General features: G+C 42.8%; 3 protein-coding genes and 1 long non-coding RNA gene across 7 annotated transcripts; 1 reads left to right on the forward strand and 3 right to left on the reverse strand.

The window, feature by feature from the left end:
• Positions 1-11199: 11199 nt before the first annotated feature.
• LOC129860459 (serine/threonine-protein kinase 38) lies at positions 11200-29239 on the reverse strand. Of its 2 annotated transcripts, none has more exons than XM_055930856.1 (13): positions 29137-29239; positions 22194-22330; positions 19365-19416; positions 19159-19281; positions 18975-19058; positions 17214-17337; positions 16702-16856; positions 16419-16521; positions 15734-15795; positions 15346-15463; positions 14979-15198; positions 14683-14777; positions 11200-14424 (listed from the first exon to the last, which is right to left on the reverse strand). In XM_055930856.1, the coding sequence occupies exons 2-13, from the start codon at positions 22322-22324 to the stop codon at positions 14285-14287; spliced, it is 1407 nt and encodes a 468-aa protein (XP_055786831.1). In that variant the 5' UTR covers positions 22325-22330; positions 29137-29239; the 3' UTR covers positions 11200-14284. The 2 variants fall into 2 exon arrangements, with proteins under 2 accessions (XP_055786831.1, XP_055786830.1); XM_055930855.1 differs by having other exon boundaries at positions 16410-16521.
• Positions 29240-36356: 7117 nt separating this feature from the next.
• LOC129860461 (uncharacterized) lies at positions 36357-43483 on the reverse strand. The gene is made up of 3 exons (XR_008760381.1): positions 43099-43483; positions 37959-38014; positions 36357-37428 (listed from the first exon to the last, which is right to left on the reverse strand). It is a non-coding gene; the product is annotated as an uncharacterized LOC129860461 (long non-coding RNA).
• A 4078-nt stretch (positions 43484-47561) lies between these two features.
• On the forward strand, positions 47562-68568 carry LOC129860460 (choline/ethanolaminephosphotransferase 1-like). The gene is made up of 9 exons (XM_055930857.1): positions 47562-47881; positions 48416-48949; positions 53840-53987; positions 62130-62271; positions 63552-63636; positions 64009-64140; positions 65214-65372; positions 65785-65910; positions 66259-68568. Exons 2-9 carry the CDS (start codon positions 48530-48532, stop codon positions 66400-66402), a joined length of 1356 nt encoding a protein of 451 aa, XP_055786832.1. The 5' UTR covers positions 47562-47881; positions 48416-48529; the 3' UTR covers positions 66403-68568.
• An 8778-nt stretch (positions 68569-77346) lies between these two features.
• LOC129860462 (DENN domain-containing protein 2D-like) lies at positions 77347-114691 on the reverse strand. Of its 3 annotated transcripts, none has more exons than XM_055930860.1 (15): positions 114602-114691; positions 92596-92655; positions 91842-91940; positions 88902-89071; positions 88174-88286; positions 88000-88069; positions 87806-87883; positions 86664-86804; positions 83578-83726; positions 83297-83468; positions 82660-82710; positions 80165-80246; positions 79018-79263; positions 78748-78818; positions 77347-77848 (listed from the first exon to the last, which is right to left on the reverse strand). In XM_055930860.1, exons 1-14 carry the CDS (start codon positions 114618-114620, stop codon positions 78748-78750), a joined length of 1521 nt encoding a protein of 506 aa, XP_055786835.1. In that variant the 5' UTR covers positions 114621-114691; the 3' UTR covers positions 77347-77848. The 3 variants fall into 3 exon arrangements, with proteins under 3 accessions (XP_055786835.1, XP_055786834.1, XP_055786833.1); XM_055930859.1 differs by lacking the exon at positions 114602-114691 and adding an exon at positions 99171-99773 and having other exon boundaries at positions 91845-91940; XM_055930858.1 differs by lacking the exon at positions 114602-114691 and adding an exon at positions 99171-99767.
• Between the last annotated feature and the right edge of the window lie 18551 nt (positions 114692-133242).

Genomic DNA, 133242 nt, shown 5'->3' on the forward strand with positions numbered 1-133242 from the left:
AGTACGCCTGCACGGTCCGGTATTTCCGGCGCTACCTCCCCGCCCCAGCCCAGTACCACCAGTGTCTACACTACGCACCAGGCTTCCAGTGCGTTTTCAGAGCCCTGTTCCTCCTCCACGCACTCTCCCTATGGTGCGTGTCTCCAGCCCAGTGCCTCCAGTTCCGGCACCACGCACTAAGCCTCCTGTGCGTCTCCAGAGCCCTGTACGCACTGTTGCTTCTCCCCGTACTCGTCCTGATGTGCGTGCACTCAGCCCGGTGCCACCAGTGCCGGTACCACGCACCAGGCCTATAGTGCGCTTAGAGGTCAGTGTGCCCTGTCCCTGCTCCCCGCACTAGGCTTGAAGTGCGTGTCTCCAGTCCGGTGCCTCCAGTTCCGGCATCACGCACCAGGCCTATAGTGCGTCTCAGCCGGCCAGAGTCTGTCGTCTGCCAAGCGCCGCATGAACTGCCCGTCTGCCATGAGCCTACAGAGCCTTCCGCCAGACAGGAGCAGCCAAAGCCTTCCGCCAGACAGGATCAGTCTGAGCCATCCGTCTCCGCAGCGCCATCTGAGCCATCCGTCTCCGCAGCGCCATCTGAGCCATCCGTCTCCTCAGCGCCATCTGAGCCATCCGTCTCCCCAGCGCCGTCTGAGCCATCCGTCTGTCCCGAGCCATTAGAGCCGCCCGTCTGTCCCGAGCCGTCAGAGCCGTTAGTCAGTCAGGAGCCGCTAGAGCCATTCGTCAGTCAGGATCTGCCAGAGCCGCCAACCAGACAGGATCTGCCAGAGCCGCCAACCAGACAGGATCTGCCAGAGCCGCCAACCAGACAGGATCTGCCAGAGCCGTCAGTGAGCCATGAGCGTCCAGGGCCGTCAGCCAGCCATGAGCGTCCAGAGCCGTCAGCCAGCCATGAGCGTCCAGAGCCGTCAGTCAGCCATGAGCGTCCAGAGCCGTCAGCCAGCCATGAGCGTCCAGAGCCGTCAGCCAGCCATAAGCGTCCAGAGCCGTCAACCAGTCATGAGCTGTCCCTCAGCCCAGAGCGGCTATTTATTCAGAACTGCCCCTCAGTCCAGAGCTGTCTCTCTGTCCGGAGCTGCCTTTCAGTCCGGAGTTGCCCCTCTATCCTGAGTTACCTCTCTATCCTGAGTTACCTCGCTATCCTGAGTTATCCCTCTGTCCTGAGCTATCCCTCTATCCCGGTGCTGCCCCTGGTGTCGATGTTACCTAAAAGATTTAGTGGATGTAAGATGAGGGTGGTCATTTGTAGGGGGAAATGTAAGCTGGGATTGACTATGGTGGGGTGGGGACCTCGCCCTGAGCCTGAGCCACCACCGTGGTCAGATGCCCACCCAGACCCTCCCCTAGACCTTGTGCTGGTGCGCCCGGAGTTCGCACCTTATGGGGGGGGGTTATGTCACGTTCCTGACCTATTTCTGTTAGTTTGTTGTATGTGTTAGTTGGTCAGGACGTGAGTTTGGGTGGGCATTCTATGTTGTCTGTTTCTATGTTGGTTTAGGGTTGCCTGGTATGGCTCTTAATTAGAGGCAGGTGTTTGGCGTGTTCGTTGTGGGTGGTTGTCTCCTGTGTCAGTGTTTGTCGCACCATACGGGACTGTTCGGTTTGTTTGTTCATCGTTATTTATGTGTAGGCTATTTTCCCTGTTCGTGCGTTCTTCGTGTTTATGTAAGTTCGTCGTCCAGGTCTGTCTACTCCGTTTGTTATTTTTTTTATTAGTCAAGTGTATTTCGTTTTCATTTTTTTCCGTCTTTACTTTAATAAATATCATGTCTTCACAATCCGCTGCATTTTGGTTGAATCCCTGCTCCTCCTCTTCGGATGAAGAGGAGGAGGACAACCGTTACAGGAGCTCTACGGACAATTCCTTCAAACTCATGGCTTGGTTTTTGCTCTTACATGCACTGTCAACTGTAGGACCAGGTGTGTGACTTTCCAAATCATGTCCAATCAACTGAATTAACCAAAGGTAGACTTCAATCAAGTTGTAGAAACACCTCAAGGATGACCAATGGAAACAGGATGAATCTGAGCTCAACTTCAAGTCTATAGCAAAGGGTCTGAATACTTATTAGGTATTTTTGTTACTATTTATTTTCGGAACGTATATATACAGTGCCTTCAGAAAGTATTCACACTCCTTGACTTTTTCCACATTTTGTTTTGTTACAACCTGAATTTAAAATTGATTAAATTGAGAGTTTGTGTCACTGGCCTACACACAATACCCAATAATGTCAAAGTGGAATTAGGTTTTTCCACATTTTTACAAATGAATAAAAATGAAAGTATTCAACCCCTTTGTTATGGCAAGACTAAAACAGTTCAGGAGTAAAAATGTGATTAACAATTCACATAATAAGTTGCAAGGTCTCACTACGTTTGCAATAATAGTGTTTAACATGATCTCTATACCCCACACACCAATTATCTGTAAGGTCCCTCTGGCGAGAAGTGAATTTCCAATGCTTTGCAAAGAAGGGCACCTATTGGCCCACTTGGTAAAATAAAATAAAAAGCAGACATTGAATATTCCTTTGAGTATAGGCCTCATGCCGCTCAGGTAGGAGGGTACCAGGAATAAATTAATAAAAACAAAACTAATGAAAGAGCCCTTCTCATAAAACTAATGTCCTTCAGGAGCACACAGACACCAAAAATATCTCTGGCATCAATATTTTAAACTGGCTTGGCTCGCTATTACAGCAAAACCAATTTCCATTTAGTAAACCCAGATACAATTCCTATTGAGAGGGGTGGCTGGAAACAGCCAATGACTCTGCCGAAGTCGGCCAAAAGCTCCAGCACTGTGTTTGTTCACGTGAAAATCAGGATATACCCCATATGTTTGAGCTCCTCTGCAAAAACTTGTTACAGAGTCTAGCCTTGCGGTGAAGTAGAGCATGGTAGTGGCCGCACTGATGAGCTGCAGCTTGGAGAAGTAGTGGTGCATGTCATAGACAAACAGGTAGGAGTATTGGAGAAGTAGTGGTGCATGTCATAGACAAACAGGTAGACTGCCATGAAGAGACTGGTCAGGTAGGAGTATTGGAGAAGTAGTGGTGCATGTCATAGACAAACAGGTAGACTGCCATGAAGAGACTGCTCAGGTAGGAGTACCACCACCAGTGAGTCCTATACGAAACACACCACACTCTTTAGGTTCGGCTCAATCTGTAGCGGCGCGTAGGTAAAATCACAGAGGAAGCCAGGCCAGAACAAAAAGCCCAACTACAACCAATTTGTTGTGATAATTGCGTTATTTGCTTTATAACCTGTTAGTTCATATGCCTTGCCAGTTTTATATAGGCCTAAGACGAAGACAATAAGAAGACACAGTGGCAGAATAAATTCAACCGCACCTTTGTTTCATCATAAAATCTGAGATCAACATCTGTCCAGTGAAGTCTACAAAGCATATTGCATGTAACAAACAGTTACAGTACATGACCTACAGCATGGTCAAGCAAATGAAGTAGTCTGACATTTTCGGACTACTAAACAACTATGGATTTAGATCCACGGAGAGTTACCGCAAGTTGCAAAGAAAACAGGAGCTGCCTCCACTATTCCAGCACCATTTCAACATCATCTAATCACCTCTGCTTAGTCTAATACAGTGACAACTAAGATACCAAAAACTATTTAGTCCAATCAACTAAAGATAAATATTATAAGCATTTAAGCATTTAACCCCTCTTAGACATTAATGAGCGAGCTAGGACGGATGTAGTCAATATAACTATTTGTTTAGGACTTCTGAAATGTACAGCGACAGAATTCAGAACATGGACCGTTGTTACAGTATTCACCCTGTAAACCAAGTCAGAACCGTAGGATAAATAAAGCAGATAACAATAATAAGCAGACAATGAAAGCTCTTACAATATTTAATGATGACATTTCTTTAAAACAGGTTATAGGCTACATGTGCACCACCAAGTCAGAACAGTAGGCTAAATTATGAGGGGAAAATATACCAAATTATTAGGGAGAGGCACATGGGCTACTAACAGCTTAATTCACAACATACACATACTATCTCCCTGGCATATTACATCCTTTATGCAGCAGCATACAATACATTTTTGGAATCACCTTGTTGTGCTGTGCTCAATTGAACAGGATGGTGGGAAGTCTTTTGTGGGCAAATTTTGTCAACAAATTCTGTCATTCTCTGGTTTTATGGTGCTTTCAAGACAACTGGGAACTCAGGAAAAAAACAAGGTTGAATCATGACATTAGCGATCTTCAGGTCAGAGCATTAGAAAGAGGCCCTAGTTCCCGACTTGGAATTCCGAGTTGGATGACAGTTCAAAACGTATTTTCCCAGTCAGAGCTAGTTTTTGTCCCGAGTTCCCAGTTGTCTTGAACTCACTGAAGTCTGAGATTTCCAAGTTCCAGTTGTTTTGAAAGCGGCAGAAGTCATGCTGGATTGACAGCATGGCCAATGTTGAATGTTTATCTTTTAAGCTTGGAAAAAAAGAGACCCTTAAAACACAGACTTGGACCACACATCCACTCCACTGAATAGCAGGCTAGTGATTGCTTTACAATCCTTGCAGTTAGCCACTGATTCCTTCCAAAACACTCATTGTTGAATTTGAGATCCCTAACTTGTGTAATGTTTGTCCAATGGCCAATGAACACCAATATGTTTTATCTATCATATATCTCCTCATTATTTCTCTTAATTTGACAAGAATTGAAAAGTATTTGCCAGTAGATTGTCGACTTGATTCACGATGACGGCTAGCTTGCTAGCTAAGATTGTGAAGGTATGATCTTGACATGATCAACCCAATCAAAGCTACTGTAGATATAACATGAGGGCTCCCGAGTGGCGCAGCGGTCTAAGACACTACAGTCGCTGGTTCAATTCCAGGCTGTATCACATCCGGCCGTGATTGGGAGTCCCATAAGGTGGTGCACAATTAGTTAAATAAAGGTTACATTTAAAATAACAAAATTGACATTTTATCCTCAGCCAATGACTTTGAGCGTTCTTATATGGGCGCTTCTAATGTAAATCTATGGCAGCACCCAAGGGGCTTGAATTTTAGAACTCTACCCATAGATTTTGCGGTGATGTAGTGTCCCCATGAGATTTTATTTTTTTATTTTTAGTTCAACTTTATTTAACCAGGTAGGCCAGTTGAAAACAAGTTCTCATTTACAACTGCGGCCTGGCCAAGATAAAGCAAAGCAGTGCGACAAAAACAACAACACAGAGTTACGCATGGGATAAACAAACGTACAGTCAATAACACAATAGAAAAATCTGTATACAGTGTGTGCAAATTAAGTAAGAAGGTAAGGCAATAAATAGGCCATAGTGGCGAAGTAATTACAATTTAGCAATTAACACTGGAGTGATAGAATGTGCAGAAGAGGATATGCAAGTAGAAATACTGGTGTGCAAAAGAGCAGAAAAACAAAAACAAATATGGGGATGAGGTAAGTAGTTGGATGGGCTATTTACAGATGGGCTGTGTACAGCTGCAGCGATCGGTAAGCTGCTCTGACAGCTGAAGCTTAAAGTTAGTGAGGGAGATATAGATCTCCAACTTCAGTGATTTTTGCAATTCATTCCAGTCATTGGCAGCAGTGAACTGGAAGGAAAGGCGGCCAACTGAGGTGTTGGTTTTGGGGATGACCAGTGAAATATACCTGTTGGAGCGCGTGACCAGTGAGCTGAGATAAGGTAGAGTTTTACCTACCAAAGACTTATAGATGATCTGGAGCCAGTGGATTTGGTGACGAATATGTAGCGAGGACCAACCAACGAGAGCATACTGTACAGGTCGCAGTGGTGGGGAGTATATGGAGCTTTGGTGACAAAACGGATGGCACTGTGATAGACTGCATCCAATTTGCTGAGTAGAGTGTTGGATGTCAAGGATCAGTAATTGTTACGAGATTTATGTTCTCAATGTTCATAACCCAATTCAATTATACTACTCAGTCTGCAACCCAGAATTTGTAAGATACTGGTTGAATGAAGCAGACGGAGGCCCAGCTATGATAGTCAAAATGTTTATTCACGAGCGCGCTATTCCGTTGTACAAAACCATTCTTTTTATACTGGCTCCTTACGCACTTACATTCACACACAAACAGTAGATATCATACGCACATACATACACACGAACAGTAGGTATCCTACGCACATACTGTCCCAATACCCAGCCGACAAAGATTAGGGACCGTGAGAAGCACTCCCTGTCCTCTCTCAAGATTAGGGACCGTGAGAAGCACTCCCTGTCCTCTCTCAAGATTAGGGACCGTGAGAAGTACTCCCTGTCCTCTCTCAAGATTAGGGACCGTGAGAAGCACTCCCTGTCCTCTCTCAAGATTAGGGACTGTGAGAAGTACTCCCTGACCTCTCTCAAGATTAGGGACCGTGAGAAGCACTCCCTGTCCTCTCTCAAGATTAGGGACCGTGAGAAGCACTCCCTGTCCTCTCTCAAGATTAGGGACCGTGAGAAGTACTCACTGCCCTCTCCCAAATCTCTCAGAGGCCCCTAGCAAGGTCGGCACCGAATTATGCTCAGACAGGCTGTGTTTAAGATACTATAAAGATTCATTGTACAGATGTTGTTTTACCCTAATTCTGACTAAAACTACACACATCATTAATAATAATTTTATGATTCTAATCAATTTCATACAATTATATGGTTTCAGGGTGAAAATATTCTAATCATTCATTTAAACATATAAATTCCATTCACAATCCACCCTTAATGACTAAATAATACACTCTCATACCTCAAACACTATATGGAAACATGAATGGTATACAAGAATAATCCAAACCAATACATGTATGTACATTCAATATTCATCAATGACTGTTATAGGCCTATATCCAATCATAAGGCTAGGATTTTTATTACAATCTCCATTAAAAAACAGTCTAAACAATCCTATATAGTCTCATCCAACATTGGCTCCCCTTAGTTAAAAGAAACAGAGCCATCTCCTAGGCCTGGAGGCCTGTATTCGTCATCCCACTGGCCAGAGCTCGGAATCGGTCCGTACCTCACCATCTGTTGCGTCATTGACCTCTCCAGAGTCCTGGTGATCAAACCTCTCATACACGGAATCAAACAACATCCACACAGAACCAAAACACCCATACAGGTGAAAGTTGCCCACAACACAGTGATGATGACATTTTTCCATTTCCCAAACATACCGTCAAACCAATTTGTAAGATAATTATCCACCCCAGAGTTCTCTGCTAATTCGTGAGCTAATGTGGTTAAACCAGCCAGGGCCTTGGTCACTGATCTGTCTGGAGCTGTGTTATTCAAAAATAAACGTACAGCAAAGAACCCCGATCATTCTACATACCCCGCCCTTTTCTGTCAATTAACATATCGAGAGTCAGTCTATTTTACCAGGTCATGAGGGAGGTGGCGGATAATTGGTCAGAGAACCCCTTTACTGCATCCCCAGTATCATTCACGAATCTCTGTTGATTATAATAGATGTCATTAATCCAATCCACATTTTTATTTATTGTCAACCACCAAAAGAACATAGTGGTAAAGTCTTCACCTATTTGATTCATAGCTTTCTATTAATCTGTAACTTCCCTGAGGATGCCAATAGCATCCATCTGGACAAAGCTACTCCCATCCTGGTCAAAACTCCTCCTGTGCCTACTTTAGCCTCCTATAACTGGCCTCTGACGACTAACTCGAACTGGTTGGACCAATAATGGGGAGCAAGTGCCTAACCACCCTTTTTGGTAGTTTCTGTCATATGCGTGCTTTGCTGGTACAAGCCCACCATACATCAGTTATAGGTGCTGTTAGGTTTGGAAGGACAGGAGAAAATTCTTAACCTAAGTTAGTCACGTTACCGATTATCTTTCACCCAGTACCTCAACAGCCAGTGAAACTGCTGGGCGCCAAATTCAAATACAGAAATAATCATTATAAAAATTCAGAAAACAAAACATATTTAACATAGGTTTAAAGATGAACTTCTTGTGAATCCAACCACGGTGTCAGATTTTTTAAAATGCTTTACGGCGAAAGCATGCCTTACGATTATTTGAGAACATAGCCCACTAGACAAATCATTACAAACAGTAACCAGCCAAGTAGAACAGTTACACAAGTCAGAAATAGAGATAAAATGAATCCCTTACCTTTGATGATCTTAATATGGTTGCACTCAGCAGACATTAATTTACTCAATAAATGTTCCTTTTGTTCGATAAAGTGTCTTTATATCCAAAAACCTCTGTTTTGTTTGCGTGTTTTCTTCAGCAATCCACAGGCTCAAACGTAGTCAAAACAGGAAGACAAAGAAATCCTAATTGTGTCCGTATAGTTCATAGAAACATGTCAAACGATGTTTATATTCAATCCTAAGGTTGTTTTTAGCCTAAATAATCGATAATATTTCAACCGGACAATAACGTCGTCAATTTAAAAGGTAAACAAGAAACGCACTCTCTCGGTCTCGCGCATGAAAAAGCTGTGACACTTTAGGGTCCACTCATTCAGACTGCTTTTACTTCCTCATTTTTCAGAATACAATCCTGAAACATTTTATAAAGACTGTTGACATCTAGTGGAAGGTATAGAAACTGCAATTTGAGTCCTCAGTCAATGGATACTGTAATGGCATTGAATAGAAAACTACAAAACCAAAAAATAAAACTACTTCCTGAATGGATTTTTCTCAGGTTTTCGCCTGCCAAATCAGTTCTGTTATACTTACAGACACTATTTTAACACTTTTGGAAACTTTAGAGTGTTTTATATCCAAATCTACCAGTTATATGCATATCATATCTTCTGGGCCCGAAAAGCAGGCAGTTGAATTTGGGCATGCATTTCATCCAAAATTCCAAATGCTGCCCCCTGCCCTAGAGAAGTTAAGTAACCCTATTTTGAGATGTGAGATACCACAATCTCTTTCAATAATGACAGGAATGGATGTCTTTATTCCAGTGAGATTGCTAAGGCGAACAACATCATGTTTTGGTTTGCTCAACCTAGATCAAGGTAGACACGGTCTCAATGGGGATTGCTGAGCTGACTACACTGACTGTGCTAGTGGCAGACTCCACTAAGCTGGCCTGTACCCTCTCTCATTGTGGAGCTAGAGGAGTTAGAGCCCTGTCTATGTTCGTAGCTAAGATGAGGGCACCCTTCCAGCTAGGATGTAGTCCATCACTCCTCAGCAGGCCAGGCTTGATCCTGTTTTGTGGGTGAGTCCCAGAAAGCAGCCCAATTAGGAGGGGCAGAAAACAGTTTTCAACCAACGATTGAGTTGCGAGACTGCTGTAGAGCTCATCACTCCACCCAACTGGGAGGGGGCCAGAGACAATTACTCGATGCCAACACATCTTATACAATGTAGAAATAGAAAAAAGAAAAGAAAAACCTAGAATGAGTAGGCATTTTTCCTATTTTGTTGCCATGCAACCTGGAATTTAAATGGATTTTTTGGGGGGTTGTATCATTTGATTTACACAACATGCCTACCACTTTGAAGATGCAAAATATTTTTTATTGTGAAACAAACAAGAAATAAGACAAAGAAACAGAAAACTTGAGCGTGCATAACTATTCACCCCCCCCCACTTTGTAGAGCAACCTTTTGCAGCAATTACAGCTGCAAGTCTCTTGGGGTATGTCTCTATAAGCTTGGCACATCTAGCCACTGGGATTTTTTCCCATTCTTCAAGGCAAAACTGCTCCAGCTCCTACAAGTTGGATGGGTTCTGCTGGTGTACAGCAATCTTTAAGTCAAACCACAGATTTTCAATTGGATTGAGGTATTTGCTTTGACTAGGCCATTCCAAGACATTTAAATGTTTTCCCTTAAACCACTCAAGTGTTGCTTTAGCACCATGCTTAGGGTCATTGTCCTGCTGGAAAATGAACCTCTGTCCCAGTCTCAAATCTCTGAAAGACAAACAGGTTTCCCTCAAGAATTTCCCTGTATTTAGCACCATCCATCATTCCTTCAATTCTGACCAGTTTGCCAGTCCCTTCCGATGAAAAACATCCCCACAGCACCACCATGCTTCACTGTCGGGATGCTGTTCTTGGGGTGATGAGAGGTGTTGGGTTTGCACCAGAAATAGCATTTTTCCTAGATGGCCAACAAGCTCAATTTTATTTTCATCTGACCAGAGTACCTTCTTCCATATGTTTGGGGAGTCTCCCACATGCCCTTTGGCAAACACTAAACATGTTTGCTTATTTTTTTCTTTAAGCAATGGCTTTTTTGTGGCCACTCTTCCGTAAAGCCCAGCTCTGTGGAGTATACGGCTTAAAGTGGTTCTATGGACAGATACTCCAATCTCTGCTGTGGAGCTTTGCAACTCCTTCAGGTTTATCTTTGGTCTCTTGGCAGGTTTGTTGTGCTGCCATATTCTTTCCATTTTTTAATAATGGATTTAATGGGGCTCTGTGGGATTTTCTACATTTCAGATATTTTTGTATAACCCAACCCTGATCTGTACTTCTCCACAAATTTGTAGCGGACCTGTTTGGAGAGCTCCTTGGTCCTCATGGTGCCCCTTGCTTAGTTGTGTTGCAGTCTCTGTGGCCTTTCAGAACAGGTGTATGTATACTGAGATCATATGACAGAATGTGGACTTTATTTAACTAATTATGTGACTTCTGAAGGTAATTGGTTGCATCAGATCTTATTTAGGGGCTTCCTAGCAAAGGGGGTGAATTCATACGCACACACCACTTTTCCATTAAAAAAAATTTTTTATTTTTATTTCACTTCACCAATTTGCACTATTCTGTGCATGTCCAGTACATGAAATCCAAATTAAAAATCTATTTAAATCACAGGTTGTAATGCAACAAAATAGGAAAAACACCAAGGGGGATGAATACTTTTGCAAAGCACTGTATGTAGTTTTTTTTATTTTTTATTATTAATGTAGCTAGTTGTGCTAAACATTTTATAGATAAAAGGATAAGTAGCATTACATTTTTAAAGAGAAGACCTGTTTGAGGGTGAGGCTGATATCAAAACATCTTCCGCAGTAGGATATGTTTTGAGCATCCCAACCCGTTACCCTAGCCAACTGTGATAACTTTTGCATCACATTTCTTGCATTATAATAACTTGTTTCTTCCCTGGAGGCAGAGCTGCCCTAGCTGACCTATTCTACACAGACAAGGAAGGAAAAAGACAAGACACTGGTTCAACATAGTCCTAGGTGTTTTATTTAATGCTGTTAATAGTCTACCACCATAATAGTGCAGGTGAGTATTTCTACCAGAAGTGAAACAAGCGGTCTGCCATTGACTGGCAAAATAAATGTGCCTTTTGAACTAACTAGAGAACCAATACCCACGCGACTTAGCAACTTTCTGCCTTAACAGTGAATTAACATACTCAAAGAATACATGGTTAAATGCACATCTCGACCATGCAGTTTCTAAGCCTCTATGGTAGTAGGCTACTAGCTTCCAAGTCTAACCAGAGATACTGCCTAGCAGCACCTTTGAGGAACACTGAACAATTCTCTGAAAACCACGTTCGTTTTCACAGGTGCTATGTGCCATCTATTACACAAAGACTAGTTTACGCTGTTTAAACGGTTGCACGCATGACAACAACCCTGTAAGAACTTCTTTGCACTATTGAGAGATGACGGAGCAATGACTGGGTGACATTACATGATGGGGCTTGAGAAACTGGTCGGTCCTGCTAACGTTACCCCTAGCCCGGTTTGTTGTGTAGGGTTCGCAAAGACAGATTTCAGAGCGGCCCATTATTTTGCCGTACAAAACGGAAACACCACAGATATTAAGTGCAGCTATTCAATGTGAAATGGCAGAAAATATACAATAGAAACCTGACACCACAGTGGATTAAATACAACTCCCACTACTTTTGATTGAATGTTCCCTATAAAAAGGTTTGTACAGCCTGTTTCCCACACCTTGTGTGCCTGGGGGGAAATAACAGCACACACACACAGTTGGATGACATCTACAAAAGAGCACCCACCTTATCAGTGTTAACACAACATATTCCCACATACTATTTTACTGAGTATATCACCCATTCCTCTAAAGACATGCAAATCTCACACACCAAGCAGCATACATTTAAAATACAATCATTCCAAAATGCCCATTCGCACTTTGCCAACTCGTCCTCCCAATACTTTTTAAACCCAGCATTACAACTGGATCATTAGGGCATCAAGCATCAGTAAAAGGTGAGACCAGTCTCAAAATCAGTTCTGTCGCTCAGTCGTAAAAACAAAATGTCTGGATATTAAATCTCAGCAAGTAGTCTAAACTACCCAGAACACCGTACAGATATTTAACAAAATACCAGACATCTTCACCGTGTGACAAACCTACCACTCCTGTGGTTTAGGCTACATTCCATTCAAATTACAGCATTTTGGAATTAACATGGCATTAAATTCATCTTCAACTACACCTTGGGATTACATTCGATTCAAATGACAGCATTTGGGATTGTGTTAAGAACAGCGAGTCACATATAGCCCTGTTTACAGAGTTAAGGTCGAGTTTCTCACTCACACCTCTTAGCCTCTTGAAAAGTAAGGACATACCAGGTGGCATATCCTTGACACGAAACGTCAGGCAAATGTAATGTTTAAAGTATTCTTGCTACGAAATAGCCGAGCAACAGGAAGAGACGGAACTATAGACACGACAGGAAGTGGAAAGGGTGCGTTAATGACCCTAACCTAGGGTCACAGAGCACACGGCGCCGGAGTGTCTCAAAACCCTAAAAGCTGCTCCTTTTCTATTGTTACATATCCGCTGAACAAACTTGCTCTGCCACCTCACCTACCAAGCCCTTACAGACCAGTGGTCAGGACAAAAAAAGAGAAGGAAAGAGTAGAGTATCAATATCTTGGCCTTACTTATAGCTCCCCTACCCCAAAGGTCCATGGAAAAGTACCAAAAATAATGGTTGGTACATGAACCAAATTTTAGTATTCAATCAGTACATGCAACATATTTTTGTATTTGATTTTGCTCTCTAGCTAAAGGACATGCATATCCACAAATGTTATAAGTCCGACAGAGCATTGGTAAATCAAATGAGTTAAAGGACAGCATGAAGGTGCTAATATTAACAGTGGATGATTGTCAAACTAAGAACCTAAAAAGGTAGGCTTGTGGAAGGTGTAGTTCCATTTCAAATGGAATCATATTCAAGAGAGGCGATTCTATTGCTATAAAACACTTGCCAAAGTCCATGTAACAGCTCCACCATTGGTAGTAGTGAAGTGACAATTAAATGGAGAAGTAATTCCATCCTCAAAAGTTAGACTGAATAGTGACAACAATTACACTCAGCTCTCAATGTTTTTGGTTATTGCAACCGGTCCGAAGCATCATCATCCAAGACGCTTCAGTAGAGAGCTCTCTAAAAACACATGAAAAACATTGACATATATTCCCTGAAAAGCATCATTAGTTCGTCAAATTACACGATTTCTAATGTTTTTGACGGCGGAACTCATTTCTAAAAAGATGGGAGAAATCTATTGTGTGTGGAAAAAAGAAAAACCGAAGAGAGAAAAGCTAGCCCTTTGACAGAAGGCATATTGGATCCTAGTCCCATGCTGGTGGTCGCCCAGCTAAACTTTAAGACTTCAATGCCGGTTTGTGGAGGAGGAAGTGAAGAAGGCTGGTATAGCCAATCACGTGTGTTCTTCTGATGTGAAAATGGGCTCTGGCCCCTGAGGTGACCGGTTATGCTGGTATCTTGGTTCAGTCCCTTGGGATACTGAAGGATAGAGAAACAGTCTTGGCCGAGTTGGACCGACGCTAGTGGAGATCTACGACAGATGGTCCTCAAACTAAGGTCATATCAACACCTCCAAGACTGCTCATTGATGGATCCTACACTTTAGTTATGGGGACTTTAATCCTGGGGTGGAATGGTATATGAGTTTTCACATAGAAAACAATCACTGCCCATACCTTCCAGCACAACGCTAAGGCTTTTTTTAGATAGACAAACTCGAGTTGGAGAAGGTCACACTTCTCTACACAGTACACAGAGCCCTACAAGTCCCCTGCAAAGGAAGGAGAAAGGTCCCTTCAGCAGGATCAGACACATGGGATAGTCTCAATTATGATGGACCCCTTCAACCAGCTTGAATAGGGTAATTTCGTTTCTACCTCCAAAATTGAGTTTGGGAGAGGAGTGGACGTTGGGATCCATGGGGAATTCCTTTTGAGTGCCAGTCTGAGGGGCAGGTAGAGTGAGGAAACAAAGGAAGGATTCATCTCTTCCCCGTCTTCATGTAGGAGGGGATAGCCCCTCGGGCTGTGAGGCCTTCGAAGCGCTTGTAGGTGTAGTTGATGAAGACCCAGTCCTTGTTCTTCAGGTCTGCCTCAGAATGGTTGGACACCACAGGGGCAGCTGAGGCGGAAAAAGACAGGGATTATTTCACACAGGGCAATAGAGGAAAACAAAGTGAGAATCCTGTTTCAAGGTGGCATTAGTTGACCAGGGCCATGTTTAATAGGCACCACATTGAAGAAAACAGACTTAACCTGGGAATGACTAACTGGTGTAAATCGAAACGTCTTTGTTTTTCGTTGTGTGCCCTAATGAACACTACCCTGCTGAATTATGACTAGTGGCAGCCACTAATGTTGGCGGCAATGAGAAACGTACCCGTCGGTTGGAGGATATCAGAGTCTGGGAACTCGTCAAAGTTGGACGTGTCGTCGATGCTTTTTATCTCAATGGGAATGGCAGCGGGTCTCTCTCTGTAATAAAAACGGAACCCTGTTGTTACAATGTCACTGTTCCCATTTCTGAATGCACCATTAACTGATACAATCAGCTACAGCCTCAAAAAAATGCTAGCCAGGAGATTTGGGATATTGACAAATAACCAGCAATAAAGTGGAAAATATATTCTTTTTTTAAACGTCAGAAAAGTGAACTCTTCTTTTAAGCCCTCGTACCTGATGTGGTCGTAGTCCACCCCCTCGAAGAAGGCGTTGCCCTTAATGTCCTCCACCCCAGTGGCTCCGATCCTGTGCTCCTCCTCACAGCAGAACCTGAGGATGAGGTCCTTCGCTTTCTCCGAAATGGGCACTTCAGGGGGAAAAGTCAGTGTTTCTTGCCAGTTCATCACCTTCCTGTAGGTCTCCTGAGGGGTCTCTGAGCAGAACGGGGGATAGCCTGGAAAACAACACACATGAGATCAACCAGCCAGGCATGGGCAAATACGTAGTAATGGCACCATTCCGTGACATTCATGCAAGATGATTGAAAGCCAATCAATGCTTTTTCAGAGGCCCCAAGCAGAAGCTGTTGACAGGATCTCACCTATCAGCATCTCATACATGATGACTCCAAGGCTCCACCAATCACAGAGCTTGTTGTATCCGTTCTGCATGAAGACTTCAGGGGCGATGTAGTCAGGGGTGCCCACAGTAGAGAAGGCCTGGGGGGGGGGGGGGGGGGGGGGGGGGCGAGAGAAAGATCATGCAATGTGACTACAAGACTACACCAATACAAATGTGGTCGTGTTTGAGATCGACTGCATTCCAGTCGGTGACTGCAGACTGACAGATCTACAAAATCACCCTGCATCCTAAATAACTAGATTTTATAGGTGGATTAGTCCGTTCAAAATGGATGCTCTCGAACACGGCCCATGTCTACTTGTAGAATACACTGAATGTTGCCCTCCCATCTAGCTTCATTTTCTCACCAGCTGTCTCCGGTTCCTCTTCCATGTCTCTGCTTTCCTCTTTGAGTTCATGTTATTGAATGCTGTAAAGAAAAATAAACAGTTGTATAAAATGACACAAGTACGTAATACTTGTTGAACCCCATAACCTTGCAGGTTAAGCACCTGAAACCCTTTCAGACTCTTCGTTATGAAACAAATAGCCCATTTTAGGATCTGCTGATTTACATTTTAGTCACTTAGCAGAAGCACTAACGCAGATAGATTCTACATTTAAATAATAATCCCCATTAAGGAATTGGAAGATTGGTACATGCAACAACTCAAAAACATGAAGCAAACCATTTTAAGTCACTCATTTTCATTTTCGTACAAGCACATTTCAAATCATTACCTGGTTAGTAGAGAAACATTAAAAAGGCACAATATCTGGGACATTTCCAACTGTTCAATGGTATTTCTAATTAATAGTGTATAAATGCCCTATGAGCTTTGTATTTCAGTTTTACCTCCACCATAACCCACACATGACTCCATTGTTGATGTTTTGGTTGTCATTTGGCTCTTTGTAAACAATATGTAGCTCCAAAATACGCTTCCAAATCTCAAGGACTACAAGGTCGGAGAAAAAGTTGTGGCTTTAACATCAATACAGGGTGTTAGTATGTAAAGTAATGGATTGATTGGGATGCCTGACTTTGCTTACTGAAGTCACTGGGGAGGCTGTGGTTCAGGTTCTTGTAGAACTCGGTACGATGCGCCCTCTTCAGACCTGTGCAAAGACCAAAGTCAGACAGCTTCACATGGCCCTGAAACAATCAAGCAAAAACACATTCAGTACAGGCCTATATTCATTAATGCACACCGTATTGGAAAAATTCAGCCCGTTTTCTTCATTTTGGTGCCTTGTAAATTCAAAACCGAATAACATATCCAAACCACCAGTCTGAGCTCATGTTTGTGTCTCTTGAGTACGTGCTCAAACTCACCCTGGAGTCTAGTAGCAGGTTGTCAGGTTTGATGTCTCTGTGAATGAAGCCCAACTGGTGGATGGAGTCGATGGCTAGCACTGTCTCAGCGATGTAGAACTGAGTGGCCTCCTCTGTCAGAGTATCCTTCTTCATCAGCAGGGTCATCATGTCACCTGTAGGGGGCAGTGTCGGGTTACAACATGTACAGTCCCACTGGACTTTGAGGCATATTCAGCGAGACAGAACGACAGATAGAACATTAAGAATAAACAATCAATATGCAGCACATTTCTATGTTTTTCGGCAACGTTCCGACGGCTGTATCAAGCGTCTCAGAGCAGAAGTACTGATCTAGGATCAATTTAGCCTTTTAGACCTATAATGAACATGATATTATTGACTAGATCAGCACTTCTACTCTGTCTACATACACCTGCAAGAGTAGCTGATCTAGCTTCCAACTGGACAATGACTGTGCCTGTAGTGTAGGAGACTGTTTGGGGTTCAGTTTAGAGTGAGGGGGGTTATACCGCCAGGCAGGAACTCCATGATGAGGTAGAGGTTCATCTTGTCCTGGAAGCTGTAGAACATCTTAACCACCCACAGACTGTCAGCCTCTACCAGGATGTCCCTCTCAGCACGGATGTGGCCCACCTAGAAATACACACAAATGGCATGATACATAAACTCAGCAAAAAAAAAGAAACGTCCCTTTTTCAGGACCCTGTCTTTCAAAGATAATTCGTAAAAATCTAAATAACTTCACAGATCTTCTTTGTAAAGGGTTTAAACACTGTTTCCCATGCTTTTTCAAAGAACCATAAACAATTAACGGATATGCACCTGTGGAACGGTTAAGACACTAACAGCTTACAGACAGTAGGCAATTCGGGTCAGTTTTGAAAACATAGGACACTAAAGAGGCATTTCTACTGACTCTGAAAAACACCAAAAGAAAGATGCCCAGGGTCCTTGCTCATCTGCGTGAACGTGCCTTAGGCATGCTGCAAGGAGGCATGAGGACTGCAGATGTGGCCTTGGCAATAAATTGCAATGTCCGTACTGTGAGACGCCTAAGACAGCGCTACAGTGAGACAGAACAGACAGCTGATCATCCTCACAGTGGCAGACCACGTGTAACAACACCTGCAACAACACCTGCACAGGAACGGTACATCTGAACATCACACCTATGGGACAGGTACAGGATGGCAACAACTGCCCGAGTTACATCAGGAAAGCACAATCCCTCCAACAGTGCTCAGACTGTCCGCAATAGGCTGAGAGAGGCTGAACTGAGGGCTTGCAGGCCTGTTGTAAGGCAGGTCCTCACCAGACATCACCGGCAACAATGTTGCCTATGGGCACAAACCCACCATCACTGGACCAGACAGGACTGGCAAAAAAAGGTGCTCTTAACTGAGGAGTCGCAATTAGGGGTGATGGTCAGATTTGCGTTTATCGTCGAAGGAATGAGCGTTACACTGAGGCCTGTACTCTGGAGCGGGATCGATTTGGAGGTGGAGGGTCCGTCATGGTCTGGGGCAGTGTATCACAGCATCATTGGACTGAGCTTGTCCTTGCAGGCAATCTCAACGCTGTGCATTACAGGGAAGACATCCTCCTCCCTCATGTGGTACCCTTCCTGCAGGCTCATCCTGACATGACCCTCCAGCATGACAATGCCACCAGCCATACTGCTTGTTCTGTGCGTGATTTCCTGCAAGACAGGAATGTCAGTGTTCTGCAATGGCCAGCGAAGAGCCCGGATCTCAATCCCATTGAGCACGTCTGGGACCTGTTGGATCGGAGGGCGAGGGCTAGGGCCATTCCCCCCAGAAATGTCCGGGAACTTGCAGGTGCCTTGGTGGAAGAGTGGGGTAACATCTCACAGCAAGAACGGGCAAATCTGGTGCAGTCCATGAGGAGATGCACTGCAGTACTTAATGCAGCTGGTGGCCACACCAGATACTGATTGTTACTTTTGATTTCGACCCCCCCTTTCTTCAGGGACACATTATTCCATTTCTGTGGAACTTGTTCAGTTCATGTCTCAGTTGTTGAATCTTGTTATGTTCATAGAAATATTAACACGTTACGTCTGCTGAAAATAAACGCAATTGACAGTGAGAGGACATTTCTTTTTTTCCCCCTGAGTTAACATTTATAGATTGCATGGCAGGTACTACTTTTGTATCCAAGACCTGCTTTGGATTTGTGAGAATGAACATGACTGGCCATTATGTATTGGCCATCAACATACCCTCCTACCCTTTCCTCCTCCTCCTCACCTGCTCCTTCTCCAGCATGTCGGCCTTGCGGAGGATCTTCATAGCGTACACGTGGCCTGTGTCCTTCTTCTGCACCAGACGCACCTTGGGACCAAAACGTGTCAATAAATTTATTGAATAATAAGCTGAAAGTTTGCAAGGCTACTACGTAAGAGAGGTGTTTAAGAAAAGGGGTGATTCCTACCTCTCCGAAAGCTCCTCGGCCAATCACCTTGAGGGACTCGAAGTCCTCAAGCCCCAGGCGGGTTCGTTTGAGACGCAGGAACTCGGTCTCTTTCCTGGCGTGCTGGGAGCGCCGGATACGCTTCTGCACAGGTAGAGGAGGCAATGGTTAGTGCGCACAACTGCACGTGTTAAAAAGGTTGTGTCTGTGTCAGTCTTCAACGTCACCTCCTCATCAGCCAAGCCCTCTTGATCCATCACCTTTTCCAACTTCTGCTGCCTGGAACAGAAATGGAAAAATGTTTTGAATTATGGCTGTCCCCGATAAAAAAAAAAGATTTGTCGACCAAAATTAATCTCTTCTTTCGACCAATTGATTGTTCCAACGTTTTTAAAATGTGATTTTCCTAATATAGACACACCTGTTTTAATAAAATTAACTATATGCATTGAGCTTGTCTGATGCTTTAAGCGCACCGTTGGATGAAATAAGATGCAAATGACACGAGAGAGCCAGAGATGAATACAACCAGAAGAAATACAAAAAAAAAAAAAAAAATGATCACGTTCCACCTGCTGGCTTTCACAGATTCTGCCATTTCTCTCCTGAAGTTGCTGGGAATAGGCTACACGAGGAGTCAAACTTTCTCATGTGAAATGACAATTTAATTTACAATTTCTACCGATCTGTGTGCCAGTTAGGGTTTTCATCTTCACATTTTTGTGGAACAGATCCATTTTGTTTATCATAACACCTTTGAATCTCAAAATCATTCTCATGTGGTTAATCCAAATCGAAAAAAAAAAAAGAAGAGGTAACTTCTATTGCCAAATCTGTAAAAATTGCCTACATAAAGCCATTAAATAACATTGCAGCCTGCAGGTAGAAAATATTGCTCCGTTCATCTTTCCCTCGACCCTGACTAGTCTCCCAGTCCCTGTCATTGAAAAACATCCCCACAGCATGATGCCACCACCATGCTTCACGGTAAAGTTTGATAAAGTTTGATTTGAAACAGTGAGGGACTATCTTTACTCCAATAGGAATGCTTGTTTTTGTTTTCAGTATCGCTAAGCTTTATTACATTGTGGAATAATGAATGCGACACAGGGACTTCCATATTAGACCACCGTGTTGCCTTTGTTCTCCAGTGTTTTTAACAGGGAAGTGGTAGTACGGGTTGGACAGGTGGTATTTTGTGTGTCATATTCACCATTTACCAGTTTCCTCTTCAAACCAGCACGGTTGGGTATTGAATTCTAAAATAGATTAAATTTTTTATTGAAAAGGTTATTTCTTTACCGTCATAATGTGACCCGTGGTTGAACAGACAGACATCTTGTTGTTCTACTGATGGATGACATATTTATATGGAAAAAAATAAATTGCACCTGGGCAGGAATAATACATTACGGACTTTCTCTTATTAGATTAAAAAAACATTTTTTTTATCTTTGTATTATCTTTTACCAGATCTATTGTGTTATATTCTCCTATGTTAATATAACATTTCCACAAACTTCAAAGTTTTTCCTTTCAAATGGTATCAAGAATATGCATATCCTTGCTTCAGGTCCTGAGCTACAGGCAGTTAGATTTGGGTATGTCACTTTTGACAAAAATAGGGGGAAAAGGTTTGGATCCTTATTAAAAGCATACGGGCCTGTTAAGCAAGACAGACAGGTTGATGCTATTGGCCCAATATAGAAAACCTGGGGAGGCAAAAGCTAGTTAGAATGTGTTAAAGTCCTCTGCAGTATATATGCAGTGTCCACCATTTCTTAGCCGTATTCACCCTCCTTGGCATTTCTCCTATTTTGTTGCCTTACAACCTGGAATTTAAATTGATTTTTTGGGGGGAATGTATCATTTGATTTACACAACATGCCTACCACTTTGAAGATGCAAAATATTTTTTCTTGTGAAACAAACAAGAAATAAGACAAAAAACTGAAAACTTGAGCGTGCATAACTATTCACCCCCCAAAGTCAATACTTTGTAGAGCCACATTTTGCAGCAATTACAGCTGCAAGTCTCTTGGGGTATGTCTCTATAAGCTTAGCACATCTAGACACTGGGATTTTTGCCCATTCTTCAAGGCAAAACTGCTCCAGCTCCTACAAGTTGGATGGGTTCTGCTGGTGTACAGCAATCTAAGTCATACCACAGATTTTCAATTGGATTGAGGTCTTTGCTTTGACTAGGGCATTCCAAGACATTTAAATGTTTCCCCTTAAACCACTCAAGTGTTGCTTTAGCACTATGCTTAGGGTCATTGTCCTGCTGGAAGGTGAACCTCAGTCCCAGTCTCAAATCTCTTGAAGACTGAAACAGGTTTCCCTCAAGAACTTCCCTGTATTTAGCGCCATCCATCATTCCTTCAATTCTGACCAGTTTCCCATTCCCCGATTTTAAATTTCTGATATCTTTTTAGAACCCAACCCTGATATGTACTTCTCCACAAATGTGTTCCTGACCGGTTTGGAGAGCTCCTTTGTCTTCATGGAGCCGCTTGCTTGGTGGTGCCCCTTGCTTAGTGGTGTTGCAGACTCTGGGGCCTTTCAGAACAGGTGTATATATACTGAAATCATGTGACAGATCATGTGACACTTATATTGCACACAGGTGGACTTAATTTAACTTCAGAAGGCAATTGGTTGCACCAGATGTTATTTAGGGGCTTCATAGCAAAGGGGGTGAATACATATGCACGCACCACTTTTCCATTTTTAATTTTTTTGAAACAAGTAATTTTTTTCCCATTTCACTTCATCAATTTGGACTATTGTGTGCATGTGCATTACATGAAATCCAAATAAAAATCTATTTAAATTACAGGTTGTAATGCAACAAAATAGGAAAAAATGCCAAGGGGGATGAATACTTGTAAGGCACAAATACCAAAGTTTGCAACACCCACCTTGAATGACATAACGCATAAGAAGAATGTAGCAATAGAGAACAGAGGATTTGTAAACAATGTGTCAGTGGAAGGCTCTGCCCGTTGGCTGAGCCCAGACGGATGTACCCAGTGCGGGTGTAGTAGGAGGCCTACCTCATCTCTCTCTCCTCATGTTGAGCGATGAGGTTGCTGTAGAAGTTCTCCAGGGTCACCTTGGCCATGGTCACACGTTCCTTGGTGTGATTACTCATCGAGGAGCAGGAACTCTGGCCCGTCATTGCCATGGTTACCTGAGATGCATTGAAAGGGGGGGGGGGGTGCAATTAAGCAACCTGTATATCCTCTTGAAAGAACTATAGGCCTACGCTATCATAATTAAATTCAAGTCCAAACCAAATGCAGATGTATTCTACTTTTCACCCGCCTTGTAATTGTGCTGTTTTCACATTGGCCTATACCCTTGCAAACACTTTCACAGACTCTTCTTTTATCTTTCACTACAACTTTTTCTGAAATAAGGGGCCAAGAGAAGAGGGATTAAAGACAATTGTCCTCTTTCAGTCGCCATACAGTAACTCAATGTCCAGTCAGCCTCAGCACATTTTGCATGGCTGAGCAACAGGGACCCTTGAGGTGGCAGGAGGAGGGAGGCAAGTGGAAAGAGTCCGCCGTTTGGCTAACAGCTCCAAGCACCGACAAAGCCCTTGATTTTTGTATTGCCGATGCTAGGTCAGGGTAATTCAATTATCCGCCGGACATTCAGTTGGGCAATGAATAAGGAGTTTGTTAAAAGGAAAGACTGGTGCCCAATGAGTCACGGAAGCCGCCGTGTTTGCAGTGCTATGTAGAGGCTGGTCAATAATACTAAGTGCATGCTCTTCAACCGATCGCTGCCTGCACCTGCCCGCCCGTCCAGCATCACCACTCTGGACGGTTCTGACTTAGGTATTTGTAGTTGTCCACATATTCTAGGTGTCTGGTTAGACTGTAAACTCTCCTTCCAGACTCACATAAAGCATCTCCAATCCAAAGTTAAATCTAGAATTGGCTTCCTATTTAGCAACAAAGCATCCTTCACCCATGCTGCCAAACATACCCTCGTAAAACTGACCATCTTACTGATCCTCGACTTCGGCGATGTCATTTACAAAATAGCCTCCAACACCCTACTGAACAAATTGGATGCAGTCTATCACAGTGGCATCCGTTTTGTCACCAAAGCCCCATATACTACCCACCACTGCGACCTGTACGCTCTCGTTGGCTGGCCCTCGCTTCATACTTGTCGCCAAACCCACTGGCTCCTGGTCATCTACAAGACCCTGCTTCCCCTACTGTATTTATTTATTTTGCTCCTTTGCACCCCAGTATTTCTAATTTGCACACTCATCTACTGTCAAATCTACCATTCCAGTGTTTTAATTTCTATATTGTATTTACTTCACCACCATGGCCTATTTATTGCCTTTACCTCCCGTATCTCACCTCATTTGCTCACACTGTATAGACTTATTTTTTTACTGTAATATTAACTGTATGGTTGTTTTACTCCATGTGTAACTGTGTTGTTATATGTGTCGAACTGCTTTGCTTTATCTTGGCCAGGCTGCAGTTATAAATGAGAACTTGTTCTCAACTTGCCTACCTGGTTAAATAAAGGTGAAATAAATAAATTTTAAAAATGGTGTGGAAATCAACTTTGTGCACCCAATGCTGATGGGACCATTACTCTGAACCAGAGAGGAGTAGTGTGTGCATCATCATGGAGTGTAAACTGTGCAGAAACATACATCACCTCTAATGTCCAAGACATGCTTACACTTCAAGCACGCCTACTCACAATTTATTTTTATACCTTTTATTTAACTAGGCAAGTCAGTTAAGAACAAATTCTAATTTACAATGACGGCCTACCCCAAGCAAACCCTCACGGCGCTGGGATAATTGGACGCTGCCCTATTGGATTCCCATTCATGGCCGGTTGTGACACAGCCTGGAGTCGATCCAGGGTCTGTAGTGAGCACTGAGAAGCAGTGCCTTAGACGGCTGCACCACTTGGGAGCCCAAAAAAACGACTTCACATTATATTTTTTTGCATAAGTAAAAAGTGGTTTTCTGAAGTTGCTAGCTAACACTACATGACCAAAAGTACATGGATACCTGCTTGTCGAACATCTCATTCCAAAATGATGGGCATTAATATGGAGCTCGTCGCCCCTTTGCTGCTATAACAGCCTCCACTCTTCTGGGAAGGCCTTCCACTACATGTTGGAACATTGCTGCGGGGATTTGCTTCCAGGCACTGATGTTGGGCGATTAGGCCTGGCTCGTAGTCGGCGTTCCAATTCATGCCAAAGGTGTTCCATGAGGTTGAGGCTCTGTGCAGGCCAGTCAAGTTCTTCCACACCAATCTAAACAAACCATTTTAGTATGGACCTTGCTTTGTGTACGGGGGAATTGTCATTCTGAAACAGGAAAGGGCCTTCCCCAAACTGTTGCCACAAAGCTGGAAGCACAGAATCGTCTAGAACGTCATTGTATGCTGTAGCGTTACGATTTCCCTTCACTGGAACGAAGGGGCCTAGCCCGAACCATGAAAAACAGCCAAAGACCATTATTCCTATGCCACCAAACTTTACATTTGGCACTATGCATTCGGGCAGGTAACATTCTCCTGGCATCCGCCAAATCCAGATGTTCGTCAGACTGCCAGATGGTGAAGCGTGATTCATCACTCCAGAGAACGTGTTTCCACTGCTCCAGAGTCCAATGGCAGTGAGCTTTACACCACTCCAGCCGACGCTTGGCTTTGCGCATGGTGATCTTAGGCTTGTGTGCGGCAGCTTGGCCATGGAAACCCATTTCATGAAGCCCTCGACAGTTATTGTGCTGACGTTGCTTCTAGAGGCAGTTTGGAACTCAGTAGGGGGTTTGCAAACGAGGACCTCAAAGAAAATTTTAAACATTAAAACCCATGTTTCTTTTGTAGTCCTTTGTAGCTCAGTTGGTGGGGCATGGTACTTGTAACACCCGGGTAGTGGGTTCCATTCCTGGGAACAACCATAAGTAAAATAACTAAGTCACTTTGGTTAAAAGAGTCTGCTAAATGGCATATAATATGTTTTGACATGCATGACAAGTCATCCACTTCAGCAAAACCTAGAACTTGAGAAGCTGCAGGAATGATTGACAGTTGCCTTGTTTGCTACCTAACTGGTCGATGGGGTCAAAGTAGGTAGGTCCAAATAGCTGTCATGTAGCTAGCTAGGCTAGCTCTCGAGCACCCAAGGCCAGGCATACAGTCATAGCAGATAGCAAAGAAGGCAACTGTCAATCATTCCTGTGGATTCTCGAGTTATAGGTTGGCTCAAGTGGTTGTCATTCACGTGAAAATATGATGGTTTAATTTTGGATTTAGCTTTAGTGTGGTGGTACAAAGCTTCAATGATTCACAAAGATTGCAGTAGTGTTAGCTAGTTGGGTACTTTAGAAGGGCTAGTAGCTAGCTAACTAACTGGTTTACCCGAGAGTTAGCATATTACAGTAGCCCAAAGGTCGGAAGATACCGTCCAAACGGAATGAATGCAGCCGGCTATACATTCGTATCCCCGGTGGACCGGTTCGTACATAAAACATTCTCCATTCAGACTGCAAAAGCGGGTCGATTAAATTTAACGTGATTTAAAAACTGGGAAAATGTGCATACTTTATGAAAATACAATTTTCCACCACCATGCTCTGGTGGCTAATGTTACTTCCTGACATTGCATACAGCGTTGAGACCAAGGGTAAACAGACTGCTGCAATCCCCTTGGACAGTAAGAGGAAACGACTCAATATCGCCAGCATTTGGGCAAACATTTAAGTTTCTGGTTTAGGTTGACTGTCCTGGATAGAAGGCATTCTCTTGCTGCATGTAAATAGCTAGTAACAACTGTTTGATCAAGCTAGCTCTAATGACAGGTGTGAAGTAATGTGAGCAGGGGTTGGAACGGTTCAAAGAACATAACCGAAAACCAATGTCGTTATTTTCCGGTTTTGTACCCTGAACCGGTTCCAACCCCTGCTAACGTTACTTCACAGCTGTCATTGATTTAGCTAGCCTAAACAGTTGTGATTCATACTGTTCCGGAGCAGAACCGTTATTGTAAAAGCATGGGAACCTGTTAATAACTTTATATTACATTCCAGGCATTTTTTTCTAGTCCTACATAAAAACACCTATTCAAAGCCCTCACTGTCACTCAGAAACAATATATCTTCACCGGCTTCGAGGGCATTATCACTTTTATACACCTCGGGTTACCAACATAACCAAATAATGATTTACATAAACATTATTTGGATTAATTTATTCATACTATTTCATCCTTCCACGAGATGTAGTCCCGACACATCTAGGGCTGCTACCCAGCCCGGCTGATCGTTCTATCAATTGTTGCCAGAGACGCGACCGTCGTTCAGTCTTTTTGTTCTGTATCTATTCCCAGTCGTTCGTTCTAAATGTTCCATTGCCATACTGGCTGGCAACGTTCTTATCCCTTGCTTGCTAGCTACCCAACTACGGCTAACTTAGTCATGTCAAGAATTGCAGCCAGAAAAACAGCAAATTATTTGTTTAGAGCTTCAAGTTCCTTGGTGTGCACATCCCCAACAAACGATCATGGTCCATACACACTAAGACAGTCATGAAGAGGGCACGACAAAGCCTATTCCTCCTCAGGAAACTGAAAAGATTTGGCATGGGTCCTCAGATCCTCAAAAGGTTCTACAGCTGCACCAGAGAGCATCCTGACTGGTTGCATTACTGCCTGGTATGGCAACTGCTCGGCCTCCGACCGCAAGGCACTACAGAGGGTAGGGCGTACGGTCCAGTACATCACTGGGGCCAAGCAACCTGCCATCCAGAGGAAGCTTGCCAGAGGAAGGCCAAAAAATTGTCAAACTCCAGCCACCCTAGTCATGGACTGTTCTCGCTGCATCCGCACAGCAAGGATACTGTAGGCCTAGTTATCACGTTTCACATTGTATTTATTAACGACAAAACTGTATTTTTAACCCTCCTGCTGTGTTCCGGTCAAATTGGACCGATTTACAAGTTCTCTCTGAAAAATGTAGTTAATTTAATCTGATTGTTGTAAGGTTCCATGACTTTGTCCACACAGGGCATCTGAACACACAAAATAAATGTTGATGATTTTCATTACATTTTGGGTTTTTATTTAACTTTGTACACCTGGGGTGTTCCCGGTCAAAAATGACCGGTCATTAGAAAAGAATGGGTGAGACTACAGTTAGTGTATAAAATTGAGTTCAGGCACATGCCCATTCATCAGATGGACACACTTCCTCTCCCAGACCCCCACATGCATGTGTCTTTGAGCACACACACACACCTCACTCTCCTGCTTGACTTCCATGGCAACCCCCACGGGAACCTTTCCCCCACGGGAACCACACCTGTTGTCATTCTCACAAACAATCGCAACATTGTTTCAATAATATATAGAACTTTTCTCCTGGTATATAAAGCTTTTTTGAGGCCTTACTCACAATTCATTCTGTGGCAGCACAATGACCAAATGATATACTGTATGTGAGGCTCTTGATCATATCTTTGATCATGACACTGGTGAGGAGAGTCCTTGTTAAACTTTGACACAAAGTAGTCTATGATAAATAGCACAATACGTTTCATCTGAGTATTTGTTATAGTCCAAATAATCAATACATTATGCATTTTTGTACTCAAAAACTAGTTGTGTGAGTTCAGGTCAATGAGGCCTATAAATAGCAAATAGAAGTTAAAAACGTGTAATGTTCACAAGAACTTAAGTTGATAAAAAGATCTAACACAACATTAGGTGATAATATATGTATTATTATGGATTTATAGTCAGCTATAATGGGGCGGTCATTTTAGACTGGGAACACAGAATTAATTCACATGAAACGAACACAACAGGAGGGTCATTTCTGGTGCCAGCTCAAAAGACATTCCATGTTCCTTCATAGAAGTCGCTCCTCCTATGTATAATTATGTGGACATTATTCAGATAATCATGTCATAACAAGATGCTTCCTTAACCCTCTCTAGACATCTCCCGACCCACAAAAATTAAGTCGCATCTTGCGCCATAGGGTACACTTGTTTGCCCATCAGGCATGTAAACAACTAGCTTGCCTGCTATATTCGCACTGATTGCTTTAGTACTTTAATGAGCTAAAAACGGTTAATTTCACAGGTTAAACAATTAACAATATACACGGGTACTTTCGGGGGATCGAACCGGTTAAGAACTTTATTTTACTGGTCGGAACAGTGGAACGGAACGAAACGTAGTTCTGGTCAGAACAAAACGATTGGAAAATTATTTCTGTTCCAACCCCTTCACTTTAACGTTAGATAGCTAAATCAATGATGACTATAAAGTAAAATGCCAAGTAGCTAACGTTAGCCAACCTAATTTAAAACGTGTTTACACAAGCGTGTCAAACTAGTTAGCTAACTTATCAAGAGTTCATCCAGTCCACCATCACATAAAATAGCCAATATCTTTGCACACGTTTGTATCGAACTAGCTAACGTTAGCTGTGTAGCCTGTGTTACTTGTGGTAAAGTCAAGAGAGCTTGTTAGCTAGCTTATCTAAACCTTAGCTAGCCTAGTTGTTTACTGTCAGGTAAGATAATGGGACTAACGTTACGTTATTTCGGAAAACACAATCATCTCTCTTCAGTACCTTAGCTAGATATGTTAACTTTCAAATATACTAAATTATGAACCAAATAAACGTTTAAAAAAAAAATCTAACCACATGTAGCCACATAGCTTCAACAAAGTAGTTAGCTAGCCAACTTGGTTTAGTCGAGTTAGCTTAGCTAGCTCATGCTGTGCTAAACGTGAAAAGTTAGCTAGCTAACCAACCAACGATGCTTGGCTGGCACGATCCCATGAGACAACTACAAAATAAGAGGGAACATGTTAACCATAACATTTTATTTCACTAAACTAGGTAGGTACATGTAATAGTCTTTAAAAAATAAAATAAATAAGCATTTCGATTTCTCGGCAACTTGGTATTTTGTTATAACTACCTCCGCTGGAACGACCTCTCTCTCCTCCGCTGTGTGTGGCTCTTCTTCGATGGCGTTTAATGGCGGTTGGCATCCAACGTTAATGGTGCATTACCGCCACCAGCTGGACGGGGTATTGAATAAGAAACTAAAAAAACATTGCGGGAAATGGGGAAAACGTCATCATACAAAATAAATCACGTCAACTAAGAAAACCCATCGCGCTTCTGCAATCAATGTCCACTTAAGCAATATGGCGCGAGGGGGTGTGGAATATGGCTAATATACCACGGCTAAGGGCTGTTCTTTATGCACGATGCATTGCGGAGTGCCTGGACACAGCCCTTAGCCGTGTTTTATTGGCCATATACCATAAACCCCAGAGGTTCCTTATTGCTATTATAAACTGGTTATCAACGTAATTAGAGCTTTAAAAATATATGTTTTTTCATACCCGTGGTATACGGTCTGTTATATCACGGCTGTCAGCCAATCAGCATTTAGGGCTCTGAGCCTGTGTAGGGATGTATTTTGTATTATAAACTGGGCGGTTAGAGCCCTAAATGCCTCTAACCGCCCAGTTTATAATACAAAATACATCCCTACACAGGCTCAGGGGCCTGTGATGGCGGTACATTCACAGACAAGAATTCTTGCATGGCCTCGGCTGTGAAATCACGAAGACCCAAAAAACGTTTAGCGGCATTCATAATGATTCCAATTTTCTTAGACTTCTTCTCTGCTTGTGCTGTACAGTTTATGGCATTGCAAAAATAATACAAAGTCCACCTTTTTAACATGTAGTATTTCACTATCCCGTGGTGGCTCTACTACCATTGTTTCTTCCCCGCCACTTGTTCCATCCCATCTTCTCACCGACTCCAGATAAGAGATAAGCTGGACACTCCTTACCCTTGCCAACTCATTCTCCTTCACCTGAATTCAGGCGCATGTTTACCTCCACAGTTGCAAGATTTCACTTCATCTGGCATACGACACTCTTCCCTTCTGCACACACTTGACACATGACAAAATCTTCTACATTTACTGTATGACACTGAAGGGGCTTGTGCACTAAAGCTCTTACAGGGTATCTCATGAATCCTATCTTTATATGAGAAGGGAGAGACTCTTCATCAAAGAACAGTAACATGGATGAAGTGAATTTCTTTCCTCCATCCACCATAACAAGTCAGTCAACGTGCACCAACCACTCCATTCTATGTCTTCAGTAATATCCTCTGTCTTTATTTCTTGCGCCACCCCAGAAATAACCCACTTGATTGGTGCCCGGCTACGGAAATCCATACAGGAAACGTTCTACTTCGATATCTTTTTGAGTCTTAAAACACGCTTCTTTCCACCAACACATTCCAGATTTTCTTTAAAATGTTAAACAGATTTTTGAAGTAGCATTGATCCAAAACCCCTCACTCTGACTAAAACGAGTCTAGGGATTTGAGTGGCTTGCTTGTGGGCGTGCTATGCAGCAGTTTGTTTGTTCGGTTGTGAATAGCAAGTTTATATGAAGGTCTGCTTATTAAAATCGGTAAATAGTTTAATTAATTCTCCATTTCATTAATTTATTCACAGCTAAATAGTCATTTACGCTTTTTAAAATTATGTTTAAAATCAGTACAACCGACTATGCTAGCTGAGGTTCATAGCCTCTACTAGTGCTTCAAAACCCTTCTGATGTTGCTTTCAAGACAACTGGGAACTCGTAAAAAGTCCAATCATGACGTCACTGATCTTCAGGTCGGAAATTCTGAGTTGGATGACTATTCAAAACGATTTTTCCCAGTCTGAGCTAGTTTTCCCGAGTTCCCAAGCACTAAAGTCAGATATCTGAGAGTTCCTAGTTCCCAGTTGTTTTGAAAGCACATTATCCTAGGACCTAGGACATGGGTACTCAACTCTTACACTACAAGGTCTGGAGCCTTCTGGTTTTCTGTTCTACCTGATAATTAATTGCACACACCTGGTGTCCCAGGTCTAAATCAATTCCTGATTTGAAGGGAACAATGAAAACATGCAGTGGAACTGGCTTTGATGTCCAGAGTTGAGTTTGAGGCTCCTAGGGTTTTCAGCAGTTAGCAGATGGTTGGCTGCGTGTGAACTGCAATTCTGAAGCTGGGTTTGAACATTTAGAAACTGTTTTAGAAAGATATGCTGATATGCCCCATCTTTCATATCAGCAAGAAATAATCATTCAAATAAAAAATATCACTTTCTGTAGGTTTGCACAGATCCATAAACTCAAATCAAAATCAAATCAAATGTATTTATAAAGCTCTTTTTTACATCAGTAGATGTAGACAGAATCCCAGCCTAAAACCCTTAACAGCAAGCAATACAGATGTAGAAGCACGGTGGCTAGGAAAAACTCCCTAGAAAGGTAGGAACCTAGGAAAAAAGTGAGAGTTACAAGGCTCTGAGGGGTGGCCAGTCCTCTTCTGGCTGTGCCAGGTGGAGATTATAAGAGTACATGACCATTGATTCCAGATTGTTCTTCAAGATGTTCAAATGTTCATAGATGACCAGCATGGTCAAATAATAATCACAGTGGTTGCAGAGTGCGTAACAGGTCAGTACATCAGGAGTAAATGTCCGTTGGCTTTTCATAGCCGAGCATTGAGAGGTCGAGACACCTTGTCCCGCACCTGCTATTGCATCCGGTAAACAGGTCAGGGTTCCATAGCCGCAAGCAGAACCGTTGAAACTGGAGCAGCAGCATGACCAAGTGAACTGGGGACAGCCAGGAGTCATCATGCCAGGTAGTCCTGAGGCATGGTCCTAGCACTCAGGTCCTCTGGGAGGGGAGGAAGAGAGAGAGAATTAGAGGGATTATACTTAAATTCACACAGGACATCAGATAAGACAGGAGAAATACACCAGATATAACAGACTGACCTCAGCCCCCTGGGCACACAGACTACTGCAGCATAGGAAGCTGAGACAGGGATGGTCGGGGGACACTGTGGCCCCGCCCGACGATACCCCCGGACAGGGCCATCCAGGCAGGATATAACCCCACCCACCTGCCAAAGCACAGCCCCCACACCACTAGAGGGATATCAACAGACCACCAACTTACTACTCTGAGACAAGGCTGAGTATAGCCCACAAAGATCTCCATCGCATAAGCCTGAGGGGGCACAAAACCGGACAGGAAGATCACGTCAATGACTCAAGCGATGCACCCCTCCTAGGGATGGCATGGAAGAGCACTAGTAAGGCAGTGACTCAGACCCCGTAATATGGTCAGAGGCAGAGAATCCCAGTGGAGAGAGGGGAGCCGGCCAGAGACAGCAAGGGTGGTTCGTCGCGCCATTGTCTTATCGTTCACCTTTGCACCTCTGGGCCAGACTACACTCAGTCATAGGACCTAGTAAAGAGATGAGTCTTCAGTAAAGACTTAAAGGTCGAGACCGAGTCTGCATCTCTCACATGGATTGGCAGACCAATCCATAAAAATGTATCTCTATAGAAGAAAGCCTTGCCTCCAACTGTTTGCTTAGAAATTCTAGGAACAATAAGGAGGCCTACCTCGTGACCATAGCGTACGTGTAGGTATGTACGGCAGGACCAAATCTGAGAGACAGGTAGCAAGTCCATGTAATGCTTTGTAGGTTAGAAGTAAAATCTTGAAATCAGCCCTAGCCTTAACATGAAGCCAGTGTAGAGAGGCTAGCACTGGAGTAATATGATAACATTTTGGGGGTCTAGTCAAGAGTCTAGCAGGTTTATTTAGTGCTTTATCCGGAAAGCCAGGGAGCAAAGCATTGAAATAGTCTAATCTCAAAGTGATAAAAGATTGAATTAGCTTTTCTGCATCATTTCTAAACCAAAAGTTTCAGATTTTTGTAATGTTATGCTTACACACAGGTGTTCAGAGCATATTAGATGTTGAAAATGTTGTAAAGGTCACTGAAGACACCTGCCAGCTGGTCAGCACATGCCAGGAGCACACGTCCTGGTAATCCGTCTGGCCCAGCAGCCTTGTGAAGGTTGACCTGTTTAAAGGTCTTACTCACGTCGGCTATGGAGAGCATGATCACACAGTCGTCTGGAACAGCTGATGCTCTCATGCATGCTTCAGTGTTGCTTGCCTCGAAGCGAGCATAGAAGTGATTTAGCTCATCTGGTAGGCTCGTGTCACTGGGCAGCTCGCGGCTGTGCTTCCCTTTGTAGTCTGTAATAGCAAGCCCTGCCATGTGGCAAGCCCTGCCGCATAAGACTTGCGTCGGAGCCGGTGTAGTATGATTCAATTTTAGCCCTGTATTGGTGCTTTGCCTGTTTATGGTTCGTCGGAGGGCATAGCAGGATTTATTATAAGCTTCCGGGTTAGAGTCCCGCACCTTGAAAGCGGCAGCTCTACCCTTTAGCTCAGTGCGAGACGACGTCCTCGAAGCACTTATTGATAAAGCCAGTGACTGATGTGGTGTACTCCTCAATGCAATCGGAAGAATCCCGGAACCTGTTCCAGTCTGTGATAGCAAAATAGTAAGCTGGAATCAGTTGGATAGAATTGTAGTCAGATTTACCAAATGGAGGGAGATGGAGGGCTTTGTATGCATATCTGTATTTGGAGTACAGGTGATCTAGAATTGTTTCCCTCTGGTTGCAAATTTAACATAGAGATCAGGTAAAACTGATTTAAGTTTCCCTGCATTAAAGTCTACGGCCACTAAGAGCGCCGCCTCTGGGTGAACGGTTTCCTGTTTGCTTATTTCCTTATACAGTTGACTGAGTGCGGTCTTAGTGCCAGCCTCTGTCTGTGGTGGTAAATAAACAGCCATGAAAAGTATAGGTGTGAACTCTCTTGGCAAATAGTGTGGTCTGCAGTTCAGCATAAGATACTCTACTTCAGGCGAGCAAAATCTAGAGACTTCCTTAGATTTCGTGCACCAGCTGTTGTTTACAAATATGTACAGACCGTCCCCCTTCTTCTTACCGGAGTGTGCTGTTCTATCTAGCCGGTGCAGCGTATATCCTGTTAGCTGAATATCCATGTCATCATTCAGCCACGATTCAGTGAAACAATAGATGTTACAGTTTTTGATGTTCCGTTGGTAGGATATTTGTGATCGTACCTCGTCTAATTTGTTGTCCAGTGATTGCACGTTGACGAGTAATATTGACGGTAACGGCAGCTTCCCACTCGCCTTCTGTGGATCCTTACGAGGCACCCCGCTCTGTTTCCTCTGTACCTGCGTCTCTTTCTCTTGCCAATACCGAGGATGTTGGCCTTGTCGGTGTTAGCAGTATATCCTGTGCATCCTGCTTGATGAAGAAAAAATCTTTGTCTAATCCGAGGTGAGTGATCGCTGTCCTGATATCCAGAAGCTCTTTTTTGCCATAAGATACGGTGGCAGAAACATTATGTACAAAATAAGTTACAAATAACGCAAAAAAACCAAACACATAATAGCACAATTGGTTGGGCGCCCGTAAAACTGCTGCCATTTCTTCCGGCGCCATTTTGGACCTAGACTTGGCGCTCCGGTACCGCTTGCCGTACAGTAGAAGAGAGAACAGTCTATGACTAGGAAGTTATTATGCTAGTTTTCTTTTTACTGGTTAAGGAAGTTAATGTGCGTTGTACACGTAACTATAGTCGGTGGTTATCTAGATAATTTTCATAAGCACCTATCTAACCATAGATCTTTGACCTAATCAAAATAGCTTGTAAGCAGCTACCAAACAGGGCTTACCTTATTACACAGCTCCATTGAAATAGCTCTCACTTACAGAGGTCAGAAAATGGTAAAAATGCACGTTAGCTTATCAGAATAGTGGTCTGATCGATGGAGAGTCCTAAGCTAAGCTAGTTAGCTAAAAAGAGTAAAAAACTTGAGTAATTTGAAAAATGCTAAACAACAATACACACGAGTAATAAACAATATCAATTATTTACACAAGAAACTAAAACTACTATAATATCTACTTGCTAGGTTACTTGCTAGGTTACTTGCTACTTGTCGATGAGAGTTTGCATGGAGAAAGGTTGAGGTTTGATAGACACATAAGCGGCTAATTAACATTTCATTTTTGCAGGGGCGCCACTTCGGTTGGGGGGGACATAACTTGGTGGGGGATCTGAAAGTTTTGGGGGCATCTAAAGCTAATTTCCTGCATTTTTACACAATTCAATATGCCGTCTCTAATTAGAACTAAAAGTAAGAAAAAATGCCCACAGTCATTAAGCTAGGTAAAATATCATTATTAAATATGTTTAAGTAATCAATAAGACTGAACTAGATCAAAGGTAATTAAATAATAAATATTGTGTTGTACCTTTAACCAATAGCCTAACAAAGGAACAACTCTTGAAAAGAATACAAAGACTTTTGATTGTCTTTACTAAGACATTGTCACGACCGTCGTATGAATAATTGGACCAAGGCGCAGCGTGAGTAGAGTTCGACATTTTAATAATAGTGAAACTTTCAAAAACAACAAAGATATAATGATCGTGAAACACGGAGCGCACATAGGCACTCACACAAAACAATATCCTACATCGCAGGTGGGAAAAAGGACACACTAAGTATGATCCCCAATTAGAGGTAATGATTATCAGCTGCCTCTAATTGGGAACCATACACACACACCAACATAGAAATATAATACCTAGAAACCCCCCTAGTCACGCCCTGACCTAAAACACCATAGAGAACCCCGAGGGCTCTCTATGGTCAGGGCGTGACAGTACCCCCCCCCCCCCCCCCCCCCCCCCCCCAAGGTGCAGACTCTGACCGCAAAACCTGAAACTAGATGGGGAGGGTTCGGGTGGGCAACTAGCATTGGTGGCGGCTCCGGTGCGGGACGTAGCACCCGCTCAGACCGCGGATCTGGCCATGGAGCCGGGCTGAACGCCGTGCCCGAACTGGGCACCGGCGCAGTGGAAGGCTCTGGTCATGGAGCGGGACTGGACGCCGTGCCTGGACTGGGCACCGGTGCAGAGGAAGGCTCCGGCCATGGCACCGGCGCAGGAAGCTCCGGGCCGTGTACCGTCACTGGAGGCTCTGGACTGTGAACCGTCACTGAAGACTCAGGGCTGGTGACACACTCTTCAGGGCGAGTGCGGGGATCCGGCACAGGACGTACCGGGCTGGGAAGGCGCACTGGAGGCCTGGTGCGTGGAGCCGGCACAGGTTTCACTGAACTGATGACACACTCTTCAGGGCGAGTTCGGGGAGCCGGCACAGGACGTACCGGGCTGGGAAGGCGCACTGGAGGCCTGGTGCGTGGAGCCGGCACAGGTTTCACCGGGCTGATGACACGCTCTTATTGCTCTTTTTACTTTCCCACAATATAGCTGGGTTGCCCAATCCTGCCCCTAGGGGTCCACTGCCCTGCAGCACCCCACCCCAACACACCCCACTTAGCTGTAGGATCTTAGTGAAACATTCATGTATTGGTTTAGGGTGTGTTAGGCCAAGGCCAGAGATACAACCCACAGGACAGCAGACCTCCCAGGGCCAGCCCAGCAGCTAGGGATTGCCTAAATAGGTGTCTTCCGTGACGTGTGCATGTTTTCAATACAGACTCCTTTATTCCTACTGTATTCCATATAAGGAATCCAGACCTTATGAAAGTAGCCCAGTATACTCTTAATCTTGTAATAAATCAAATCTAATGATACATAACTTGACATTGTGGGAGTATAATTAACCTTCCAAATAAGGGCAAAGCATTTCTTAGCCACTATAAATGCTTGGTTACAAAGTTTCTTAAGATAACAGTCTCCAGTATCAATATTTCCAAGCAAAGGAAAACAGGGAGAAGGGAGAATCTGTAGACATGCCAAGATAAAAGAGCATACTCTTTTCCAGAATTCAGGCAGACTTCACAAGACCATAACATATGTCCCCTTTTGTGTTTTTTACGACTCCAGCAGAGGACTTACATTTCTGAGCGCATGTATTTCAATTTCCATGGCAAATAGTATGTTCTATGGATGGACTTAAACTGCAGTCATTTATGTCTGAGATGATATGAACATGACTGGGCAAACATATCTGTATCCATTCATCGTCATCATCAATAGCTTCTCCCAGGTCTTCCTCACATTTTTTTTTTTACATGTTTTGTGTTATCGGGAAAAGACTCTATCAACCCTTGATACAGTTTGGAAATAAACTTTCGACGTTTGTCAGACTGCCTTAAAATAGCATCTGGCTTGTCCAGTGTTTGCTGCACAGAGAGAATGAAGTGTTGTATCTGCAACAATTCACCTCCGCTCTGTCAGACTGGTCTTTCCTGGATGCTTGACCCTGCTGAGACCACTGTCACCATCTGATCCTCCTAAGACGAGGGATGACAAAGAATGACCTTGGTGTACATTTATACATTATATTAACCTAGAATGGAATCAATTGTTCAATAATTGAAATGACCGTTATTCCCAGATCCCAGACTCACTTTAAGCTGCTGTCCTGTAGCTACTTAAATATGAAATTAACTTACTGTACATATGAATAGACTAGTTTACTACAGTGTCTGCAAATAAACAGCCTGTCACGCCCTGACCGTAGAGAGCTTTTTATGTCTCTATTTTGGTTTGGTCAGGGTGTGATTTGGGTGGGCATTCTATGTTCCTTTTTCTATGATTTGCATTTCTTTGTTTTGGCCGGGTATGGTTTTCAATCAGGGACAGCTGTCTATCGTGGTCTCTGATTGGGAACCATACTTAGGTAGCTTTTCCCCACCGATGCTTTGTGGGTAGTTGTTTTCTGTTTTGTGTTTCTGCACCTGACAGGACTGTTTCGGTTTTGTTCATTCTCTTTGATATTTTGTTATTGTGTTCAGTTGTAATAAAAGGCATGAACACTTACCACGCTGCGCTTTGGTCCGATTATTCCTTATCCGATGACGACACCCGTTACACAGCCTAATGGGAAAAAGTAGAGCACGCTCAACCAACGCTAGTCGAAGTGCAATCAAAAATATAATCATCATTGAAAAGGAAAAGGCACAACGCGCACATAGGTTACATGCTGACTAGACTAGGCACACGTGTGCGTCTGCGTGCGCCATCGCTCGCATGTTGATTTTGTCCATCAACACCAGATGCTATCAGGACACGCAGGTTCAAATATCAAAACTAACTCTGAAACAACTATATTCATTTGGGGACAGGTCGAAACACAAACATTCATGGACATTTAGCTAGCTAGCTTGCTGTTGCTAGCAAATTTGTCCTGGGAGATAAACATTGGGTTGTTATTTTACCTGAAATGCACAAGGTCCTTTTTTTCCTGGATCTTTGTAGAAGTTTAACCCATTTTGAGTTACACAAAATTGTGCGTTCTCTACTCCGACAATTAATGCACAGATTAAAAAGGAAACCTAGTTAGTTTCTAGTGATCTCTCCTCCTTCAGTCTCCATCTTCTTCTTCTTCTGTGGACTTTATATGGTGGATGGCAACCAACTTAAGGTGCAATACCATCCCCAACAGGACTGGTGTGGACCTCAGTTGAGCTTTTAAATCACCCACTGGTGTATATTCTGCTAAAAACCAATGAGGAGATGGGAAAGGCGGGACTTGCAGCGCGTCAATCGTAAAAATTAGAGCCAAGTTCTACTTTAGCAACTGGCTACACAGACGCTCGCGAGCAGTTTTGATGAAATGATTGAATAAAATGTATGTGTCATTTTTTGCAATTTTGCAATGTTCGCGGTGTGGTCAGTACGAGAGATCATTACTCATTTCTTTTTCTCCCTCCTGCAAATCGTCCACCTAAAAGGTAGGCTATATCTTATAGATCTATGCAAAGCATTGCAAGTGTAGCTGTCATCATTCTTTGCTGCTTCAAGTTCAGTAGCCATACCTGTGGGATCAGGTATGAATCAGGTGCGCGTGTGGTCTCAATTAAATAGAGTAGGCTACAGCCTTTACATGAGTGGAGAAGCATGGGGCAGTTATCTTTCCAAGGAAATGTACTTCCTAAATAGTTTACTACATTGCCTAGAAATAGGCCTAAATATTGATCACCCATATTTCTCAGTCTGAAAATATTTCCTCTCCTAAAAGGTAGGCTATAAAAATAGCTAAAGAGAAAGTGCAAGTCTCTCCTACTCTGCTCTCTTCAAACTACATCTAGCATATTGGCTGATATAGCCCAGTAATACAGATAGTCGAACACAAGGGCCATATGAGAATCTCTGGGTATTTAAACAATTTCTTAAGTTATTTTTGCACGTTTGATTAAGCCTATAGTGCACAAAATTGCTGGGACCATGAATGGCAAGTGAGCTGGGTCACATATGCCTAAAATAACATCGTGGGACTGTGGTTGGGTTTGGGACCAGCTCTTGTGGTAGAGGGTGCGAGTCAGACAGAAAGCCAGTGGGTGTGGGCCCAGAGTGGTATAAAAAGCTGTGGATGGGGGTGGGAGCGGAATGAAGAAAATGCAGACCTCTACTGTGCACCATAAGAGTGAAGCCTGTAAAGTTAGAGCTGTTTATTACTGTGTCAGTGTGAAAATGTGGGAATTAGCTAGGGAAACTGACAGATCAATAACATTACATTGCCATACTGACTAATACAAATACACATTGCAATGAAAAAACATCAGAATATCAATCTTCAATCATTTGGCTGATGGTTTCATCGTTTGATTCAGGTCTAGTGTGATTGAAGCAAAAACAATAGCTAATGTTAGCCAACTTTTGGCCAGCTCTCTCTCTAATGGTACATCAACTGGCGAAAGCTAGCCAAATTCATTTACTTCTGATGAAACAGGACAAAACAAAGGCTACAAGACATTTCCATACAAACAACTGCTATTAGATAGCGATATGAGGTGGATATTATTACTATCTAACAGATAGCTAGAGGCTAGAGCTGACCTGGCTATGGTAGCTACTAGCTAGCGTAGCTAATTCATTCACCTCAGTCAAGAGGAATGAAACATTAGCTAACGTTACAAATCAGTTACAATACTAGCTCAGAACTGCAAATAAACACTAGTTTCATTTTCTTGTTAAGTTAAACAGCGGTTACCTTGTCAGCTAAAGAGTAGCCAGTTTCTGCTCTACTTGCTTTTACAACTTGGTGAAAGAACACAACATACACACTGAACTATGCTCAACTCTCCTGTGCTGGTCCAGCCAGCCTTCCAGAAGCTTTCACTTCACACAGCCTGTCAGCCTGCTCGGTAGTGTCCACGTGGTCCTAAATCCAGCCCTAAATCCAGCCTTTAAAATGCAATGGAAACCCATTCACGTGTATTTTTCATTTGGTACATAGAAATTTAACCGTAAAGTTATTTTACGTGCACTACGTCATCACACACACAGACTTAATTAATGGCTGTGCTGAGTTGCTGAATATTGGCGGGAACTGGAAGACGCTGTCCTTGACGTAGATCCAGAGCATCCCAAACATGCTCAATGGGTGACATGTCTGGTGAGTATGCAGGTCATGGAAGAACTGGGACATTTTTCAGCTTCCAGGAATTGTGTACAGATCCTTGTGACATGGGGTCATGCATTACCATGCTGAAACATGAGGTGATGGCGGCAGATGAATGGCACGACAATGGGCCTCAGGATCTCATCACGATATGTCTGTGCATTTAAATTGCCATGGATTAAATTAACTTGTGTTCGTTGTCCGTAGCTTATGCCTGCCTGCCCGTACCATAACCCCACCGCCACCATGGGGCACTCCGTTCACAACGTTGACATCAGCCAATCGCTCGCCTGCACGACACCATACACGCTGTCTGCCATACAGCTGAAACCGGCCACTCCGGGATTCCTCCGTGAAGAGCACACTTCTCTAGCCTGATTGCCATTGAAGGTGAGCATTTGCCCACTGAAGTCGGTTACAACGCCGAACTGCAGTCAGGTCAAGACCCTGGTGAGGACAATGAGCACATAGATGAGCTTCCCTGAGACGGTTTCTGATAGTTTGTGCAGAAATTCTTTGGTTGTGCAAATCCACAGTTTCATCAGCTGTCCGGGTGGCTGTTTTCAGACGTTCCCGCAGGTGAAGAAGCCAGATGTGTAGGACCTGGGCTGGCGTGGTTAGACGTGGTCTGTAGTTGTGAGGCCGGTTAGACATACTACCAAATCCTCTAAAACGCCATTGGAAGTGGCTTATGGTAGAGCAATGAACATTCAACATTCAGGCAACAGCTCTGATGGATATTCCTGCAGCCAGCATGCCAATTGCACGCTCCCTCAAAACTTGAAACGTGTGGTATTGTGCTGCGTTAGAAAACGGCACATTTTATAGAGGCCTTTTATTGTCCCCAGCACAAGGTGCACCTGTGTACTGATCATGCTGTTTAATCAGCTTCTTGATATGCCACACCTGTCAGGTGGATCGATTATCTTGACTAAGGGGAAATGTTCACTAACAGCCATGTAAACCAATTTGTGCACAACATTTGAGAGAAATAAGATTTTTTTTGTGTATGGAAAATTTCTGGAATCTTTTATTTCAGATCATGAAACATGGGACCAACACTTTACATGTTTAGTTTATACTTTTGTTCAGTATAAAAACCAGAGCAACTGCGGGCCCTCATGATGCTTTCAGATTTTTTGTGGCCCCCACCCAATCAAAGTTGCCCATCCCTGGTTGAGAAGAAAGACTAGCTAGGTTTCCATCCAATTGGCAACAGATTTTCAAACCAATATTCTAAAATCCGCATAAAAACAATGTGCGCATTTTCCCACCAGAGATGTGAATCCATCAAATTTACTTGTGGCAGAGAAAAGGCTGTGTGTAATAACTTACTGCACAGAAAAATACATTTTGCATTAAATTCCCATGTACAAAATTAAAAATACAAGTTGAATGAGTTTCCAAAGCATTTTCAACTCTACTCATGGTTTTCTCACAAAAAATGTTGCCCACTCTAGAATTGGCACGTGCGCTCTAGCCAACAGTGTGCACAAAGTGCTGGCTAGAGCCCTCAAACAGCCTACATGAAGAGATTATTATGGACAAAAGAGATTATTTATATTTGTCAAACAGCAGCCAAGCATCGATGATCATGTCACCAGAATAAGATCCCAATATTTATTGGAAAGGAGCATCAAGCTCTTCACCTTGGCGCTGGAAGAAATGGCAGCAGTTTTACGGGCGCCCAACCAATTGTGCGATTATGTGGGGGGGGGGGGGGGGGGGGGGGTCGCGTTATTTGTAACTTATTTTGTACATAACGTTTCTGCCACTGTATCTTACTGCAAAAAAGGGCTTCTGGATATCAGGACAGCGATCACTCACCTCGGATTAGACAAAGATTTTTTCTTCAACAAGCAGGATGCACAGGACATACTCCAAACACCCGACAAGGCCAACATCCCAGTTATTGGCAAGAGGAAGAGACACAGGCACAGAGGACATGGAGCGGGGTGCCTCTTTAAGGAGGGGCATAAGGCGAGTGGGAAAGCTGCCGTTACCGTCAATACTACTCGCCAACGTGCAATCATTGAACAATAAATTAGACAAGGTACGATCACGAATATCCGACCAACGGAACATCAAAAACTGTAACATCTTATGTTTCACAGAATCGTGGCTGAATGATGCCATGGATATTCAGCTAGCAGGATATACGCTGCACCGGCTAGATAGAACAGCACACTCCGGTAAGAAGAAGGGGGGCGGTCTGTGCATATTTGTAAACAACAGCTGGTGCACAAAATCTAGGGAAGTTTCTAGATTTTGCTCGCCTGAAGTAGAGTATCTAATGATAAACTGCAGACCACACTATTTGCCAAGAGAGTTCACACCTATACTTTTCGTGGCTGTTTATTTACCACCGCAGACAGAGGCTTGCACTAAGACCGCACTCAGTCAGCTGTATAAAGAAATTAGCAAACAGGAAACCGCTCACCCAGAGGCGGCGCTCCTAGTGGCCGGAGACTTTAATGCAGGGAAACTTAAATCAGTTCTACCTAATTTCTATCAACATGTTAAATGAGCAATCAGAGAGAAACAAATTCTAGATCACCTGTACTCCACACACAGAGACGCTTACAAAGCTCTCCCTCGCCCTCCATTTGGTAAATCTAACGGCGGCCAGCCTAGCTCCATGGCCGAAGCCTTCCTCTGCGCCGGTGCCCAGTCCAGGTACGGCGACCAGCCCAGCTCCAAGGCAGGAGCCTTCCTCAGCACCGGTGCCCAGTCCAGGCACGGCGGCCAGCCCAGCTCCATGGCCGGAGTCTTCTTCTGCGCCGGTGCCCAATCCAGGCATGGCGTTCAGCCCGACGCCATGGTTGGATCCGGGGTCTGGGGCTACGACCCGCACCGGAGCCACCACCAGTCACCCTCCCTAACCCCCCCATTTGGTTTCAGGTTTTGCGGCCGGAGTCCGCACCTTTGTGGGGGGGGGGGGGGGGGGGGGGGTACTGTCACGCCCTGACCATAGAGAGCCCTTGTTTCTCTATGGTGTAGTAGGTTAGGGCGTGACTAGGGGGTATTTTAGTTTATAACTTCTATGTTGGTGTTTTGTATGACTCCCAATTAGAGGCAGCTGGTAATCGTTGTCTCTAATTGGGGATCATATTTAAGTAGCTATTTTTCCCACCTGTGTTTTGTGGCATATTGTTTTGTGCATGTGCACCACGTAGTCACATTTAGTTGTTCATTTATCGATATATTTTGTTTAAGTTTCTCTTTGAATTAAATATGTGGAACTCAACATCCGCTGCGCCTTGGTCCCGTTCTTGTGACAGCATGCTTATTTAAGATGGTGAGGAAAGCACTTTTAAAGAATAACCAGGCATCCTCTACTGACGGAATGAGGTCAATATCCTTCCAGGATACCCGTGCCAGGTCGATTAAAAAGGCCTGCTCGCTGAAGTGTTTTAGGGAGTGTTTGACAGTGACGAGGGGTGGTCGTTTGACCGCAGACCCATTACGGACGCAGGCAATGAGGCAGTGATCGCTGAGATCCTGGTTGAAGACAGTAGAGGTGTATTTAGAGGGCAGGTTGGTTAGGATGATATCTATGAGGATGCCCGTGTTTTCGGATTTGGGGTTGTACATGGTAGGTTCATTGATAATTTGTGTGAGATTGAGGGCATCTAGTTTAGATTGTAGGACGGCCAAGTCTTGTGTCATCTGTAGCCTAATAAACTGCATGCTTTCCGGATGAGTCGTAGTGTGAGGACCATACAACATGTCATCGTGTGACTCCAACTTTACTTCGATATGATGGTTATTCTAACTTGAATTAAAAAATGAAGACAAATTGTTATCTTTGCAGAAAGATTAAAGATGTGTCTTGAAACAATTATTGATGATTATCAATTGGGATTCATGAGAGGGAGGCACATTTGTAATAATATTTGTTTAGTTTTAGATTTAATAGATTATAGTGACATTATAAATGAAGACAGATTTATTTTATTTGTCTATTTTTATAAAACAATAGACCTTAATTTTATTTTTGAAACAGGGGATTTCTTTGGCTTTCGTCATTACTCTAAACAAGTTATTCAGACATTGTATAATGGAATGAAAAGGCTCAATTAAATTACCTAATGGAACTACCCCCAGATTTCAAATAGGTAGAGGGATAAAACAAGGTATATAATTGTATATAAACATAGCTTCTCCCCTCATAGATGTTTGATTTAGAATTATTTTTCCATAGATGGTTTGAGAAAGTTTATTTTGTTAGTGGCACAATTATTTAACAAAAATGGACAAATGTATAGTTCAGTTTTTTGATGCAATACCTACAGCCTTATAAGACTTTTACAGGGAAATTATGCTATTGAGAGGAATGTGGAATTCAATTTCAGTGTTCTATTAGATGGTGTATGCATCAAGGATAAAACGCGCACTATTAATTACATTAAGGACGGTGAGTACCAAGCCTTCTTTTCCGCCTACAAAAGTATACTGGAATTCTGAATTTTAACATATTAATTGGAAAGCGGTACGGAACTTAAGTAGAAGGTATTGTAAAAGTTTGAAGTGTTTTAAAATACATTTACATTACATTTAAGTCATTTAGCAGACGCTCTTATCCAGAGCGACTTACAAATTGGTGCATTCACCTAATGACATCCAGTGGAACAGCCACTTTACAATAGTGCATCTAAATCTTTTAAGGGGGGGGGGGGGCAGAAGGATTGCTTTATCCTATCCTAGGTATTCCTTGAAGAGGTGGGGTTTCAGGTGTCTCCGGAAGGTGGTGATTGACTCCGCTGTCCTGGCGTCGTGAGGGAGTTTGTTCCACCATTGGGGTGCCAGAGCAGCGAACAGTTTTGACTGGGCTGAGCGGGAACTGTACTTCCTCAGTGGTAGGGAGGCGAGCAGGCCAGAGGTGGATGAACGCAGTGCCCTTGTTTGGGTGTAGGGCCTGATCAGAGCCTGAAGGTACTGAGGTGCCGTTCCCCTCACAGCTCCGTAGGCAAGCACCATGGTCTTGTAAAATGATCCAGTACTGTTCAGTACATCCAGTAATGATCCAGATCCAGGTACTGACAAGATTTAAAATTGATATTGATGAAAAGTTTGTTTTGTCAAATTGAAAATGAAACTATAAGACTTTTTAAAATGTATTTGTACTCACATCTTTTGGATGGATGATCTAAAAAAAATGTAATGTTGTACAACTGGTGCTAGGGTTAGTCTTGATGGTAAAGATGTTTTACTTTTGTTTCATGATAAGGACTTTAATCAGAACATAATGTATATCATGAATCTCATCATATATGGTAACTATTATATACATAAACGCAAGTGGGCCAAAGTAAAGCCGAAATTCCTACTTTTTAAAGTTGAACTTTAATTTTATTTGAAAATGCTGCTTAAAGTGAAGCCTTGTGCATTTTTGTTTAATGTGTATACCCCAGTGTATAAAGTTTCTGTGTTATTTAGATTTTATTTGTAAGTTATGTTTTTATATTGTATTATAATTGTTCTTAATACATTTTTTAAAAGATGGTTATTATATCAATATTAGCGCATAAAAGCGTTTCAAACGACATTTGTCGGATTAATTTGATCAACACATAAAAATCCTATCCTATGGAACGCCGTTTGGGTGTTTGCATGTCAAAAAATATACACGTCAAATAACACTATTCGACGCATTAAATAAGCTTTTAATTTGACACGTCAAATAACAGTTATATTATAGAATGTTGTGTGTTCTGAAATTGCATGTGCAAGCCAAGCGCCACCACTACTATGTGTTTACAATACCGCGTTGGTAAAGCATTATTTGTTTCAACGGAATTTATGGGGAAGCTAGCTTTAGCTTGGTATCTAGCTAGCACCAATACAACCAACCTGAAAACAATGACCAGTAGAAACTGCAGTCATTTTCATTATTCTTAGCAATGATTTAGGAATCCTTGTGAGTAAGTATTAGCTAAGTAGCCACTTGTTGTTCGCCTATTGAAATTGAACTTCAATTCATGAAAATAAATAGCTAGCCAGCTACATAACCCTGTTTCCCAATGCTAACGTTATAAGCAGCCAACTAGCTTAATCTGGTTAGTGACGCTCGATCGGACCGGGTTATGTGTTGTGAATGTAGCCACAATAAGGATTAGACACAATGGTGGGATTTGCGGTTTGCCTTCAAAATAAAAGTACCTATTTAAAAGTGATGCAGAAGGTTACAATCGGTGGAATCATGCCATATTTAGACTAGATAATGTTAAACAAGGTTGGAATCTGAAGCAATGAAATGGGGTATCAGTCTACTTGGTGGCACACAGAGAACTGTGAAGAGTTTACGGAAATATTTGCGTCGTAGCTCTTATTGTGGGACTTTGACTGTGGGATATCATCTCCCCAGTCAGCCTATTGTGCGTATTGACAGTCATATTGCATTGCACAGCCTTACATAACGATTGGGGAACAATGAAATGGGGTATCAGCCTACTCAGAACCCAAGATATTTTTTCCCAAAGCCCTCAAGAGTTAGCTGGCTCCAAAACATTCACGAGCGTTGGATTTGTAACTGGAAAGTTGCAAGATCGAATCACCGAGCTGACAAGGTTAAATCTGTCGTTCAAGCCCCTGAACAAGGCAGTTACCCTGAATAAGAATTTAATTTAACTGACTTGCCTAGTTAAATAAAAATAAGAGCTACGATACTGATGTTCTCTTTGTGTCACTGACATCCCATGCCATTGATCCACAATCCATAAGGCTGTACAGTGAAATAAGTATGCTCCAATGCATTTCTAATGCATCCAGGGCGATTTTAACAAATTATTCTCTTCTGTTGAATTTATATAAGAACATCCCACCCTCGTTTAGCATGATCTATTCCAATATGGCATGACATTTTTTATCTGACGTACTTTACTCGCATAAAACATTCGACGTGTACTTTACTCGCATAAAAATGTCGATTGTAAACCTGGTTATTGACGTTGATATATATATTATTTTATATATATACTTATTTTGACCGGATAAGGCCTTTGATTCACCCGTAGCTAAGATTCCCCCCACTCCCCTTAGTGAAACGTTTTCAAGGTAAAGGCCTATTGTGCGACGGAAGTGGGATATCCCTATTCCCTGTCAACTATCGCTCTGCTTTTCTTAAATACCTCTCCGTTATAACCACAAAAACAGCTCATAGCTCGTTGGGAACTAGACTCATTTGTGTGGGAATTAGACTCCTGCGGCTAGTCCATACACTTGTTAGTTACATATAAACTGACAAAAGAGTCTAGGTTGCCGCATAGTTAAATTAGCACACTAGCTCTCAGGCAGACCACGATAGAGGCCATCGTTTCCGCATAGAATCAAGCATAAAGGTAAGAGATTTCCGAAGGACGACTGCTTGTCAACTTGTCTCAGCTTTTCATGATCATGATTGTATGGTGTTGACAATCTATTATGTTTAGTTAGCTACATATATTGATAGCCAGCAAGCTAGCTAGCTAGCTGACCAGTTGATTTTGTTGCTAACTACAATGATTGCATAGGGCAACATGACATGAACTTCCTAGCTATTTAACATTGCTTTTGAATGGCTTTTTTTGTAGACATGATTTGGTTACTATTCACTATAGGAAGACTTAAAAATGTCTGCTCTAAGTATATACCCTTCAATGCTAATTCAATGCTTTAGCTATAATGCAAGCCTTGCATTTATTTACTCTGTCTCACTGACTGCTGTTTGTAATATCAGCACAATCTATCAGGAAACTTGTGATATGCATGTATGGTTTAGGAGTTTATTTTTTACCAGCCCTCCCTCTGCAGCTTGTGCCCAGCATGTTTCCATAGTCAAATTGTGCTCACCAAAACATACTGTTAAGTAAAAAATAACTCTCTCTCCTCATAAGGGCCAAGCCCAGGAAAACGGTTGTTACCCCACTGTGGATTCCCTGAATAGTACCAGGGTGGAGGCAGTCGTAGGCATAGTGGGCGCCACGTGAAGTGTGGTTTCGGCTTCCTCCATGAGTAACAACGCTGGTCAAAGAGCTCCACGGACCCGGGCGGCGAAGGAAGCCCAGGGGGCAGGGGGGACAACGACATGGATCCCTCAGGACCAGAGAATGGACCCATCCTACAGGCCAACCACCACTGCAGGCCCAACCACAACATGCAGTGGTGGAGGGAACTCCTGTGTCCTGAGTAAGCTGATCCAGCTGCCGGCGCCGCCGCTATCGCGCCACCAGCTGAAGAAGTTGGAGGAGCACAGATACAGCAGTGCAGGCCACTCCCTTCTGGAGCCCTTCATGCAGCACTACTGGGAGTGGCTAGTGGCGCGTGTGCCGGCATGGATAGCCCCCAACCTCATCACTATCGTGGGCTTGGCCACAAACATAATCACCACATTGGTTTTGGTGTACTACTGCCCCACTGCCACTGAACAGGTAGGTGCAGGGGCACCGCTGGGAATTCTAGGCCACGGGGAAGAATTTAACGTTGGGGCCCTTTCACACACTGTCTATCACGTGACCCTCCCTCCCACTGAGCACCCACATATGAATCATTGAACAGTTATTGCTACTAAGTAATAACCATGGAATAGTAGGTCAATGTTTGTTGTCACAGCTGTACGACTAATGTACATTACTGACAGGACATTGAGAAAAGACGAGGGCCTTCAGAATTTCTTGATCGAAAAGTATTGATTGTCAGATATAGCCTACCCATTTGGAGCCAAAGTCTAGATATGATTGTTTTTCCAATGTTTCTGCACTTTTTTCTAGATAAGTATGCTACATAGCCTAATACTATCCACATGGTCTGTATGTGAGAACCATATTCTAAACCAGTTTACAGTAACAGTCTTTGATGAACACTGTTGCGGTAAAACACCAGAATGTCACAAACCGTAACTTAAATGTCACTCCCTTGGCTGTGTCTGAAAATGTTACTAGCTGTCAAATCCTCCCTTACTCCATCCTAGTTTCCTCAATTTCTCTCAAAGCTCATTAGAGGAGGAGGTCAAAGGGAGGGACCTTAGATCCTCTACTCCAATGCGATTTCAGAAGAATTTGAGGAAACGAGGCAAGGATTGGACACTAGCTTGTAAAATTTGTCACTAGCTATACCGAACAAAACATAAATGGAACAATTTCAAAGTTCATATAAGGAAGTCAGTCAATTTTTTTATAAATTCATTAGGCCCTAATCTATGGATTTAACATGACTGGGAATACAGATACCCCCAAAAATATATAGGTAGGGGCGTGGATCTGAAAACCAGTCAGTATCTGGTGTGACCACCATTTGCCTCATGCAGCACGACATCTCCTTCGCATAGAGTTGATCAGGCTGTTGATTGTGGCCTGTGGAATTCTGTTCCACTCCTCTTCAATGGCTGTGCGAAGTTGCTGGATATTGGCGGAAACTGGAACACACTGTTGTACACGTCGATGGGTGACATGTCTGAGCATGCAGGCCATGGAAGAACTGGGACATTTTCAATTTCCAGGAACATGCGTCATGGGGCTGTGAATTATCATGCTGAAACATGAGGTGATGGCGGCGGATGAATGGCACAACAATGGGCCTCAGGATCTGGTCATGGAATCTCTATGCATTCAAATTGCCATCGTTAAAATGCAATTGTGTTTGTTGTCCGTATCTTATACCTGCCCATACCATAACCCCACCACCACAGGGCACTTTGTTCACAAAGTTGACATCAGCAAACCGCTCGCCTGCACGATGCCATACACGCCATCTGCCCGGTACAGTTGAAACCGGGAATCATCCGTGAAGAGAACACTTCTCCAGTGTGCCAGTGGCCATAGAAGGTGAATATTTGCCCACTGAAGTCGGTTACGATGCCGAACTGCAGTCAGGTCTAACATGGGTTTGAATGAAAAGAATAGGAATACAGTCGTTGCAATGCTATACTGAACAAAACTATAACCTCAACATCTAAAGTGTTGGTCCCATGTTTCATGAGCTGAAATAAAAGATCCCAGAAATGTTCCATACACAAAAAGCTTATTTCTCTCAAATTTTGAGTACAAATTTGTATACATTCCTGTTAGTGATAATTTCTCCTTTGCCAAGATAATCCATCCACCTGACAAGTGTGGCATATCATGAAGCTGATTAAACAGAATGATCATTACACAGGTGCACCTTGTGCTGAGGACAAGAAAAGGCCACTCTTGCAGTGCAGTTTTGTCACACAACACAATGCCAAAGATGTCTCAAGTTTTGAGGGAGTGTGCAATTGACATTCTGACTGCAGTAATGTCCACCAGAGCTGTTACCAGAAAATGTAATGTAAATGTCTGTACCATAAGCCGCTTCCAACGGAATTTTAGAGAATTTGGCAGTACGTCCAACCGGCTTCACAACCACAGACCATGTGTAACCACACAAGCCCAGGACCTCCACATCCGTCTTTTTCACCTGCGGGATCACCTGAGACCAGCCACCCAGACAGCTGATGAAACTGAGGAGTATTTCTGTAATAAAGCTCTTTTGTGTGGAAAAACTCATTCTGATTGGCTGGGCCTGGCTCCCCTGTGGGTGGTCTGGCTCCAAAGTGGGTGGGTCTATGCCCCCACATGCCCACCCATGGCTGCATCCCTGCCCAATCATGTTAAATCCGTAGATGAGGGCCTCATTTATTTATATAAATAGTTGGATGTCTTTGAAATTGTTGCATGTTGTGTTTTTTTTAAATATCTTTGTTCAGTATAAATGGCTCCTTGGTCAATTAAGCTACAAGATCAACTTTAAAACGTTCAGCCGAGCCTAACTTAAAATACTCTAAAACCTTTTATGAAATATATATATTTTTTAAATTGGCATACATTTTTGCATAAATCACCAACAGTAACTCTTGAACTGTTCAAGCTCGAGTTTGCCAAACCAACTTTCACATGTTCAGACTATCCCATCTTATCAATCGATATTTCACAAGCAAGCGTACCACATTTCCTTTAGGAAATGTACTTTTCTAGTTTTATTATTATATTTATTCCGCCTGCTCTACAGCTTAAATGATTTAAGTTATTTAAACGAAACTAACTTATCAAATGCCCATACTGCCCCAACTTTGGTTGAATTTGGTTGTTTTACCAATCTAAGTTGGGGCAGTCGGAACGTTTTGACGTTGGTTTAGGATTTGATAGCTTAAAAATGGTGACACAGGAGATTGGTAAAACCACACAATTCAACCAATCTCCCCTGTCACCAAGCTATCAACTCCAAATCAACGCTGAAACGTTTAGACTGCCCCAATTTAGTTTGCTTGTCAATTGATTTTTGATGCTGTGTATACTTTTTTGAACTACAACCATTTTAAATATGAATAAATTAACATGGGTTTGAATGAGAACCATAGGAATACTGAGAAGAATCCTATTATCCTAATTTCAAAGTTTTTAAAAATCTTTATAAACTAACAATTTGCATAAACAAACTCTTCAACCGTTAAAGCTAGACACACCATATTAACTTTCCCATGTTCAGGCTATCCTATCTATCAATCTGAACACAATCGCGCAACTATCACATTTAATTGGTCACATACACATGGTTAGCAGATTACATTTTATTGCGAGTGTAGCGAAATGCTTGTGCTTCTAGTTCCAACAATGCAGTAACATCTAACAAGTAATCTAACAAATTCACAACAACTTTTTTATGCACACAAATGTAAGGTATGAATAAGAATATGTACATATAAATATATGGATGAGCGATGGCCGTGCGGCATAGGCAAGATGCAATAGATGGTATAGAACAGTATATACATATGAGATGAGTAATGTAGGATATGTAAACATTATTAAAGTGGCGTTATTTAAGGTGACTAGTGATACCTTTTAATAAGTCAATTTATTAAAGTGGCCAGAGATTTGAGTATGTTGACAGCAGCCTCTCTGAGTTAGTGATGTCTGTTTAACAGTCTGTTGGCTTTGAGATAGAAGCTGTTTTTCAGTCTCTAAAAGTTTGTGTATTTTAGGTGACAAGACATTTCTTCAGCCTCTTGGAGTTGAAGAGGCGCTGTTAACAAGCTATAGTTTTGGCATGTAATTTTTAGACAGATTATTTCACTCATAATTCACTGTCTCACAATTCCAGTGGGTCAGAAGTTTACATACACTAAGTTGACTGTCTTTAAACAGCTTGGAAAATTCCAGAAAATGATGTCATGGCTTTAGAAGCTTCTGATAGAAGCTTTAGAAGCTTCATCCATATATTTATATGTACATATTCTTATTCATACCTTACATTTGTGTGCATAAGGAAGTTGTTGTGAATTGACATCAATAATTCAGAGTAGATATTTAAGATTTTGGAAAACATGGTGACATAAACGGAGGGAGATTTTAACATCATTCTGTTACCAAACTTTACATCTTTACATTCTTTGGTTTGAAATGTGTTTTTGTCAAATTGACATGGGAAATTCTTAAAAGTTGTCTTTGTGCATAGATTGTATGGTTTGTTTTAACTTAGCAATCAATGTTTTTTGTTTGGTATACTTTTAAAGTGAAAAATCAGAGTTTCAGCGTCATTATGTTACCGTGGAATTACCCACATACTGCAAGTTTTGCATTTGACACATTCTTCTAGAATATTAAGATGCTTTATTATGTAGTAAAATATGGTGTTATCTATCCCAACAATGGGCTTTGCATAGGCATTTTGAGAACTCATACACTACTCTAAGCCTCATTTGAAGGAACAAAAATGAAATTGTCAGAACTTAACTTGTGAGAACTATACAACAGAACAGATGAACAGGAATGACATTTACTCTCGTGAGTGGTTTAAAAATAACTATCTGAAAGCCACGTGGCTACTAAACTACGCCTCCAGTCTTTTGATCTGACCCGCTGGGTAATACAGTATCTCAATAACCCAGCACCAACAACCCAACCGTGCTCTTTTTTAAAGAAAACAAGCCAACTAAGTGACATCAAAGAGCACCTTGGTTGAACCCATAGCAACCCCACATACTAGTCTTTTCTTACTAGCACTGATTTTGCTGATAGCTCTTTTTTTTTTTTTATGAAAGTGTTTTACTTGCAATAAATGTGGTTGTCTTCCCTACCTTAGTTGAGTGCATTGAATGTAAGTCACTCTGGATAAGAGCTTCTGCTAAATGCCAAATGTAACCGTATTACTCAAACATGGAAATGACGTTCATGAAGGCCGAACCCGTGCTTTTCTGTGAATGTCGACGAGCACTAGACTAATAATATTATTGTGACAGTTTTTGATGCCACTGAGAGCTGCCTCATTTAGGATGTTGAATGTTTGTGCCCTTTCCCTTTCAGGCACCTCTGTGGGCATACCTGTCTTGTGCAGTGGGCCTCTTCATCTACCAATCACTGGACGCCATCGATGGGAAGCAGGCACGGCGCACCAATAACAGCACCCCGCTGGGAGAGCTCTTTGACCATGGTTGTGACTCCCTCTCGACAGGTGTGTGTGTGCTGGAGCGTGTGTATACAGTCTCAAACAAACATACACAACACACTCAGACTACAAAGGACAGTACAAAATGCACTCAGACTCCTACAAACACGCGCTCTAAGGCGGAGATGTAGACATAACACATTTGCAGACATAAACAACAAACACTTACAGTTGAAGTCGGAAGTTTACATACACTTAGGTTGGAGTCATTAAAACTCGTTTTTCAACCACTCCACAAATTTCTTGTTAACAAACTACAGTTTTGGCAAGTCGGTTAGAACATCTACTTTGTGCATCATGCCACAAGTAATTTTTCCAACAATTGTTTACAGACACAGTGAATTATAAGTGAAATCTATCACAATTCCAGTGGGTCAGAAGTTTACATACACTAAGTTGACTGTGCCTTTAAACAGCTTGGAAAATTCCAGAAAATGATGTCATGGCTTTAGAAGCTTCTGATAGGCTAATTGACATCATTTGAGTCAATTGGAGGTGTACCTGTGGATGAATTTCAGGGCCTACCTTCAAACTCAGTGCCTCTTTGCTTGACATCATGGGAAATTTAAAAGAAATCAGCCAAGACCTCAGAAAAACAAATTGTTGACCTCCACAAGTCTGGTTCATCCTTGGGAGCAATTTCCAAAGGCCCGACGGTACCACGTTCATCTGTACAAACAATACAAACTGTACAAAAAACAACGCAAGTATAAACACCATGGGACCATGCAGCCGTCATACCGCTCAGGAAGGAGATGCATTCTGTCTCCTAGCGATGAACGTACTTTGGTGCGAAAAGTGCAATCAATCCCAGAACAACAGCAAAGGACCTTGTGAAGATGCTGGAGGAAACAGGTACAAAAGTATCTATATACACAGTAAAACGAGTCCTATATCGACATAACCTGAAAAGCCGCTCAGCAAGGAACCGCCATAAAAAAGCCAGACTACGGTTTGCAACTGCACATGGGGACCAAGATCTTACTTTGTGAAGAAATTTCCTCTGGTCTAATGAAACAAAAATAGAACTGTTTGGCCATAATGACCATCGTTATGTTTGGAGGAAAAAGGAGGAGGCTTGCAAGCCGAAGAAGACGTTCCCAACCGTGAAGCACGGGGGTGGCAGCATCATGTTGTGGGGGTGCTTTTGTTGCGAGAGGGACTGGTGGACTTCACAAAATAGATGGCATCATGAGGGAGGAAAATTATGTGGATATATTGAAGCAACATCCCAAGACATCAGTCAGGAAGTTAAAGCTTGGTCGCAAATGGGTCTTCCAAGTGGACAATGACCCCAAGCATACTTCCAAAGTTGTGGCAAAATGGCTTAAGGACAACAAAGTCAAGCTATTGGAGTGGCCATCGCAAAGCCCTGACCTCAATCCATAAAAAATGTGTGGGCAGAACTGAAAAAGTGTGTGCGAGCAAGGAGGCCTACAAACCTGACTCAGTTAAACCAGCTTTGTCAGGAGGAATGAGCCAAAATTCACCCAACTTATTGTGGGAAGCTTGTGGAAGGCTACCGGAAACGTTTTACCCAAGTTAAACAATTTAAAGGCAATGCTACCAAATACTAATTGAGTGTATGTAAACTTCTGACCCACTGGGAACGTGACGAAATAAATAAAAGCTGAAAAATCATTCTCTCTACTATTATTCTGACATTTCACATTCTTAAAATAAAGTGGTGATCCTAACTGACCTAAGACAGAGCATTTTTACTAGGATTAAATGTCAGCAATTGTGAAAAACTGAGTTTAAATGTATTTGGCTAAGGTGTATGTAAACTTCCGACTTCAACTGTACGTTCTTAAACAGAATAATTTGCATTAGGGCTGTCCCCCGGAAAAAAATATTGTTCGACCGAAAGTCGCCTGGTCTTTTGACCAATCGGTTGCTCAATTTTTAAATGTCTATTTTTCCATATAGATTTAATGTGATTTTAATAAAATCAACTATGTGCAATGAGCTTGTTTGATGCTTTAGGCTTACGGTTTGATGTCTCGAGGGCACCAGAGATCTAGATAACCAGAAGACAAAAACTTGAACCTAACCCAACTATTCTCCTCCTGCTGGCTTTCACAGATTCTGCCATTACTCTCATTAAGTTGCTGGTAATAGGCTACACGAGGAGTCGGCGACCTTTCTCATGTGGAATGACCATTTATCTTACCATTTCTACCCATCTGCATGCCCTTCTATAGTTTTAGTTTGCAAATTTTCATGAAACAACAGTTTCATTTAATTTATAATAATGTCTTCATATCTCAAAGTCATTGTCGTGGTTAATACAAATTATATCCAAATCTAAAGGAAAATTATACAAACGTAAAAAGTAACTTATTGCCAACTATGTAAAAATAGTCTACATTAAGCCAACAAATAAAAACAATGCAGCTTGCAGGTAGACAATATCCAGATTTAAAAAATAAAATAAAAAATACTATAAATCACATTGGCTACACATGGCCTGTCTACATTGAACTTGAAACATTGTGTCAACTTGGATCTGGCCCAAAGCTTGTGCTAGCGAACTTGCAACATTGTATAAAATAATCTGTGCCCTCAGTTTCCTGCACCAGTGAACTCAGGACAGACACAGCTGTAGGCTATTTGCGCAAGGGATAAGAAGCAGTGCTTGACTTGGACAGCAGCTCACCGGCGCTGACTACCGGCACCTCAAATGTTCTTCTGCTTGAGCTCCCGTTCCTCTTTATAGAATAGTAGCTCAAAAGTATTGTGGAGCTCCTGCACCTAAATATAAACCGTACCAGCACTCAAAATGAGTACCAGAACCCATTTCAGTCCAAGTCAAGCACTGATAAGAAGCCTATTTTATGACGTATCCACTGTATCGGAGCATGACATTTTTCCCTATCACGCTGCGTGGTTATTGAATAGGAGAGAGCTGGAAAGAGTTTTCAAATACATTGAGAAACTATTGGAATTCTCAATGGATGTAAAAACAGACTTTGTTTTCTTGAAGAAAGCAACATTACTTTGAGATGCTCCACGGGTCATTAGTGGTGGTGCGTTAAGCCAATCAGAAATACTATCAGATCCCCAAATGGGCACATTTTATAACGTCCTTACTCAACATTGACAGGAGCGCTCAAAACAAAAGACAATGACTAAATTTGACAGAACTCGTAAATGGAATTAAATAAACCACAGCTTTTTTTCTCAAAGTGTAGCATAGGTTGTGCACTCTGCAAACAATGTGTCCACTCCGACAATGAGAACAAGAAGACTGGAATAATATTGAATGCATTAAAAGAAATGACCGTAACCAAAGTAACAAACATTGTAGATCAGAAATGATAGGAATTAACGGTACATGTACTACTGGTGAAATGTCATGTGGAATTGATATACACCAACAATCAAACGCAAACAATTCACAAAATGAAGTTATGAAACAATGAATGTGCACACATTGGTGGGAGAGAGCGCATTCTGGATAGAAGAGCATTGTGCATCTGGGTGAATGGTCAATCCGACGTCTGCGTTGCCCCATGCAACATTTACGGTGATAAGGCCTCAGCAGAAGTCAGGACATTCATATTTCTTGCGCTTCGAGGAGCAATGCAGAGCTTTTGTCAAGGAAGTGAGTTTGTGTCCAAACTTTTGACTGGTAGTGTGTGTGTGGAAAATAGTAAAAATTAAGAAAAACCCTTGAATAAGTAGGTGTTATATATTACATTACACACTACCGGTCAAAAGTTTTAGAACACCTACTTATTCAAGGGTTTTTCATTATTTTGACTATTTTCTACATTGTTGAATAATAGTGAAGACATCAAAACTATGAAATAACGCATATGGAATCATGTAGTAACCAAAAACGTGTTAAACAAATCAAAATATATTTTATATTTGAGATTCTTCAAAGTAGCCACCCTTTGCCTTGACAGCTTTGCACGCTCTTGGTATTCTCTCAACCAGCTTCACCTGGAATGCTTTTCCAACAGTCTTGAAGGAGTTCCCACATGCTGAGCACTTGTTGGTTTGGGATAAGTCAGACTGCAAAAGCAGCCATCTCAATTTGGTTGAGATCGGGGATTGTGGAGGCCAGGTCATCTGATGCAGGACTCCATCACTCTCACTCTTGGTAAAATAGCCCTTACACAGCCTGATGGTGTGTTGGGTCATTGTCCTTTTGAAAAACAAATGATAGTGTGACAAAGCCCAAACCAGATGGGATGGCCTATCACCGCAGAATGTTATGGTAGCCATGCTGGTTAAGTGTGCCTTGAATTTGAAATAAATCACAGACCGTGTAACCAGCAAAGCACCCCCACCCCATAACACCTCCTCCTCCATGCTTCACGGTGGGAAATAAACATGCGGAGATCATCCACACCGCATCTCACAAAGACACGGCGGTTGGAACCAAAAATCTCCAATTTGGACTCCAAACCAAAGGACACATTTCCACCGGTCTGTCTGTTGCTCATGTTTCTAGGCCCAAGCAAGTATCTTCTTCTTATTGGTGTCCTTTAGTACCCTTTTCTTTGCAGAAATTCGACCATGAAGGCCTGATTCACGCAGTCTCCTCTGAACAGTTGATGTTGAGATGTGTCTGTTACTTTTATTTGGGCTGCATGTGTCTGTTAGCATTTATTTGGGCTGCAATTTCTGAGGCTGATAACTAATGAACTTATCCTCTGCAGCAGATGTAGCTCTGGGTCTTCCATTCCTGTGGCAGTCTTCATGAGAGCCAGTTTCATCATAGCGCTTAATGGTTTTTGCAACTGCACTTGTAGAAACTGTCAAAGTCCTTGAAATGTTCTGTATTGACTGACCTTCATGTCTTAAAGTAATGATGGACTGTCATTTCTCATTGCTTATTTGAGATGTTCTCGCCATAATATGGATTTAGTCTTTTACCAAACAGGGCTATCTTCTGTATACTCCTCTACCTTGTCACAACACAACTGATTGGCTCAAACACATTAAGAAGGAAAGAAATTATACAAATGAACTTTCAGAAGGCAGACCTGTTAATTGAAATGCATTCCAGGTGACTATCTCATGAAGCTGGTTGAGAGAATGCCAAGAGTGTGCAAAGCTGTAATCAAGGCAAAGGGTGGCTATTTGAAGAATATAAAATATATTTTTATTTGTTTAACACCTTCTTGGTTACTACATGATTCCATGTGTTATTTCATAGTTTTGATGTCTTCACTATTATTCTGCAATGTAGAAATTAGTAAAAATAAAGAAACTCTTGTATGAGTAGGTGTTCTAAAACTTTTGACCGTGTGTGTGTGTGTAATTTGTTCCTGCTCGACTAAAACAATCTCGGTCGACCAACAGCCTAACGACCAAACAATTGACCAGTATACTAATTGGGGTACAAATCATCCTTCTCCATGACCACTATCCTTTTGTACCGTCTTCTTAAAGCTAATTAATCATTCCTGTCTGAACTACTTACTATTGCTGTCCCGCGTACACGCTAGATCTCCCGTCAGTGGCCACACCTCAGACTCAGCTGTGGTTACACAGGGTGTCCCCCAGGGCTCTGTGCTGGGGCTCTTACTCTTCATAATTTACATCCTCCCCTTTGGTCAGATCCTCCATCACTTCAACCTTGACTTCCACTGCTATGCTGATGACACACAGATCTACCTCGGCACAAAATCCCTCAACCCACCTCTGACCCATATTATTGATTCTTGCCTTTCTGCAATAAAATCATGGATACAACAAAACTCCCTCAAGCTCAGTGATAAAACGAAACTCCTTTTCATAGGCACCAAACCCACCCTTACCAAAGTTGGCACCCTCACCATTGACGACACCACTGTCTTTCCCACAAACTCTGCATCACTCTGGAATCCACCCTCTCCTTTGAGCACCACATAAAACAGACTGTCAAATCCTCATTCTTCCACCTCCGCAACATTGCCAAATTAAGGTCCTATCTCTCCCGTCCTCCGCTGAAACCCTCATACATGCATTCATCTCTTCCAGTCTTAACAATTGCAACTCACTACTCTCCGGAATCAACTCCCTCCATGAGCTACAAATAGTTCAAAACTCTGCAGCCCGACTTCTCACCCACACTGTGGGTCCTGTGCAGCACATCAGCCTTGTAATCCGTGAACTCCACAGTCTCCCTGTCTTCCAACACATTGATTACAAGATACTCCTTCTAACCTACAAAGCCCTTCACCACCTTACTCCCCCTACCTCTGTTAGGTTCTCATTTTTCAGAGTAAATAACTCATGGACACTAGGAGAAGCTTAAACAAGTTGAATTCTTCCCGAATGGTCGTTACAGCTGTAATTCAGGCAAAACGTGTTCTCACCATCACAAGTGTGTACAGTATATATACTCCACTTTATACACCCCTCCTTCTCTCCAATCCTTACATTGTATGGTTCGACAGGAAGAGGGTAACAGGATAATAAACCATTATTTCTCCCTTCAGGGGATCTGACCTGACCTCCTGATCTCAACCCCTCCTTCGCCTAATCCACAGATGTCCTCTCGTATCACCTATCGCACTCCCGTGACACTCTCCCTCTCGCCCAACACATTCCACAGCCACTCGGTCTCACTCCTTTATATACAAGGCGTCTGATCTGTCATCTCTTTAATATTTCAATTTTAAAAGTTTACCCCGAATCCACTCACCTTGTCGTCCTCAGGTCGAAGCTCCAGAGCTTCGGCGAGTCCATCGCCATTTTTCAGTCCCTCCTAAAGCCCCACCACATACAAGCAAAGCATATTGAGCACCACCTAACCCAAACCCTCACCCTATCCATTACCCTAAAACATGTTTGTATCTTACCCTATCTGGGTTTGTATATAAACCCCAACCCTACCCTCCCCATACACTGTTACATCACACTCGTTCCCTTCCTTGAGCCCACCCCTCTATTTGTTTTGACTACTGTTTTTTGTTTGTTTAATTTCTACAATTGTAAAGTGACTTTTGGGTCCTTGAAAAGGGCTATATAAGTCCCATTTATTATTATACTGAACAAAAATATAAATGCAACATGCAGCAATTTCAAAGATTTTACTGAGTTACAGTTCATATAAGGAAATCAGTCAATTGAAATTAAATTAATTAGGCCCTAATCTATGGATTTCACATGACTGGGAATACAGATATGCATCTGTTGGTCACAGATACCTTTAAAAAAATTAGCATCACAATTGGCCTCAGGATCTCGTCACGGTATCTCTGTGCATTCAAATTGCCAATGATAAAATGCAATTGTGTTCATTGTCCATATCTTATGTTTGCCATACCATAACCCCACTACCACCATGGGGCACTATGTTCACAACAATGACGTCAGCAAACTGCTGTGAGGCCAGTTGGACGTACTACGAAATTCTCTAAAACGATGTTGGAGGCAGCTTATGGTAGAGAAATTAACATTAAAGCTCTGGTGGACATTCCTGCAGTCAGCATGCCAATTGCACACTCCCTCAACTTGACTGACATCTGTGGCATTGTGTGACACAACTGCACATTTCAGTGGCCTTTTATTGTCCCCAGCATAAGGTGCACCTGTGTAATGATCATGCTGTTTAATCAGCTTCTTGATATGCCACACCTATCAGGTGTATGATTTATCTTGGCAAAGAAGAAATGCTCACAAACAGGGATGTAAAGAAATGTGTGTACAAAATTGTAGAGAATAGGCTTTTTGTGCATCTGCAAAATTTCTGGGATATTTTATTCCAGCTCATGAAACATGGGACCAACACTTTACATGTTGCGTTTATATATTTTTGTTCAGTAGTATTATATAAATTTTTTTCTTGTGTAATTGAACTTGTTTCTCTCTCTGTCACTCTCTCTCTCTTTCCCTCTCTGCATCCATTGATGTCACTGGTACTTGACCCACAGTAAAATACATTTTTCTTACCCATGTTCCTTTCCACACGCAATTAAGCACAGTAAGGATGATACCTAGCCTGGTCCCAGAGATATTTGTGCACTTGCCAACCCCATTGATTGCTGTCATTGTCAAGCCAAACTTGTGCCATTACAATGAGTGAGAAGGAGTTGGCATGATAGCACAGATAGACACTCAGGCTGGAGGATACCTGCCTCTTTTGAATCTTTCTCTCACTCACTCATTTTCTCTCTCGGACTTCCTTCTCTGCCCCTCCCTCAGTGTTTGTGGTCCTGGGTACCTGCATCGCCGTCCAGCTTGGCACTAACCCTGACTGGATGTTCTTCTGCTGCTTTGCCGGCATGTTCATGTTCTACTGTGCCCACTGGCAGACCTACGTATCAGGCACCCTGCGCTTTGGCATGTGAGTGAGTGGGGGACGCAGTGTTGATCTAGGATCAGGTCCCCCTTCTTATTCTTTCTGAACAAAAAGGCTAGACTGATCCTATATCAGTACTCTGAGACGCTTTATGAACACGGGTCCTGAAATGTTTGAATAAAATGGCTATGTAATTGCACTGTTTAGTATTTGTCTAGTATGTATGCAACCATGGGAACATTTAGTAACCACATGCTGTTTTGTCATAGGCCTACATGTAGATGGGAGATGTTTATTTCATAGCCAGGTTTTAAGCCCGGTGTCTATCTAGCTATGTCACACCTTGTCTTTTCCCTGGTGGGCAGATTTGATGTCAGAGTATCTGATCGTGTAGCTATGTTAGACGTGCACAGCCACGTTTGGGCCCGGGTTCTGGAACTTAACGGTAAAACCAGAGCATAATCCGCGTGACATCCCTGTTGAAGATAACCTTTGTGTCCATTAGGCAATCAGGCCCCACTTCCTGCACAGACTGCCCCCATCGCCAACACCAACAATCCCTATGCAATAGGACAACTTTCTTATAGACCCTGTTTCATTCGTTCTCACATCGCTTTGATACTGTAATTTGGTATTTGATTAGATGTGAGCTATCCTAGATTACGTTCATCTCTGTTGACCACTGGAATCATTTTAGGAAGCGGAGAGATGATGGAATTCACATAAATGTTTGGGCCAGTTATAATTTCCGACACATTTTGGGCCCACCACAACCATTGGTGCAAAGCTTTAAGATCAATGGCTATATTTCGGCCTCAAACTAAACATGTTTATTCTGATCGTTTTTAACAATGATAGGTCTGTCACGACAGCTTGTTCACCTAGTACATTCTGTACCAGCAGCCGTGTTGACGTTGACACCAGGACATTAGCAGCTGATTTAGATTTTGATGGAACTTCACATCAACATCGGCTAATCCGATTGGCTTTCGGGAACGACCACAAGGACAAGGGATGAATGTCCTTGGAGTATGGTTGATTTTATTTAACAATATGATTTGATATGATGTAAGCAGAGTAAGTAAGCGCTAAGTAGGTTGTCAGACAGAAAAAAAACGAACAATACTTTAACTGATCAGGTTCCTCTCAGCCTTTCAAGGGAAATGGTCTCCACACTCCACACACACACACATTCACAACCAAGAGGATTGGGTACAGTTTGTGCAGGACCTGCTAGGGGGTGCTATGTGCATGTTGTTTTTCATGAGTGCTATGTGAAATCACTAATGGTTGCTCATGATTCCTTTGTCTCTCTGCCCGTTCAGCATTGATGTGACTGAAGTGCAGTTCTTCATTATAATCATGTATTTGCTGGCTGCCATCGGAGGATCAGCTTTTTGGCAGTTCTTGGTAATGCATTTAACCCATTTGATTCAGCAAATTATGGCCTGTTTCTACTGCTTCGAATTGAAAAAATGACACTAATGCTAATATTTACACGCATTGTAGTTTGATGCATTTGATCTGGCGTGTTGGTTGAAGTGTTCAGACTCACGTCCTGGTTCATGATTGTGTGAATACTTCCAGAAATGCATCCCTTCCTTCTTTCCTGGAGGTAAGCACAAATCTAATAAGTGATTGGATAGGTGAAAGCCAGGTTACCGCCCTATTACTTTCACCAATCCAACAAATTCTGATCTGTCTTTACTTAAAGGATGGTAGGAAGGATGCATTTCGAAAGTATTGGAACAGGGCTCTAACTAATCTCCCTAACACACACAGATCCCTGGGGTGAACATCCAGATTAAGATCATTCCAGCCATCCTCACTGTGGCAGGAGCCATCTTTTCCTGCACCAACTACTTCCGGGTCATATTCACGGGAGGTGTAGGAAAGAACGGATCCACCATAGCGGTAAGTAAGACGTGATCCATCCTTGCTGACGAGGATCCAGTTGAATTGTATGGCTGATAAAAGGTGACTTAGTTACAGTCTAGGAAGGAAGGTTTACAGTCCTGCTGCTCATTGTATTGGTTACTTCAACAGGTAGTAATACGATATGGGTGACAGTCACAGGAGGTTGGTGGTACCTTAATTGGGGAGGACTGGCTCATTGTCATGGCTGGAGCAGAATAAATGTAATGTTATCAAACACATGGTTTCCATGGTTTCGGATGAAAACACAACACCCATGATTTGAGAAACTGTCTGCGTAGACCGCAAAAACAACAGTAAACAGCATAAGATGTGAACATGCCACAGTATCCCATTTCAGATCAGCATATCCCAGGCATCTTACCTGTGTTTCTTATAACCGGAATACAAGCCTTTTCGGTTGTTGTAAATGGGATATGATGTTTGTTTGTCAACTCAAACACAGAATACTTCAATATCTCAAATAATAACAGGATATTGGTGTGGATTTAACTGGTGACATCAATAAGGGATCATAGCTCTCACCTGGATTCAGCTGGTCAGTCTGTCATGGAAAGAGCAGGTGTTCCTAATGTTTTGTACAGTCTGTGTATATTATATGAGGTATTTTAATTGTTTTGTTTCCCGTTTGGAGCCCAGGAAGAGTATTTGGGAATCCTAATAAATACTCAATTCAACAACAACAACAAAAATCCTATTTCCATTTTGGATGACTGACTTTGATCAAAATGATTCTATTTACACTTTTGTAGTCATTTTTGACACTAGAATACATTTGTCTGACTCATATCGATGGGGCATTTTCAAAACAAGATGTTGCTTTCTAGTGGCATTCGCTCTTTAAATACCATTCTTCATTTCTTTGCCTCCATAAAATGGTGACAGTGGATGCCTATCATGCCTTGACTTTTTCATTTGTTTCAGCCAAGCCACTGACTGCTCTGCAGAACTTTACCTTGCAGTTTATTGATCACTTTAGAGAAGGACAAGAATGGTGGAATTTTCAGCTAGGTACAGTGATTGTGACATCCATGTCCCGTCGTCTTCCTCAGGGAACGAGTGTCCTGTCGCCGTTCTTCCACATAGGGTCAGTTATCACTCTGGCTATTATGATCTACAAGAAGTCTGCGTCCCAGCTGTTTGAGAAGCACCCCTGTCTCTACGTCCTGGCCTTTGGGTTTGTGTCGGCCAAGATCACCAACAAGCTAGTGGTGAGGAAGCAGATGGCCTGAAACATTAAACACCGAAAGAGCCAGGTTACTTTCCAAATCCACACTAGTATACCACTTGGAATACATGTCCAATCTTTTGCTTCATTCTAAATAGTATGTTGGTGTGGATGTTGGAACATTGGCCTAATGTGCCCCTGTTTTAGTTGTGTTAACTTAGGGTTAAAGCTAAAATCTGGGATTCTTTATTCAGCAAATTGGCAGCCTGGCTTGTTTTGGTGTACAGCTGTCGGCTTGAGTAAATAACTTTTTTTTTAAGTCTGTTAGTGTGCTGCGCTATAACGCGCCTTGCATTGAATCCCAACTCGAGTCCAATGTTTTTGGACTCTATTGTTTTTCCTTATTTAACTTAACACTGCCCCATTGTATTTATATATTATTATTTTTTTTACAGGTGGCTCATATGACCAAAAGTGAGATGTCTCTCCATGACTTGGCTTACCTGGGGCCAGGGCTGCTCTTCTTGGACCAGTATTTTAATAGCATCATAGACGAGTACTTGGTCCTCTGGGTGGCACTAGTAAGTCTACACCTCAATCGGTTCATCCATGTGCACGTTCCAGGCCAATTGAAACCTAAATGAAAGTTAGGATTCACCCTTTTTACTTATTTTGCAGTACAATGTAGATGCCTAGCTTAGATTTGTGCCATTTCGTTTTTTTTAAACGTTTTTCTTGTTTGGACCTCAGGAGGAGTAGCACCTGCCTTGGCAGCAGCTAATGGGAACCTAATAAAATACAAAATACCTTTTCAAGGGGAATTTATTCAAAAGATGATTGACCATATAATAAAAAACACAACCAGTTTTGTATATAGGGAGCCTTAAATTGACTATTTGACATCCATCCTCTGTCTTGTTTCTCTCTAGTTCCTGTCCATCTTTGACCTGGTGCGCTACTGCGTCAGCGTCTGCAACCAGATCGCCTCCCACCTGCACATCTTTGTGTTCAAGATCAAACCCCCCAACCTGCGGCCCGCTGCTGCATCTCAGTCAGGCAAAGATGTGTGGTGACACTTGTGTCCCTGGTCTGGTGACACTGTCCGTACGGAGATGAAGTTGGTGGGTGTACCTCTACCGCCCTTGTCACCACAGGATTCCCATTGGATGAAACAAATTGGAGGCGGTCTCTCCACGAATGTATTAGCCAATGAAATTATGAATACATTGAGGGCGGTGGGGGGGGAAAAAGAAAATTATTTATTTCAATCTATTTGTTGTGCAATAATGCTCTGTTTTTGCCGATGTTGTGTTGTTTTGGTGTTAAAGGTTCATAACCGAAGAGAAAGGGGTTTTGTTTAGTTTGTCATAAAAGAGCACCCCGCTATTTGGTAACAAACTATTTGAGAATTAGTTGTCTAACCAAACTTTATGGATAGGGGTTAATGTTGCTTACTATAACCATGCTGCCACTATCTGTGTATTAGCTATTTTTTGGACTGAAATAAATGTTTTCCATGGGAAAGAGGAGGTTATACCTAAACAAGTAATATTATATTTATCTACAGGAAAAACACCTACAGTTTATTAATGTGTCAGAGCAGTATGACGGAATTGAAACGTCTCTGTTCTTTCAGTATTGGTACTAGTTCAGCTCCTCTACGTACAATAACTACTTGTTCCACTCAAAACATTAGTCCTCTGTTCAAGGTGTAGTTCTGTGTACTGCATTCTGGGGTCTCGTCATTAACCAAGTATTACACTTTAGAACTATACCCATCCATGGTCAAACATAAGGAATGTTTTTTTTTCTGCAAAAGTTAAGGAATGCCTCTTACCGTATCGATTTAGCTTATATCAAACAGTGACGCACAGAGTATTCAAATGTCTGCAGCTAATGTCTCATAACAAGAGTAGAACTTGTCATTGTTCTCTTTTGTGTGTATCATATGCCCCACTGTAGTGGTCACAGCCAATATATCTAACTGATGGTGTTCAACCAATCGAAACACCCATTCAAACGTACCTTTTCCCCCCCCCCCCTTGGATTGTTTGTCATTTCTGAGCAATGCAGAGATTTTGAAAATTAAATGCGAAGGGTGAATCAATCGTTGGCCGTTAAAAAAAAATGCTTCTGTCATTCTTTTGTGTTTGGTCAAAATTGTTACTTTGTCAAAGAAAATACATTTTTAAATAAACAAGCTTATGTAAAATAAAGATTTGCTATATTTATAACAGATCTAGAGTCTGTTGGAAGACAGCATAATTAGAAGAAGAAAAAACTTTCAATAGAGGGGAGAGAGAATAAGGTTTCAGAGGGATAGACACAAACACACACGTTCACTCCCGCCCCATTTATACCTAGTTCTAACATGCATCCTTCGTGCGGATATTGTCCTGATGTCCGTTTGTACTTTTAAGATTGATCACAATCAGATCACAAGGAGTCTTAATTGTCTACACACCCATCTAAAAATATGGACACAATATGAATGTGGATAAGATCAAGACAAAGGACATGTTAGAACCAGGTATAAACGGGGCTTCTCTCTCACAAGCACTCGGTCGCTCACACAGATCTGGACCACCTTGCTTTATTCTGCAACATAGCAGAATTTAGTTTCTTTATTCTGTGTACCACAATCCATGCGTATATTCAACATAACTCACAAATAAAACTATGATCTGTGAATATATTACATATTTAGTTCATAAAACCATATTCTGTATATATTTCACAAATGAAACCATAGGGCTCTATTTTAACAGATCTAACTCAATGGTAAATCTAAGCACTGCTGGTAGCGCTATAGGTTCGGGGGGGCTCAAATATTTGAGCTATTTTCACAACCACTATCCACTCAGATGTTTTGTGTTACCGCGAAAGGCCTGGGTTTTGATGAATTAACAAATTGTGGATGTGTCGAGGATTGGCAGCGCACTGGCCAATCAGAACGTGCTCCATGGCTAAATATGTGGTTGCTTCAAGTTGTATATTTAAGGTCTTTTATGTATTGCCTTGGGATCAACGCCAAAGTTAGTACGTTATAGTTAAACAGCTTAAAGAAACAAAATAGCTAAATGTAGTCCCAGCCTCCCTAAATATGTTAACTTGAACCTGTTTGCAATCCACTTGTTCTAAGTAATTGCATGGCTTCAATGTGGAAATATACTGAAAAAAAATATAAATGCAACGTGTTGGTCCCATGTTTCATGAACTGAAATAAAAGATCACAGATATTTTCCGTATACAAAAAGTTTATTTCTCTAAAATTTTGTGCACAAATTTGATTATATCCCTCTTAGTGAGCATTTCTCCTTTGCCAAGATAATCCATCCACCTGACAGGTAGCATATCATGGAGCTTATTAAACAGCATGATCATTACACAGGTGCACCTTTTGCTGGGGACAATAAAAGGCCACTAAAATGTGAAGTTTTGTCACACAACACAAAGCCACAGATGTCTCAAGTTTTGAGGGAGCGTGCAATTGGAATGCTGACTGCAGGAATGTCCACCAGAGCTGTTGCCAGATAATTTAAGGTTCATTTCTCTACCATAAGCCGCCTCCAACGTTGTTTTATAGAATTTGCTAGTACGTCCAACCAGCCTCACAACAGCAGACCACGTGTAACCTCGCCAGCCCAGGACCTCCATATTCGTCTTCTTCACCTGCAGGAGCGCCTGAGACCACCCACCCGGACAGCTGATGAAACTCAGAAGTATTTCTGTCTGTAATAAAGCCCTTCTGTGGGGAAAAACTCATTCTGGTCCTGCCTCCCCAGTGGGTGGGCCTAGCTCCCAAGTGGGTAGGCCTATGCCCTCCGAGGCCCACCCATGGCTGCGCCCCTGCCCAGTGCTGTGAAATCCATAGATTAGGGCCTAATGAATATATTTCAATTGACTGATTTCCTTATATGAACCGTAACTTAGTAAAATCGTTGAAATTGTTGTATGTTGCGTTTATATTTTTGTTCAGTATATATACATATACTATATATACAAAAATATGTGGACACCCCTTCAAATTAGTGGATTCGGCTATTTCAGCCACACCCGTTGTTGACAAGTGTATAAAATCGAGCACACGGCTATGCAATCTCCATAGACAAACATTGGCCCTAGAATGGCCTTACTGAAGAGGTCAGTGACTTTTAACGTGGCACCGTCATAGGATGCCACCTTTCCAACAAGTCAGCTAGTCAAAGTTCTACCCTGCTAGAGGTGCCCAAGTCAACTGTAAGTGCTGTTATTGTGAAATGGAAACGTTTAGGAGCAACAATGGCTCAGAAACGAAGTGGTAGGACACACAAGCTCACAGAATGGGACTGCCGAGTGCTTAAATGCATAAAAATCATCTCTCCTCGGTTGCAACACTAACTACTGAGTTCCAAATTGTCTCTGGAAGCAACGTTAGCACAATAACTGTTTGTCGGGAGCTTCATAAAATGGGTTTCCAGCTAACCATGCGCAATGCCAAGCATCAGCTGGAGTGGTGTAAAGCTCGCCACAATTGGACTCTGGAGCAGTGGAAATGAATTCTCTGGAATGATGACTCACGCTTCACCATCTGGCAGTCTGGGAATCTGGGTTTAGCAGATGCCAGGAAAACGCTACATGCCCCAATGCATAGCCTTCCCAGACGAGTGGAGACTGTTATAGCAGCAAAGGGGGGTCCAACTACATGTTAATGACCATGATTTTGGAATGAGATGTTCGACGAGCAGGTGTCCACATACTTTTGGTCAGGTACTGTAGCATTCACACTGATATAGGGGCAAGGCCTGCTCTTAATTACATTATGGCTGAGCATAGACATGCCAAATATTGTCAATAAGCAAGACTACATATTTTTTTTCACCTTTATTTAACTAAGCAAGTCAGTTAAGAACAAATTCTTATTTACAATGACGGGAACATTGGGTTAACTGCCTTGTTCAGGGGAAGAACGACAGATTTTTACCTTGTCAGCACCTTTCGGATAGTGGCGCAACGCTCTAACCACTAGGCTACCTGCCGCCCCCACATTCATTACTGATAAAGCCTAAAAATAGAGCAAATAATTTGAATCAAATTCTTAAACATCTTGTTTTAAATAGGCTATACAGGCACCCTAATTGCTTCCCGTAAGATGCAGTAATCTCAATGCTTTCCACTCAAGCACATGCGTGGTCTTTCTACGGATTTAAGAAGGCTGTGGTTAAACGGTTAGTGTTCTTTGAGTACACAACAGGAAACACTGCTGAGCATATCTTCCTTTTTAGGACATACAAAACAGGCACACGCATGCAGCAGGCACACACACACACACACACACACACAAGAACACACTCCATATCAGGTATAATAGTTGAGTGGTCTTACTAAAAGTATGAAGCGGTCTATACTTCCAAGCAGACTACTAGAATTTAGGGCCTGAAAATGTTGTTAAAGTGGGTGACAGTTTGCAGGACTGATAGCTTGTTTCCTCTGTGACCTAGTTCAACACACTGCTTGAACACGGACTTGATTCCATTCCCGGTTGAAAACTTCCAGGGAATTCAGTCATGGTGGAGAGTGTGTCTTTGAATGTCAGCCAAGGAAATGACTCTGCTAAGTACAAATCTAGTGTCATGGATGTTATTTATGAAGCAAAAAGTATCCCGCTGGGCACACTGGTTGAATCAATGTTGTTTCCACGTCATTTCAATGAAAATATGTCGAACTAACGTGGAATAGATGTTGAATTGATGTGTGCCCAGTAGGATGTGTTTGGGCCTGTTAGACCTAGCAGGGATTGTAGAGCAATTAGTTTGATGATCTATGTGGCTTCATTGTTTCTCTACAGTTAAGTTACAGTGGGTCATTTGTTACATGAAACACACACACACACACACACACACACACACACACACACACACACACACACACACACAGTAGGGGTGCTGAGGGTGCTGCAGCTCCCTATTCTTTTTTCTCTGGAGTTAAATACCATTTCTTCCATCTGGAATGTGTGACAGCTTGGGTCAGGTATGGAATGCATGTGTTGCTACATCTGCTCTTTCACAGAAAACCACCATCATGACAGTACACATGCAGGGCGCTTTACATCCTGGTTGAAATTGGGGTGTCATACCACGGCCGGGACATCCTGTGGGCGCGGGCTCACAAACACATGCACACGCACACAGGGAAGCTGCAGACATTGACATTAGAAGGGGACACAACAGTGGGAACTGAATGGATCTGTTAAAACGACCATGGAAAAGCATTGTATTTTGGAAACACGTCGACCACTTGTAGGCAAGGAATGTAAACACATTTTACTTTCCTTGCCCGTGGGGACAGTTTCTCGGGCTCAAATTAAATTACTCCTGGCCAGTCAGGAAGTCCAGGATCCAGTTGCAGAGGGTGGTGTCCAGACCCAGGGTTCTGAGCTTGGCGTCGAGCTTGGAGGGAACAATAGTGCTGAACTGTAGTCAATGAACAGCATCCTCACATAGGTGTTCCTCTTGTCCAGATGTGTTAGGGCTAAGGCTGTGGCGGGCCATGAAATTTTGTTAGCTGGTTATTGTCATTTGAAAGACTGCAGGTCTCACGGTAATTGACGTTAACTAACATGAACACATTTAGCATCTCCAAGTCTCCACACATACAAGCTACTGATGTGCGCCTTTGGAACATACACATAAAATACTACTTGAGTAAAAGTCTAAAGGTATTTGGTTTTAAATCTACTTTAAATCTGCTAAACATCGAAGACAGGCATCTAAAAAAATAAAAGCATCCGGTAGTTGACTAAGTTGTGATAAAACGGCAGAGCACTCACAATAACACAGCACTCACAATAACACAGCACTCACAATAACACAGCACTCACAATAACACAGCACTCACAATAACACAGCACTCACAATAACACAGCACTCACAATAACACAGGCAGAGATCTAGTTGATCTTAGAACGCTCATTAGAGTGCATTCGGAAAGTATTCAGACCCCTTGACTATTTATACATTTTGTTACGTTACAGCCTTATTCTAAAATGGATTAAATCGTCCCCCCCCCCCCCCCCCCCTCATCAATCTACACAAAATACCCCATAATGACAAAGCAAAAGCAGGTTTTTAGAAATATTTGCAAATGTATAAAAAAACTACTGAAATATCACATTTATACCTTGGTGTAAAGTACTTAGGTAAAAACACTTTAAAGTACTCTGTACCTTCATTTACTATTTATATTTTTGATAACTTTTACTTCACTACATTCCTAAAGAATATAATGAACGTTTTACTCCCTGACACCGAAAAGTACTCGTTACATTTTGAATGCTTAGCAGGACAGGAAAAGGGTCCAATTCACTGCCTCTGATCTGGCGGACTCACTAAACACTCAAGCTTCATTTGTAAATGATGTCTGAGTGTTGGAGATAGCCCCTGACTTCCCGTAAATTAATTTAAAAAAAGATAATGGCACCATCTGGTTTGCTTAATATAAGACATTTTAAATGATTCATACTTTTATACACTGCTCAAAAAAATAAAGGGAACACTTAAACAACACAATGTAACTCCAAGTCAATCACACTTCTGTGAAATCAAACTGTCCACTTAGGAAGCAACACTGATTGACAATAAATTTCACATGCTGTTGTGCAAATGGAATAGACAAAAGGTGGAAATTATAGGCAATTAGCAAGACACCCCCAAAAAAGGAGTGATTCTGCAGGTGGTGATCACAGACCACTTCTCAGTTCCTATGCTTCCTGGCTGATGTTTTGGTCACTTTTGAAGGCTGGCGGTTCTCTCACTCTAGTGGTAGCATGAGACGGAGTCTACAACCCACACAAGTGGCTCAGGTAGTGCAGTTCATCCAGGATGGCACATCAATGCGATCTGTGGCAAAAAGGTTTGCTGTGTCTGTCAGCGTAGTGTCCAGAGCATGGAGGCGCTACCAGGAGACAGGCCAGTACATCAGGAGACGTGGAGGAGGCCGTAGGAGGGCAACAACCCAGCAGCAGGACCGCTACCTCCGTCTTTGTGCAATGAGGAGCAGGAGGAGCACTGCCAGAGCCCTGCAAAATTACCTCCAGCAGGCCACAAATGTGCATGTGTCTGCTCAAACGGTCAGAAACAGACTCCATGAGGGTGGTATGAGGGCCCGACGTCCACAGGTGGGGGTTGTGCTTACAGCCCAACACCGTGCAGGACGTTTCACATTTGCCAGAGAACACCAAGATTGGCAAATTCGCCACTGGCGCCCTGTGCTCTTCACAGATGAAAGCAGGTTCACACTGAGCACATGTGACAGACGTGACAGAGTCTGGAGACGCCGTGGAGAACGTTCTGCTGCCTGCAACATCCTCCAGCATGACCGGTTTGGTGGTGGGTCAGTCATGGTGTGGGGTGGCATTTCTTTGGGGGGCCGCACAGCCCTCCATGTGCTCGCCAGAGGTAGCCTGACTGCCATTAGGTACCGAGATGAGATCCTCAGACCCCTTGTGAGACCATATGCTGGTGCGGTTGGCCCTGGGTTCCTCCTAATGCAAGACAATGCTAGACCTCATGTGGCTGGAGTGTGTCAGCAGTTCCTGCAAGAGGAAGGCATTGATGCTATGGACTGGCCCGCCCGTTCCCCAGACCTGAATCCAATTGAGCACATCTGGGACATCATGTCTCGCTCCATCCACCAACGCCACGTTGCACCACAGACTGTCCAGGAGTTGGCGGCTGCTTTAGTCCAGGTCTGGGAGAAGATCCCTCAGGAGACCATCCGCCACCTCATCAGGAGCATGCCCAGGCGTTGTAGGGAGGTCATACAGGCACGTGGAGGCCCCACACACTACTGAGCCTCATTTTGACTTGTTTTAAGGACATTACATCAAAGTTGGATCAGCCTGTAGTGTGGTTTTCCACTTTAATTTTGAGTGTGACTCCAAATCCAGACCTCCATGGGTTGATAAATTTGATTTCCATTGATCATTTTTGTGTGATTTTGTTGTCAGCACATTCAGCTATGTAAAGAAAAAAGTTTTTAATAAGAATATTTCATTCATTCAGATCTAGGATGTGTTATTTTAGTGTTCCCTTTATTTATTTGAGCAGTGTATATACACATACACAAAGTTGAAGTCGAAAGTTTACAGACACTTAGGATGGACTCATTAAAACTCATTTTTCAAACACTCCACAAATTTCTTGTTAACAAACTATAAATCGGTTATGACATCAACTTTGTTATTGACACACGTATTTTATCCAATAATTGTTTACAGATGATTTCACTTATAAATCACTGTATCACAATTCCAGTGGGTCAGAACTTTACATACACTAAGTTGACTGTGCCTTTAAACAGCTTGGGAAATTGCAAAAAATGACATCATGGCTTTAGAAGCTTCTGATAGGCTAATTGACATCATTTTAGTCAATTGAAGGTGCACCTGTGGATGCATTTCAAGGCCTACCTTCAAACTCAGCAACTCTTTGCTTGACATGGGAAAACCAAAAGAAATCAGCCAAGATCTAAGAAATAAAAAATTGTAGATCTCCACAAGTCTGGTTCATCCTTGGGAGCAATTTCCAAACGCCTGAAGATACCACGTTCATCTGTACAAACAATAGTACGCAAGTATAAAAACCATGGGACACCGCAGCCGTCATACCGCTCAGGAAGGAGATGCATTCTGTCTCCTAGAGATGAATGTACTTGTGTGTGAAAAGTGAAAATCAATCCCAGAACAGCAAAGGACCTTGTGAAGATGCTGGAGGAAACAGGTAGAAAAGTATCTATATCCATATAACCTGAAAGGCCGCTCAGCAAGGAAGAAGCCACTGCTCCAAAACCGCCATAAAAAAGCCAGACTACGGTTTGCAACTGCACATGGGGACAAGATTGTACTTTTTTGTGAAATTTCCTCTGGTCTGATGAAATAAAAATAAAACCATTGTTTTGTTTGGAGGAAAAAGGGGGAGGCTTGCAAGCCCGAAGAACACCATCCAAACCATGAAGCACGGGGGTGGCAGCGTCATGTTGTGGGGGTGCTTTGCTGCAGGAGGGGCCGGTGCACTTCACAAAATAGATGGCATCATGAGGTAGGAAAATTATGTGGATATATTGAAGCAACATCAAGACATCAGTCAGGAAGTTAAAGCTTGGTAGCAAATGGGTCTTCCAAATGGACAATGACCCCAAGCATCCTTCCAAAGTTGTGGCAAAATGGCTTAAGGACAACAAAGTCAAGATATTGGAGTGGCTATCACAAAGGCCATCCAAAATTCACCCAACTTATTGTGGGAAGCTTGTGGAAGGCTACCTGAAATGTTTGACCCAAGTTAAACAATTTAAAGGCAATGCTACCAAATACACTCAACTAGTATGTAAACTCCTGACCCACTGGGAATGTGATGAAATAAATAAAAGCTGAAATAAATCTCTACTATTATTCTGACATTTCACATTCTTAAAATAGTGGTGATCCTAACTGACCTAAGACAGGGCATTTTTACTAGGATTAAATGTCAGGAATTGTGAAACTGAGTTTAAATGTAGTTGGCTAACACAGAACCCAAACCGATGGCGCGCGTGAGTCATCGTGCATAAATATATTTTGTCCCACTACACCAAACGCAATCACGAAACACAGGTTAAAATATCAATACAAATTCTGAACCAATTACATTAATTTGGGGACAGGTCGAAAAGCATTTCATATTTATGGCAATTTAGCTAGTTAGCTTGCACTTGAGTGCTAATTTGTCCTATTTAGCTAGCTTGCTGTTGCTAGCTAATTTGTCCTGGGATATAAACGATGAGTTGTTATTTTACCTGAAATGCACAAGGTCCTCTACTCTGACAATTAATCCACACATAAAACGGTCAACCGAATCCTTTCTAGTCATCTCTCCTCCTTCCAGGCCTGTTCATCTTAACTTATATGGTGATTGGTATCTAAACTTTCATAGTATTACCACGACGACCGGCAAAACAGTTAGCCTTTCCCATGTGGGTATGACCAATGAGGAGATGGCACGATGGTACCTGCTTCTATAAACCAATGAGATGGGAGAGGCAGGACTTGCAGCGCGATCTGCGTCAGAAATAGGAATTACTTCTATTTAGCCCTTGGCAACGCAGATGCTTGTTGGCTCGTGCAATAATTGAATAACATGGATTTCTACATTTATTTTGCGACGCGAGCGGTGTGGTCAGCCTGTAAGGTGTATGTAAACTTCCGACTTCAACTGTATATTGCTTTTTTAGCTAAACAGGTGGGGGCTCAAAATGCCTTTGGTGCGCATATGAAGTGGCTATGTTGAGCGTAAAAGTTAGCATTTGAAACAAATCCTATATGCATTTTTTTGTTGTTGTTGGCAACTTAGTTGTGAATGATACAAACCTGTGAATATGCCTTAGAAATGGAAAGACTTATGGGCTGCATGCTGCAACTATAAGCTATGAATGATTTGAGAACATGCTGTTCTCTCCAGCGATCATTATTTCACACATCAGAATATTCTCAGTTTAATCTTGCCTTTACTAATATGTTAACTTTGTTTAGATCCAGAATGGCCCATTATCAAACGGGCAGGAACAGGGGCAAGAGGATAAAGACATGTCATCCATAGGGACTCGAATAGCGAATGGAGGCCACTTTCCCACCTGTATATCCCATGTGGGGTAGGCTACTCCGGTTAGCGGTTACAAGTGCTATGCCTCCCAAACTCTGTATGCCATGGTCTCTCCAGCCCTGTTCCTGCAGTTACCCAGTGCTTAATTTGGGAAACAAAGTGAAGTCTGTTCGGGAACATGTTTTCACAACAAAACATCTTTCATTAAGCTGTTGACAGCCCCTCTCGACACGCTGTAGAAAGGAATGAAGGCAAGAGGGGAGGAGATAGATATGCAAGGTGGTGAGATATTCTGTAGCTAAAGTTAATGTGTCAGTCTATTAATTATGAAAATATAAAAAATTCCTTATTACTAGGCTGTTCAAAATACAAATTCACTATAATGTACTGTAGGCTAACTCACAATTAAATAATTTCTGCTTTTTTATTTCAGCTCATGAAACATGGGACCAACAGATTACATGCTGCGTTTATATTTTTGTTCAGTGTATCATTTTATACAGTAGTAGCACATAGAAAATACTCACTGTTACCCCAACCCCTCTCACATATTCTTGCTCACATACAGATAAATAAATAAACTAGGCCTCCCGAGGGGCTGTGCCACAACTGGCCGTGGCCGGGAGTCCCATAGGACAGCTCACAATTGGCCCAGCGTCATCAGGTTTAGGGGAGGGTTTGGCACGGGGGGCTCTACTTGGCTCATCGCGCTCTAGTGACTTCTTGTGGCGTGCCAGCAGACTGATCCCGGTCGCCAGTTGGGCGGTGTTTCCTCTGACACATTGGTGCAGCTGGCTTCCGGGTTAAGCTGGCTGGTGTTAAGGAGCGCCGTCAGACGGGTCATGTTTCGGAGGATGCATGACTCCGCCTCTCCCAAACCCATTGGAGTTGCATCGATGAGAGAAGACTGAAATTGGTGAGAAAAATAGGAAAAATAAAATACAATAGTAAAACACATTTTTTATATACAGTAAACTACACTATTCACTTCCAATATTTACATCTACATCTGTAAAAATCTAGATATCACACATGTACAGTAAATCCATTATATACACACACCATCACCTCAAGCTCAACAAGACGGAGCTGCTCTTCCTACCAGGGAAGACCTTCCCGCTCAAGACCTCTCCTTTCATGGTTGACAACTCCACGGTGTCCCCCGCCCGGAGTGCAAAGAACCTTGGTGTGACCCTGGACAACACCCTGTCGTTCTCTGCAAACATCCAAGCAGTGTCTTGTTCCTGTAGATTCATGCTCTACAACATCCGTAGAGTACGACCCTAGCTCACGCAGGAAGGGGGCCAGGTGCTAATCCAGGCACTTGTCATCTCCTGTCTGGACTACTGCAACGCACTGTTGGCTGTGTTCCCCGCTTGTGCCATCAAACACCTGCAACCTACCCCGAACACTGCATGATGTACACCCTTCCCAAGTTCACCCATGTCACCCTGCACACGCCACTGGCTTCCAGTTGAAGTTTACCTCCACTACAAGACCATGGTACTTGCAGCAAGAGGAACTGCCCCTCCCGACCATTAGGCTATGCTCAAACCCTACACTCCAACCCGAGGACTCCTTCCTACCACGTCCCTCTCAGCCCAGTCAAAGCTCCCCCACCCCCATACTACCACTGCCTTTGCTGGTGGCTACTAGAATGCCCTTACTATGACAGAGATAGCTAGGTGGGACAACCACATGTATCTTAAGATGAATGCACAAACTAAGTCGCTCTGGATAAGAGCGTCTGCTAAATGACTCAAATGTAAATGTAATAGCATGGCCTCGTTTACAGTGTATTCATACTTAGTGTCTCTTCTTCGCCTTCTCTTTTCTCTTCTGTTCCTGGTATTCAACAATCTTTTTGTGGAAAATTCCTGGGGGAAAAAAGAGTAGATTAATTTACTCCTTTATGATAAGCAAACATATACCCCAGGAACAAGCTGGCTTCATTACCATGGTAAACAACTTCAGAAATGGCTTCTAACACATAAGTAAGCATCTTTCAAATACTGTTATGTAAGTATGTAAATAAACATTTTTTTGTAACTAAATAAAAAAAACTCGTACAAGCACCTTGCTGGGGGCTTGCTGGCTGCTGCTCCACCTCCTGGATAAACAGGTCAAACATCTGGGTCTGGAGGAATTTCTTGACAAAGTGCCGCGTGGTGTTGGACTTGATGGCCTTGTAGAAGGCTCTGCTCTGGAACACCCCCGGCTGGCCACTGCTGTTCCGCGTCACGTACAAAGCAAAATGGCCGACAGTCTTCACGAAGAAGGGCAGGAAGGCTTCCGAGACCACCCTGTTCAGCTCCTCCACGGCTGAGGGGGAAATGGTACACACACACACAAACGGTCCAGGTGGCTCCTCAGCGGGGTGTCATTTGAGAGTGCTCATGAGCCATAACACTCTGGATCTCTAGTAACACAGTAAGGCATCACGTTGACCTTCCACCAGTTTGTGTTACTATGATGACACATGCTAATTTTCCTTAACCGCTCATTACTTTGAAAAGATCAAAGAAAGCATAAAGCAATCTACAGGCAACTGCCAAAATAAAGGATACACCAACGTAAAGACAAAGTGTCTTAATAGGGCGTTGGGGCACCACGAGCCACCAGAAAAGCTTCAATGCACCTTGGCATAGATTCTGCACGTGTCTGGAACTCTATTCGTCCATGAGAAATTCCATAATTTAGTGTTTTGTTGATGGTGGTGCAAAGCGCCACTCTAGAATCTCCCAGAAGTGTTCAATTGGGTCGTGATCTAGTGACTGAAACACAAACTTTAAACCCCCTATGCTCCTTTGAGACCTCTCAAAAAGTCACAGATCTCTTCTAACCATGGTAGCCAAAATAATGGGCAACTGGACATTTTTATACATGACCCCTAAGCATGATGGGATGTTTTAATTGCTTAAATAACAAAAGGGACCACACCTGTGTGGAAGCACCTACTTTAAATATACTTTGTATCCCTCATTTACTCAAGTTCTTCATTTATTTTGGCAGTTACCTGTATTTTCAAAGGTTACAGTTAATAAAAAAAGCATGTATTCATATCACATTTTAATTGTGTAATCAAAGTATGTCTATCTGAACACCTGATGTGGTACTGCAGGTGCAAAAGTGCGATAATCTCTGGACACTTCGTGAAAGAATACCCCATGCAACAACTCATTTGCATTTTGGATAAACAGCTTTTTTATATGAAAATACTCACTGGCTTTTTCTTTCCTGTTTCTTAGTGCCTGCAGTATTTCATCTTGAAGCTTAGGGGGCAGAATAGACTTCTCATCCCCGATCTATGAAACAGATGAACCATATTCAATGGTATGACAAAGCAAAAAAATAATTTCCCCCCATAGTTTTAAAGCTGCAATATGTAACTTTTTGGGCGACCGGACCAAATTCACATAGAAATGTGAGTTATAGGTCTGTCGCTCATTGAAAGAAAGTCTAGGAAGCGGTAAATCGGTTTCTTTGTGCGTTATTTCTCTGCTTCCCGTTCTTAAGTTTTGTTTGTGTCTTTTAACTTTTCGGTTTTGTACACCAGCTTCAAACAGCTGAAAATACTATATTTTTGGTTATAGAAAATATATTCGAAAGCAGATAATTTATTTTTGTTTTAGAGTTAATATCATGCAATTCTACACATTTTGCCATGGGGCATAAAGAAAATGTTAGTTTCTAAGCACGTTTGCAGCAATTCTACATATTTTGCCATGGGGTGGGGGAAGAAAATTAGCTGTTTTACAGCCAATTTCCTACCATTGAACACATTTTGCCAAGGGTGGAGAGAAATGTTTGAAGTTTTGAATATGAAATCTGAGTAAGACTGTCTAACAAAAACAATGGGGGCCCCCCGGCCGGTGATTCAACTACAATTACTAAGTCTAGATAATTGTTAAGTTAGTCTAGAGGCCAATTAAAACAATGTTAGCTGACATGGGCTAACTGAGTGACTTTCAGTGACTGACTGACATAAGAGAAAAACTACTGATGCACAACCAAGTAAAAAAATTGCACCTTGTGTATTCTAACTTGCAACAGTAAGTGAAGACCCCACCAAGTTAAAAAAATATATATACAGTACCAGTAAAAAGTTGACTCAAACCCTTGAATGAGTAGGTTCTTCTTTCACAATTTTCTACATTGTTAAATAATAGTGAAGACATCAAAACTATGAAATAACCAAAAATGTGTTAAATCAAAATATATTTTATATATGAGATTCTTCAAAGTAGCAACCCTTTGCACACTTGGCATTCTCTTAACCAGCTTCACTTGGATTGATTTTCCAACAGTTTTGGAGTTCCCACATATGCTGAGCACTTGTTGGCTGCTTTTCATTTGATTTCAGGTTGGGTGATTGTGGAGGCCAGGTCATCTGATGCAACACTCCATCACTCTCCTACTTGTTCAAATAGCCCTTACACAGCCTGGAGGCGTGTTTTGGGTCATTGTCCTGTTGAAAATTAAATGATAGTGGGACTAAGTGTAAACCAGATGGGATGGTGTATCGCTGCAGAATACTGTGGTAGCAATGCTGGTTAAGTGTGCATTGCAAATAAATCACTGAGTGTCACCAGCAAAGCACCCCATCACACCTCCCCCTTCATGCTTCACGGTGGGAACCACACATGCAGCGATCATCCGTTCACCTACTCTGCGTCTTACAAAGACACGGCGGTTGGAACCAAAAATCTCAAAATTGGACTCAGATTTCCACCAGTCTAAGGTCCATTGCTCGAGTTTCTTGGCCCAAGCAAGTATCTTCTTATTGGTGTCCTTCAGTAGTGGTTTCTTTGCTGCAATTCAACCACGAAGGCCTGATTCATGCAGTCTCCTCTGAACAGTTGATGTTGAGATGTCTGTTACTTGAACTTACCATCCATTCTGAGGATGGTAACTCGAATGAACTTATCCTCTGTGTCTTCCTTTCCCGTGGCAGTCCTCATGAGAGCCAGTTTCATCATAGCACTTGGTTTTTGCGACTGCACTTGAAACTTTCAAAGTACTTAATTTTCCAGATTGACTGACCTTCATGTAAAAGTAATGGACTATCATTTCTGATTATTTGAGCTGTTCTTGTCATAATATGAACTTGATCTTTTACCAAATGGGACTATCTTCTGTTAAACACCCCTACCTTGTCACAACACAACAATTGACTGGCTCAAACACATTAAGGAAAGAAATTACACAAATTCTAGGTGACTACCTCATGAAGCTGGTTGAGAGAATACCAGGAGTGTGCAACGCTGTCATCTAGGCAAAGGGTGGCTACTTTGAAGAATTTCAAATATATTTTGATTTGTTTAACACATTTTTGGTTACTACATGATTCCATGTGTTATTTCATAGTTTTGATGTCTTCACTATTATTCTACAGTAGAAAATAGTAAAAAAAATGAGTAAGTGCCAAACGTTTGACTGTATATCTGAGGACCTTCAAAAGAGGGGCCCCATTCCTGCTCTACACTATACTTGCTTGTCTTGTCACAAACTGAAATTAGGCAAACTATTAGAATTTTAGCACCCAGGAAATGGTGGAGCGATTTTTGCATAGTGCATGTGTAAGTGCAAAACAGTGAAAAAAATAATTTAAATTCAAAAGCATGCGTTCAAGTAAATGTGATACTTAATTGTGTCTGTAAACGTAGGCCATTCGTTCCACTCTTTAGACACCACAGGACAGATCTTTCAGACACTTACTTGAACTAGGAAAGTGTCCTTCCTATCCTCTGACAAGTCCACCACAAGCAGCTGTGTTAGGGAAAACAGAGCCTACAATGAGTATTTCAACACCAATCCATCACTATTACAACTAGACTCCCAAACGTTCCATCCAGTCATTCAGGGGCTCTCAAATCATCTATCCTTGATTCTTCGCATCTTCACCTCATCAAAACGCATTGGAGGAGAAGGCCTGAGGGGAGGGACCTTTGACCTCCTCCAATACATTGAGGCGGCAAGGAAAGATGCATTGAGATAGACCGTGGCTCTGATCCAGGAACAACCCCTTAGCCCCTACCACCTTGGAAGTTCCTGTGCTTTAACAGAGAGGCTAGCAGACTTTGCCATATTGCTTATACCTATCCAAGTGCCTAGGGATAATGGGTTGTTTCTGAAAGGTCCACATTAGCAGCTCTAATGTTTAACGTTTTTCTGGTGCTAACATTGCTGTAGTCTCAGGGGGCCATCCTTCTACTATTCAAAGTCTCTACCATACTTTACCCCTGGTTAGAGTCTTCCTGCTGACAGGTTCCCATGGCTTTCGGAATGTACATGATCTGGGTGTCCGAGGCTAATGGGGGGGGGGGGGGGGGGGGGTTGGGTGTGTGTGACTCACGTCGGTCTGGTCTGTGACCTGTTCCATTAGCCGCTTCTGCACTCCCAGCAGGTAGGGGGTGGGGGCCATAACAACGTCGATGAGGATCTCAGGGACTATGGAGATGAAGGTGTGTTGCCAGGTGAATGGATAGAGGAGGGCGGCCACAGCGTGGATCACCTGGGACAGGGTGCTGGGGAGGGGTCAGACTTATTCAGTGTGTGTGAGAAGTTAAGCTCTCAATTGACGAAGTTGACGCATGCGTGTCTGAGACGACTAAAATAATGGTGTGTGCACGGTACCTGAGCTCCACGGCTATGAAGACGATGCGTCGCTCCATAACGGCGGCAGCGAACACCAGCACCACCTCCTCATTGGTCAAGCAACGGAAGAGCGTGCGGAAGTCCACGTGCTCCAGCCACGAGTCCACCGGCCGCGTCAGACTGATGATCTGGAGGAGACAGTCAACTCTTATCTACACGTTAATACTGTGACCCACATGTTATATACAGTAAATGTCCCCATCGTCACCAACGTGTTACATACAGTAAGGTAATACAAAGTTGATTTATTGTTGAATGGATTTCTTTAGTTTTTTGTAATGCGAGCAAGCGGGGAACAACTTTACCTCGAGATAGTTCAGCCTCTTGATAAGCATGGCTTAACTCTTGGTATAATGGCAAAGATTTTGGCATGGCAGTCACAGGGGACAGGGTTTAAGTCCTAGTCGGAGTACCCTCCTAATTAACTACAATAGTACCATTGAAAGCATGTCCCAGCCACATCTGCGGCACAGTTGATTTTTCAGAGGCATAGTTCAGCTTCAATATTTCATAATGAGTGTACTTGCTGAAATATATTGCAGTTTACTAAAGTAATCATACCTAAACGTACAGATACAATACAGCAACAACTAGAGTGTGTGTGGGGGTTAATTGTGAAAAAAGGACCTGAAAGATGGAATGTTGCAGGATGGGATTGGTGTTAGTGGGATTTTATCCCTGGGGGAACATTGAGTAAGAGGGCAGGATCAGACACAGCACCCCACACACATCAGTGCTGCATGTGTGTATAGACCACACAGATGTTTTGTTTAACCAGTCATGTACCACACTTTCCCCAATGGTGCCAGAACAGTAACTTGGGGTTATCCAAAATGAATGCAAATGACTAAACATACACACTGTGGAATGTGTGTACACAAATGTCCACTATTCTTGCAGGTATTGATGTTCCTATTTTCATGTTGGCTGTGTGTGTCACCTCTGCCCTAGTGCATCTCTTTTCTTACCAGCATTATTCCAAGCTAAATGGATTTCCTTTTCTGTCAATGCATCTCCACCTGCTGGCATGGTCTCCTTTTTCACTAGCTGTGTGTGTGTGTGTCCCCGTCCAACTGTCTTTGTGCATCCTGTTAGCGTTGTGTCTCCTAGATCTCCAGCTGTGTGCTTTATTTTTTACTTCCTGTAGCTTGGAAGAGGAGTACCCCTCATCCAGAAACTCTTTTCTCCTGGCCTGGATGATCAGATTGGTGACCGGGCCTGAGTAGGTTTACACCATATTGCTTGTCACCAATCAATGTGGACATTTCTCAACTTTTGGAACTGTGTATTCTGGTTTTCATTACAATGAATTACAACCAATTATTCCCATCATTCTAATGTTTTGTTATGATGTGCCCTAATGAATACCACCCAGGTCTCAAGGAAGACCATGGAGTCATTCCATGTCATTTCAGCAAGCCATAAAACATTTTGTTGAAAGGAAAATGTGAATCTAATTTATTGCACCCAATTTGGCCCTTTTATAGGACTCACACAATATTCAACAAATATAGTACCCAACATACAATTTGGACCTAACATCATCCTACCATCGGGTAGACATGATGAATCCAATAAAATAGTCACACATGGACCTCCTAAACCCCACCCCAACAACCAGTATACAGTATCAGTTCTCTATATCTGAGAAGTAGTATGGAGCTGCGGCTTGGAGTTTTGCTAACTCACCCATTCAATGTATTCCCTGTGATTCTGTTCCCCCCCCCCTGTTAGCCATTGAAGTCGTTTATTTACCATAAATTAGTGTGAAAGTACCAGGGGTGTATCCATTACGGAAACCATTCACCGTTTGAGAACCAAACGGAAGTGAACAGAGCAAAACAAGAGTTTATATTGGACAAATTCAGGTAGGTCCCTCCCTGTTCCGTTTAAGAAACATTTTGCAACAGAATCGGCGTAATGAATACGCCCCCAGGTTTTGCCCACTAGATGCTGCGGTTCCTTTTATACATTCTCCTGAAAGCAAGTCCTTCTCTTAGAAACCTAATGCTTCAACCCAACTCTACTTGAATAGTCCAACAAATGGCAGCTCTGAGGGCTGTCCCTATGGTGCAATTCTCATATGAAGACTTTTCCTACATGCCCAAAACTTTGATGGAGAAATGGGCTATGACTAAAATGTTGTGACAACTAATAAAATACAATTATAAACCATTGCGTGGCAGTCATATGTTTTTCAATACAATTACTAGAAAACATCTTTATATGTAATATGATTAGTGATATTTACCATTAAACACAACACCAGACAGTGTGTTTGGGACTTTTACCATTGAAGACCATAACATTGAAACCATTAGAACTGCGGTAGCCTAATGGTTTGCTTGTTCACCAGGAATTGTCTAACTAATCCAGACCTTTTTTTGAAGAGAATAAACCACACAGAGTGTCCGTTTCCTGGACACAGATTAAACCTAAGAGAAGGACAAACTAATCCAAACTGAATTGCTTTCATGGAAGACTGGCTTGAATTGTGAGAATGACCACACTATTTATTTTCACCATCAGCAAAAGCTATTGGTTTTCTACCCAAGGTTGCATGAAAATGTTGTGATTAAAATTATTAAACGAGACCAGAATAATTGATAAATGGCCTTGGCAGTAGCAGGAAGAGCGACATGTAGCGGGAAAAATCTGGTACTTTCACACTCATTTTTGGTAAATAATGAAAGGGACTTCAATCAGGTGAAAAAAACCCATCCCATTCACAGGGAATACATTACATAGGATAAAGAAGCAATAGTTCGAGCCTCAGCGCCATACTAATGGTCAGACAGAGAAATTATATTGCATCCTGGTTAGGGTGGGATTGGCGTGTAGGTGCTCCGTCGGTGGCTTTTGAGTATTTCATTGGATTCCTCATGTCTTAGAAATAATTATGGTCCAAATTGGATGCTAGAGATCAAATTATATTTCAACATGGTAATGTTTCAGGAATGCTAATCATCGGTTTCTAACTAAAGAAATGATTTCGACAATCTGAGATGGTCGAAATCGTCTTGTGTTATACTAACTTAGTCACATTACTAAGTCAGGGTGCTAACCTCGGTGCCCTTGTCGGGAATGAAGCTCTTGATCTTGACAGTGTTGCCTGGGGCGGGGAACGCTGCCTCCCTAAGGCTCTGCATAAACGGGTAAATCATCGCCATGGAGATCTGGTGTCGCTTCTCCACCTCGTCAAAGATCTGCACCAGAAGACCGACAGGAATATTCCAACTCAGATATCGTCATTGGATTGTGCACCACTGGAATAATAACAATTACCCTACACACACATTTCCTTAGTGCACATTTCAGTGGGTGAACTTCAAGCCCTTCACAAAACCAACAGAAACCACAATGAATGGTGCAGCAGTAATAAGTGTATGAGGAAGTAAACTGTGGGGCTTAGTATTCCCACTAGCCTAAGTGATAGTGTAGTGGTGGTGTGTGTCAATATTCATGTCAAAAGATTAGGTGCACCACTGAAAAATGAGTTTTTTTTTAAATCAGCTACTTCAACTTTGACCACAGACAGGGGCTAATGATAAAGTCCCACAAAGAGGGAGAACATACGAACCGTACACGGTCTAGGACATTTCAAAACCCCCATACCAATCTAATAGGCTCATACATCAAGGTAATTGTCTCGTACCATAACACATCGTTACATAAACACAGTAACGCAGTCCAATTTCACACACACGACTGAATAAAGGTATGAACAGTTGTCAGAATTGCGAGAGGTGCCCATCACATCCAGTTCTACTTAAGTGGAAGGGTATCTTTTTATTTTTTCCGATAGGGGAGGTTATAGCTGTTGACATGTCCAAAGGATTTCCACAAAACTGTGATAAGGTGAGAACTACCTTGGTCTTAGTAGCTTTAAAGGGATAGTTATTAACTTATTTTACCGACTTACCTACAGTGTTGTCGTCTCGTCCAAACTGCTTTTAAGTTTGTTCGCTGGATATTTAGCAATGGCCAGAATCTCCTGGCTAGCATTTTTGGAGCATGTAGCAGTGTATGGAAATTGATTGTATCAGTTCAAAAACACACAAAAAAGTGGCCTATATCCCTTTAAATGGTGAAATCTGAGTAAGCATCGATACACCCAGGGATCTGCCCAGTTCCACTCATCCATGCTGCAGTCTCTGTGCAAAACACTCGTTGACAGCCGAAAGCCAATAACCTTTGAGCGGGTTACCTTGGAGAAGAGTCCGAAACAAGCCAGGCTGCTAATGATGCAGAAGGCTTCGGGGGGGCGCGCTCCGTTGCCGTGGGGCTAGACGAAAACAATGGAGAAACAGACAGAGGGAGAGAGGAATAAGGAGACATGTCACACTCTAATAAATCTTAAAAAGTAGAGCATCTGACGTGAAAAACCAAAGTGAAACTTACCAGTAGCCTTCTGCAGTATCCATTCCTTCTGCTGCCATCGATCTCAGTCAAGACAAAGGAGAATGTCTCACTAGAGAAGTGTGTGAAAGAGAGTATTTATATTTGATTATCAGTAACACACCCAGCTTTCCCACTAGGAAAAATGATGGACATTCATATCAGGTGCAGCGTTACCTGTGGTACTCTGTTAGGGGAGCCCAGCTGATCCCCTCTGGGAAACAGAAGAGCGTGATTGCCTTCAGGGTCTTCTCCTCCTCCTCTCTTTGGAATCTCACCATCCCATCCCTCTGAGAGAGAGAGAAAGAGAGCGAGAGTTGGAAAGTATTCAGACCCCTTCCCTTTTTCCACTTTGAGGAAAAGGCTGTAACGTAACAATCTACACACAACACGCCATAATGTGAAAGCGAAAACAACTTTTGAATTTTTCGCAAATCAAAAAAAATGTATAAAATAAAAACGACCTTATTTACATAAGTATTCAGACCATTTACTATGACTAGAAATTGAGCTCAGGTGCATCCTGTTGCCATTGATAATCATTGAGATGTTTCTAGAACTTGAGTCCACCTGTGGTAAATTCAATTCATTGGACTTTTTTTGGGGAAAGGCACACACCGGTCTATAGAAGGCCCCACAGAAAAAAATATTGAATCCATTTTAGAATAAGGCTGTGACGTAACAAAATGTAGAAATAGTCAAGGGGTCTGAATGCTTTTATTTTTTGGATGCCTGTCTTCGATGTTTAGCAACCCTCCTACTTTTCTTGCTGAATGCCTACCTGAACTATTGTCTCCTACCTCCCTTTTAATCTTCAAGGACTTCCATTGCACTTTTAATTTCTTCACATTTTTCCTTCATATCTCTTTTTGGAGACATGCAGTGTGTCCAACTAGCGGACTCACCTTGGGAAACTGGTAGGTGATCTGCGGCTCGTAGGCCCCCTCTTTGGACTTCTTGAGGCTGACCACCACCAGGTACTCAAAGAAGTACTGCCCGCTCATGTAGCGCTGCTCCCTGGCTGTGGTGTCCACCGGAGCTGAATCCAGAGACTCCTGACATGGCTCCTTCACCCCTGCAGCGACAACATTGTCATGTGTAAGCAGAAGCTTACTATATAGTAACATATTTTAAAATGGTACCCTTGTGGCTTAATGGCAGCTAAACTTATTAACATTTAGTAGTTTGTCTTTTTATCCACTTTGTTTTTGATAGTTAAATAAGAATTGATTAATAATCTGATTTGTCCAGGTTGTATAACACTGCGATGTTGAAAAGTGTATGCTAGCTTGCTGGAACTGGGAGCTGTTTTGGTTAGAATGCGGACATCGGCTTCAACGGCAGTGGAGAAGTGCAGTGAGAGGATTGCGGAGATAGTCCCGTAGAGATCAGGACTACTTTGATGATTACCAATGCCTAACACTGCGATGTTCTCCACTGCCGTAGGCTTTCTGGCGCCAGCGGCTGCCGTGACATCTCCCAAGTGGGTGCTACACAGTAGTGCAAAGGACTAGCTACAGTACCTACCACATCCATAACATGCTGACCAGACCGGACACGTCGTATGCGCGAGCGTCGCATGCGCGAGCGTCGCAAGATAAATTTAGAAATCCATGTTATTCAATTATTGCACCCACACTGCTCACGCGCGCCAATGAGCATCTGCGTTGCCAAGGGCTAAAATAGAAATCATAACTATTTCTGACGCAGATCGCACTGAAAGTCCTGCCTCTCTCATCTCCTCATTGGTTTATAGAAGCAGGTACCCACGTGCCATCTCCTCATTGGTTATAACCATGTGGGTGATTGAAAGACAAACTGTTTTGCCGGTTATCGTGGTAATACTATGAAAGTTTAGATCACCATATAAGTTCATCAATAAAAAGCCTGGAAGGAGGAGAGATGACTAGAAACTAGGCCGATTAATTAGGGCCGATTTCAAGTCTTCATAACAATCGCAAATCGGTATTTTTGGACACCGATTTGGCCGAATTTTTTTTAACACCTTTATTTATCCTTTATTTAACTAGGCAAGTCAGTTAAGAACACATTCTTATTTTCAATGATGGCCTAGGAACAGTGGGTTAACTGCCTTGTTCAGGGGCAGAATTAGATTTTTACCTTGTCAGCTCGGGGATTCAATCTTCCAACCTTACAGTTAACTAGTCCAACTCTCTAACCACCTGATTACATTGCACTCCACAAGGAGACTGCCTGTTACGCGAATGCAGTAAGAAGGTAAGTTGCTAGCTAGCATTAAACTTATCTTATAAAAAAAACAATCAATCAATCATAATCACTAGTTATAACTACACATGGTTGATGATATTACTAGTTTATCTAGCGTGTCCTGCGTTGCATAAAATCGATGCGGTGCGTATTCGCGAAAAAGGACTGTCGTTGCTCCAATGTGTACCTAACCATAAACATCAATGCCTTTCTTAAAATCAATACACAAGTATATATTTTTTAAACCTGCGATATTTAGTTAATATTGCCTGCTAACATGACTCGTTGCGAACAGTGAAGACTATTTCTTCCTAACAAAGACAGCCAACTTCAAACGGGGGATGATTTAACAAAAGCGCATTTGCGAAAAAAGCACAACCGTTGCACGACTATACCTAACCATAAACACCAATGCATTTCTTAAAATCAATGCACAGAAGTATATATTTTTAAACCTGCATATTTAGCTAAAAGAAATCTAGGTTAGCAGGCAATATTAGCCAGGTCAAATTGTGTCACTTCTCTTGCGTTCATTGCACGCAGAGTCAGAGTATATGCAACAGTTTGGGCCGCTTAAATTAGCCAGAATTTTACGTCATTATGACATAACATTGAAGGTTGTGCAATGTAACAGGAATATTTAGACTTATGGATGCCACCCGTTAGATAAAATACGGAACGGTTCCGTATTTCACTGAAAGAATAAACGTCTTGTTTTCGAGATGATAGTTTCCGGATTCGACCATATTAATGACCTAAGGCTCGTATTTCTGTGTGTTATTATGTTATAATTAAGTCTATGATTTGATAGAGCAGTCTGACTGAGCGATGGTAGGCACCAGCAGGCTCATAAGCATTCATTCAAACAGCACTTTCGTGCGTTTTGCCAGCAGCTCTTCGCTGTGCTTCAAGCATTGAGCTGTTTATGACTTCAAGCCTATCAACTCCAGAGATTAGGCTGGTGTAACCGATGTGAAATGGCTAGCTAGTTAGCGGTGTGCGCGCTAATAGCGTTTCAAACGTCAACGTCAGACTTGGAGTGGTTGTTCCCCTTGCTCTGCATGGGTAATGCTGCTTCGAGGGTGGCTGTTGTCGATGTGTTCCTGGTTCCTGGTAGGGGCGAGGAGAGGGACGGAAGCTATACTGTTACACTTGCAATACTAAAGTGCCTATAAGAACATCCAATAGTCAAAGGTATATGAAATACAAATTGTATAGAGAGAAATAGTCCTATAATTCCTATAACTACAACCTAAAACTTCTTACCTGGAAATATTGAAGACTCATGTTAAAAGGAACCACCAGCTTTCATATGTTCTCATGTTCTGAGCAAGGAACTTAAACGTTAGCTGTTTTTAAAATGGCACATATTGCACTTTTACTTTCTTCTCCAACACTTTAATTTTGCATTATTTAAACCAAATTGAACATGTTTCATTATTTATTTGAGGCTAAATTGATTTTATTGATGTATTATATTAAGTTAAAATAAGTGTTCATTCAGTATTGTTGTAATTGTCATTATTACAAATACATATTTATTTTAATTTTCTATTATTATATATTATTTAAATCGGCATCGGCTTTTTTGGAGTGTTTTAAGGCCTTATACTCACGACCTCTGTTGAGTTTGCCCCGGAATGAAGACCACATTGTGCTGAGCCTCTTGAGGGCACCTCTCTCAACCTCCTCATCCTCACTAGGCTGGACAGTTCCTAGAGGGGACCACCGGACCAACAGATGATTAGTAACTCCAACACAAGGGTCATGTTACCAAATGAAACGAAATGAACTGAAACCGGGAGGGACTAGCTGGACTTGTTTAATAAGAAACGCTTATTTTTCTGTTGCAAAACGTGTATAAAAAAATATATATATTTGGAGTGCCCTATTGAACATGACCAACACGTTAACCTGTTACAGGAGCTTTGGCACCTAAACCTTACATTCATCTGCCTTGGGATTGACCAGATGAAAAACAAGGACCCTGTGACTGATGTGCTTATAACACATTAGGGATATATGGACCACTTCAAACAATGTGAAATCATAAAATGTACAACAATGGAAACAGCCAAAGTAGAAGATTGCAATTCTGTGCTCTGACCTTGCTCATAGGTTAGTCATCAGCGAACTAATCTACGCTCAAACAAGAAAACACTGGAGGCACCTGTGGAGAGTCATTACATTATCTCTAATGTGTGTATTTTCCCTTTAAACTTTTGATACCGTTATTTGGTTAACAGTATGCTTTTATGGTTACAAGGCTCCTGGGCCAAACAAAGCCATGGAACACACTGCTAGAGCTATAGGTAGAGTCAAAGTGAAAAATGTGTACTGTGCCCAATAAGGCCTACTGTAACTACTCACTGAGGTCACATGATGGGGCGTCTTTCTCTTTCCCATTGGCAGCGCCTTGAGGTTGCTCACCTGTTCAGGAGAAAGTCATTCTGTGAAACTGGGTTGTCATAAAGTTCCCACAATGTCAGAGGTTCCACCTTATTGAAACATACTGAACCAACAAAACTGTCCAGAGCAATACATAGGCTGGCTTATGGCCAAAATGACCACATGGTTTGCCAGTTGATAAATTGTCCACCAATGACATTACCTAGTGTGTGTGTAACAGTTAAACCATTAAACGGACACTACAGTGTTGCAGTCAACCAAAATGACTGAACATGTGTCCAATTTAATTTCCATGCTCACCATTATGGTTTAGCACTGTGGAAACAAGAGGACAAAACATGCACAGTTCAGCTAGGGCTGGGAAATAAATCGAATTTGATTCATTTGAATGTATGTTTTTGCACTATATTAAAAAATGCCTGTAACACAGAATCAATTTTTTTTTGTATTTTTATGAGCGTTTATGTACGATTGTTCTCATGTCTTTTCCATCTTGTTAGCTCTTTCTGTGCACCTTCCAGGTTACACCAGAGATCAGTATTATAATGACGAGATGCTCATGCAATGCTTGCGCCAAATAAATGTACACATGCATGTTATTCAATCATTGCGCGCCAACAAGCATCTGCGTTGCCAAGCGCTAAAATATAAGTCAGTTCTATTTGTGATGCTGAACCCGGTACAAGTCCTGCCTCTCCTATCTCCTCATTGGTTTATAGAAGCAGATACCCACGTGCCATCTCTTCATTGGATATACCCACGTGGGTGATTGAAAGATGAACTGAGGTCGGTCGATCGTGGTAATACACCATATGAAAGTTAGATGCCAATCGCCATATAAAGTCCACTTTTTTTTTTAAAGACTGGAAGGAGGAGATGACTAGGAACAATTTGGTTGACCATTTTATGTGTGGATTAATTGACAGAATAGAGGACTTGGTGCATTTCAGGTAAAATAACAACTCAACGTTTATGTCCCAGAACTAATTAGCTAGCAACTGCAAGCTAGCTAGCTACATTTCCATAAATATTTTATGCTTTTCAACCTGTCCCCAAATTAATATAATTGGTTCAGAGTTTGTTTTTGATATTTCAACCTGAGTGTCGTGATCGCGTTTGGTGTGGGACAAAATCAATTTGCGCAAGATGGCGCGCCCAACCGGTTTGGGCATGGTGTAAGATAGGAGTCATTGTCCCAAAAGCGGGAAGGCAAGCTTAGTTTCAAAATAAGCGCTTAGAAATGTATTGGGTTTACTTTGGACAGATTTTGGCGAGAGGGAAACCTCTTGCGTTGCCTCTTTCTCTATGGTTACATACACACCAAGCCCCTCCCTATCAAAACACAAAAAGATGAAAAAAAAGATGATCACTTCGTAGTCTCTGACAAGCGGTTTCGACTGGCAATTTGCATTTGAGGTTTGGTCCAACAGAATAAATTAAAAAAAAATAGGTCATATGGACACCGAAACACATTATTACAGTAAAATCATGTCTCAGAGGAGTTAACAGGGTATGGTACAAAGGGTTAATGTTTCAACTGATCAAATTTCTAGCAGAGCAGACACCACTAAAAAACTGATGTATCAATGAACATTCATTCAGGAAAAGTACTGTCCAGTTTGTCACTCGCACATTGCGGTACCACGTATCGCTAGCAGTATTTTTGTCAAATAAAGATTATAAAATACTAAACAGCTAGTATAACAAACATTCAAAAGCATAAAACAATTATACAAATGTAGCTAGCAAGTGTCTGCTAGCTAGTAGCTATTTGACTTCATACATTTTTGTAAAATAACAAGTGGTGTATATGCAACAAATCAACTTAATTTATCATTATTTGAATTCACAATACGTAATTAATACACGCGTCAGCCAATATCACAATACGGAATTAATACACGCGTCAGCCATCAAGAATTGAGAATCAGCAATTATTGAGCTTGGATGCTGCCATTGGAAGTGACACAACAAGGGCAGTATAGCAGCTTTAATTTCAAAGGAACCATTCATTCAATGGCTGATAGCTGATGTCAATGCCCGATGGCAGGGCAGCTAGAAGAACATGAGAACAGCAAGGCTTACATACTGCGTAGGTGTAAAGAAGTCATTCTCTATCACAGGGTGTGCTGCCTGCCCTTCATGTTACATAACATGTTACATTATCTTCTCTTGAAAGCCAGCAAGCCTCAACTCAATCCAATTAGGGATTGGTAGCTTCTCATTCTGGCAAGGCTCCCTCTCACTCGCTTGCTCTCTCTCACACACACACACTCGCTTGCTCTCTCACACACACACACACACTCGCTTGCTCTCTCACACACACACACACACTCGCTTGCTCTCTCACACACACTCGCTTGCTCTCTCACACACACACACACACACACTCGCTTGCTCTCTCACACACACACACACTCGCTTGCTCTCTCACACACACACACACACACACACACTCGCTTGCTCTCTCACACACACACACTCGCTTGCTCTCTCACACACACACACACTCGCTTGCTCTCTCACACACACACACACACACTCGCTTGCTCTCTCACACACACACACACACACACTCGCTTGCTCTCTCTCACACACACACACACACACTCGCTTGCTCTCTCACACACACACACACTCGCTTTCTCTCTCACACACACACACTCGCTTTCTCTCTCACACACACACACACTCGCTTGCTCTCTCACACACACACACACACACTCGCTTGCTCTCTCACACACACACACACACTCGCTTGCTCTCTCACACACACACACTCGCTTGCTCTCACACACACACACACTCGCTTGCTCTCACACACACACACACACTCGCTTGCTCTCACACACACACACACACTCGCTTGCTCTCACACACACACTCGCTTGCTCTCACACACACACACACTCGCTTGCTCTCACACACACACACACTCGCTTGCTCTCACACACACACACACTCGCTTGCTCTCACACACACACACTCGCTTGCTCTCACACACACACACTCGCTTGCTCTCACACACACACACACTCGCTTGCTCTCACACACACACACACTCGCTTGCTCTCACACACACACACACTCGCTTGCTCTCACACACACACACACTCGCTTGCTCTCACACACACACACACTCGCTTGCTCTCACACACACACACTCGCTTGCTCTCACACACACACACTCGCTTGCTCTCACACACACACACTCGCTTGCTCTCACACACACACACTCGCTTGCTCTCACACACACACACTCGCTTGCTCTCACACACACACACACTCGCTTGCTCTCACACACACACACACACTCGCTTGCTCTCTCACACACACACACACTCGCTTGCTCTCTCACACACACACACACTCGCTTGCTCTCTCACACACACACACTCGCTTGCTCTCTCACACACACACACACACACTCGCTTGCTCTCTCACACACACACACACTCGCTTGCTCTCTCACACACACACACTCGCTTGCTCTCTCACACACACACACTCGCTTGCTCTCTCACACACACACACACACTCGCTTGCTTTCTCACACACACACACTCGCTTGCTCTCTCACACACACACACACACACACTCGCTTGCTCTCTCACACACACACACACACACTCGCTTTCTCTCTCACACACACACTCGCTTTCTCTCTCACACACACACTCGCTTTCTCTCTCACACACACACACTCGCTTTCTCTCTCACACACACACTCGCTTTCTCTCTCACACACACACTCGCTTTCTCTCTCACACACACACTTGCTTTCTCTCTCACACACACACTTGCTTTCTCTCTCACACACACACTCGCTTTCTCTCTCACACACACACTCGTTAAACCTTTATCTGTATGTAAATGTACTAACGTATTATTGCACTTGAAATATGACCATGATAGAACGCTAAAGTCAGTGCTTCATGGTTTAGGTTCTGCGGTTTCAGAAATGTACTGTCATGACTAGTGATGAACGATGACATTTTTGGCCGATACCGATATCCAATATTTTCCTTGCCAAAAAAAACTACACCGATATTTTACATTTTTGTGGCCTTTTAAGCATTCTAGTACAGTTAAATAGTTACACACATGCAGCGGTCTAAGGCACTGCATCTCAGTGCAAGAGGCGTCACAACAGTCCCTGGTTTGAATCCAGGCTGTATCACATCCGGCCGTGATTGGGAGTCCCATAGGGCGGCGCACAATTGGCCCAGCGTCGTCCAGGACGTCATTGTAAATAAGCATTTGTTCTTTACTGACTTGCCTAGTTAATATAAAAAGGTCACACCACACTACCCAAAAAGTTATTTTGTTGGCATTTACGCATGTCCCCATTACCAGTAAAACATAATCAAAACCTATTTCTTCAACTTACTTTCTGTGCTGTTTTGTTCGTTTCATTCTCAACCTGGATTTCTATGGAATGCCGTTTGGGTCTTTGCGTGTCAAAAAAGATACGTCAAAATAACACTATTTGACGTGTAACACAACAATCTGTTTCAGTAGCTATAGTTAGCTAGCTAACTATATAGCTAGGTGTCATCTAAAATAACCTTAATTTATAAGACAGTTCTTGTTTGATTAATTGTGGTCGGATCCATCTGAAGTTAGCAATAATAAGGATTAGCCACAAGTGAACTTTGCGGTTAGCTTTCAGAATAAAAGCATGGCATATTCTTTTAGAATTTGCATCACTGACACTTATTTTGAAGGCAAACCGCAAATTCCACAATTGTGACTAATCCTTATTGTGGCTAGCTTCACAACACATAACTCGGTCTGTTCTCTGGAATGATTTTATTTAGCTGACTTGTCTCGTTAAATAAAAGGTTAAGAACAAATTATTATTTACAATGGCGGCCTATCCCAGCCAAACCCGGATGACACTGGCCGCCCTATGGGACTTCCAATCATGGCCGGATGTGAAACAGTCTGTATTCGAACCAGGGACTGTAGTGACGCCTCTTGCACTAAGATGCAGTGCCTTAAACCGCTGCGCCACTCGGGAACCCCCGATATGATGAATCACGCTTCACAATCTGTCAGTCCGATGGACAAATCTGGGTTTGGTGGATGCTAGGAGAACGCTACCTGCCCGACTGCATAGTGCCAACTAAAAGTTTGGAGGATGAATAATGGTCTGGGGCTGTTTTCATGGGTCAGGCTAGGCCCTTAGTTCCAGTGCTACATCATACAATGACATTCTAGAAGATTCTGTGCTTCCAACTTTGTGGCAACGGTTTGGGGAAGGCCCTTTCCTGTTTCAGAATGACAATGCCCCCGTGCACAAAGCGAGGTCCATACTGAAATGGTGGTCGAACGGTGTGAAAGAACTTGACTGGCCTGCACAGAGCCCTGACTTCAACCCCATCGAACACCTTTGGGATGAATTGGAACACCGACTGTGACAGGCCTAATCGCCCAACATCAGTGAATGATGTTCGACAAGCAGGTGTCTACATACTTTGTCGTATTTTATCTCCACTTCCTACGATCCAAAGGACCAACAGCTGACTCCACGTTTACTTCAATATGATAGTTATTATATCAATATTTGCGCATAAAGGCGTTTACACTGCCATTGCTAGCAATTTAACCAACAAAGAATCAACCATGTTGACGAAATTGTCTGCATTTGTAAAATTGTAGCGAAACGTCCCGTCTCCTGGTATGACTGTACTCATGTAAAAACGGTGGATGGAACGTGGTTGTAGGAAATAAACACCTTCAGAAAACCTAGTGTCAAAATAAAAATGTGGTTGAAGCGTTTCCATGCATTAATACATTGAAGACAGGCCTGCATGTCCTCCCAGCGATGTCTCAGGTAGCCCTCAAAAGCCTTCATTGATAAAATGCAAGAATTTACTAACATTTGACATGTTCTAATTCCCATGTGCCAGCATATCGCCACGGTCTGTGCCATTATGAAACGTCCACTCCTGTAGACCTGAAATAATTAGATGGTGAAACCTGCTTCCAACCAATCACACAAACAAAGTAATTCCGCCATTGTTAAATATCAGGACAAGGATCCTGCCAATAACCTTTTTTATAGTTGAAAAATACATTTAGCAGGCAGACATTTCGAAATAGTTCTACATGTGGGTGGAGTGGCGCTTCATAGTTACGTTTTGACATCACCATCCCCGTGTACCTTAAATTGTTAGTTAAAAATACACACCGTTTCCATTTTTGTCGCAAAGATAAGTTCGAAATGAAAAATCGACCCGTCTAACTGATATACAATTGTTGTTGATCTTAAAAATGTGTCATCTGCGGTTTCCATTACACATGGCGCAACAACAAAAAAAAAAAATTGTTGCGACGTTGCTTTTGTCGAATAAACTAGTCGATGGAAACCTGCTGTTGGCACCGTCGGAACGCGAGTAGTGACTTGATTGAAGCCACTTTTCAGTGAAGGTACTTACATTTTTACAAACCTTGTCATACAATCACTCATTCATTCTCAATGCGAACATGTTTAAAACTTCTTAGCCTGTGAATGCATGTAATCTACTCACTCCATCTCTGCTTGAAGTTTTTTAATCCATGTCTTTCTCGAATCCTTTTCGTTACCTCTCCACTCATAGCTCTCACAGGTATCAACGTTGAGCGTCTTATCTCCCTGGACTGCTTGTCGTTTCTCAAATTATTATTTATCAACCACATTCATCCTGGTAGCACAAGGAGAATAGTCGCACAAGTAACGCATGCTGTTGCTCAATGTTCACGGGTTGGCTTCTCTGGGAATTGGAGAGATGAACGCAACAAACTGTACAGTGAACGGAGCCTATGGGTCGATCAATTGTCAGTTTCTCACGTGAATGTGCTTCATCTGATACAATTACGCTACCAATGCTTAACTATTCCTTTGATAAAAACTAGAACTACAGCTAATTTTAATCTGGTGAGTCAAGATGACAATCAAATAAAATTGCCATAGGATAGGCGAGATTGTGATGTTCTCCAGGATTTCATTTTGTTAGCGGTTTGTCTTACACATGCTTTTTTAAACGCTTTTACAGATGCTTTCTGTGACACTAAAGATCCTCCCAATGAGGTAAACGACTACTAATCATCAAGCACATGACCTGAAATGCAAATTATTCATGAGTCAAGTAATTATGCTGAAGATTTTTGAAGGATAATTGTAAGCAGACAAACATATTTCATCCCTAATAAATCGGTCTTTAAAACTTTTCTTGGATATCATTTGGGGTTTTCAGTGCAGTTATGTAGCCTTTACAATACTGACAAAATAAACGCAACATGTAAAGTGACGTAAAAGATCCCAGAAATGTTCCATATGCACAAAAAGCGTATTTCTTTCAGATTTGGTGCACAAATTTGTTTACAACCCTGTTGGTGAGCATTTCCACTTTGCTAAGATTATCCATCCACCTGACAGGTGTGGCATGTCAAGAAGCTGATTTAAACAGCATGAGCATTACACAAGGCCACTCAAAAATGTGCAGTTTTGTCACACAATACAATGTCTCAAGTTGAGGAGCATGCAATTGGCATGCTGACTGCAGGAATGTCCACCAGAGCTGTTGGCAGAGAATTTAATGTTCCTTTCTCTGCCCTTGGAGACCAATGTAGTTTTAGAGAATTTGGTAGTACATCCAACCAGCCTCACAACCGCAGACCACGTGTAAGTGTTGTATGGGAGAGCGGTTTGCTGATGTCAATATTGTGAACAGAGTGGCCCATGGTGACGGTGGGGTTATAAACTCAGCAAAAACAGAAACGTCCTTTTTCAGGACCCTGTCTTTCAAAGATAATTTGTAAAAATCCAAATAACTTCACATGATCTTAATTGTAAAGGGTTTAAACACTGTTTCCCATGCTTGTTCAATGAACCATGAACAATGAATGAACATGCACCTGTGGAATGGTCGTTAAGACCACCTTGAGCTAGCCACGAGCTAGGCCCATATTCCAGCTAATTCTAGGGCTACAATGCCTCTTTTGTCAATTGGCCTGGACCCTTTGTTGCCGACGCGGAGCCCCGCCGATCCATCACGACTGGTCTGCCGACGTGGTCGCAACGGGCTTTTCCGTTGCGATGACGCCGAAGATGCATCTTCTTGCCCTGGCCCGCTAGCTTTCTAAGCGCCGTGTCTCCCACTCACCTAGCGTAGTACTGACTACTGAATGGCTCCCTGACTCACCTATTGCTGTTCTTTGGCCCCTATGATCACCCGGCTACACAGCTGATGGCCCCTGGACTGTTTCAATAAAATTATACCTCATTTTGTTTATCTGTCGGCCCCAGCCTCGAACTCAGGTCCTCTATGTACCCGCTCTGACCATTCATCGCCATTTACCCGTTGTTGTCTTAGCTCTCCTGATCAACACCTGTGACTGCTTTATGCCTCTCTCTGATGTCAATATGCCTCACTCTAATGTCAATATGCCGTGTCTACTGCTGTCTCAGCTAGTCCATATTGTTTTATTTCACTGTAGAGCCCTCAGTCCCGCCCACCTTGCCTTAGATAGCTCTTTTGTCCCACCTCCCACACATGCGGAGACCTCACCTTGCTTAACTGGTCCCACCAGAGATGAAACCTCTCATCGTCACTCAACGCCTAGGTTTACCTCAACTGTACTCACAACCCACCATACACTTGTCTGCACATTAAACCCTAACTCTATTCTACCACGCCCAGAAATCTGCTCCTTTTATTCTCTGTTCCCAACGCACTAGACGACCAGTTCTTATAGCCTTTAGCCATACCCTTATCCTACTCCTCTGTTCCTCTGGCGATGTAGAGGTTAATCCAGGCCCTGTAGACCCAAGAACCACACCTATTCCCCAGGCGCTATCATTTGTTGACTTCTGTAACCGTAAAAGCATTGGTTTCATGCATGTTAACATCAGAAGCCTCCTCCCTAAGTTTGTTTTATTCACTGCTTTAGCACACTCCACCAACCCTGATGTCCTAGCCGTGTCTGAATCCTGGCTACAACATTTTCCACCAAGTTGGCAATCCCGCCCTCTTTGGCAGTTCTATCTACTGCAGAGATGGCCTGCAGAGTTCTGTATCCAGGTCTGTGCCCAAACAGTTCGAGCTTCTACTTCTAAAAAATCTACCTTTCCAGAAATAAGTCTCTCACTGTTGCCGCTTGCTAAAGACCCCCCTCAGCCCCCAGTTGTGCCCTGGACTCCATATGCATATTGATGCCCCCCATTTATCTTCAGAGTTCGTACTGTTAGGTGACCTAAACTGGGATGTGCTTAACACCCCAGCCGTCCTACAATCTAAGCTAGATGCCCTCGATCTCACACAAATTATCAAGGAACCTACCAGGTACAACCCAAATCCATAAACACGGGCACCCTCATAGATTTTATCCTGACCAACCTGCCCTCCAAATATACCTCTGCTGTCTTCAACCAGGATCTCAGCGATCACTGCCTCATTGCCTGCGTCCGTAATGGTTCCGCTGTGAAACAACCACCCCTCATCACTGTCAAACGCTCCCTAAAACACTTCAGCGAGCAGGCCTTTCTAATCGACCTGGCCCGGGTATCCTGGAAGGATATTGACCTCATCCCGTCAGTAGAGGATGCCTGGTTATTCTTTAAAGTGCTTTCCTCACCATCTTAAATAAGCATGCCCCATTCAAAAAAAATTGAACTAAGAACAGATATAGCCCTTGCTTCACTCCAGACTTGACTGCCCTTGACCAGCACAAAAACATCCTGTGGTGTTTTGCATTAGCATCGAATAGCCCCCACGATATGCAACTATTCAGGGAAGTCAGGAACCAATATACACAGGCAGTTAGGAAAGCAAAGGCTAGCTTTTTCAAACAGAAATGTGCATCCTGTAGCACAAACTCCCAAAAGTTCTGGGACACTAAAGTCCATGGAGAGTAAGAGCACCTCCTCCCAGCTGCCCACTGCACTGAAGCTAGGAAACACTGTCATCACTGATTCCACGATAATCGAGAATTTCAATAAGCATTTTTCTACGGCTGGCCTTGCTTTCCACCTGGCTACCCCTACCCCGGCCAACAGCTCTGCACCCCCCGCAGCAACTTGCCCAAGCCCCCCCGCTTCTCCTTCACCAAAATCCAGATAGCTGATGTTCTGAAAGAGCTGCAAAATCTGGACCCCCTACAAATCAGCTGGGCTAGACGATCTGGACCTTCTCTTTCTAAAATGATCCTCCAATTGTTGCAACCCCTATTACAAGCCTGTTCAACCTTTTTCGTATCGTCTGAGATCCCTGAAGATTGGAAAGCTGCCGCGGTCATCCCCCTCTTCAAAGGGGCAGACACTCTAGACCCAAATTGTTATAGACCTATATCCATCCTGCCCTGCCTTTCTAAAGTCTTTGAAAGCCAAGTTAATGAACAGATCACCGACCATTTCGAATCCCATCGTACCTTCTCCGCTATACAATCTGGTTTCCGAGCTGGTCATGGATGCACCTCAGCCACGCTCAAGGTCCTAAACGATATCATAACCGCCATCGATAAAAGACAGTACTGTGCAGCCGCATTCATCGACCTGGCCAAGGCTTTCGACTCTGTCAATCACCACATTCTTATCGGCAGACTCAACAGCCTTGGTTTCTCAAATGACTGCCTCGCCTGGTTCACCAACTACTTCTCAGAGTTCAGTGTGTCAAATCTGAGGGCCTGTTGTCCGGACCTCTTGCAGTCTCTATGGGGGTGCCACAGGGTTCAATTCTCAGGCCTACTCTTTTCTCTGTATATATCAATGATGTCGCTCTTGCTGCTGGTGATTATCTGATCCACCTCTACGCAGACGACACCATTCTGTATTCTGGCCCTTCTTTGGACACTGTGTTAACTAACCTCCAGATGAGCTCCAATGCCATACAACACTCCTTCCGCGTCCTCCAACTGCTCTTAAATGCTAGTAAAACTAAATGCATGCTTTTCAACCGATCGCTGCCCGCACCCGCCCGACTAGCATCACTACTCTGGACGGTTCTGACTTAGAATATGTGGACAACTATAAATACCTAGGTGTCTGGTTAGACTGTAAACTCTCCTTCCAGACTCACATTAAGCATCTCCAATCCAAAATTACATCTAGAATCTGCTTCTTATTTCCCAACAAAGCCTCGTAAAACTGACTATCCTACCGATCCTTGACTTCGGCGATGTCATTTACAAAATAGCCTCCAACACTCTACAAAGCAAATTGGATGCAGTCTCACAGTGCCATCTGTTTTGTCACCAAAACCCCATATACTACCCACCACTGCGACCTGTGTGCTCTCATTGGCTGGCCCTCGCTTCACATTTGTCGCCAAACCCACTGCCTCCAAACCCACTGGCTCCACCCACTTGCTAGGTAAAGCCCCACCTTATCTCAGCTCAATGGTCACCATAGCAACACCCACCCATAGCACGCACTCCAGCAGGTATATTTCACTGGTAATCCCCAAAGCCAACATCTCATTTGGCCGCCTTTCCTTCCAGTTCTCTGCTGCCAATGACTGGAACGAATTGCAAAAATCACTGAAGCTGGAGACTCATATCTCCCTCACTAACTTTAAGCATCAGCTGTCAGAACAGCTTACCGATCACTGCACCTGTACACAGCCCATCTGTAAATAGCCCACCCAACTACCTCATTCTACAAATTATTTATTTTTGCTCTTCTGCACCCATTTTCTCTACTTGCACATCCTCATCTGCACATTTCTCACTCCAGTGGCAATGCTAAATTGTAATTATTTCGCCACTATGGCTTATTTATTGCCTTACCTCCCTGTTCTTACTACATTTGCACACTATATATAGATTTTTCTATTTAGTTTTTGACTGTACGTTTGTTTATCCCATGTGTAACTCTGTTTTTGTCGCACTGCTTTGCTTTATCTTGGCCAGCTCGCAGTTGTAAATGAGAACTTGTTCTCAACTGGCCTACCTGGTTAATTAAAGGTGAAATTTAAAATATATATATATTTTAAAAGACACTAACTGCTTACAGACTGTAGGAAATTAAGGTCACAGTTATGAAAACTTAGGACACTAAAGAGGTCTTTCTACTGACTCTGAAAAACACCAAAAGAAAGATGCCCAGGATCCCTGCTCATCTGCGTGAACGTCCCTTAGGCATGCTGCAAGGAGGCATGAAGACTGCAGATGTGGCCAGGACAATAAATTGCAATGTCCATACTGTAAGACAGCGCTACAGGGAGACAGGACGGACAGCTGACCATCCTCGCAGTGGCAGACCACATGTAACAACACCTGCACAGGATCTGTACATCCGAACATCACACCTGCGGGACAGGTACAGGATGGCAACAACAACTGCCCGAGTTACACCAGAAATGCACAATCCCTCCATCAGTGCTCAGACTGTCCTCAATAGGCTGAGAGAGGCTGGACTGAGGGCTTGTAGGCCTGTTGTAAGGCAGGTCCTCACCAGACATCACCGGCAACAACGTCTCCTATGGGCACAAATCCACCGTCGCTGGACCAGACAGGACTGGTAAAAAGTGCTCTTCACTGACGAGTCACGGTTTTGTCTCACCAGGGGTGATGGTCGGATTCGTGGTTATCGTCGAAGGACTGAGGTCTGTACTCTGGAGCGGGATCAACTTGGAGGTGGAGGGTCCGTCATGGTCTGGGGCGGTGTGTTACAGCATCATCGGACTGAGCTTGTCGTCATTGCAGGCAAATTCAACGCTGTGCGTTACAGGGAAGACATCCTTCTCCCTCATGTAATACCCATCCTGCAGTCTCATCCTGACATGACCCTTCAGCATGACAATGCCACCAGCCATACTGCTTGTTCTGTGCGTGATTTCCTGCAAGACAGGATTGTCAGTGTTCTGCCATGGCCAGCGAAGAGCCCGGATCTCAATCCCATTGAGCACGTCTGGGACCTATTGGTCGGAGGGTGAGTGCTAGGGCCATTCCCACCAGAAATGTCTGGGAATTTGCAGATGCCATGGTGGAAGAGTGGGGTAACATCTCACAGCAAGAACTGGCAAATCTGCTGTAGTCCATGAGGAGGAGATGCACTGCAGTATTTAATGCAGCTGGTGGCCACACCAGATATTGACTGTTACTTTTGATTTTGACCCCCCCTTTGTTCAGGGACACATTATTCCATTTCTGTTAGTCACATGTCTGGAACTTGTTGAGTTTATGTTTCAGTTGTTGAATCTTTTTATGTTCATACAAATATTTACACATGTTTAGTTTGCTGAAAATTTACGCAGTTGACAGTGAGGACGTTTCTTTTTTTGCGGAGTGTAGTATGGGCAGGCATAAACTACGGACAATGAACACAATTACATTTTATCGATGGCAATTTTGAATTCACAGATTATGTGACGAGATCTTGAGGCCCATTGCTCTGCCATTCATCCGCCGCCATGTTTTAGCAAGATAATGCACGGTCCCATGTTGCAAGGATCTGTACACAATTCCTGGAAGCTGAAAATGTCCCAGTTGTTCCATGGCCTGCATACGCATACATGTCACCCATTGAGCATGTTTGGGATGGTCTGGATCGAGGGGTAAGACAGCATGTTCCAGTTCCCACCAATATCCAGCAACTTTGCACAGCCATTGGAGAGGAGTGGGCCACTATTTCACTGTCACTGTCACGACTTCCACCGACGTCGGTTCCTCTCCTTGTTCGGGCGGCGTTCGGTGTCACCGGTCTTCTAGCCATCGTCGATCTACTTTCGATCTACTACGATCTCGGTATCGGCCCGATGTCTAGTTTATCGGCATGCACATTGTGGCTAGCTAAAACATAGATGGGTGTCACGTTCGTCATAGTGATTGGACCAAGATGCAGCGTGGTATGTTTCCATCCCTTTTATTAGGAAGAGAAAACTCAAAGAACAAAAACAATAAAGTGAACAAACAAAACGTGAAGCTCAAAATAGTGCTCGCAGGCAACTATACCTAGACAAAATCCCACAAAACACAATGGGGAAATGGCTACCTAAATATGATCCCCAATCAGAGACAACGATAAACAGCTGCCTCTGATTGGTAACCATACCAGGACAACATAGACATACAATTCCCCTAGATAACCCACCCTTAATCACACCCTGACCTAACCAACATAGAGAATAAACAGCTCTCTATGGTCAGAGCATGACAGTACCACCCCCCCCCCCCCCCAAAGGTGCGGACTCAGACCGCAAAACCTGACTCAATAGGGGAGGGTCCGAGTGGGCATCTACCGTCGAGGGCGGCTCCGGTGCGGGGCGAAGTACCCACTCCGCTCGTGGACACGTCATCGGAGGAACCGGACCGTAGATCGTCGCCGGGGACTCCGGACCGTGGTTTGTCGCCGGGGACTCCGGACCATGGTTCGTCGCGGAAGCTCTGGACTGGGAACTGTCGCCGGAAGCTCTGGATTGGGAACTGTCGCCGGATGCTCTCGACTGGGAACTGTCGGCGGTAGCTCTGGACTGGGAACTGTCGCCGGAAGCTCTGGATTGGGAACTGTCACCGGAAGCTCTGGACTGGGAACTGTCGGCGGAAGCTCTGGATTGGGAACTGTCGCCGGAAGCTCTGGACTGTGGAGGCGCATTGGAGGCCTGATGCGTGGGACCGGTACAGGTGGCACCGGGCTGATGACACGCACCTCAGGGCGAGTGCGGGGAGGAGGCACAGGACGTACTGGACTGTGGAGGCGCACTGGAGGCCTGATGCGTGGGACCGGTACAGGTGGCACCGGGCTGATGACACGCACCTCAGGGCGAGTGCGGGGAGGAGGCACAGGACATACTGGACTGTGGAGGCGCACTGGAGGCCTGATGTGTGGGACCGGTACAGTGGCACCGGGCTGATGACACGCACCTCAGGGCGAGTGCGGGGAGGAGGCACAGGACGTACTGGACTGTGGAGGCGCACTGGAGGCCTGATGCGTGGGACCGGTACAGGTGGCACCGGGCTGATGACACGCACCTCAGGACGAGTGCGGGGAGGAGGCACAGGACATACTGGACTGTGGAGGTGCACTGGAGGTCTAGAGCATAGAGCTGACACAACCTGTCCTGGCTGGATGCTCATTTTAGCCCGGCAAGTGCGGGGCGTTGGCACAGGACGCACTGGGCCGTGAAGGCGCACTGGTGACACAGTACGTAGAGCCGGCGCAGGATATCCTGGACCGAGGTGGCATACTGGAGACCAGGAGCGCTGAGCCGGCACAACCCGTCCTGGCTGTATGCTCACTTTCGCAAGGCAAGTGCGAGGAGCTGGCACAGAACGCACCGGGCAGAACGCACAGAACGCACCGGGTATCTCCACAAAACATGGTGCCTGACTGGTCCCACGCTCCTCACGGCGACTGTCTTGCTCCAGACACCAAACCATCCACTCTACCTCATCACTCCCCTCAACTATCTCACAATACTCATCGCTCAGTCTATCTCAATATTCTTCTTCGCTCTCAGACTCGCCGACCACTCCGTGCCCCCCTCATTTTTTTTTTTGAGGCTGCCTCTCGGGCTTCTCTCGTGGCCGCGAACCCCGGTGTCGTCGTTGTCCTTCCTTCACCGCTTGCGTCTGCTTCCATGGAAGGCTTTCGTCTCCTGCCATTATCTCCTCCCAAGTCCAGGATGTCTTTACCTCCTGGATATCCTCCCAGGCCTGCTCCTCCTGGCCACGCTGCTTGGTCCGTTTGTGGTGGGATCTTCTGTCACGTTCGTCATAATGATTGGACCAAGATGCAGCGTGGTATGTTTCCATCCCTTTTATTAGGAAGAGAAAACTCAAAGAACAAAAACAATAAAGAGAACAAACGAAACGTGAAGCTCAAAATCGTGCTCGCAGGCAACTATACCTAGACAAGATCCCACAAAGCACAATGGGGAAATGGCTACCTAAATATGATCCCCAATCAGAGACAACGATAAACAGCTGCCTCTGATTGGGAACCACACCAGGCCAACATAGACATACAATTCCCCTAGATAACCCACCCTTAATCACACCCCGGCCTAACCAACATAGAGAATAAACAGCTCTCTATGGTCAGGGCGTGACAGTGGGTCAGACCACCCTTAATCAAATAAGAAATGTCTTATAAATTAGGGTTATTTTATATGATGACACCTAGTTATATAGTTAGCTAGCTAACTATAGCTACTGAAACAGATTATGTCATTTTGCTATGTTTTTGGGGAAGAACACTGTTTGCATCCATGAGATAGCTAGCTTTTTTTATGACCAGCACTGTAGGTGTGCGAGACAACTTTACCAGCATCATAGCATACGTATCGATGAATCATTGTGACATATGAGTGATAGTGTAATCAATGTGTAATAACTACGCACATTTTTTTGAATGCATTATATTATTGTGCTAGGGACATTCCTGGAAGAAGCTAGCTAGCTAACAAGGAGTGTCTAGTTGGCAGAAGAGAAGAAGGGACAAAGAAGGGACAAAGTGGGACAAAATAAGGACAGAAGAAAAGGGAAAGGGGGGAAAAGGGACATTAAGGTGAAGCAGTCCTCTAAAGACACAAAAGACAATAATACAAGAAACAACACTTCTATTGCCTCTCCCTCTACGATACGCACTTCCGGGTTGGAGCGAGTAGTTGCATTTCGCTTTGCTCCACAGGTAGTATAACATTTCATTTCATTACAGTACAACAGTTTGATTTGTTTGATCTTAGCTGGCTACATAGCCGTCTTTGTATCCAAGATAATTGTGTAGTCTAGAGTAATTGTCGAGGTTACCTAGCCAGTTAGAGGTTACCTAGCCAGCTACACTTTCAAACAAAGTCAACAACGCAGCCACTGCTAGCTAGCCTATTTCACCAGCCAGCAGTACTATATCATTTTAGTCAATAAGATTTTTTGCAACGTAAGCTTAACTTTCTGAACATTCGAGACGTGTAGTCCACTTGTCATTCCAATCTCCTTTTCATTAGCGTAGCCTCTTCTGTAGCCTGTCAACTATGTGTCTGTCTATCCCTGTTCTCTCCTCTCTGCACAGACCATACAAACGCTTCACACCGCGTGGCCGCTGCTACTCTAACCTGGTGGTCCCAGCGCGCACGACCCACGTGGAGTTCCAGGTCTCAGGCAGCCTCTGGAACTGCCGATCTGCGGCCAACAAGGCAGAGTTCATCTCAGCCTATGCTTCCCTCCAGTCCCTCGACTTCTTGGCACTGACGGAAACATGGATTACCACTGATAACACTGCTACTCCTACTGCTCTCTCCTCGTCTGCCCACGTGTTCTCGCACACCCCGAGAGCTTCTGGTCAGCGGGGTGGTGGCACTGGGATCCTCATCTCTCCCAAGTGGACATTCTCTCTTTCTCCCCTGACCCATCTGTCTATCGCCTCCTTTGAATTCCATGCTGTCACCGTTACCAGCCCTTTCAAGCTTAACATCCTTATCATTTATCGCCCTCCAGGTTCCCTTGGAGAGTTCATCAATGAGCTTGACGCCCTGATAAGTTCCTTTCCTGAGGATGGCTCACCTCTCACAGTTCTGGGTGACTTTAACCTCCCCATGTCTACCTTTGACTCATTCCTCTCTGCCTCCTTCTTTCCACTCCTCTCCTCTTTTGACCTCACCCTCTCACCTTCCCCCCCTACTCACAAGGCAGGCAATACGCTTGACCTCATCTTTACTAGATGCTGTTCTTCCACTAATCTCATTGCAACTCCCCTCCAAGTCTCCGACCACTACCTTGTATCCTTTTCCCTCTCGCTCTCATCCAACACTTCCCACACTGCCCCTACTCGGATGGTATCGCGCCGTCCCAACCTTCGCTCTCTCCCCCCCGCTACTCTCTCCTCTTCCATCCTATCATCTCTTCCCTCTGCTCAAACCTTCTCCAACCTATCTCCTGATTCTGCCTCCTCAACCCTCCTCTCCTCCCTTTCTGCATCCTTTGACTCTCTATGTCCCCTATCCTCCAGGCCGGCTCGGTCCTCCCCTCCTGCTCCGTGGCTCAACGACTCATTGCGAGCTCACAGAACAGGGCTCCGGGCAGCCGAGCGGAAATGGAGGAAAACTCGCCTCCCTGCGGACCTGGCATCCTTTCACTCCCTCCTCTCTACATTCTCCTCTTCTGTCTCTGCTGCTAAAGCCAATTTCTACCACTCTAAATTCCAAGCATCTGCCTCTAACCCTAGGAAGCTCTTTGCCACCTTCTCCTCCCTCCTGAATCCTCCTCCCCCTCCTCCCCCCTCCTCCCTCTCTGCTGATGACTTCGTCAACCATTTTGAAAAGAAGGTCGACGACATCCGATCCTCGTTTGCTAAGTCAAACGACACCGCTGGTTCTGCTCACACTGCCCTACCCTGTGCTTTGACCTCTTTCTCCCCTCTCTCTCCAGATGAAATCTCGCGTCTTGTGACGGCCGGCCTCCCAACAACCTGCCCGCTTGACCCTATCCCCTCCTCTCTTCTCCAGACCATTTCCGGAGACCTTCTCCCTTACCTCATCTCGCTCATCAACTCATCCTTGACCGCTGGCTACGTCCCTTCCGTCTTCAAGAGAGCGAGAGTTGCACCCCTTCTGAAAAAACCTACACTCGATCCCTCCGATGTCAACAACTACAGACCAGTATCCCTTCTTTCTTTTCTCTCCAAAACTCTTGAACGTGCCGTCCTTGGCCAGCTCTCCTGCTATCTCTCTCAGAATGACCTTCTTGATCCAAATCAGTCAGGTTTCAAGACTAGTCATTCAACTGCGACTGCTCTTCTCTGTGTCACGGAGGCGCTCCGCACTGCTAAAGCTAACTCTCTCTCCTCTGCTCTCATCCTTCTAGACCTATCGGCTGCCTTTGATACTGTGAACCATCAGATCCTCCTCTCCACCCTCTCCGAGCTGGGCATCTCCGGCACGGCCCATGCTTGGATTGCGTCCTACCTGACAGGTCGCTCCTACCAGGTGGCGTGGCGAGAATCTGTCTCCGCACCACGTGCTCTCACCACTGGTGTCCCCCAGGGCTCTGTTCTAGGCCCTCTCCTATTCTCGCTATACACCAAGTCACTTGGCTCTGTCATATCCTCACATGGTCTCTCCTATCATTGCTATGCAGACGACACACAATTAATCTTCTCCTTTCCCCCCTCTGATAACCAGGTGGTGAATCGCATCTCTGCATGTCTGGCAGACATATCAGTGTGGATGACGGATCACCACCTCAAGCTGAACCTCGGCAAGACGGAGCTGCTCTTCCTCCCGGGGAAGGACTGCCCGTTCCATGATCTCGCCATCACTGTTGACAACTCCATTGTGTCCTCCTCCCAGAGTGCTAAGAACCTTGGCGTGATCCTGGACAACACCCTGTCGTTCTCAACTAACATCAAGGCGGTGACCCGTTCCTGTAGGTTCATGCTCTACAACATTCGCAGAGTACGACCCTGCCTCACGCAGGAAGCGGCGCAGGTCCTAATCCAGGCACTTGTCATCTCCCGTCTGGATTACTGCAACTCGCTGTTGGCTGGGCTCCCTGCCTGTGCCATTAAACCCCTACAACTCATCCAGAACGCCGCAGCCCGTCTGGTGTTCAACTTTCCCAAGTTCTCTCACGTCACCCCGCTCCTCCGCTCTCTCCACTGGCTTCCAGTTGAAGCTCGCGTCCGCTACAAGACCATGGTGCTTGCCTACGGAGCTGTGAGGGGAACAGCACCTCCGTACCTTCAGGCTCTGATCAGGCCCTACACCCAAACAAGGGCACTGCGTTCATCCACCTCTGGCCTGCTCGCCTCCCTACCTCTGAGGAAGTACAGTTCCCGCTCAGCCCAGTCAAAACTGTTCGCTGCTCTGGCACCCCAATGGTGGAACAAACTCCCTCACGACGCCAGGTCAGCGGAGTCAATCACCACCTTCCGGAGACACCTGAAACCCCACCTCTTTAAGGAATACCTAGGATAGGATAAAGTAATCCTTCTAACCCCCCCCCCCCTTAAAAGATTTAGATGCACTATTGTAAAGTGGTTGTTCCACTGGATATCATAAGGTGAATGCACCAATTTGTAAGTCGCTCTGGATAAGAGCGTCTGCTAAATGACTTAAATGTAAATGTAAATTGTGCAGTCATATTCAGCTCCTGATTGGTCAAGCTTATTTGCGTCTTTGTGTGTCAAAAAATAAACACGTCAAATAACACTATTTGACGTGTGTATTTTTTGACACGCAAAGACCCAAACAGCGTTCCATAGAAATCCTGGTTGAGAATAAAACGACTGAACAAATGAACAACGAAACAGCACGGCAAGTAAGTACAAGAAATAGGTTTTGATTATGTTTGCTGGTAATGGGAACATGTGTAAATGCCAACAAAATAACTTTTTGGTTAGTATGTGTGTAACCTTTATTTAACTAGGCAAGTCAGATTAAGAACAAATTCTTATTTACAATGACGGCCTACCCTGTCAAACTCGGATGACGCAGGGCCAATTGTGCGCCGCCCTCTGGGACTCCCGTTCATGGCCGGATGTGATACAGCATGGATTCAAACCAGGGACTGTAGTGACGCCTCTTGCACTGAGATGCAGTGCCTTAAACCGCTGCGTCAGTGTGTGTGTCTGTTAACTATTTAACTGTACTAAAATGTTTAAGTTTGCCAAAATTTGAAATACCAGGTATCAGGATCGTTTTTTTTTTACATGGAAAATATCAGGTATCGGCCCAAAAATGTAATTGTTGCATCACTAGAGGCAACTGTGTTCTTGGGGACCTTCAATGCTGCAGACATTGTTTGGTACCCTTTCCCAGAGCTGTGCCTCGACACAATCCTATCTTGGAGCTCTATGGACAATTTCTTCGACATCATGGCTTGGTATTTGCTCCGACGTGCACTGTCAACTCTGGGACCTTATAGAGACACGTGTGTGTGCCTTTCCAAATCATGTCCAATCAATAGAATCTACCACAGGTGGACTCCAATCAAGTTGTAGAAACATCTCAAGGATGATAAATGCAAACAGGATACACCTGAGCTCAATTTCGAGTCTCAGAGCAAATGGTGTGAATACTATTGACTACTGTCGTACCCCATTTTTTTTGCACATTTTATAAACCTGTTTGCTCTTTGTCATTATGGGGTATTGTGTGTAGATGAGAAACAAAACAAATATTTTATCAATTTTAGAATAAGGCTGTAACAATGTGGAAAGTCAAGGGGTCTGAATACTTTCTGACTGCATTGTAAAGTGATGCATCGTGGCGTCCATGAGGTTGAGCAATGAATAGTTTGGTTTGTTTACCCTCAGCTGGGCCAGATGGGTGGGTCCTCCTGAGGCTCCTGTCACAAGAGCATCAACCTCCTCCCTCTCCTCTGGAATGCTTTGAAGATTTGTTTATTCATGCTTTACTTGCATGGTCGGTATAAAACTATTCAGGTTCAGACAGAGAAGGGGAGATAGAGATCGTAGATGTTTAGATGAGAGCCACCTACCCTTTCTTGAGGCCTCACGCACCGAAGAGTAGGACATGCCCCCCCCCCCCCTCTGCCAAACCCAGCCTCCTCGCCATTTGTTTACTTTCGCTTGAGATTAAGCATCAAGATTACACCTTACTTCTATGATGTATTGTATGTGAACTGAAGGAAGGTTTAATCAACATTTTAGAAAATGGGCAGCAATAATGACCATATGTATCAATATGGCTAGGGGAATAACAATTTTGGTGTCTATGGCACTAGGTCAAGACCGATGTATTTCTTCTGAGTCAATTCCAAATAAATGACCTCAATTTGTTCATACCAAATAATAAGGGATGACGGGGATGCTCAAGCTGGAATCGAAAAGAGCGAAAAGCTCCAGTTTCTCTGCTTCTCCCGCCATCCCAGCTCTATTTGTCTGGAAGAGACGTGGATAAGTCGTTTTGAGATAAAAAAAAAAAGAAGAAATACAATTCATTGGAACCAGTGACATGTCAACATCTGACCTTCAACTACTTTTGAAGATTATTTACAGTGATCACTTCTATTAAGATATTTTCATTACCTGTGAGCGTAGTGTCCATCTTGTTCAGTGGTGTGGTTTGAATCTCATAACCCAGTGGTGAGGCTCATATTTCAGACTCCCTCACAATGTATTGTCTAGCTATCAGTTATTGTTTGCTCTAATGTAGACTTTGAAACTCTATATTTAAACTGTGGGCACACCCTTCTGGTTTATGATGTGCTTGGAGTCATGCGTCATAAGAAACAGACATGTGTGTAGTTTACAGGATATGATACCAAGCAGAGTTTTAAAGTTAACTTGAAAGTGCCAGGACTAAAGTTAATCTTAGTCCTGGAAATCGGCCCTAAATGTCCTAACAGCTTCACCTCTCGACCTGAAGCACCAAATTCAGTCTTGTGAAGGCCCTCCCTGTGTCACTACTACTCAATATGCATTTTACATTGTGGCTGTGGAATCTAGTGGAAACCGTTTATCATCCTCACACAGGCTTGAAAATCACCTCATCAGTTTAACCTCTCTAGGGTATGTGGGACGGTAGCGTCTCACCTCGTCAACAACCAGTGAAACTGCAGGGCGCCAAATTCAAAACAACAGAAATCCCATAATTAAAATTCCTCAAACATACAAGTATTTTATACCATTTTAAAGATACACTTGTTGTAAATCCAGCCACAGTGTCCGATTTCAAAAAGGCTTTACGACGAAAGCAAACCAAACGATTATGTTAGGTCAGAGCCAAGTCACAGAAAAACACAGCCATTTTTCCAGCCAGAGAGGAGTCACAAGAAGCAGAAATATTGATCAAATTAATCACTAACCTTTGATGATCTTCATCAGATGACACTTATAGGACTTCATGTTACACAATACATGTATGTTTTGTTTGGTAAAGTTCATATTTATATCCAAAAATCTGAGTTTACATTGGCGTGTTATGTTCAGTAGTTCCAAAACATCCGGTGATTTTTCAGAGAGCCACATCAATTTACAGAAATAGTCATCGTAAATGTTGATGAAAATACAAGTGTTATACATGGAATTTTAGATCCACTTCTCCTTAATGCAACCGCTGTGTCAGATTTTAAAAAAGACTTTATGGAAAAAGCCAACCATGCAATAATCTGAGTACGGCGCTCAGACAACAAATCAACCCAAAGAGATATCCGCCATGTTGGAGTCAACAGAAGTCAGAAATAGCATTAGAAATATTCACATACCTTTGATGATCTTCATCAGAATGCACTCCCAGGAATCCCAGTTCCACAATAAATGTTTGTTTTGTTCGATAATGTCCATCATTTATGTCCAAATTCCTCCTTGTTGTTCGCGCGTTCAGTACACAATCTAAACTCACGACGCGCGGGCAGGTCCAGGCAAAAGTTCAGACGAAAAGTCATATTACAGTCTGTAGAAACATGTCAAAAGAAGTATAGAAACAATCTTTAGGATGTTTTCAACAAATCTTCAATAATGTTCCAACCGGAGAATTCCTTTGTCTTCAGAAATGCAATGGAACTCAAGCTAACTCTCACATGAACGCGCATGGTCAGCGCATGGTCAGCTCATTGCAGACCTTACTCAATCCCCTATCATTCGCCCCCACTTTACAGTAGAAGCATCAAACAAGGTTCTAAAGACTGTTGACATCTAGTGGAAGCCTTAGGAAGTGCAACATGACCCCATTTCCACTGTATCTTGGATAAACAAAGAGTTGAAAAAGTAAAAACCTCAGATTTCCCACTTCCTGGTTGGATTTTTTCTCAGGTTTTTGCCTGCCATATGAATTATGTTATACTCACAGACATAATTCAAACAGTTTTAGAAACTTCAGAGTGTTTTCTATCCAAATCTACTAATAATATGCATATCCTAGCATCTGGGCCTGAGTAGCAGGCAGTTTACTCTGGGCACGCTTTTCATCCGGATGTGAAAATACTGCCCCCTACCCCAAAGAAGTTTTAAGCACCACCTAATCCTGATTTGTTCAAATAATCAACCATGACAAACCCCAAACCAGAAACTACTGCTGCTCGTAATCACATAATTTTATGTTAGTCTTGACAGATTCTCGTTCCACCTGTCCATGAGAATCTATCCACGAGAGATTAGGTCAATTCCAATGCAATTTATTTTTGGAATTGATTTAAGTATTCAAATTGAAGCATATTAAGTTAGAGGGGTTTTCCAGTTGTAATAGCATTTTGTACTGAACAATTCAAAGGAGTGTACCTCAGTCAAACCAATCAACATGAAGCTTGTACACAGCACATTGACCAGTGTTGATTGCTTTCAGGAGTCAGAGTGAATTTAAGAGTGAAATGAACACTCAGTGGTGTAAAATAACTCCCAATGTTGGTGTTAACTTCTACTGGATTGGTGTCCCGAAATCGGGACAGTTATTCCTCAATATGCGATAATGTGACGAGAATGACATTGTAAACAACAGCCAACTTTCCAGGACATAGACATGTCTTATATGGGCAGAAAGCTTAAATGATTGTTAATCTAACTGCAGTGTCCAATTTACAGTAGCTATTACAGCGAAAAAATACCATGCTATTGTTTGAGGATAGTGCACAACAAAACACTATCACGGCAACTGATTTCATACATTCACCTCTGAAGGTAAATAATGTCCTTACATTCAATCATCCTGAGGGTCCCAGAGACAAAAATGTAGCATCGTTTTGTTTGATCAAATACATTTTAATATTCAAATGTAGGAACTGGGTTCTACAGTTTGACCCCACTGCTGTCTCTGGTCCACACCCACCCCGCCCGGCCATCTAGATGTGTGAAGGTTAGTGTCTTTTCTGTAGGGAAGCTAATGATCCATTATGTATGACATTCCTGGGAGTGTGTAAACTTACATTTTTTTATTACCATAGCATTTTTGTATCTTCATAGTTATGTACTTGAACATGTATCAATTGACCAATTCGGCACATTTGTGCAAACTCGTGAAGGACACCTTACTTACTTACTGACTTTATTGTCCCCTAGGGGAAATTTTGTTGCGCTGTCATGTACACGTTTAAAGTGGCGTTTAAATACAAAATAAAATTAACAATACAACTTTTCATAACAGTTACATACCAATAATTTATTTTTTTAAAGGCTGGACTTTCGATAGGAACATTAGCCCGAGCAATTTAGGAGGGATATCACACCTGGCACAAATTATTGTCTAGTTCTGTTTTTCCTGCTGAGGGGTGCCTTATACCTGCGCCCAGAGGGGAGTAGTTCAAAGTCTGGGTACAGGGGTTGCTTGGGTCTAGTTCTGACAGACTTGATACAAAATATTATGCTGTGATGTAATTCTGAAACTTTGCGAATACACACTGCTGCTGTCTTGTGGACAACATCTAAATTACACCTAGAATCCTACATCACTGTCTGTCTTTTCTCTTCAAAGATGTTGCAACATTTTTTTTTTCAAACGCATGTTTGTTTTATCTTTCACCAGATCTAATGTGTTTTATTCTCCTACATTAATTTCACATTTCCACAAACTTCAAAGTGTGTCCTTTCAAATAGTATCAATAATATGCATATCCTTGCTTCTGGTCCTGAGCTACAGGCAGTTCGATTTGGGTATGTAATTTCAGGCGTTAATTGAAAAAAAGGATCCGGTCCTTTAGGGCTAGGCCCCTTTTTTCTCAATTTTTGCCTGAATGACGTGCCCAAAGTAAACTGCCTGTTGCTCAGGACCTGAAGCCAGGATATGCATATAATTGGTACCATTGGAAAGAAAACACGTTGGAGTTTGTAGCAATGTTAAAATAATGTAGGAGATTATAACACAATAGATATGGTAGGAGAAAATCCAAAGAAAAACCAACCAGAATGTATTTATTTTTTTAGATCATCCTCTTACAATGGCAAGTATAAGGTCATACTGAAAATTAGCTCCCTGAATGCAATTCCTATGGCTTCCACAGGGTGTCAGCAGTCTATGCTCAAGGTTTCAGGCTTGTAACTTAAAAAACTAAGAAATAACAGTCAAATCGATGACATCAACTAAACTGCCTTTTTGGGATATAAAGAAGGATTTTATCTAACAAAACGACACTACATGTTATAGTTGGTACCCTTTGGATGACAAATCAGAGGAAGATTTTCTAAAAGTAGGTGAATATTTGTGAATTTATGAAACCTGTGCCGGTTGAAAAATATTTTGATGTGGGGGGTCGTCCTCAAACAATCGCATGGCATGTTTTCGCTGTAATACCGACTTCAAATCGGACAGTGCAGTTAGATTAACAAGATTTTAAGCTTTCAACCGGTATAAGACACTTACATGTACCTAAATGTTTAATATCCATAATTTTTATGATTATTTATTCGAATTGCGTTCCCTCCAGTTTCACCAGACGTTGTCCCGCTAGAGGGACGCCTAGCCCTAAAAGGGCTAGGCGTCCCCAATAACCAGAGTTATTGTTTTACACTGTGGAGAGTAAAACAGTCCCATCAAAACCACACCATTATCATATTTTACACCATGCTCTACTGCAGGTTGATTTTCTTAGGGTTGTTTTTTTTTTCAAAATCTGTGTTTTTGCCTGTTCTTTGCTTAATCTATGCTACACAAAGATAAATGGCATACATTTTTCTAAACTATTCCAATCAGTTAGATTTATTGCAATCGTAACTGAAATGGTTGTTCCAGTTGAAATGGTTTAGGTAGTCTCCTTTAGCAAATTCCATTATCCTGACAGTCATTCTGAATGCGGGTTACGCGTGCATTAAAAATGGGATATTCTAACTCTGTTGGATAGCCTAATTCTGTTTGGATTCCAATAGGAATTACATATCACTTTGCAAGCCAGTATAATGTGACTTGAAGGCCTGATGTGGCCTGTAAACCAGGAGTTTCCTAAGTAAGGCCTTACGATATATGTCATGTATATTGCCATGAAGTTTCATTTTAATGATAACATTCGCCTAGGAACTAAGTTGGTGAAAGCCACAGGCCTTTCAAAGAAAGAATTCAACAACCATGTCTGTCAATAACAAATACAATCATGGGGGGTATCTCTAAAGACACCCTGGGAAATATGCAAATTAGGCTTTACACTATTTCATTGTATTTCACTCCATTATATTTATATCCAGTGAGTGCATTTTATATTGCACTCCAGAGTAGTGTTACAAAAACATTGTCTAAATGTTAACATTTTAACACTTTTGAATGTGTGAAATTCATTCCGATTGGATTCATATACGTACACACCGCAAAAGTGTTAAACTAACTCGCTGTAGTGTTAATTTCTAACACTTCCAATTTTGCTGTGTAGAATCTGAATTGATGCATGTAATCTACATTGTTTTAAATCAACATAAAATAGATAATTTGTGAAAACATTGTGTCCTATTATCATACACACTTGTGTAATTAAAAAAGCAGCCTCTGGGTGTAAGTTCCCTGTTTGGTTATAGCCTCGTACAGTTCGTTAAGTGCCAGCTTGTTGTTATTCTTGTCCTGAGGTGAAGCGTATACAACAGTCACAATCAGCTAAAAACTACCTCAGGAGGTAAAAGGGTCGTCGGTATTTGACCAAGTATTCCAATACAGCTGAACAATGGGTTGACACTTCCACCATGCTTGAGTCTCCACACCAGTTGTTGATGAAGAGGCAAACCCCTTTCCCACCCTCGATTTCCCTGACTCCACTTTCCTGTCGTCACGGTGAATGGAGAACCCATAGTTGGATAGCCATGGGGGTATCTTGTCCCATAGCCATGTTTCAGAAAAGCAGAGAATGTTGCAGTTTCGAGAGTCCCGTTGGTGGCACATCGGCGCTCGGAGGTCACGCATCTTATCAAGTGACTGTACATTGGCCAGTAGAATACAGGGAAGAGGTGGCCTTATTTTTTGCCAGGATCCCCCCCTCTCTTGCATCTGTAACATCGACGTTTCCTCTTGGGTAGAATTACAGCAAGAGCCCAGGGCAGATGAGTCAAAGTTGAAGCTGGAATTGAATGTTACTGCCGATCTGATGCTCGAAAGTTGTCGGTTGTAAGATGTGGTAGCGCATACATTTGGAGAAAAGAAAGTACGAATAAACCAAAGAATCACAGAACAGCAAAGTTTGGTCGGAGCTTGCAAAATGGTGGCCACCCATTACGCACCATCTTCACCCAGAGTAGTGTATTGACACAAAGAAAATATGGCTGCTTTGGTGTTAACTCTACTTGCAATATTCTCTCTTTATCTCAGCTGCTGCGTAATGCAGGTTACTGGTAATCTGACTGTCGATTTAGGTTTGAAAGCATATCTAAACAAACCTGACACATTTTGGGCTTTCCATATGCTGCAGCTCGTGGTTGTGTAATGTTACGAAACAAACACTAAGAAAGAAGAAACATCAGAATAACTCACATTTAACACCAGGTTATGTCATGTGTTTCTTAATTTTATCTATCTGTATTCTTTAATAATTTATTTTTAGTAGTTAATTACGGACATTTATTTTCTACAAAAGTGCGGCAAGCCAACTCAGTTAAACTAACAATTCATCTGTGGAGGGCACTGAAACACTAGCACTGCCTTGTCTCAGAACCGCCTGTGGCACAAATGCTATTGTCTGTTTGAATAAAACCTAGTGATAACGTACTATTGTAATGCTAAAAATGTACTCAAATAAGATGAGTAAGTTGGATATCTTTATAATAAGAGGAAGTCTCCAAATGCAGTGGTTGTGCTGTTACCACTAGCCACAGGAAGTAAAAGTGAAATTGTGTTAGTTTGATAGCACCTGCACCGTGTCAAGTAGATCAAACATTTTCCCTCCCTTCCTGTCATATGATGTTTGCAAAATAATTTGAAATGTGCCTCTTACACAAATTGAGATGATGCTGAAGAAATCTGCTATTGCAAAAATTATCCAAGGGCTGCATAAAAAAACTTAATACACAATTGACTCGATCTAATTTTCCACAGACTGTGCAATACACATGTAGTGATTTGTCCGTTTTTTTTGGTTCTCTCTCTATTCTCGTTTTTACACCTATCCGGTATATACCTTCCATTTGAAATGTATTTACCAATATCCATTTTTCTGTGCTTTGCATAGTGAATAAAGATATCTCCAAACATAGGCCTAAGCTAAGTCCCACAGTTAATGCTGCGTAGTGCAAAATTGAACTCGACACATAGAACACAATTGAAATGGGTCAGGCCGACTTACATACTTTCCGAGGCGCAATCTCTTGCCCAATCAGAATCAAGCTGTATGTATATACACTCTGACCAAGTCCTCAATATTTTTTGGGATGGTTGGTTCGATCTGTAGGTCAACTACCCAGTTCACCTCTACCCAGAGCATCCTTCATGAACATTTAGGTCAGTAGTAAGCCACAGGCAGTAGCTGCAGATAGCCGAAACCCCACTGCTTACTGGTTCAAGACAAGATCAATGTCCACCAACTCCCAAGAAGCACTTTCCTGGCATCAATCTAGCCCTAATGGTTGGAGGAGAGGAGCTCTACAATAGTCTGTGACAAGGATCAAACTGGCACCGAGTATTCCAAGCAAGCTATGTTTCACGATGCATAAACAATGCATCGTCCTCGACCTAATGTCTTCATATTGCATAACCCATGACAACATCGACTAAGCATATTTCTAAACGTTCAGGTGTTGTGTTGGAATGACACATGACAATTCTGTTTACTTTACTGTATACCAGACCTGGGTCAAATCTTATTTTAAATCATTTCAACTACTTTATCTGTGCTTGATTGAGCTTGTCTGGCTTAATTGGACCAATAGAACAATCCCAAAATTGCAAACCCCATCCATTTGGTACTCCGTACAGGCTAAAGCAAACGCTTAAAGCATTTGAAAGATTTAAAATAGTAGTTGAACTCAATCCTGCTGTATACCTATTGTAAATAAAATATTAATATTTTACAGGGGGAAAAACTCTAATAGACAATGTATAAATACAAGAATGTGTAATCCATAGAATGCCACTATATGAAGACTAAAAGCTCTCACCAGGCTTTCCAGTCAGTGTGCACATTGTTCACTTCCTGGATCTGTCTTTACTGTGATCACAAGTGGTTTCGTCACGAAATAGGAGGGTAAAAACTTAAAAACGTATGCACTTTTTTTTATACTCTTTATGGAAGAAAATGGTCAAACATACTCATAATGGTTTAGCCAATCTACTACAAATGTGAGCTTGATTTAAATTTCTTTGCATTGGGAATTTATAAAAATATTTAATTTCTACCATCTTTGTGATACACTTCGTATGACTTCTAGCTTGTTGTTTCCCTTAAGTGGGAGAATGGAAGGAAGAAGTGTTGCACAATAATAGCGTCAACCCTGGTCCCAAACAGTACATCAGTGATAAATGACACTCATTTACCAAGTTTGAAAACAAGCCTAGTATGAACTGGAGTTAGGTCATGGATCCCCATCTAGTGGACATATGTGGCACGTTCTCTAAATGGAAAAGCTACAATGCTGCATACACTTTCGGTAGCTGAAGCGCTACAGATCCCGCGATAGACATGTAAAGGTCGTTTCCGATTGAGCTGGCATATGCAGCGTTCACTGTGAATGCAGTCTCCGCTAAAGTGAGAATTCCATTTCAATCATGCTGTAAAGCTGAACTTCCACGATGCAGGTTGAACAGAGCCCTTAATCAAAAATGTGTATTTCATGGTATTGACTGAACTGGAAAAGCAGGCCATTCATTTCATTCCAGATCATCATTATGTTCTAATCTAAGAAAAACGTTAAAGCATATATATTTTTTGTCAACTTCAGAATCCACAAACCCTTTTCCTGTTCCATTGTATGTTTATTAGATAAAGAGAGCTATAGAGGAGAGTGCTGAAATAGCAGTGGACCAGATTCAAACCCATGCTTCAGCTGTACACCTGCGCTGGCGGCAGCAGCCTAGACCAGGGTTATCAAGCTTTGATTATTTGATTCAGCTGTGTATTGTTGGGGCCCCAGAACTGAGTGTGAAACCCTGGCCCAGACTGCTAGACCACCCCTAGGTCACATTGTTCATTTTACAGAGTCATTTCTGTATATCGCCATACATTGGTTCAGCACTCTGTTCATAGTACACCTCCAAAGCGATACTCTTTGATATCCATATGAGTGCCCACTGTCCAGAGTGTATCTTTTGCTTTGAAACAAACAGTTTAGATATACAATGATATCAACATTGATTGATACCCTAGTTTACACAATCTAGTCCAGTCTGATAATACCTGACAAATGTTTTCTTGTTCAAGGAGATCAAGATTGCTCCTTATATACAAGCTGTAATCATACAGTCTCCAAAACTAGTGACAATGAAATTGCCTAAAGAGCGGTAAATAAGACTAGATTGGCAGGTGAAAACACATCAAACAAACAACCAAATTTGTCCAAATCAGTTAAGGTTGTTTGTGTATTGATGCCCAACCAATACTTCCTATAGTATGTTCCTATATATACTCTGGTGAGACATGTTATACTCTGGTGAGACATGTTATCCTCTGGTGAGACACGTTATCCTCTGGTGAGACACGTTATCCTCTGGTGAGACACGTTATCCTCTGGTGAGACACGTTATCCTCTGGTGAGACACGTTATCCTCTGGTGAGACACGTTATCCTCTGGTGAGACACGTTATCCTCTGGTGAGACATGTTATCCTCTGGTGAGACACGTTATCCTCTGGTGAGACACGTTATCCTCTGGTGAGACATGTTATACTCTGGTGAGACATGTTATCCTCTGGTGAGACACGTTATACTCTGGTGAGACACGTTATACTCTGGTGAGACACGTTATACTCTGGTGAGACACGTTATACTCTGGTGAGACATGTTATACTCTGGTGAGACATGTTATACTCTGGTGAGACATGTTATACTCTGGTGAGACACGTTATCCTCTGGTGAGACACGTTATCCTCTGGTGGGACACGTTATCCTCTGGTGAGACACGTATGCTCTGGTGAGACATGTTATCCTCTGGGGAGACACGTTATACTCTGAAACACGTTGTACTCTGGTGACACATGTTATCCTCTGGTGAGACACGTTATCCTCTGGTGAGACATGTTATCCTCTGGTGAGACACGTATGCTCTGGTGAGACATGTTATACTCTGGTGAGACATGTTATCCTCTGAAACACGTTGTACTCTGGTGACACATGTTATCCTCTGGTGAGACACGTTATCCTCTGGTGAGACATGTTATCCTCTGGTGAGACATGTATGCTCTGGTGAGACATGTTATACTCTGGTGAGACATGTTATCCTCTGGTGAGACATGTTATCCTCTGGGGAGACATGTTATCCTCTGAAACACATTGTACTCTGGTGAGACATGTTATCCTCTGGTGAGACACGTTATCCTCTGGTGAGACATGTTATCCTCTGGTGAGACACGTATGCTCTGGTGAGACATGTTATACTCTGGTGAGACACGTTATACTCTGGTGAGACATGTTATCCTCTGAAACACGTTATCCTCTGGTGAGACACGTTATCCTCTGGTGAGACATGTTATCCTCTGGGGAGACATGTTATCTTCTGGTGAGACATGTTATCCTCTGGTGAGACACGTTATACTCTGGTGAGACACGTTATCCTCTGGTGAGACACGTTATACTCTGGTGAGACATGTTATACTCTGGTGAGACATGTTATCCTCTGGGGAGACATGTTATCTTCTGGTGAGACACGTTATCCTCTTGTGAGACACGTTATCCTCTGGTGAGACACGTTATCCTCTGGTGAGACACGTTATCCTCTGGTGAGACACGTTATACTCTGGTGAGACATGTTATCCTCTGGGGAGACATGTTATCTTCTGGTGAGACATGTTATCCTCTGGTGAGACACGTTATACTCTGGTGAGACATGTTATCCTCTGGTGAGACATGTTATCCTCTGGTGAGACATGTTATCCTCTATACCTGTACAGCCGACGGGCGGTAGTGGACAGAACCTGTAGATAACGTTATATATAGCGCCTTCAGAAAGTATTCAGACCCCTTTACTTTTTCCACATTTTGTTACTTTACAGCCTTTTTTCTAAAATGAAACAATTTCCTCAGCAATCTACAAACAATACCCCATATTTTTTTGTGAATGTATTAAATATATTTTAAAAAATACATTATTTACATAAGTATTCAGACCCTTTGCTATGAGACTCGAAATTGAGCTCAGGTGCATCCTATTTCCTTTGATCATCCTTGAGATGTTTCTACAACTTGATTGGAGATCACCTATGGTAAATTAAATTGATTGGACATGATTTGGAAAGAAACACACCTTTCTATATAAGTTTGACAGTGCATGTCAGAGCAAAAACCAAGACATGAGGTTGAAGGAATTGTCCATAGAACTCTGAGACAGGATTGTGTCAAGACCCGGATCTGGGGAAGAGAACCAAAACATTTCTGCAGCATTGAAGGTCCCTAAGAACATTGTGGGCTCCATCATTCTTAAATGGAAAAGTTTGGAACCACCAAGACTTCCTAGAGCTGGCTGCCCTGCCAAACTGAGCAATCGGAGGAGAAGGGCCTTGGTCAGGGAAGTGACTGAGGACCCAATCGTCACTCTGACAGAGCTCTAGAATTCTTCTGTGTAGATGGGAGAACCTTCCAGAAGGACAACCATCTCTGCAGAAATCCACCAATTAGGCCTTCATGGTAGAGTGGCCAGACGGTAGCCGCCACTCAGTAAAAAGCACATGACATCCCGCTTGGAGTTTGCCAAAAGGAACCTAAAGACTCAAGATTCGCTGGTCTGATGAAACCAAGATTGAACTCTTTGGCCTGAATGTCAAGCGTCATGTCTGGAGGAAACCTGTCAGCATCATGCTGTGGGGATGTTTTTCATCATCAGGGACTGGGAGACTAGTCAGAATCGAGGGAAAGATGAACGGAGCAAATAATATGCTTGATGAAAAGAGCAGGTTTTCAGACCTCAGACTGAGGCGAAGGTTCGCCTTCCAACAGGACGACCCTAAGCACACAGCCAAGTCAATGCAGGAGTCGCTTCGCGACAAGTCTCTGAATGTTTTTGAGTGGCCCAGCCAGAGCCCGGACATGAACCTGATTGAACATCTCTGGAGAGACCTGAAAATAGCTGTGCACCAAAGCTCCCCATCCAACCTGACAGAGCTTGAGAGGATCTGCAGAGAAGAATGGGAAAAACTCTACAAATACAGGTGTGCCAAGCTTGTAGCGCCATATCCAAGAAGATTCAAGGCTGTAATCACTGCTAAAGGTGCTTCAACAAAGTACTAAGTAAAGGGTCTGAATTCTTATGTAAATGTGATAATTCATTATTTTATTTGTGTATAAATTAGCAAAACTTTCTAAAAACCTGTTTTTGCTGTGTCATTATGGAGTATTGTGTGTAGACTGATGAAGGCAAAATAAAAATAAATACATTTTAGAATAAGGCTGTAACCTTACAAAATTAGGAAAAATGCAAGGGTCTGAATACTTTCCGAAGGCACTATAACAAAAAACGTATTATCCAAATTTCAATCCTCATATTATCCCACATTTAAATCCTTTGTTGAACTCAGCTTACCACTTATTATCCAAATTCCAATCTCTTAACACTAATTGATCTTAATATCCAAATTTCAATCATCCTTTCCACGGTCACACAACTCTTACATCCACATTCACTTAGTACTATTACCAAACACACTTAGTAATCTTCCTTATTACTCCATGTGCATCTTCAACAATTCTCTTGTTGTTACTTCCTATGCACCATATGTATCTTCAAAGGTTCTCTTGCTGCTACTTCCTATACATATAAAATAACACATTGTGCTATTATTAGTGACTGCAGACCACGTAGACACTTTAAATAAATGCCTACAGAAAGCTGTCAGTGGGGCTTTCCCATGGTACTGTTTCTTGCCCTCGCTCTAGTCTTCTCTATAAGACTAGCTCTAGCCTTCTTCTTAAGACGAGTGGTACCTTTTTATGTTTCGTTTTACAGATTAATTTATATTGACTTACTGAAATTCGGTAAAACTGAAACCACCTGGATTCGGTCTTATGTAGCAACATTGGAATTTCATATTTTTTTTTTTTACATTGGATAAAAGTAGAGACTCAGAGCTACAACATGGTATATCATACACTGCATTTGAGGAAACAATGGGAAAGTGATTCTGCTTTGAAAGTTGATCAACTTGTTAACTCACTTTTGAGACAACCGTCTTTCAATGTTTTGGTACTACTGTTGTAGAGCCCTTCTTTGTTCACACCCTCTTAAGCCTTAGCCCCACCCATCTCTTTAAGGGTTGATCCGAGCGTTCTGTACTAACTTGCCAGCTACTTCAAGACATCCAAGAGAGCGAGAAAAGCTCACTGAACATTACTCGCCTTAGCAGAGCTGGTTACGCTGTTATGTTATCCAGAGCGTTGGTGACTGCAACTGTGGTGTCAGATGGTCCATTCGTAAATTCAGAGCATTTTGCATAAAGAGCGCACACTGGATGCTCTGACCAATAAGTAGGGTTGTTTCCGAAAGCTCTGACCTCACAACGACAGTCAAGCACCAAAGCTAACTGGCTAACATTGGCTAGCTACTTCCAGACACATACTGAGAGAACACCCCACTCTGACCATTTTACTCCCCCTAGCAGAGCTGGTTAGGCAGTTTTCATGTTATCCAGAGCGTTGGTGACTGTAACTGTGCTGCTGGCAACAATTGAATTACGCTTTGTTGCTGACATTTACTGACACCGGACATATTCAACAGGTGTTGAGCATTCAAAAATGTAGCAGTTATTCTGCGCTCTGGCACACTAAGACAAGAGTCTTTTGTTAAGAAATGTAGCTAGATAGCTAGCTAGGTAAACAATGAATCCCAACGCATGACGTAACGTTAGTTAGCCGGCCAGCCAGCTAACGTTAGCTAGCTAGCTAACAGTACACTAACATGAAATGTAAATACTTTGTCAAAATTAGAGTGGAGTCTTTTGTTAAGACATGTAGCTAGCTAGCTAGCTAAACAATGGACCATAATCACAACTCATGACGTTACCAGCCTGCATGAATCTGCAGGTAGCTAACCAACCAGGTTCTATGGCTTTAACTAGTCAAGCAAATGTGTCTGAGTTACAAAGAATAAGATCATACACATAACGTGAGCTAGGGACCCAGCCAGCTAATGTCAGCTAGCTAACAGTACATTGGCCACAGATTAAATGATGTCAAATCACGTTATATCTACCGTAGCTTTGATTGGACGGATCATGTCAACATAATACTTTCAAAATCTTAGCTATCAAGCTAGACAAAAAGTCATCATCATGAATCACGTCAACAATCTACTGGAAAATCCTTTTCTAGTCTTGTCATATGAAGGGAAATTACAGATAAAACATATCGGCGCTCATCGGCCACTGGACATAAACATTACATAACACGTTGGAAATCGCAAATTCAACAATGAGTGGTTTGGAAGGAATCAGTGGCTAACTGCAAGCATTGCAAAGCAATCACTAGCCTGCTATTCAGTGAAGTGGGTCTATGGTCCAAGTGGTTTCTTTTCCAAGCTTAAAGGGATAAACATTCACATGCAACACCATGGGCCAGAAAAGGTTGAATACATTGGCCATGCTGTTAGTCCAGCATGACTTCTGCCGCGTTCAAAACAACCGGAAGCTCGGAACTGGGAAATCTCAGACTTCAGTGAGTTCAAGACAACTGGGAACTCTGGGAAAAAATGAGCTGAGATTGGGGAAATACGTTTTGAACAGTCATCCAACTCGAAATTCAAAGTCGGGAACTCTGGCCTCTTTCTAGAGCTCCGACCTGAAGATAACTGACATCATGATTCAACCTTGTTTTTTCAGACGCTATATGGCATATATTATTATTAATTCCCAAAAGCATCTTAAGGCTAAGTTCATTGTTAGAACCTTCATAGGACCATTGTTAAATCTCCAAACTGTTTCCCAAAACCATTGTTACTAAAGTTGCGCTTCAAAAGACTTGTTATTTACCTACTTCATAGGACCATTGTTAAATCTCCAAACTGTTTCCCAAAACCATTGTTACTAAAGTTGCGCTTCAAAAGACTTGTTATTTACCTACTGCCTCAGACCACTCGTAAAACAGCTAAAGGCTAGTACGAGCTTCACTCCATTCCGTTGATCTACGTGCCTGCGTGCACGTGGGTGGAGGGGGATTTTTGGAATAGCGGACAACTTTTGGTAACATGATATTTTATAACTAACCCAAGATAGACTACAGCCTGTCGTTTCCAATGGGAGCAAATGCATCGTAGTGGGCAGAACAAGCAAGGAGGTGGGCAGAGCCAAGCACGAGCTAGCGAGAACTTATTGGCGCGTTCTAGCATGAAGTGGTGGTGAGTGGAAATCCCAACCGGATGCTACAGATGTATACATCTGGTGAAACATCTGGCTCATTGTTCTATCTGTGCTAGTAGCTAGCTGGCAGCCTGGCTAGCTGGTTTAAGCCTGGATATAAACAACTAGCTAGCCGTTTTAGCTTCCCACATCTCCATGTGAAATAATAATACAAGAAATGCCCTGTCAAATATTCTTATACTTACCCGTGTAACATAAACATTATCCCTGTTTGATATGCTGCTTGTGTATTCGTTCCCATATCAGCAAAAAAAAATAGAACATCATCATGTTTTGGTAAAAAAGCACTTGGCTAGTTAGTTGTCTATTGCAGGTTATACCATTTCACAACAGCCTGTAATCATTAGTTATTACTTCTAAACAAAATAGCTTTTTGGGTGGATTCTTGTTGTTTGGTTTGCTGTTTGAACAGTCGCTGAGATTATATTTGGTTATCAATGCAAAATAAGCTACTTTGATGATTGGCCTATATAGCCTTTAGATCAGATCAAGGACCAAGCGACAACACTGCTCACCAGTGTTGCCAGATTCAGCTAACATTTCTAGCCCAATGACCTCTGAAAACCTGCCCACCAGGCCTAAAAACTAGTAAAAAAAAAAGGTTTTGCAGAAAGAGAGGAGTTGCCACATTAAAGGAGTTGCCACAAAATTCGATTTTACATCAAAATAATAATTCTTGCAAGTTTAAGAATATGTCCAAGAGAATAGATAAATCACCCTTATTAAACTCTTCAGATAATTTTCCATCAATGGATGTCGATTTACCTTGTTTTGACTGCTATCATTAAACAAGAAGGCCCTAGGAGGTGTGGTATATGGCCAATATACTATGGCTAAGGGCTGTTCTTTGGACATCGCCCTTAGCCGTGATATATTGGCCATATACCATAAACTCCTGAGGAGCCTTATTGCTATTATAAACTGGTTAACAATGTAATTAGAATAGTAAAAAATGTACTTTCTTTGTCATTCCTATGGTATACCATGGCTTTCAACCAATCAGCATTCAGGGCTCAAACAACTCAGTTTATAATTGTAAATACATCCTGTACATAAATCCAACAGAAGAGTTTGAGTAATGAAAGTTGGACAGAGGATCTCAATTTCTGTGCAAGAAACACTTGGACAATCTTCGAAAAACAAATGTTATGCTATTTTCTGGTAATTGTACCTTCCTAATGTGCCAGATGTTAAGACTAAAAACCGTTACAAACGGCCTGTTTGTGAAATGTACTTGTTATTTCAATAGGCATAGGCTACTGACTAAAATCTGGGTTTATATTTGCAATTCAACTTTTCCATGGTTTGCTGAGCTAGATGCAGGCAGCCTATGTCGTGGAATTATTCAGTCAATGTTCATTCTCAAATACCGGAGCATGTGCGTTCAAATAGACTTTTATTACAATAGCAAAAGCCGAGCTGATTCATGAAGCAACTCCCTTTCCAATCTTGCCACAGACTTCTTATACATTTGTCCTCCTTACGTCATACTCATAGTAACTCCTCTTAATGGCTCATCCCCTCTGGCATTTAGCCACCGTTATCTTATTGCCCTGCACTAAGTTTAGTTTGGTTTCATATTAGGGCATGGAACCCGTAGAGCCGCATAAATAGTTCATGCATGTAGGACCATAGTAACAGACCTTGGTTCTCAATGGAAATAACCATACATGTCATCCTGCTAACTCCTCTGAAAGGGACACCCGTGTTCTGGAAAAGATCCAAGAGGTGTAACCATAGCAACAGTATATAGTTGGCCATAACACAGTTACAGGAATAACCAGTCTTGTCTACACCCCAGACAGGTGCATGTCTAATGGTGTCTAATGACCCAGAGCACATGGCTCCTGAAATAAATAATTGCCATATATGTACTCACAATACCTATAGCTCCTGAAAGGCCAACATCTAATTTCAGAGAAAAGTCCAAAATGAAACTGACATTAAATGTGGAGAATGATACATTCGCGATAGAGCTGTGACCATGATCACAATTGATAACTTCCAATTTAATTAACTAAACATGGCCATTAACAATTGCATAATAACACAAGGCTACAACAGCAAACTGAGTTATAGGCTGTTTATTTAATCTGTTTGCCAGCTCCAGGTAGACTACACAAGTGGCACAAATGTATTAACAATGGCTCCAGTGATATCTCATTTCAACATATTTATTGTACTGTATCAAATGGTAGGCTACAGTAGTCTACAATGGCATAGAAATTAATAGCCTACTTGATGGCCAACAGATGCAAATGTATCATTCTCCACATTTAATGTAATTTTCATTGTGGATTTTTTCCCATAACAGAAGCACTCGATAACTTCTACTTCAAATTTCCTCTTGCGCATCGCCCAGACCCTCGAATTGAGCGTGAGTAAAACCCTTCGCTGGATTTGGTTATCCATAAGAAAAGTTGACATTTGAATGCAGTTTACTTTAAACCACATCTGAGCGAATTTATCTAAAGGGCTCTAGTGCTCCTAAAGTACTTTTCCAAGGCTTTGTCGCCGTTATATCAGTTCTAGTGCGTTAATAGCCTATCTTCAAGTGGCAGAAAGTCACGATGTGCCCGTGTGCTGCTCTGTTTCCTTGACTCAGCTGCCTCTGCTGCAGCACTCTCAACCAGTGCCCTCAACGCACACACACCTCTCCTGCCCTCCCCACCATTCATTCACTCACTCACTCAGTAACAACCTGCTAGTCAGCAGCAGCAGGTTACAGTTATATATATATATATACAGTACCAGTCAAACCTTTGGACACACCTATTCATTCAAGGGGTTTTCTTTCTTTCTTTTTCACAATTGTCTACACTGTAGAATAATAGTGAAGACATCAAAACTATGAAATAACACATATGGAATCATGTAGTAACAAAAAAGTGCTAAACAAATCAAAATATATTTTATATTTGAGATTCTTCAAAGTAGCCACCCTTTACCTTGATGACAACTTTGCACACGCTTGGCATTCTCTCAACCAGCTTCATGAGTTAGTCACCTGGAATGCATTTAAATTAACAGGTGTGTCTTGTTATTTGTTATTCAAGTTATTTTGTGGAATTTCTTTCCTTCTTAACCTTTTCACTCATGTGTTCCAAATATATCTAACCGTTGCCCCTGCGTGAGTTTTTTTAATGCGCGTGATGTCAGAATGTGTCTCACTGTTCCAAAATGTGATTGTTACGCAACAGGACAGTTACCCGCGCTGCCCTCAAACCAAGGCACGATGCCTGCTAATTATCAATGGCCTATGTTTCAACTTGTCAATTTCAAAT

The sequence above is a fragment of the Salvelinus fontinalis genome, chromosome 8 (genome assembly GCF_029448725.1).
Source record: "Salvelinus fontinalis isolate EN_2023a chromosome 8, ASM2944872v1, whole genome shotgun sequence".
In the NCBI taxonomy this organism is placed as follows: Eukaryota; Metazoa; Chordata; class Actinopteri; order Salmoniformes; family Salmonidae; genus Salvelinus; species Salvelinus fontinalis.

Coding starts and splice junctions, on each gene's coding strand:
- LOC129860460 (XM_055930857.1), top strand. CDS start 48,530: ATGAGTAACAACGCTGGTCAAAGAGCTCCACGGACCCGGGCGGCGAAG. Junction 53,988..62,129: donor TTGTGACTCCCTCTCGACAG/GTGTGTGTGTGC, acceptor CCCCTCCCTCAG/TGTTTGTGGTCCTGGGTACC. Junction 65,911..66,258: donor TGGTCCTCTGGGTGGCACTA/GTAAGTCTACAC, acceptor GTTTCTCTCTAG/TTCCTGTCCATCTTTGACCT.
- LOC129860462 (XM_055930858.1), bottom strand. CDS start 99,318: ATGTGGTTGATAAATAATAATTTGAGAAACGACAAGCAGTCCAGGGAG. Junction 89,072..91,841: donor GGGCAAACTCAACAGAGGTC/GTGAGTATAAGG, acceptor TTGTCGCTGCAG/GGGTGAAGGAGCCATGTCAG. Junction 88,287..88,901: donor TCACCTACCAGTTTCCCAAG/GTGAGTCCGCTA, acceptor TCTCTCTCTCAG/AGGGATGGGATGGTGAGATT.
- LOC129860459 (XM_055930855.1), bottom strand. CDS start 22,324: ATGGCAATGACGGGCCAGAGTTCCTGCTCCTCGATGAGTAATCACACC. Junction 19,417..22,193: donor CATGAGGAGAGAGAGATGAG/GTAGGCCTCCTA, acceptor TTTCTGTTCCAG/GCAGCAGAAGTTGGAAAAGG. Junction 15,199..15,345: donor CATGTATGAGATGCTGATAG/GTGAGATCCTGT, acceptor GTTGTTTTCCAG/GCTATCCCCCGTTCTGCTCA.